General features: G+C 44.7%; 3 protein-coding genes and 1 pseudogene across 13 annotated transcripts; 2 read left to right on the top strand and 2 right to left on the bottom strand.

Annotated features, from left to right (window-relative positions):
* Positions 1-1780: 1780 nt before the first annotated feature.
* Positions 1781-25937, bottom strand: KCP (kielin cysteine rich BMP regulator). 5 transcript variants are annotated; one of them, XM_072764093.1, is made up of 42 exons: positions 25831-25937; positions 23698-23864; positions 23346-23538; positions 23189-23265; positions 22438-22522; positions 20245-20312; positions 19944-20040; positions 19720-19802; positions 19396-19489; positions 18494-18576; positions 16269-16362; positions 16056-16135; positions 15886-15979; positions 15477-15562; positions 15323-15404; positions 14936-15088; positions 14740-14846; positions 14569-14662; positions 13732-13905; positions 13503-13585; positions 13257-13350; positions 12975-13163; positions 12524-12694; positions 11128-11304; positions 10399-10484; positions 10063-10153; positions 9842-9924; positions 9645-9738; positions 8480-8653; positions 8159-8241; positions 7436-7556; positions 6438-6517; positions 6136-6235; positions 5557-5645; positions 5114-5216; positions 4884-5026; positions 4417-4589; positions 4224-4335; positions 4028-4129; positions 3098-3262; positions 2353-2659; positions 1781-2226 (listed from the first exon to the last, which is right to left on the bottom strand). In XM_072764093.1, the coding sequence occupies exons 1-42, from the start codon at positions 25907-25909 to the stop codon at positions 1976-1978; spliced, it is 5061 nt and encodes a 1686-aa protein (XP_072620194.1). In that variant the 5' UTR covers positions 25910-25937; the 3' UTR covers positions 1781-1975. The 5 variants fall into 5 exon arrangements, with proteins under 5 accessions (XP_072620194.1, XP_072620195.1, XP_072620197.1 ...); XM_072764094.1 differs by having other exon boundaries at positions 13732-13850; positions 14569-14609; positions 25831-25932; XM_072764096.1 differs by lacking the exon at positions 11128-11304.
* An 18363-nt stretch (positions 25938-44300) lies between these two features.
* Positions 44301-54247, top strand: IRF5 (interferon regulatory factor 5). 6 transcript variants are annotated; one of them, XM_072764091.1, is made up of 9 exons: positions 44318-44398; positions 48382-48587; positions 50648-50837; positions 51267-51376; positions 51801-51834; positions 52013-52282; positions 52532-52924; positions 53010-53128; positions 53410-54247. In XM_072764091.1, exons 2-9 carry the CDS (start codon positions 48393-48395, stop codon positions 53656-53658), a joined length of 1560 nt encoding a protein of 519 aa, XP_072620192.1. In that variant the 5' UTR covers positions 44318-44398; positions 48382-48392; the 3' UTR covers positions 53659-54247. The 6 variants fall into 6 exon arrangements, with proteins under 6 accessions (XP_072620190.1, XP_072620192.1, XP_072620191.1 ...); XM_072764090.1 differs by lacking the exon at positions 44318-44398 and adding an exon at positions 44661-44812; XM_072764087.1 differs by lacking the exon at positions 44318-44398 and adding an exon at positions 46697-47021.
* Positions 54248-56096: 1849 nt separating this feature from the next.
* TNPO3 (transportin 3) lies at positions 56097-138962 on the bottom strand. 2 transcript variants are annotated; one of them, XM_026010799.2, is made up of 24 exons: positions 138147-138940; positions 126608-126768; positions 110313-110513; positions 109230-109303; positions 107426-107582; positions 100013-100156; positions 96687-96862; positions 96061-96199; positions 94260-94406; positions 91463-91570; positions 89702-89793; positions 87640-87779; positions 83792-83983; positions 81713-81804; positions 80547-80623; positions 78536-78596; positions 77548-77688; positions 74095-74211; positions 73280-73374; positions 71852-72008; positions 69950-70117; positions 64688-64800; positions 58173-58264; positions 56097-56407 (listed from the first exon to the last, which is right to left on the bottom strand). In XM_026010799.2, the coding sequence occupies exons 3-23, from the start codon at positions 110433-110435 to the stop codon at positions 58204-58206; spliced, it is 2574 nt and encodes an 857-aa protein (XP_025866584.1). In that variant the 5' UTR covers positions 110436-110513; positions 126608-126768; positions 138147-138940; the 3' UTR covers positions 56097-56407; positions 58173-58203. The 2 variants fall into 2 exon arrangements, with proteins under 2 accessions (XP_025866584.1, XP_025866583.1); XM_026010798.2 differs by lacking the exon at positions 126608-126768 and having other exon boundaries at positions 138147-138962.
* LOC112928916 (ATP synthase F(0) complex subunit C3, mitochondrial pseudogene) lies at positions 67015-67838 on the top strand (annotated as a pseudogene).
* Positions 138963-139795: the final 833 nt, after the last annotated feature.

The following is a 139795-nucleotide window of genomic DNA, read 5'->3' as shown; positions in this document are numbered from 1 at the left end:
CCTTTGGAGGCAATGCCCCACCTTCCTCACCTGCTGCAGGGCAGCCTGGAGCTGGCCCGGGCCTGCAGGGCATCTAAAGAGGTGCTGGTACAGGGCTAAGGCCTGCCTGTGGCTACAAGGGAGCCCTGGGCCCCCAGGTGTGGCTGCCTGCTCCATGGGCAGGGGGAGCCAGAGTGGATTCCCCTCCCTCCTCCTCTGCTGCTGGAGCCTGGAGAGGAGAGGACCAGGGATAAGAAGGAGACAAAGCCTCCAGAGCTCAATAATGCAGGGACCTGACATCTGAGCCAGGGCCTGGACCCCAGCCATGTCTCAGAGAGACTCAGGCCTGTCTCAGACACAGGGTTCTTGGCTTCGCACGGCGGGGCAAGGACTGTGACCGTGCCTGAGAGGTGCGTGTGTGCGCTTGTTTGCAGTCCTGGGAGTATGTGTTTTATGTGTACGTAGGAAGCTTGCAACGGCATTAGCTAGACATTAGCTACACCCCACATGGACAGCAGCCGCCGGCAGCGCACTTACTATATGCACAGAAACACGATGCTGCGTACATGTCATCTGTCCCTGAAGCCTCTGTGAAGTAGGTGCTAGCATTATCATGCCAGTTGTCCAGGTTAGAAACCAGTCCCAGAGGGTAGGGAGCCCCAGCTAGCATATGCCAGTGTCTTCCTCATCTGGAGGCCAGCGGCCGGGATGCACAGGCCTGGGGGAAGCATGGTCCCAGGTCAAGCAGCCACCTTGGCTGGACAGGGCAAGCACCCCCAGGTGCCTGCTCCAAGTGGCCCACCTGCAAAGGGCTGAGCCACAGGTCACTGTTTACTCCTTTGCATACACAAGGTTCATCAGGTGAGGGCATGCTTTGTGTAGGTTAGGACAAGAGCAGGACAAGACGTGAGCCGGTCTGTCATCCTCACATTTCCTGCTGCTTTGCCACCGCTCTGTGGGAGACCCGGCGCCAGCTCTGCTCCGTGGTCCTCAGCCGGGGCTGAGCTAGCAGGACAGCTGACGTCGGGTCAGCCAGACACTCCCTTCACTTCTGTTGAAACATCAGGGAGCTGGCAATGAGAATGCAGCACCTCCTCATCTTTTACCCAAGGCTCCTGAAGCACCAAGGTCACAGCCAATAGGTGGCAAAAATAGAGTCCCTTTGAGAAGAGACTTTTTGAAGAAATACTTTTTTTCTATTTCAGAACTCATGTTCCTTCCCCTACAAGGATGTCTCCTGCTCCTGTGTCCATCGAGGGTGGGTGTGGCTATGAATGCACACAGGGGCTCAAGCATGTGCTACACATGTTTACCAGGGTTTCTGAGGGGTGTTAGTGTGTGTGTATGTGTGTGCATATGTGCAGCACATGTCCATATTTCATCATGACCTACTGTATCTCCTGTTCCCCCCTACAAGCTTGGGGTCCCTCTGTCACCAGCTCTTAGAGTGGCCCAGGAGGCACCTAGCTCTTGGTATCCCCAAATCAAGAGGAAATGGAATGCCACGTGGGGACTGAGCCCCTTCTCTGTTCCTCAGCCCCCACAGGATTCCACACGAATCCAGGGACCAACATGCAGACCATGGGCCATGCTTGTGATACAGTGTGAGCACAGTGCTGAGACCAAGATACCTGGGTCCTCCTTCCATCCAGTGCAGGGTTTCCCAGGTAACACCAGGGTATGGCAGGTGAGGGCAGCCTAGGCAGGTGCAAGAAGTGAGCAGGATGTAGGGCTCAGTTCCCACAGTTCCCACAGCTGCCACCATCCCCGCACCAGGAGAAAACACACAGACACACAAGTATGCCTTAGGAGAGACCCCAATTTTACTGCTTCTGACTGAACATAGTGAGGTCTCTGTGGGACAAAGGCCCAGGCTCCCGGGGTCTGGGTGGGGCACTCTCTCCATGGCTCTGGCCATGGCGAGAGCTGTTCTCCAAGGGGAGGCTTTTGACCTGATGAGTCCTGGGGTCATCCTGGCTCAGGGTGCCCTCTGGGGCTACTGGCTGGGGATGGGTAGAGGTGTGGGTGGTCGGTCCCCAGTGAGTTGGACTGGGGGGCAGGCCTCAGGTGAGATACAGTGGGCCTCGTGTTCCACCAGGCCTGCGGGGCACTGGCAGCCGGGAACGCAGGGCCTCACACAGTGGGCTGCCAGCTCCCCCAGGGGGATGTGCTGGTTGAAGCAGGTGCGGGGACAGGGTGGGCCACATTCATCGAACACGAAGCCTCGGTCCAGGGGACAGCCCACCACTGCAAGTGGAGTGGAAGTCAGGGTCACGGGGGCATGCCAGCGGCCCTCCCGGTACCTACCCCATCCAGACCTGAGCCCTCTGCTCCACCCTCTTCCCCAGCATGCGCAGGGCATTGCCCCCTCACCGCAAAGCGTGGGGCCCCGCCAGGCAGGCGTCACCCCTGCCTGCCGACAGTGGCTGGCATAGGCTTCCAGGGCGTCACAGAGGCAGGTGTCAGCCAGAGAGCCAGGGCCACAAGCACATAGGTCGTACACGCAGGCGGCAAAGAAGGGCTCTGGCGGCACCACAGCATGGCAGCGACTGAACGGGGAGGACTTGAGCACCCCACAGCGGGCATTGGCCTCACGCCGGGCACGGTAACCTGCTGCCTTGCACGGGTCCACCTCACGGCCCTTGGAACACGGCCGACTAGGTTCAGGCTCTTCTGGGACCTAGGTGGGAAGAGTGACCCTGATGTGACAGCATTCACTGGCAGCTGACCTTTGTGTGCTATGTTCTTCAAAACACTTTCCACCAAATAATTTGGTTTAGCTTCAATCCTCCCCACCCCCCACAAGAATAGCAAAGGAAACACCACCTACTTTCTCTTGTTCCTATTTTACAGATGAACAAGTCAAGGCCCAGAGCAGATGAGTGGCTTATCCAAGGTCACACAGCCAGTGAGTGGCAAGGCAGGACTTGTGGATTTAGATGATGCCTCTTTCAAAGGGCCATCCTGCCTCCCCAGCACCAGGACAGGCAAGAAGCCCACAAATCATCCTGAAGCTGCAAAGCCCATCTGTGTCCCCCCACTTTCTATATAGAAGGGCTGTTCTAAGACTCACACTCAACTATGCCTCTCTCGGCTACCCAGCTCCTGTGCCACTCACCTGCCAGCTATTCCCAAATGCAGCCTCTGTGGGCAGGAGCAGCCCCTCACGGCCCTGCAGATCATCCTGGGCAAAGCCATTGAAGTTCCCACAGAGCCCACACATCTGGCCATGGTAGGAGCCAGGCACGCTCACCTCCACTTGAGACTGCCCGTCCCACAGCACCTGTGCAGAGAGGCTGGGATTGAGGAATGGGGAAAGGTAGGGACCCCAACCTGGCCCCAGGTGTTGTCAACACACTCCATGCTGTAGGGGAGGAGAATGGGTGGGTAGAGGCTCCCCATGGAAAGGAGGCTGCTCTGGCCAAAGCCAAGTTGGCACATGCTATGAGTCCTGGGCAAACAGAAGGCATGCCCACAACTCTGGCAGGAGGGCACCTTCTCCCATTGGCATCCCTGAGCTGGGCCCCTGATGAAATGCAACCCACTTCCAGAGATTCACTTTCTCATGGGCATTAGGACCTTACAGAGGATAGAGCACAATTAGAGTCCAGATCAGAAATACGGACAAGCCTTATTTTATGAATTTACAAATTGTACTTCTTGCCAAAGGCAGGGTGAAATGTACTCTTTCACATGGGAGTTGGAAGGAATCTCGGAAGTCACCTAGGAGACCTTGGCTGACATCCCCCCCCCAATCTTTCCCCCTTTTTACCAACAAGAAAACAGGCTCAGAGGGGGTTGGTACCGGCCCGAGTCCCAGTGTGTTGGTGGTGGAACCAAGATTAGAAACTAGGCTCAGAATGCCTTTCATTGCACCCAAGGTGTCTGACCATGATTCCTCTCCTCCCCTCGGAATTCAGCAGAACTTTCTCACCTCCCTGGCCTGATCTGGCCCTGAACCTGGCTGGTATTCCCATTCCCTCTACACAGATCCAGAGGTCTGAGCAGGTCGGAAGCTCCCACGCGCCCCCTGGCCCTGGCTCTGCACCTGGAGCCCGGGCTGGGCATGCAGGATCAAGATGCGTCTCCGCAGCTCCACGTACAGCAGCGGCTCCAGTAGGAAGGGCAAGGTCACCGGGCGCCCGTCCACCTGGAGGAGGGAGGCAGGAGGAGGGGCAAAGTCGGGACTGTAGAGTGGACAGCGGAGGACCGATGCTCGCGGCCAGGTGCTCAGCTCTGCTCACCGTGACCGCTTTGCCCTGCAGCAGCCGCACTGCCACGCCTCCGAGCAGCACCGCCACCTCCTGGGTCCAGGCCACACCCCTCCGGCCCCGGTTATCGTTGGTCACGTGCACGCTGTGGCGTGAGAAGCCCAGGTGCAGCGGTCAGCAGGGCCAGGTGTAGGGAGTTAGGGAGAAGGCGGAGGGGGCTGCGCACCTGAAGTCCCCTCGGCCGCAGTCCTGGGCCAGCACGTAGCTGCAGCTGCCCTGGAAGTGCAGCAGGCGGCCGTCGAAGGTGCGGTAGTGAGGGTCTCCGAAGGCCATGCAGGAGGCGGGGCGCGGCAGGCAGCGGGGGCAGCAGCTGCCGGGACTCAGGGCCGGGGCCTCGTCCTGGCCTCAGCCCGGACCCTGGTCAGACACATCGCGCTCCCCGCCGTGCCCCACGCAGACTCCCCTGGGACCGAGCATCGCCCCGGAGTCTCCCGGGACTCCAGCTTGGCTCCGGGGCTCAGCGCGAGCGGGCTCAGGGCACCTCCCTGTGGCGGCGCCTGGAGCCGCACAGCCCCGGTCCCCGTCCGCTCCCGGCGCGGCCGCCCCCACCCACGCCCTGCCTCCTCCCGCTGGGTTTCCCAGGACCGCGCTGCCACGTGACCCCGCACCCACCGCCCCGACCGTGGCACTCACGGGGCCACAGGAGAGCGGCGGGCAGCGCTGGCTCTGGCAGCGCACGGTGCCGGCCACGCACGAGCAGGTGGTGCAAACGTCCACGGCCCAGCGCTCCCCCGGGGCCACCGCCCGGCCCTGGTGCTCGCACGACCCGGCGGGGGCTGAGGGGACAGGAGCGGGGTAGGGTCAACGGCCTGTCCCTCGCACTGGGTCTCGCTTGTCCCCAAGTCCCACCGTCTGGCTGGCACCTTGGCATCGGTCACAGCAGCGGCCAGCCTCTCGCACCTTCACCCAGCCGTGGGGGCAGGAGAGGGCGGGGCACTCCTCCAGGTCGCACTCCACGTGACCCCGCTGAGGACAGACGTTATTGCTCTAGGAACTTTGTGCAGGGCCTGGGGCCCCTGGCCTCATACTTCTCGGGGCCCTCTGGGTCACCTTCTGAGGCAGCAGCCCCTTCTCTCTGCCCCTGCCCAAGAACACCCACTTCATGTTCAAGTGAGGGATGAAAGCCAGCTCTTAGCTCCCTGCCCAGCACAGGGATGCTGCTGCCCACTCTCCCGGCTGGGGGGTGGGGCTTTTTCTAATTATCTCAAATACCCCATATTCACTGGCCCAGTGTCTTGAGACTCCTCCCTTTATCCATCTGTAAGGCCCTCCACCCCACCCCATGCCCGCCTACCACCCAGCTCACATGGCAGGTGCAAGTAACGCAAGCATTGCTAGGGTCCTGCCAGCTCTCTCCATCTGCCACTCTCCGGCCCTCGGCCTCCACCACACATTCTGAACAGGAAGAAATGAGGATGGGGGAGCATTGTCTTTCCAGCTGCATCCTCCTCTCTGAAGCTTACCCTGAAGGCCCACGGCAGCCAGGTGCCCACACCATTCTAACACCCTGATGGGCATCCAGATGACCTACTAGATGGCAGGCCCTACGCCAGTATTTGGGAAATGGGAAAGGTCCCAAAAGCCCAAAGAGCCAGAGGCTGGAACCTTCCCATGGGCCAGCTGCCAGCTCAGGGCAATGCCTGGCCAGTGGGCCTGAAGTCCTTGAGCCCACTGTTAAGCCTCGCACGAGGCCTTGAGAATCCAGAGGTCATTCCCTGCTTTCCTCTGTTTTCTACACTCCAGTGAACCACTCTTCACTTCTACAAAAGAACGAAGACTGCATTTGGAGTATAGACCCCAGGTCGCCCACTTAGCCTTTGGATGCCACCCTTCCTGTCTATCCCAGGGCTCATGCTAAGAGGATGCAGGTAAGGCTGGCACTCACCTCGGCACTCGGGGCAGCAGCTCCCAGGGAGGGTATGGCGCTCTGATGGGGGACAGCTGAGCTCAGGACAGTCCTGGCGAATGCAGAGCCACGTTAGATCCTGTGGAAGGACATATGAACACCATCGGTAGAGGGAGGGAGCAGGGTGTTGGGAGTAGACTTAGGCAGCTATGATACTCAAGGTAAGTGCATGGACATCGGGTCCTTGGGGAGCCTGGACCTGCCACAGGAGAGGAGTGGCTGCCAGAGCCTATGAGGAAGGAAGACAGAGCTTTGGGAGTCCCCGAGGCAGAAGGGCTCACCTGGCACCGGCAGGTGTAGCAAGGGTCCGGCGGGGCCAGCTCAGACCCCAGCAGGCCTTCTGTGCAGTTACTCAGCGCTTCTGTGAAGACAGGAACTCAGCGTTGGGGGTAGAAGGGGGAATCAGGGGGCAAAAGCCCACTTACCCACTGTGTCCTCAGACTTTCTAGGCCTAGGCATACTCATATGCCCAACACCTTGATTCCAAGAGGATAAGTCCTCTTTCTTCTGGGGTCAGCAAAGAAAAGTTTGGACTTTTTAAAAAGAACTTTGCAGACTACTAGGGTGGAAGGCCTGGAGATGGACAGGGTGTGGCTTCCTTAGCCCGAGGTCACTACGGACCATCAGGACACCTTGTCTGCTTCTTCGGCTATTTCCTTTCCTATTACCTGGTTAAAAGGGCATGAGGAAGCAGAGCCAGGTGGGGACCCCAGGTTCTAGTCCTGGCTCCAGCATTGAGTGCCTGTGCCATTTTGGGAAGACTAATCAACTTCTCTGAACCTCAGTTTTCTCATCTGTAAAAGTGGAACAATACCCCTCAGTGGGCAACAGAGAATTAAATGGGATACTGTTTATTAAAAGCACCAAGTACAGTGTCTAGAATGCAGTAGATGCTTAATAAATGTTAGTCTTCTTCTCTCCCCTTGAAGCACATCCTAGCAAGTGTGGGTAAGAACTGTTCCCCATCCCTGTGGCCTCTCTGGTCTCCCCATTACTGCTCTCAAGAAACCAGCAGCGGACAAAACTCCTGCCTCCATCGCCACCTGCTGGGCAAGATGCTCCACAAACTGTGCCGGGCTTCAGAGTCCAGGGATCTCTGCCAGTTTCCCCATTTCTCCCTAGGGTGGGGGTGGCAGGGTGCAGGCCTCACCTGCCAGGGCATGGGCTTCAGGTAAGGGTGAGAGCTAAGGCTGAAGAGGAGAGCTGGCTGGCTCTTCCAGTATCACTCCGAGAGTGGCAGTCCTACCCTCTTTTCTACCCCCATATCCCGGGAACTCACGGGCACACGTGGGGCAGCAGTGCTGGGGCCCAGGGGGCAGGAGCTGGCTGGTGGGACAGCCCACCAGGCTGGGACACTGCCGCCGGTGACACTGAATGCTGGGGGGTCCCTCAGGCTGCAGCTACAAAAACAAGTGAACAAAGGTGGGTGGGTCCCAGGCCCTGAAAGCTGAGAGACACCCTCTTTCCCTGGGCTCCAGGCCCTTCCATCTGTCTGCTGCGCCTCCTCCTGGATATGTCTTGGGCAGGTTAAACTCCAGTGAGGCTCCCCATCTCCCCCAGGGTGCCCCTCACCCCATGCCCTAATTCCCAGAGGTGACGTCCCCTTCTCTCTCCAGTTACTTGGGCCTGAACCTTCATGTGGCTGATGACCCTCCTACATGCTATCCTCCTCCCCTGCCTGCCAAGTCTCCGCATATAGGCCACTGAACATCTGCTCCAAACGGCAATTCCCTAACATGCCCCCCAACCACTTCCCAGGTGTCTCCCCCACCTCCCATACACACCCACCCTACACCCCAGCCAGGAGGGCTTTCCCACTGCCTGCCTCCCCAACTCCCCACACTTGGTGCCCATCCCACCCCACACTTCCTGGCCCTGCTTAGCTCTTCACTCCAAGTCCTGCCTCACCTTCTGGCCACAGGGGCACAGTCCTGTCTCTGACCCCCACAGTGCCTGCTCCCCACAGGGTCCAGGCTGCCCCCTTGATGTTGCCGTCACCCACCTCACAGAGGCATACTTCACACGGGTCTGCCCCAGGCTGGAAGCTCTCCCCTGGTTCATACTTGTGGCCCTCATGCTCACAGTCTTGGGGTGGGGGGCAGAAGCAGAACAGGACCAGGAAGGCTTTAGACTGGCAGGAGTGTCAGGGGACAGGGTCCTCTGTCCCCGCAGTGCCCCCAGCTCCAGGGGTGTGTGTGCAAGAATGGGGTTCACTTCTCCTAGAATAGCCCGTCTTTGCCGCCCAGCCCAGTTCAAAGGAGGGAGATGTTGACCAGGGGCTGCCTCCCTGACTTCCCTCACCCGGTCCCCAGGCTCCCAGTACCAGAGCATCGTGGGCAGCAGTCACTGAGCACTTGGTGGGGCTGGGCACAGGAGCTGATACACTGGACGCGGGCACAGGTGACAACGCCCTCATGACACATGCAGGAGGAGCAGGGGCTCTTGGGGTGCACCCAGCTACTGCCTTCAGGGTGCTCCTCCCCATGAGCCAGGCAGCCTGCATCCCAGGTGAGCAGGGGTGAGCTCTGAGTCTTTGGTTATGCATGTATGCCCTTGTTCCCCCAACCCTGGGTGGTCAGCAGGGCATGTGGGTGCCAGGAGGGGGATCTGCACAGATGTGGTAGGAAGGTGGCCTGGGGCAGAGCTCCTGTCTTGGTGCAGGGGAAAGGCCCGGGGTGAGGGTCAGAACACCTGGGTTCTTATCCTATTCCGTGCGTGCTTGCTTGCCAGACCAAGGACTACAACAAATAGGAGCCCAGTACCAGCAACGGTACCTGGCATGCAGCAGGTGTGTAATAAGTGCATGTGGAAAGAATGAAAGGCTCCATCGCTAAGCATGTGCCCAAGGTAACAACCTCTCCAAGCATCAATCTCCTCATCTGTTAAAAGGGGATTTCATCTGTCTTGCCTACCTCAAGGGCACATGAGATGCTGTGACAGTTCTGTGGAAGCTATACCCTGCTGAGCAGCGTTCGGGGCAAGGGCCAAGAGGCAGCCTACGAAAGGCTCATATTCTAGTTCCAGACAATGAAGATGTAAATCCTGACTGCCACCTACTAGCTGCATGACCACAGGCAAGTTATATGTTGTCTCACTGTACCTCAGATTTCTCATCTGTAAAATGAGAATAATCATAGTACCTATCTGATCGTGTGTGGGTTAAATGAGATATGTGTCAAGTGCAGAGCTCAGACGCTATGTGCTCAACAAATGTTAATCGTCATTATGATGATGATGAATAGAGTGTGGTTACGAAGCGGGGCAGTTTTGAGGGGGTGATGGTCTGGCCAGGCCAGGGGCAGAGAGAGGAAGGAAGAACTGAAGACTACCAAGGAGGAGCGCTCAAGGGCCAAGGTGTGGCAGGGCCAGCAGGGCAGAGGGTGGGGGGGTGGGGGGCAAGGGAGAGCTAGGAGGGCAAGGAGGGGCAGGTACAAGGCATCAGACCCAGGGGCAAAAGCAAGGGGGCAGCCACATGGGGCCGGGCATACCTCTGCAGCGAGGGCAGCAGCTCCCCTGCTCCGTGACCTGGAGCGGGCAGGACAGATGAGGGCACGGCAGCCGCACACAGCTGACCTGGCCAGCCTGCAGGAGATGTGGGTTCCCTGACCTGCCCCCTAGGCCAGGTACCCCAGAGGCATTGTGGGCCTGCCCCCACTGCTACCCACTGTGCTCCCTCCCTGCCTACCTGACAACGACACCACTCACAGCTGCCTGGGGGCCCCTCAAACTCTTCCCCGTCCCGGTGCTCCTGGCCCTGGGAGAGGCAGTCTGTGGGAAACATGTTTCCTGGGCAAAGGGCTATGCCACCTTGCCCTGTACAGCCTCAGGCTGGTAGACACAGGCGGGGAGGGATGAGGACGAGCATAGGGTGCGGGGGGAGACTGGGGCAAATGGAAGGCAGCTCACTGTGGCAAACAGGGCAGAAGCAGGGTCCTGGAGAGGGGTGGGGGCAGAGAGCCGGAGGACATGGCTTCTTCTGGCAGCGCATGGAACCATCCTGGGGGAGAGAGGTCACACTGCCACTTCTTGACTCCATGTCTCACCACCTCAAATGAGGCTACACACTGCCCTAGGGTGAGGTGCCCATAATGAGCCTGCCAGGCTCCAACCCCCATCCCTTGGCCCAGTTGCCTTCCACCAGATGGTACCCTGTGAGATGGGGTGGGAGGAAACAAGGCCTTCCTGGCCAGAGAGGAGGATTGAGGGATGGAAGGTTACCAAGTTTCCAAAAGGCCACCTCACCTGGCAGGTGCAGAGGGAGCAGCTGGGGTCAAGTGGGTCAGGAAGGGTCTCTCCAGAGGCTGCAGTGACCCCATGATAGAGGCACCCTGGCAGAGGAGGAAACATAAAGAGCAGCCATGGATGCAGCTTTCCATGGCCACACATACAGCTGGGCCCCGGGACCTCCACCAAAGCCGACATAGACAGGAGACATCAAGTGCGGCCTGCAGCAGCCACCAAGGTGAGGGTGGGAAGAGAGACATTGCCTGGCTGCTGAGAGGGGCAGGCATGACGGGAGTGAGGACTGGAGGTGGGATCTAAAACTGCTGGCGAGCTTCTGTCTGTAGGGCCCATGGGCAGAGGAGGTGAGGAAGGGCACTCCTGGAAATGAAGGCAAGAGGTGGGCCGGGATCAGGATCATGGGCAAAAGAAGCCAGGAGGGAAGGAAGCTTCCCCTCGTGACTGGTGACTCTAGGGTCTGGGGGCCACTAAATGGGTAGAGTCTGGTGATGTGACATTTGAGGAAGGTGACGAGACAATTAAAGAGCAGGAAGTTCTGGAAACACAAGGACTAGTTTTTTAACGAACACAACCGCTGGTCTGAGGGGACGGCAGGGACAGACAGGAGGGCCTGGGTGTGGTGTGAGGAGAGTACAGGCTCTGGGTTTGCTGTGTGGCTATCTCAGGAGAGGGGGGACTCTAGGCCCCCCAGAGCTCCAGAAGGGGCAGGAAGGGCAGGTGCTGTCCTACCCTGGCAGGTCGGGCAGCAGTGTCCAGCTGAGGTGAGCGGGTGGCTGCAGCCCGGAGGCTCACAGGGCCGGCGGCCACAGGTCACATAGCCTCTGAGGCAGGTGCACAGATTGCAGGGCTCTCGGGGATCCGGGAACTCCTGGCTGCTCAGGTAGGACTCCCCTAGATACTCACAACCTTCAAGAAAGGATGGGGAGGGGCAGGCAAAGGGCAGAAAGGGAGAGGGATGAACAGTCCTCTGTTTCCATTTCGAGCTTGGGCCCTTGGGCCCGAGCTGGGGCCTTAAAGACACAGCAACTTGTGGGAGGGAAGGACTCGAGCCAGGCAGGGGAAGGGGGTCAGAGGAGTCTGGCGTGGGGGGACTGGCCAAAGGACCAACTTCCTCCCTTTAAAGCCTGCAATCTATTGGGAAAGACCCACACAGAATCTGTCCCTAAAGTTAAATACCCAGCAGGCCACTTCCTGGCCAGAAGGCATCAATGTTCCCAATCTGAGAGCTAGAAATAGCCCAGGATGGCTTGGGAGATATGATTCAAGGTATCCTCTTTCCATTACTCTTTCAAGCCCTCTGATTAATCAGAGACAGGGAGGGATCCTGGGGTGTTGGCAGCCTTGACCCGAGCAGCTTTTTGACTCTTGCTGACCTTTTTAAAAAGAGAGGGCACTTCAGGTGATAATGATGTATCGGTGTTGGCTCATCAATTATAACTGCATCAAATGCATCCCTCCAGTGGGGGATGTGGATAATGAGGGAGGCTGGGTAAGGGACCAGGGAGTACATACAAAATCTCTGTACCTCCCTCTCACTTTTGCTGGCAACCTAAAACTGCCATAAAGAAAAAAAAATTAAGTCTTAACAGAAAAATAAAGAGTCTCCATCTCAAAGCCTTGGTAGGCAAAAGTGTCTGACTCGAATTTAATGTTTTATGTTTAACTGTATTAATATTGATGGTAATCTTCATTCCTGGCAAATCGAATTCATTGACAGTATGATATAAAGACTCTTTTCTAAAAAGATTTAAATTTAAAAGTTAATTTGAAGAAAGACAGTTAACTAAATAAAATTATAGGTGATAGAGGGGTATGTAGCAATATTGCTAGGCTAGTACAAGAATGACCAAAGACTGGGAAATTGGATCTTGTTCAACTCTTTTTTATAGGAGATAGAGTTACATTTACCAATGGTTAAGGCAGTGAATTTTATGTTATGCGTATTTTACAAAAATACAGCTTTTTAAAATGTATTTTTTAATTAAAAAGAAAAAGTAGGCCCAGAGAGGTTATGTAACTTGTCCGAAGTCACACAGCCAAATAGCATCAGCTGTTTTTGTTAGGTGATAGACTATGCTGGCCCAGCCCTCCCAGCCCCTCATCCCCACGGTCCCCTGCCCCTCACCATCACAGGCAGGACAGCAGTCATCCCTGGCAGGGAAGGGACACTGAGCAGGGGCACAGGCCCTGGGTTCACAGCTGACGCTGCCCTCCCAGCAGAGGCAGACGTGGCAGGCGGCAGTGGGCGAAGGGAAGCGCTCCCCGCTGGCAAACTCCTTCCCCTGGTACAGGCAGCCTAGGGGGGCAGGCGAGGAGGCTAGGAGCGGGGGCGGGGGTCTTGGTGGCTGTCCCCCGGGCCCACAGCCTCCCAGGCCAGGCGGACTGGGATGTGGGGTAAGAACCCCGACGAGGGAGTGGTGGGCTTGGAGGGAGGGGGATGCTGGGCTGGCGCAGCGTTGGGGGCTGGAGAAAGGGGGACACGGAAAAAGAGGGGACCAGGTAGGGCGAGGCTCCCTCCGGGGCAGAGTTGGAGGGAACAGGGGCCGGGGGCGGTGGGGGTGCCGCCGAGGCGTTACCGTCGCAGGAGGGGCAGCAGGGTCCCGGGCGCGGGTGGGCGCAGGGCGCAGGCGGGCAGGGCAGCCGCTGGCAGGACGCGGAGCCGTCGAGGCAGAGGCAGCGGCGGCAGGGGTCGTCGGGCAGGGAGAAATGCTCCAGGAGCCGGGCCGGACCCCCGCCCCCCGGCCGCGGGCAGCCGGAGGAGGGCGCTGCGGGGAGAGCGCACGTCGGGGCTCCGGGAGAGCTGCGGAGGGGAGGCGCCCCTCTCGGGGTTGGCTCTGCCCCAGGGCTGCGCCGCCTACCGGGGCACTGCGGGCAGCACTCTCCGGGCAGCAGGACCGGCTCTGGACAGGGCAGCGGCGGGCAGCGGCGGGCGAGGCACTGCACGCTTCCGCTCTGCAACGGGCGGCTTAGTGGTGGGAGGCAGAGGACGTCCCCGCTCCTTCTGTCTCTGTCGGCCACCTTGGGGGACCTCTCCAGGTTTCCCAAGTCCCACCCCTACTCCCCTGGACCCCTCCTCCCACCCCGGGGGGAGGGGGCGGACTGACCAGACAGTGACACTGACGGCAGGGGTCAGAGGGGTGAGGGAAGTCGGCTCCGTTGGGGTACTCTTTCCCTCCGAAGGCACAGCCTGGGAGATGGGGCAGCTATAGGCCTGGGAGGGGCCCCACTCCTCCCTGGTATGCCACCCTTCCAGCCCCTCCAGCCCTTCCAGCCCATAGATGGGACCAACCATCCAAGAAGACCACCCCTCCTTCTCCATCCCATCCACCTCACCATTGCAGTTGTTCTGGCAGCAGGGCCCAGGCAGAGGGTGGGCACAGGGGGCCCTGGGGCAGGCCCGAGGCTGGCAACGGGCCTGGCCTTCCCGACATTGACACTCCTGGCAGGGGTCCCTGGGGTGGGAGAAGCTCTCGCCATCCACAAATACTTGTTCCTCCAGGATGCAGTCTGAGCATTGGGGTAGTGGAAAGGGCAGGAGAGTGGGGCAAGGATTGACAGTTCTTGGGGTGGGCTGAGAGCCCATCTATCCTTGGAGTCCAGAGCCACTGAGGAAAGGTCACTAGGAAGCACCATGGAGAGAGTGGAGGAGTCGTGTGTATATTGCAAGTGTGGCTATCTCTCTGAGCACACACGTGTGTGTGTGTGTATTTGAGCCCATTCACCTGCAGGCATGTGTGCATGTCTCTGAGGGTGAAAAGCCAAGAAGCTCATGCATGCATGTGTTTGTGATACATACCCTGACACAGACTCTCCACGAGGGCAGGGCTCAGGTCACATTGCATGCCAGCAGCCAGCCTCCCACATGCCAGACCCAAATGTTTGTGGCATGAACCTGCTTTATACTGATAGATACACAAGTATATCTGACTGGTGGGGGTATTGGAAGAGGAAATAGAGTCGGAGGGAAGGGTCGTATAGTAACATGAGGGATAAATAAATCTCTACTCTCCCTCCCACCCATACCCTGTGAGATCCAGAGAGTTCCAAGCTGTGTCAGACTGGAAACAATTTGAGAAGGCTGTTGTTTTCTAAGGTATCTGCCAAGCCCATGGGGCCATGGGAGCGCTGGGTCTAGGGCCCAAAAGCCAGACAGGTGTAAGAAGCACATACCTGGGCACCTGGGACAGCACTGGCCGGGTCCACTCTGGGGCCTGGCACAAGTTGTGGGAGGGCAGTCAACCAAGGAGCATCTCACAGTCCCATCCTGGGAGCAGGGAAGAGGGCAATGGGGTCAGGCCCCAGGAAGGGTTCAGCAGGGCAGTGGCAAGCCAGAGGAGGTACCTTGCAGCGGCAGGCATGGCAAGGGCTATCTGCATCTGTGAAGTTCTGCCCATTGGCGTACACTTGGCCATGGTAGGTGCAGCTCTCACAACTGGGACAGCAGGCACCTGGGTGGGGCAGACTGGTCAGAGCCCAGCTAACCAAGGTGGGCTGGACACAGCAGGGGAAGAAAGCCAGATCAGGGGGGAGTTCTCACCAGGGGGCTGGGTAGGGTGCTGGCAGGGAGCTGGGGAGCAGAGCACAGCCCCACACATGGGCACGCCGTCATGACAGGAGCAGGCCGTGCAGGGCTGGCCATCAGGCTCCCACTGGACCCCCTCAGCAAACTCCTCTCCATCGAGAACGCAGGCTGCAGCAAGGGAGGGCTATCACCATGGCAACCTGGACACCTCCAGCCATCCCTGACCTCCCCAGGCCACAGGACCCTGGCTTTGCCATCCCCACGGTGGCCTCTGAGCACACACTGGAATGGTTGGTGGGCCCAGCAATGCCCCCTTTACTGTGAAGGAATGCCCTTCCATCTGCAGCGGCTGGAAGCAGCACTCCTTTGAAGCTGCCCCTACCTCTCACCCTCTCCACATACCTGGACAGAGCTGGGGACCAGAGGTGGGCAGTGTGCAGGGGGCAACCGGGCACTCCTGCTCCTCACAGGAGACCTCACCGACCTAGGAGGGACACTGGGTGAGAGTCCTCAAGGAGTGAGACAGATCTGGGGTGTGAGAAGGCGAGACTGTTACCTGGCAGGAGCAGCGGATGCAGCGCCCACTCTCTTGGAGTCTAAAGGTCTCCTCACTCTGATACTGGTGTCCCTGGTACTCACAGCCTGGACAGGAGGACAGGAGGACCGGGGGACAGAGCTGGAGGCTGACAGCGAAGTCTCACACCACCTCGAGGCATCCACTCTGCCTCCTGATGCTCCAACCTCCCTTCCTCCAGGATCAAGGGTTCCACCCCTGGGGTCCAGTTTGTCACAAGAAGGTGAGGTGAGAACATGACCCTCGCCCATGGGGACAGGGCTTATCAAGGACTTCTCCCATCCTACAGTCCAAGGGGGCTTCCCATAGGTCCAAACACCTGCTCCTACCCCAGGGGCCCCTCCTGGGCCAGTGCTCAGCCCTCTCCTGATGACTCGAGTCCCCAGCTCACCATCACAGACTGGGCAGCACTGCCCAGGGGTCCTGCCTGGGTATCTGCAGGGCACAGGCGGGCAGGGCAGAGGCTCACACTGGACACTCCCATTCTGCCAACAGGGCCTGGTCAGCGTTCAAGAGGCAGGCTGGGAAGCCGGGCCCTCCCTGCCGGGCAGCCACACTCACAGCGCAGCGGCAGTGCGAGCAGGGGTCCCCAGAGCCCACCGGCTCTCCGCTGCGGTACTCCCGCCCATTTAGGAAACAGCCTGTTGGGGAAGAGGGTGCCTCAGACCCCTCTCAGGAACCACACTGCAGCATGTCATGGCCTTCATGGGAGACTGGGCCGGGCCAGCCGTGAGTTTTCTGGACCCCCACTCCAGGCTCCCCTCGCCGACTCACCATCACACAGTGGGCAGCAGGTGCCAGGCAGGGGCCGTGCAGGGTATGGGCACAGGCTGGCACACTGTCGCTGGCGGCACTGAATGTGGCCCTCCTGGGAGGGGGCAGAGGAAGTGGCCATTAAAAGCGGCAGAAAGAGCAGTTGAGTCCTTGCGATCCACTTACTAGATATTGTTATGGCTTAAACTGTGTCCCCCCAAATTCATATGTTGAAGTCCTAACCCCCAGCACCTCAGAACATAACCTACTGGGACACAGGGTCGGTGCAGATGTAATTACTGGTTAAGATGAGGTCATACTGGAGTGGGGTGTCCCCTCCAATAACTGTCTTTATAAAAAGGGGAAATTTGAACACACACACACACACACACACACACACACAGAGCAGCATGTGAAGGGGAAGGCAGAAGCCAAGGGACACCAAGGATTGCCAGCAAACCACCAGAAGCTAGGAGAGAGGCCTAGAACAGTCTCTGTCACAGCTATCAAGAGGAACCAGCCCGATGACACTCTGATCTTGGACTTGTGCCCTCTTGAACCACAAAATAATACATTTCTCTTGTTTAAGCCAATCCATTTGTGGCCCTTTGTTATGGCAGCCCTTGGAAACTAATACAGATGTTTAACCCAGATATTATTATTTTTTTTTAACCCAGATATTATTGAAGCTCTGTGGCTCAGTTTACCCATCTGAAAAAAGACAATAATAGTCCTGTCCTCATAGCCTGTTATGGGAATGAAACAAGATATGGTATCTGGTGTGACAGCCACCTCTGGAAGCTGCCAAACAGTAGCTGCCGCTACTCCCCAGAGCTGTTCCCAAACAGAGACCACCCCTTGAGTTCACCACCTGCATCGAGGCTAACTATGGTCAGTCCTATACGTGGGCAGCCAGTGATTCTTCTCACAGGTGTGAGCGTGGGTGGTCCGTGTGAACAGGGTGGGAATGCACATGGGTGCAGAGCAGGTGGGTGCCCCATGTCCTGCACAGTGGAGTCCTCAGTTCTTAGGAAGCTGTCAGGGAGCTCTGTGGCTCTGGCTGGAAATACAGCCCTCCTCAGTATGCGCCCTGCCTGGATGTTAGGCTTCCACGTCCCTCTGCCGCTTCCACCCCCAGGTTTTGCCCGGACTGTTGTTCCCCACACCTGGTGTCTTTGCCCATTCAGGTTGCTGTAATGAAATCCTATAGGCTGGGGGACTCACAAACCGTGAACAGACATCTAGTTCACAGAGTTCTGGAGGCTGGGAAGTCCAAGATGAAGGTGCCAGAGTGTCTGGTAAGGACCTGCTTCCAGGTTCCTAGACACCTGTCTTTTCACTGTGTCTTCACATGGCTGAAGAGAGGAGGAGCTAGCTCCCTGCAGTCCCTTCTACAAGGACATGAATCCCATTCATGAAGGCTCCACTCTCGGGACCTAAATATCTCCCAAGCCCCCTCCGCTTCTAATACCATCACCTTGGGGGTTAGGATGTCAACATAGGAATTTGAGGGGGGCACAAACATTTTGGAGCATCTTTTCCCATTTCTCCCTGCTTAAATTCTACTCACCCTTTAAGATCTTAGGTAAACACCACCCCTCCCATGAAGATTTTCTAGATCTGTGCTGTCCAGTAGAAACATAACACAAGTCACAAGTCACTTCAGATTCCCTAGTAGTCAAATTTCAAAAAGTAGAAAGAAGCAGATAAAACTAAATTTTAAAATATTCCATTCAACTCAATATATCCAGAAGTTATTTCAATATACAATCAACATAAAGCATTAATGAGATATTTTACATTCCTTTCTTTCATACTAACTCTTTAAAATCCCATGTGTATTTTTCACTACAGCCGATCTCAGATCAGACGGCCACATTTCAAGGGCTCAGTGGCCACACATAGGAATGGTTACAGACTGGACAGCACAGTTCTAGACGTCTCCAGGTACTCTGCATTTCTCTCTTCCTGGAACTGTCCTTGCCTGTCATATCCTGCCCTCACTCCTGGAGCTTGCAAGCTCTTTGAGGTCATTCACAAACCCATGCTGCATTCCTACTGTGCTCAGAACTTGGCACACAGACAGGCACAGCCCCGTCCCTGCCTTCACAGTGCCCAGGGTCTGGCCTTCCCCAGCTCTGTCCTCTCCTAGTGCCTATGGGATGTGCCCAGTGAAATGAAGGAATGAATATGGTGGGCCTGTGGACAGGGAAGGGGAGGGGTAGGGGAGCAGTGGTGGGGCTCACCAGGCACTGGCAGATCTGGCAGGGGTCCCCAGGGGCAGTCCACTCCTGGCCATGCTCCCAGCGAGAGCCACCTTCCACGCAGCCTGGGGTCGGGGTGAAGACGGGCAGAGAGAAGCCTGGTGGGAGCCAGCCTGGGTGCCAGCTCCAGTCTGCTCCTACCTTCCTCCACATGCCCTCCGGGCCTCCTGAGCCCCAACCACACCAGGTCATGCCTCTGCCTAGACTCCTGCGGGCTCCCAGGGCCCAGCGCGGCCATGCACACCTCCCCTGCTCTCAGTCCTCCTCATCTCTCACTGTAGGCTTTGGCCATTTGCGCCTGCTTGCACCTTCCCACCTCACACACATCCACTTCACACTGTCAGTCCTGCACCTTCGTGCAAGCTGGCCTCTCTTCCTGGAATGCCCTAGCTGACTGCCCATTATCCAGAGGGTTCACTCAGGACATGCTGTCTCCAGGATGCTTTCCTTCCTGTGTCCAGGCTGGATTAGGGTTCCTTCCCCTGAGTTTCACAGTACCTGGCACCTGCTTCTCATCCTGCCTTTGCCATGGTATTGGTGTGCGACTCAGCGTCACCCCCTAGTGGTCCACCTGGAGCACCCACCCTGTGTATCCGTGCACATAGCATCTAATAATTATGGTCAACATTTATCAGGTGTCTAGTGTCATTATCCACACCAATGGGGACCTGAGGCACAGAGTAACTCCCTCAGAGGCACACAGCCATGAAGTGGCAAGGGCAGAATCAGCCTGGGCATGCTCAGCTCCAGAGCAGGCTTGATAGGGCATCGCTTCTCCACTGACCAGCCCCCCCCCCCCCAGGTCAGAGCCAGCAGAATGGGCTCAGGGGTTGAAGAGATGGAGCGACAGCCCTGGGGTTCCAGGGCAGGAGCAGGGCCCTTACCTCGGCAGGTCGGGCAGCAGCGCCCAGGCCTCAGGACCGGCTCAGGGCAGGGGCTGGGTGGACACTTGACAGGCACACAGCGAACCAGACTCCTCTGTAATGCACCGGTAGCTGTAAGGCCACCGGGGCTGGCTCCCAGAGAGGAGGTGGGCAAGGGCTGGACATCCTTGGGGGCGGGGCACGGGGCCGGCATGCAGGTGAACCTCACCAGCAGCAGGTCTTGGAAGGTGTATGACGGGATGGAGGAGCAGCAGGTATGGCCCAAGGTGGGGCAAGGAGTATATAAGAAGGAGCAGGGCCTGGACAAAGGGCGTGGGGACTCACCAGGCAGGAGCATTGGAGACAAGGGTTGGAGCTGGACAGGAAGTTGGCACCCTCTTCATAAGGCTGACCCTCATACTCACAGCCTGGGGAGGGTTGCCAGGATGACAGGCTGGTCAGCAGAGAGCAGGGTGAGTGGACATCACCCGGGGAAGGCATGACCCCAAGTAGGTACTGGACCCTCAGGGGCTGAGGGGGTGGAGGTGCGGGGCAGGGCAGGAGGTCACCTGGCCGGCAGACAGGGCAGCACTCCCCAGGTGGGGTGTAGCTCTCCAGGCAGTTGAGCTCTGGGCATGAGGGCCTCTGGCACCGCACGGTCCCTGCCTGCAGGGCAAACACTGAGCCCTCCCTCTGTCTCCACTGCCCAAGCTGAGTTACTCTGCTGGCCTAGCGGGCCTAGCAGGCTGTAGGCCTTGACGCCTGGTAGGTAGCAGCAGCTCTGTCTGGCCCCCAGATTGGGGGCCAGGCCTGGGGTAGGCCGGGCATCTGGGACGTGATGGTGGCGGGGCTAGCCTCTGATTCCCTTACCTGGCAGGTGCAGATGACACAGGGCTCTGGTTGCCACCTTTCCCCAGCTCTGTGGCCTCCAGGGCAGCCTGCAAAACCAGGCCGGGAGCTCCATGTTAGAGACTCATAGTACTGGAGCCAAAGCACCTCCAATGGTACCACATCACAGGGTACCATTCAGGCAATAAACAGAAATTTTTATAATTACTACAACTTTCCAGCAGATGGCAGTCAATTGTCTAACTCAAACATAATTAGATTTCCATTATTTTACAATAGATAGAAGTGTTGAGGAAAGGGTGCCTTTTTTTTATATATTTCTTTTTTTTTTTTTAAAGATTTTTAGTTTTATTTATTTAATCATGAGAGACAGAGAGAGAGAGAGAGAGAGAGAGAGAGAGAGAGAAACGCAGAGGGAGAAGCAGGCTCCATGCAGGGAGCTTGACGTGGGACTCAATCCTGGGTCCCCAGGATCACGCCCTGGGATGACGGCGTTGCTAACCACTGAGCCACCCGGGCTGCCCCAAAAGGGTGCCTTTTTAAAAATCTTCACCAAAGATATCAGATGAACTAGCAGTGGCCTTAAGGCACCACGTATCCTGAAAGCTCTATGTGTGTGCATGTGCGTGTGTGTGTGCGTGTGTGTATATGTGTGTGTGTCCCTTTTCTTTGTGATCCATCAACTCCCAAGACTCCACTCCTCATCTCTGGCCAGGACTCCCCAGACCTCACTGGTATCCTGAGCCCTTGACCCATCCTTCATACTACTAGCTGTTATCTTGCCAGATAAAATACAGGATGCTTAGTTGAATCTGAATTCCATTTAGACAATCCATACTTTTTTAGTATAAGTATGTTCCAAATATTGCATTAGATGTACTTACACTAAAAAAAAATGTGTTTATGTAAAATTCAAATTTAACAAGGCCTCTCGTATTTTATTTGCTAAATCTGAGAACCCTATTTCCCTGACTATGAGCTAGTAACATCTCCCAGCAGAGCCACAGCCTCTACCTCCTCCCACTTCTCTTCATGTCACTGGCACCACTCACTGCCTTCCTAGCCTCCCACTATTCCATGGGATCTAACCAGTCCCCAGCTCCTGCCTGGGCTTTAGAAACACCCTCCCTCTGCTGCCACTGCCATCCCTGGCTCCATGCCTAGACGACTACTGTACTAGCCCGCTAAACGGTCTCTTGCATCTAGCCCAAACCAGATGAATATTCCTAAAACACTCTTTTAAACAAGCCATGCTGGTTCTGCAGCCTTCAATGGCTCCAATTGCCCACAGAAGAAAGTACAAACTGCAGGGCTTATAGCAGCAATCTGTTCCCACTGGGCCTTTCCAGACTGATTTCCTACAACACATCTCTCTGTTCTTGTGTCCAAAGGGCTGTTAAGTGCTATCTCATTCTGGTGAAATCTCACTTTCCCTTGAAGATCCAGCTGAGATGACCCACTGTCTGTAAAGCCCACCCTGACACAGACTTGAGTGGATTCCCCTGCCTTCCTGCCATCCCCTCTGGCAGCTAACCACATACTGCCCTTCTATAGGTCTTTTTTTTTTTTTTAAGATTTTATTTATTTATTCATGAGAGACACACAGAGAGAGAGGCAGAGACACAAGCAGAGGGAGAAGCAGGCTCCAATGCACGAAGCCCGATGTGGGACTCGATCCCAGGACTCCGGGATCATGCCCTGAGCCAAAGGCAGACGCTCAACCACCGAGCCACCCAGGCGTCCCTCTATAGGTCTTTTAATCTAGTCATTGGATCTTAAATGTTGTGTTATATTAGCTATGGTCTTCTCAACTATGTTAGAAGCTCCCTGAGGGCAGGAAAAAGATCATACAGAGGTTCTGGATCAGTCCCAGGACAGAGTCAGTATTTGCTACTGTGCTTCAGTTTTCTGAGTTTTTTAAAAAAGATTTTATTTGCAAGAGCAAAAGAGAGACAGAGAACACCAGCGAGGTGAGGAGACAGAAGCAGACACCCCACTGAGCAGGGAGCCTGAAACGGGGCTCGATCCCAGGACCCCAGGACCAAGACCCAAGCTGAAGGCAGATGCCTAAACACCTGAGCCACCCAGGTGCCCCTGTGCTTCTGTTCTGAAGTCGCCAAACTACTGCCAGAGTGAATGGGCAGGCAACCTGTGGCAGGTGGAAGGTACCCCGCAATGGCTCTGGGGGCCCCAGAACGAGTGCAGGAGGCTGACCTGGCTCACAGTGCGGACAGCATGCTCCTGGCTCTGGGCAGGGTCCTTCTGGGCATGGTTTCTGGGTACAGGTTATGGCTCCTTCCTGTGGGAAAGAAGACCCTTGGCTGCACAGACATCAGAACCCGGAAGGCCTGCCTCCAGAACCAAAAGCTCACCCTAGGCCTGGACACAACAGAGGAGCAGGAGGCCAAGGCAGCTCAGGGTACGTGGGCTCCCTTTGGTCCTAAGGCAGAAAAGAGACATCCTACCCCCACCCCCATCATCTTCTGCTTCTCTTGACCCCCAGAAACCATCTCTTCCCAGTGCTGGCAAGTTTCTAGAATGGAGAGATCCTAGGAAGGAAACTGAGAGCTTCCTCAACAGAGAAGCGAGGAAGGAAGGGCTGGAAGAAGGTGGATGTGGAACCAAGTGAGGGAGAGGAGGCAGGTATATGACAGGGACAGATGGATGAGCAGGGACAGGGAAGGGCCACAGCTGAGGGGGCGATGTAGGAAGATAAGCAGCTCCATCCCTTCTGCCCTCCATGCCACTGTTTGCCAGGCCCAAATCAGAAGGGGGGTGGGGTTTGAGCTCCAGAAAATAGAGCCACTTGGAATCAGCCAGAGCCACTGGTGGCAAGGTGTTGGGGGCAGGGCAGGTGGACCCCGTCACTTAACTTCCAGCATACCAGGCTGCAGTGATGCATAACTTAAGTGAGGCAGGTAAGGAGGACAGATATGTGATGTCTAGGTGGGTCACAGGAACTCACCAGGCAGTGGCAGGTGGTGCAGGCATCTGGGGAGAAGGTCTCCCCGTTGCCATAGGCCTGACCATGGTGGCTGCAGCCTGGGGAGGAGACAGTGCTGTCACCCAGGCACTCACAGCCATCCCTTGGTGTCCTGGCAGGCAGATACGGCAGCACTCACCATGGCAATGGGGCAGGCCGGGCTTGGGCTCACAGTGCACAGCCCCATCCCGGCACACACAGACTGTGCAGGTGTCAGGCTCCCAGCCAGCACCCTCAGGCCAGGCCCGCCCCAGTCCCCGGCACTGGGGAGAAGCTGGGCGGCGGCATTCACAGGACTCCAGCTGCCTCACCCTCGCCTGCAGCTCCTTGTTCTGGGGGAAAGGGGTAGAGGGGAAGGTAGGAGGTGCTGGCTCAGTTCCCACCCAACCCTGCTTTCCTTTAACAACACAAGACCTAAAAACAAAAACAAAAACAAAAAAACCCACAAGACCTGCCTCCCCCTGCCCACACTCACAGGCCCCCAGCAGTACCTGCTCTCTGAGCGCCATCATCTGGGCCTCCAGCCTTCCCAGCCGTTCCTCCAGAGGGCGCCACTGCTCCTGGGGGGCCTCAGCAGGGGCTGAGGAGTGGGCTGGCTCCTGCTGCTGGTAGTCCTGGATGTCAGCAAGCTCAGGGGGCTCCCTGAGGATGACCCCACCTGAGGGGTACAAGAATCCAAGGTGGGCCTGTGGGTAAAGGGCTAACAAGGTTTCCTGGGTCCTGTCTTCCAAACCATGCAGGGGAAGAGGGTCACCCTGTGCCCTACTCCTGTCCACCTGCCCACCCACCTTCCAGAGAAGAGATATGGTCTGTGAGGGTGCTGGAGTGAAAGCATGGAAGAAGAAGGGAGAAGGTGGACAAAAGTCACCCAGACCAGCTTTCCCAAGTAGCAAGAACCTCTGTCAGGTATCATCCCCAGGGACCCTGACCTGCTGGGGACATGGAGAGACTAGAGCAGCCCGTGCAGGCTGCAGCCCAGGAGAGGGAGATGCTGCATGAAAGGTGGGGCTGCTTTAAGGGGCCTGCAGTCTCATGTGAGCAGACCTGGCCCTCCAACCCCCTGTTCTCATCCTGTCCTCATCCCATCAGCAAAGGCACTGCTTCCTGAGAATGTGCACAGGGAGGGGCAACCGCTCCCTCTGCTCCACCTCTACCTCGCCCCCAGCCTCGCCACTATTTCTGGGCCTGTGGTGGAGGGGTTTGCGGATCCCACTTTGGGACCCCCCACTGCATCTGACAGAGGTTCTTGCTGTGGGGCGGGGGTAGCCTGACGCTGAGGACATCCCATAGCCCAGATCCTTCCTCTGGGTGAGGGTGGGCAGTGGAGGGTCTGGATAAGGAAGAGGAGGGAGAGGGGAAGGTCTTTCCTACAGAGGCAGCTCATTAATGAGGCCAGGCCTGGGGTGGCTAAAAGGGTTTCTCGCAGACACCAGTCCTGTAAGGCAGAGGCCCTGTCACCCACTCCCCACCCTGGCTCCTCCAAGCAAGGACTGGAGAGTCTAATTTGAAACCTAAATTGTCTTCTCTCTTCCAAACCTGCTTTGGCCTGCCTGAGTTTCTTGTCTTGGTTGCTGCCATCCCTACGGACTCAGAAATCTGGGGCTCAGTTTCCCTCTTGTGTACCCCCCAACGCATCAGCCTCTGGTCTCAATCAGTTGTCCTCGACCCACTCCTACTTCTCCTCTCCACTGTCTCCACTCGGGAGGCTGAATCAGAGGCGTCCTCCCTGCCTCCACCTGCTCACCTCTGGCATCACTTCCCTACGTCTGACAGTTCCCAGCGGTAAGTCCAAACGTGACCTTTTGCAAACGCCACCCATCTTTTCAGCCTGCCCCGCTACTCCCCACATCTGGGTTCTAACACCCCAACAAATGCCGGCACCCAGCCTCCCGTGCACATTCCCATCGCCTCCCTTTGCGGGGATCCTGTCACCGGGAAGGTGGTATGGCTCCTGTGGGGGGCGCGCTTCCCGGGCCCCTGCAGGCGGCTGAAAATGAGGTCTCAGCACCATAAACCCTCCATCCCGACTTGTCACCCCCACCCCCTCGGTCCCTCCTCAGGCCACTCCTCCAGGCCTACTTAAGCAGGCCCGATACGGGCGTCAGGGAGAGGGTGGGGGTCCTCTGGGACCCTCAGGGAAGACAGGCCAGCCGCTTGCCTGGAGATGGTTTCACGGAGCCCGACGCTCCCCAGGGAACTGTCCTCGGCGGCTCCCCGGTCCCAGCCGGCTGCCGAGCCCTTGCACTGACCCCTCTATTCCGGCCGGGCCCCCTCCCCCAGGAGAAGGCCAGACAGACTCAAGTCAGCCCCCGGAGCGGCCTCCTTCTTCCCCACTTTCTCAAGGCAAATAATTAACTTCAGACTCCCAGACTCCAGGGCAGCCTCTCCGCCCGCTGCCTGCAGGAATTCCTCCGAGCCGCGGCAGGAAGCCCCCCGCCCCCGCCCCCGCCCCGGGCCTCAGCCCCCCGCGCCCCCACACGGCTCGGCCCCGGCCCCGGCCCCGGCCCGACGGGGAGGACCGCGGCGGCCCGGGAGGCGCTCGCACCCTTCGCGGGGGCGGGGGAGCCGCCCGCCCGCCCGCCCCTCCCCGGGCCCCCGCCCCGGCCTTCGGCGCCCCGACCTACCTCCGCCCGCCGCCGAGGCCAGGGCCAGGCTCGTGAGCTGCAGGACGAGGGCCAGCGGCGCGGCCCGGGGCCCGGCCATGCTCGCTCCGCCTCGCCGCCTGCGGTCGCGGCTCGCGGGCGCCGGGGGGCGGGGTGGGGCCGCGCCAGGCCCTCCCACCGGGCTTTGTTCAGGGAGGGCTGCGGCTCCCCGACGGCGTCTCCGCCTGCGGCCCCTGGAGGGGGACCGTGAACCCTGACAATGAGCGCTAACTCATCCCCCTGAGGCCCCGGAGCGCGAGCGGGTTCTCCGGCGCCCCTCGCCTCGGGGCCGCTCCGTTTGCCCTGGGGTTCCCAGGTCAGCTTCCTTCCTGCTCACAGGAGAAGATTGTGCTGGGTTCAAAACCCTATGCGGCCAAGTCCCTGTGCCGTTAAACAGACGCCTAATCGTGCCTCAGTTTCCCTGTTTGTAAACTGGGGATTATAACTTCTGCTTTACAGACTGGCGGTGCAAGTATATAAATAACTTAGGGTAGTGGTTGGCACATGCTAAGTGCTCAGTAGAAACAAGCAACAGCAAAGGTGCTGCTCCAGGCCTCTGAGATCTCCTGCTTTCCTCCTCTTTTGTTCCGCCTATGCGTTTCCTTCCTGGACTCTACCCACCACCCCTACCACCCCAGGAACCCCAGGCTTGGCCCTAAATGCCAAGGCCTCCCTTTGCTGGCTGGTCCCAGTCTATTCTCCAGTTCCTAAACTCAGGCCTGGGGTGGGGAAGAGCCGGGACGGGGGGCAGGGCTGGGCCGTGGGCTCAGCCTGCAGAGGCATCCAATGGGAGGAGGAAGTGAGGAAAGCTGGGCTAGAACTTCTCAGTGCAGCTGGGAAGCAGGGGGGAGCAGGGATGCCGTCCCGCCCCCCCCCCCGCGCCCCGCCCCCCAGCTCACAGGCAAAGGGACTTTGAAGGTGGAGCCATGAATCCTGCCAAAGCAGTCTCCCTCCCTGCTGTAAAGGCCGGCAAGTCAGAAGCCACCCTTCCCCCATCCAGGCAGGGGTTAAAGGTCCCCCTCTCTGCTGCCCACTCCCCATAAGAGAGGGCAGCGTCTCTCCCAGGAGTGTGGACCCTGAAAAGTGCCTGAGCAATTGGCAGGAGGATTAGGGGTGGCCTCAGCAGATCTGGAGCTGGGCTCACAGGAGCAGGGGGAGGCTCAGGCCAGCAGACCAGAGAAGAAACAAGGATGTGGCATCTCTAGTCTCACCAGGGTTAAAGAAAATGGTGCCTGTTATAAGGCAGGTCCCCTGGGAGACTGGGTGGAGCAGAGGCTAAGAGCAGACTCTGGTGAGTCCAAATCCTGGGTCTGATGATACTTTCCACTGGTGACCTCAGACAAGTCATTTAACTTTCAGTGGCTATTTTTTCTTAGCTGTGACATGTAGTTCTAATAGCAAGCACCATAGAATGTTTTGTGAGCTTACATGAATTAATGGCTGGAAAGGACACTCAGCACATTCTTCATTTGCAAGAGATGGTAGAGAAACTTTTTTTTAAAAAGATTTTATTTATTTATTCATGAGAGACATAGAAAGAGGCAGAGACACAGGCAGAGAGAGAAGCAGTCTCCATACAGGGAGCCTAATGTGGGACTCAATCTTGGGTCTCCAGGATCACACCCTGGGCTGAAGGCAGACACTTAACTGCTGAGCCACCCAAGCATCTGGAAAACTCACTCTGAAATAAAAACCCAGGGTCCTGAGGAAAGGGCATTTGGGGAGGCATTTGAGTTCCACTGTGAGTGATCATCGTGAACCTCTTTTGTGCCAGGCATCAAGCCAGATACAGAGATATAGCAATAAACGAAACATGGCCCTTCGTGGAATGCCCCCATGCAGGCCAAGGGAAAGGGGGCCTGGGGTCCCTGGCAGAGGAGGAGTGTGAGTGTGAGTGTGGAATCATAGGTGCACACAAGTGTCAGGCTTGGAATACAGGGCTCACATTTCTCTGCCAGATGCAGCTGTCCTGACTCAAAGCCAGCCCATTCTGTAGAGGAGGACATTCTGGCCAGAGAAAGCAGGAAAGACTCAGGCTTGAGTCCTTTCTTGGCAGGATGGCCCCACATATAGAGTGGCATGTGGGAGCCAGAGGGGGGTGTAGGCACATCCATGTGGGCAGCCCATGTTGCTATGGAGGGCAGGAGAAGGACTCCAGGGTTCAAAGCTGGTAGGTTCTGAGTTCAACTCCTGTTCCACCCTCACAGTCCAGACTGGTTGGTCTCCATTTCTCCCCACCCCCATTCCTTCTCCTCCCTCTCAGCCCCTACAGACTTCATCTGCCTGGCTTCCTGTTGGGTCAGCCCCCAAGAGCCACAGGCAGGAGGGCCTGGGAGGCAGGAGAGGACAGTGGTTGGGGATATTTCTTCCCTCCTTCTGCTCACCTGGGCTCTCAACACCATTCCTTCTCCTTGTCCTCTCCACCCAGGGATGATGACGACTTCCTGCTCCTCTTAGCCCTCGGCCTTCAACATCCCTTGTTGATTCTCTTACCACCAAGTCTGCAGGTATCGTGTTTCCCCTGGGTCCTCAACCAGTATGCTAACTTAACTACTTATTCCACTAAGTTACCCCACCTCCCTAAGCTGCAATCTTTCACCTAAACAATGAAGTAACTGCAGGAGGGGGGAATTCGATGAGGATGTGTCCCTGACGTCTGCGTGGCGCCTGGCACACAGAACAACACCTCAACCTAGGTCACCTCCCAGATATTACCTGCTTCAGGCTGTGCTGACAATAGCAGCAGGTTGGACTTCTCTCTGGATTTGCTGGCTGGAAGCAAAAGGTCATTATGAGGAGGGAGGGACAGAAAAGATTTGTAAATTATTCATTTTTTGTACTTCATTTGCTATCTTTCAAATCATACCAGTTGCAATAAATGAAATGAAATACTACAAAGATAGGCAGACAAAGCTCATGGCTACATCTGCCCCTTCCCTTGTCCATCGACTCTCACCCCCAGGTGACCATGAGTAACACAGGGATGATTTTCCACACCCTTCACCTGGCTCACACAACCATGTGCAAGCACGCATACACCATGTGATTCATTTGGAGATGGCATTTTGCAACAGGCTGTGCAGGATCTCAGCCCCCATCCCCACCCCAGCAACCCTTGCCAGCTCTCCCCTGGGTCAGCAATCTCAGTGGCTCCTGTCCCAGCCTCCCAGTTCCCCCCACGACCCTCACTCCCCACTCATAACATTGTGTCCTACCCCAGGCCGAGGTCACCCCTGGCTGGTCAGCTGAGCTGCCACAGCAAGTGGGGAATGTGTTGTTCCTCATAGATCTGACATTCAAATCTCACAACTGTACCCCGCAGCCTGGCAACCCCTCCCCCAGATTCCAAATAAGTAGCCCACCAGTCGCCCTCCAGGAAGGTCATCCTTTGCCTGTTCTTAAAATGCCTGCAAAGGTCCGCCTCACGATGCTCTAGGCTCTGTGCCAAGCTGCGGCATGTCTACCCGGCACAGAATGCCAGTCCACACACTTGACTAACACTGCTCTCGGATTAATACTCACAGTTGGAATACTTCCTTGTTGGATTGAACCCACTGGGACTTTAGGAGTGTGTGTGCACTTTTTGTTTTGTTTTTGGCATAGAAAGACTGATGCCATCTGATTGCATATCTGAAACCTGCAGCAGAGCAGGGGCCTAGGGGATGGGCAGAAGGTTTCCAGGTACCCACACAGGGACCGCCAAGCCTTGAGGTTCTCCAGCCTGGAGGGGAGCTTGCTCATCATTCTTGTGCCTATCCCGGCCTAGCGTTTCTCGTTTTTTCAAATCTCTTTCATGATTTCCTTTTCTCAAAGACTGACCCCTGGGGATCCCATTAGGGCTTGGAGAGCTAAGAAGCTGGAGGAAGAGAGGACGAGATACATAGATACTGCTTCCTGCCGACAATCTCCTCTTCTTCCTATCCACCATTTCTTTTTATTTTTTTTAATTTTAATTTATTCATGAGAGACACAGAGAGAGAGGCAGAGACCTAGGCAGAGGGAGAAGCAAGCTCCCTGCAGGGAGCTCGATGTGGGACTCCATCCCAGGACCCCAGGATCACGCCCCGAGCCAAAGGCAGACCCTCAGCCACTGGGCCTTCCAGGTTCCCATACCCATTTCTCTTCTTATCCCTCATGGTCTTGACAGGCAAAGAAACTGAGGCTTGCAGAGTTTAAGCAGCCTAAGCAAGCTCCCTCAGCTGGAGAGTGGCAGAACCAGCACTGCACCCCAGCTCTGACGCCTAACCACTGAGATGTCTGCTTGTTCTTCTCCCAGCGCCCGTGACTCCTGCACAGGGGGAACTTCTGCTTCTCACCGGTTCTTCTGCAGTGCTGGGAATCCATGCAGTTACAAGATTTAGGCGTATTCTCCCCAGGACAGAGGGCTGGGAGGACCCCTCAGGCAGGTCCACTTTGCCAGCTCTGCTCCTCCTCTGCTTTAATCCCAGGGTATGGGCATGGAAGTTGCTTGGCAGGAACCAGTGGATGGGCACATACAGGGGTCTCTCTTTCCACTGCCTCAATCTTATTATAAAATCCAAGGATTGGGTTGGGGGTACTGAGTCTCAGAAATTCCTTTGGCCCCTATTCCTGTGATCCTGGGTCAGAGCCCCAGAATTCAGATCCCAAACAAAGGCAAGGCATTAACAGCCAGATAGAGGCTTGTGTGGAGAGGATACTGTCTACACTTGCCCAGGGCCCTCTACTTTGGGTTAGCCCAGAACCCCTTGGCCATTCTCTTGACTCCCTTGGCAGTCAGACTCTGAGACACAGGCGCTTGCCTTCCCACATAGGCTGGCCAGAGGAGACATTGTCTCACTGGAGTTTGGGCCAAGACTGGCCAAGGGGGCTTTGGTCAAGCAACGGGTCTCACCCAGCACCATAGCCCAAGTCCACAGTTTTAGAGAAAAACAAGACCAAGGACAGGGACTGAGGGAAGGAGAATGGTAACTCTTCCTTCCAGGTAATATGAAGAGAGGGATCAGTTGAAGAGGGAGAGAGGCCAGTGCATCAAAACCAGAGCTGGGCCATCTTAAGACACCAGATATCCTGGCACCTGGTAGTAACCTCAGGTTCCCTTTTTATGTTTTTTGTTTTGCAAACAGCTTTATTGAGATATAATTCGCATATCATAGATTTACCCATTTGCAGGGTACAATTCAGAGCCCACAAGATGGCAGGGGCAGTGACCTCCCCCTGCTGCTGAGCCTACCCCCTGGGGCACCAGGTTGAAGATTACACACACCAGTCAGGTGTATGATAATAAAGACTATAAGAAAATTCAATTTGAAATTTCAAAGAGGTGAATGAAAACTTTGCCATTGATTTGATAGCTGAGCAGCCCCTGAGTGAAGCTGAAAGTCCTGTGATTGCATGTGACAGCAGCAGGCAGACTCTTGGCCACCAGAAAATCTAAGTAAACCCAGGCAGATAAAAACTGGGACCTGCGGCTACTGAGGACTCCAGTTCAGACAGGGCCACCACTAGAGGGAGCCATGCACCTCGGGCCCGGGCAGTCCCAGAGAGCATCCTGGTGTTCACATCCAACAGGAAGCGGCCTCTGGGTGGCTCAGTCAGTTGAGCTTCCATTTGTTCTCAGGGTCCTGAGTTCAAGCCTCATGAGTTCAAGCCCTGCATTGGGTTTCTTGCTGGGTGTGCAGCCTACATAATTAGTTAGTAATTGATTTATTAATTAATTAAAAACACAAAACAGGTGAAGAGCCTAGTGCTGTTCCCAGGGCACTGCTAGTGCTGAAGGAAGGGTATGGTTACCAAGGGGGCGGAGAAAAGAGTACAATTCAGCAGTTCAGTATATTCACAGAGCTGTGCAATCACCAGCATGATCAACTTTAGAACATTTCATCACCCCCCAAAGGAATCCCTGTATTCTTGCAGTCACTCCTTGTTTCCCACCACCAGCCATCCCCCAGCTCTGGGAACCACTCATTTACAGTTTTTCTCTATAGATTTCTTTGCGTATTCTGGACATGTCATCTAAGTAAATTATACAATATGTGGTCCTTTGTGTCTGACTCCTCTCACTGAGCATATTTTTAAGGATCCTCAGTGTCATGACTTCTATCGGTACCTCTCTCCTTTGTACTGTCAAATAATATTCCATTGCAGGTATATACTATAGTTTATTTATCCACTTATCAGTTGATAAACATTTGGGTAGTTTCCACTTTGAGGCTATTATGAATAATACTGCTATGAATATTCATGTGCAAGTTTTTGTGTGGACATATGCATTAATTTACCTTGGGTGTATGCCAAGGAGTGAGATTACCGCATCATGTGGTAACTCTATCTTTAACCTTTTGAGGAACTGCCAAATTGTTTTCTTAAGTGGCTGTACCATTTACATTCCCACTAGCAATATTTGAGGGTTCCAATTTCTCCACATCCTCTACAACACTCATTATTATCTGACTTTTTTATTATATTCATCCTGGTGGGTGTAAAGTGGTTTTGACTTGCATTTCCCTAATGACTCATGATGTTGAGCATCTTTACATGTGCTTATTAGTCATTTATATAACTTCTCTGGAGAAATATCTATTCAAATCCTTTTCCCAGATTTATTTGAATTGTCTTATTATCCAGTTCTAAATGTTCTTTATATATCATAGATAGAAGTCTCTTATCAGGTATATGGATAGCCAGTATTTTCTTCCATTCTGTGGGTTGTCTCTTTACTTTTTTGATAGTGTCCTTTGCAGCTCAAAACGTAATTCTGATGAGATCCAATTTATCTGTTTTTTTTCTTTTGTGGCTCATACTTTAGGTGTCATATTTGGAAAACTGCTGCCTAATCCAAAGCTAGGAAGATTTATTTTCTTATAGGGCTTTTATAGTATTAGCTCTTACATATTGGTCTTTGATCCATTTTGAGTTAATTTTTGTATACAGTGTGAAGGATAGCTTTGTTGTTAAGTGTATATATGTTTATAATTATCATCTCTTAGATGGATTACACTTTTTATCATTATAAAATGTCTTTCTTTACCTTTAGTAACTTCCTTTGGTTTAAAATCTATCAGGTCTGGTGTAACACAGGCGAATATAGTCAATAATATTGTAACAATTTTGTATGGTGACAGATGGTAACTAGGCTTATTATGGTGACCATCTCTTAATGTATATAAATATGGAATCATGGGGAGCCCTGGGTAGACACTCAGTGGCTTAGTGCCTACCTTTGGTCCAGGGTGTGATCCTGGGGTCCTGGGATCAAGTCCCACATTGGGCTCCCTGCGTGGAGCCTGCTCCTCCCTCTGCCTGTGCCTCTGCCTCTCTCTCTCTCTCTCTCTCTCTCTCTTTCTGTGTGTCTCTCATTAATAAATAAATAAAATCTTTAAAAAAATAGACTGAGTCTGATATTAGTATAGCCTCTCCAGTTTTCTTATGATCATTGTTTGCATGATACATCTTTTTCTATTCTTTTACTTTATATCTATTTGTATCTTCAAATTTAAAATGTGTCTCCATAGACAGCATATCGTTGGATCTTATTTTTCAATTTGGTCTGGTGATCTCTGCCTTTGGATTGGATTGTTTAATCCATTCATATTATTTATATAGTTGTATTTGCCATTTTACGTTCTAAATATCTCCTGTCTTTCTTGTTCCTCTGTTTCTCCTAGACTGCTTTGTTTTACATTGTGAATATTTTCTAGCATAAAATTTAAATTATTCCTCGAATGATTTTTTCATACTATTTTTTAAGGACTTTATTTATTTTGAGAGAGAGAGAGAGAATAAGCAGGGGGATGGGCAGAGGGAGAGGGACAAGCAGACTTCCCACTGAGCAGGGAGCCTGATGCGGGGCTCCATCCTGGGACCCTGAGACCATGACCTAAGCTAAAGTCAGATGCTTAACATGAGCCAGCCAGGATCCCTTACTAATTTTTAAGTTATTTTTCTAGTGGTTGCTCTAGGCTAAACTGTGGACAGCTTACTATGCTGTCTTCTTGTCCCATCCAGGTAAGCTGTTCCCAGGAAAGGTCCTGGGCAGGAAAGTTACCTAAGGAAGGATGGTCTTGGACAACTGATGCCACCTGGAGGAAGACTGAAGCACTGAGATGGCCACACAGTGGCCTCCGTGAGCGATACGGAGGATACAACTCTGGTGGAGTATTGGGGGGCTGCATAGCCCTTGGGATCACCTCAGATTTTATGAGTCAGATGTTCAGGTGCAGGAAAGTGTGTGTCCTAAGGTCTGGGCGCAGCCCATTGGGAGCCCTGTGGTCAGGCTCCAATGCTGCTTCTTCCAGAACCTTGAATACCTCCCAGTAGAACCCTGCAGTGGGTCCACATTCCCTTCTGCCCCTGGCAGGCTGTGGGGGGTAGCGCTCAGTGGATGGGGTAGCTACCCCCTGCCTTTTCCCTAAAGTATACTAAAATTCAAAGCCCGAGCTGAGCCAGGCTGGAGGGCAGACACACAGGGGTGAAGGCTGGAATGCGGGGATCCATTCCAGTGGAATGGAATGAGAAGGAAGTGTGAGGAGTGGACAGCTGCTGAAGCTTCTGCCTTTCTGGTCAACCAGCAGCTCTGCTAAGAAAGCAAAGCGTCCCTGTCAGTGCATCTGGGAATCTTTGGGATTAGACCTGGGAGCAGGGAGCAGGTGGAACACAGGACAAGGGGAAGACCAGGGTCACCCACACACCAGGGATGAGTTCACTCACTGGAGATAGGGCTCCCTGCTGCCCACTCATGCTTCTGTGGGGTCCCAGGCCAAGAGCTCTGGGGGCCAGAGTTCAGCTCCTGGCTGGGACAGGGGCAAAGCTGAAGCATAACAAGGGGTACTCTGCCCTTAAACCATCACCCCAGGCCCCTGCTCCTCATCCCAGGTACTGCCCAGTACGAGGATTTGTTGCCTTCCCAGCTCTGGTCCAAGGTAGAAGTGGGGGACATGCTGCCTGAGGACTTCCAGGAGAGACCTCTCAGAAGGGGACCTTCTGAGTGGCCTCCCCACTGCCCACCCTAACCCCCACCCCAATCCCAGTGCTGGTGCTTGGACCCCGAGACTGAGCCCTCATGAGGTCTTCCCCACCTCTCTGCCTAGGCACCCTTGGACCCACAATAGCTTTCACCAAAAGCCCAGCCTGATCGAAGGAGGTGCAGGGTGCATGCGGGAGGGGTGGTTTACGACCTGACCAGGACCCTCAGGCGGAAGGATGTAGGACAGAGAAGGCACATGTACAAGTGCCTCAGGGGCTGAGGAGAAAGCCTCTTCCTCCCCATCAACTGCCACCAGCCCTACCTCCCAGGGCACTCTGAGAACATTCGAGGTCCCAAGGCCAAGCTCTGCTCCTCCCACTGGGAGGCTTGCACTGGGGAGCATGGGGGCTGCTGTGCAGATGGGCACACTACAATAATCAGAGTGACAGGCCCCTTGGTCTCCACTCTGCTGTGCCTCCCCTCCCCTGCAGCATCAACACCTGACTCAGCCCTGCGAACCGGCCCTGAGCGGCCCAGATGGAGAAGATGGGGCCTCGGTGGGGGGTGGATGGTAGGGGGTGGGCACCTCACCAGGATGTTTCCAGTGAGAGGGGGGAGCAAGGCCTCACGTGAAGGACGACGCAGGTTCCCTGGTGCCTGGTGGCACCCCCTGCCTCTGCCATGGCCTCTGCTTCCCTAGCTCAGGGGCCTTTGGAGGCCTCCAAGTGGGTACTCCGTTCTTAAGGGTCTAGAAGGGCAGAAATCATGGGGAAAATGATCTACCTTATTCTCAGTGCCTGTAGGAGCCCGCCTCTTCCCATTGGATCCATCACTCTCCCATTCCCCAATTCACCATTCATTCATTCATGCAGGAATTCCCAGCCTGGAAGAGGAGCTTGGATGTTTGTCCCCCAAGGGAGAAGCCCAAGGTAACGTGTGCCCCAGGGTGTGCCCCCGCACCCCCATCAGATCCCTCCCTTCGCAGCGGCTCTGGTTTCTCTCTGCCTGCCACCCCTCCCTATCCATCCTCTGCGTTCTTCTGCCTTACTCCATGACCCAAGGAGGCTGACCTCCTCAGCCTGCGTGCCTGGGGCTCCCTTGGCCTTCAGATTCTGGGTGGATTTGGCTAATGGGAGGCAGTGACAAGAGATAGGGGCGGGGATATGGAACAGACTGTGCCCCACACCTTGCTGCAGCCACAGGTCCTGGAAGGTAATCCCTTGGAGGCTTCCCCACTGATGCTAGGCCCTGGATGCCTGGACATTGCCCCTTTCATAACTCTGTTCACGCCTCTGTGAACTTGCCTGCATTTGATGGCACCTGCCCAGGACCCTGACGTGTACACCTGTCACCTGGAGCCACTCATACTGGGGGTTGGCCCTGTGTCTGGTTCCGTGGACAGTCAGGGAGCTTAGTAGAAGTCGGTCAATGGTCAGCCTCTTGAGAGCTGAGAGGAGGTCAGGAGAGGGGTTGCAGGCCCCCAAGAAGCCAGGCTGGAGGGAGGGAGAAACAGAGAGCGTGGGGGCAAGTCATCGCCCCCGCCTGTCTGTGAAGGATGTGTTCTTTTTCTTTGCTTTGCTTTTTAAAAATTATTTAGAGTGTTTATGTTAGATTTATGTATGTATGTATTTAGTGAGATTTTACTCATCCATTCATGAGAGACACAGAAAGAGAGGCAGAGACATAGGCAGAGGGAAAAGCAGGCTTCCTGTGGGGAGCCTGATGCAGGACTCGATCCCAGGACCCTGGGATCACAACTGAGCCAAAGGCAGATGCTCAACCACTAAGCCACCCAGGTGTCCCTATGTTAGATTTATTTAAAGGGTTTTCTAAGACATATTTATCATATATCTGACTTCTGCTTGCATAAAGAAGTAACTACAAACTAAGTAAATTTGTTAAACTGTTCCCAAAACTTGACATTTAGAATTTGGCTCTTCTGGATCACTTTAAAAAAAATTTTTTTTAAAGATTTTATTTATTTATTCATGAGAGACAGAGAGAGAGAGAGAGAGAGAGAGAGGCAGAGACACAGACAGAGGGAGAAGCAGGCTCCATGCAGGGAGTCCAATGCGGGACTCGATCCTGGGTCTCCAGGATTGTGCCCCGGGCTGAAGGCAGGCGCCAAATGGCTGAGCCACCCAGGGATCCCCGGCACCCCACTTTTTAAATCTTTGTCATTCCCATATGATAAAACTCACTCTTTTTAGTGTACCCACCATTGTTACTCTTCCCACCACTTCATGATGCTCCTTTGTGGTCAGCCCTTCCCTGCACCTCACCCCCAGTCTGTTCTCTGATACTACAGTTTTTTTTTCTCTCTCTCTCTCTTTTTAAAGATTTATTTATTTGAGAGAGAGAAAGAGAGCATGAGCAGGGGCTCTGAGGGAGAGGGAGAATCTCAAGCAGACCCAAAGAGGGGCTCGATCATGAGATCATGACCTGAGCGGAAACCAAGAGTTGGACGCTTAACCGACTGCATCACCCAAGTGCCTCTGATTCTACAAGTTTCTCATGGGCTGTTCCTGAGGGACAGAGGGTGAGGCAGCTGGGGAGTGGGCAGCCTCTCTCAGGCACTCCAGTTATTCTCTGGACTCACGGACCACCTTTTCTTTCTTTCTTTCTTTCTTTCTTTCTTTCTTTCTTTCTTTCTTTCTTTCTTTTTTTTTCTTTGAAGATTTTATTTATTCATGAGAAACACAGAGAGAGAGGCAGAGACACAGGCGGAGGGAGAGGCGGGCTCCCCCCAGGGAGCCTCGATGGGGGACTCGATCCCAGGACCCCGGGATCACACCCTGAGCTGAAGGCAGATGCTCAACCACTGAGTCACACAGGCACTTCTGGGCCACTTTTTCTATACAGACGACCTCCAGGGACCCGAGCAGGAGGAAGGAGGCCCCCAGCTGCTGACTCCCCCTCCCCTTTCCCTGTCATGAAAAGCAAGTGTGACTCCAGTGTTTGGTGCAAAGTAGGTTACATGTTAAATATGGTTAGGGGTTGAATTGTGTTCCCTCAAATTCATATGTTCAAGTCCTAACCCCTGCCCCCCACCCTGTCCCTCAGAATGGTGCTTTATTTGGACGTAGGATCATGGCAGATGTAATTATTTCAGTTAAGATGAAGTCATTAGTGTGGCCCTCAATCCAATATGACCAATGTCCTCATCCAAAGGGGAGATTTGGACATAGGCATATAGTGCAGGGGAAGCACCGTGTGAGGATGAAGGCAGAGATCAGGGTGGTGCTTCTACAAGCTGGGCATAATCCTGACTACAGAGAAGTAAGCAGGGTAATTTGTTCAAGTTCACCAGGTTAGCCTGTTTCTGAGCCTGCTTCTTTGTCAAGGGGGATACTCAGAATGCCCACTGCATGTTGGCCGGTCAAGACAATTAAATGCAATAATATATGACAAGTGCTTAGTAGCGTCTAGCATGTATTAAGGGCTCACTAGAATGATCTGGTTGCATTTGCTCCTCGGGTCAGCCAGGCACGTGGCCTGCCTCCTCCCCCCCTGTATCCAGTTGCAACATGGCCGTGAACCAGCATGTCCCCTAAGCCTTGAGAGGCTACAGCACCAGTGGTGACCGCTCCTGGCCCTGCTCCATAGCTTGGGATAGGCTGTCCCTCTGCACGGCACCCACTGCCCTTGTCTCTCTCACCTGAACCTTGGGCCCCAAACCACAGTAAGAATGCAGGAGTGAGCACACTCGCTCCCCAAGTGGCCAAGTTCCAAGTGGGCCCCAGGATCCCTGGGCTCACTGTCCCCTTGCACAGTTCTTCTGGGAATTCTGTGACCTGCTGCTGCAAAGCAAAGCCTTTGCAGTGAGTGGGGGATGGGTGGTGGCGATGAGGAAGGACCCGTGAGCTCTTTCCTGTCGGAGTAGGTACCTCTTTTGTTTTCCTTTTCCCACGATGGGCCCTGGATCAGCTGTAAAGCCACACCAGCCTCCCTGCAGCTTTGGGAGTGCTGCCCCAGCAAAGAGGAAGGAGGATAGGCTGAAAGAGGATATGCATGGCCCTGTAGACTGGCACAGATAGTGGAGACTCCTAATTCCACATACCCACCAGCACCTCTGTTGCTCTGTGCCAGTCTGCCTGGCTCAGGGACTTGGGGGGACATCAGAGTTCTACCTGGCTCCTGGCTTGGAGATCTGTGAAACAACAGGGTTCTAGAACACTGGCCTGGTAAGAACCACTCCCCAGATGCCCCTCCAGTGAGATCTGACAGCCAGCCTCCTCTTCTCTGGGAGGGCCTAAGAGAGCAGGGTAGGCCTGCCAGGATCCTTTAGCCTAGAGCATTCTGCTTTCTGACTTTAAATCCCTGGCATCAGAAGCTACCAGAGCAGCAGAGAAACCTGGGGGACACCCCACCCAGGGCCCCCCCAGAAGCCTGACCCCCAGGGAATAGTAGGCCAGGAATACCTGGTTGGCAGGAACCAAGCACCTGTTCCCACTATTACCAGCCCCCAAGAGTTCCCACTCTTCCCTCCACCCCAAGTGGGACATGCTCAACTCACAACCCCCACCCAACCTGCCCCTTAGAAGGCCAAAGAGGGGCAGGGGACATCCCCCTCCTATGGTGAAGTAATGAAAGGCCATGTAGGATGAATATCATGCCCCTTTGCCCCCCTCCCATGACCTCATACTTCAGCTGCTCCAGGCCAGAGATCACTTCTTGAAGAGTCCCAGAGCCAACCCTAGACCTTCTGTAATCTTCCCACCACCCTGAGGTCCAGCTGTGAGAAGAGGAGTGCCCCCCTATGCCTTTGGGCCGAGCTGACATCCTGGATAGAATTGATTCCTCCCTCATTTCTCACCTCAAAGGGACAACAGTCCTGCGCCAGGCAGGATTCCAAGCACTGATTCTAAGCTACAGGGGCTTGAGGTGGATTTGGCTGGTAAGCACATTGGTGCCTGTGACTACAGGGCCTCCTGCACCCCAACCAACAATGGGTGGGCCTCGTGCACCTCAGTGGGACACCAGTCCCTGGTGGGAACATCTACAGACTCTGGATTTCAACCAGGTCTGTTTGGGACAAGAGAGGACACTGAGGTCCACACCTGGATCCAGTGAGGCCAAGTGGCCTCTGTCCCCACAAAACAGCCATTCACAGTGTAGGATCCTAGAAGGCTTGGTTTTCTCCTCTTTCTTTTCCTTCTTATCCAGGTGCCTCTTGCTCTACACAGGCAGGAAGGATGGAGTCCTGATCCCTTCTATGACAGAGCCCAGGAGTGGGGGAGGGAAGTGGTTTGTGTGAAACACTGAGCTCAGCAGATTTGGGGAGCACTTGAATCATTGCGTGCAGCAGTGAGGGTGGAGGTGGGGGTGTAAGGATGCCTGGGTGAGGCATCCTGGCATCTAGAAGGAGGATGTGAGTGGGGGAGGGGTCAACAGAAGGACCAGTGATGACTGCAGCAGGAGGCAGGGCAGCCCTACTCGAGGGGGACGATGTTAGGGCACTGAGGTGTGTGAGGAGAGTCTCCACCACCTTTATTTAAAGAACTGATGAAAAAAAATAAAATAAATAAAAAATAATTTTTTTAAAGAAAAAAAAATAAAGAACTGATGAGAGAGGCACCTGGGAGGCTCAGTCAGTTGAGCATCTGACTCTTGATTTTAGCTCAGGTCATGATCTCAGGGGTTTGAGATGGAGCCCCATTTCTGGCTGGGCAGGGAACCTGCTTAAGATTCTCTCTCTCCCCCAGGGGCTCAGTGGTTGAGCATCCGCCTTTGGCTCAGGTCGTGATTCCAGGGTCCTGGGATCGAGTCCTGCACTGGGATCCCTGCAGGGAGCCTGCTTCTCCCTCTACCTATGTCTCTGCATTTCTCTCTGTGTCTCTCATGAATAAATAAATAAAATCTTAAAAGAAAAATAAAAGATTCTCTCTCACTCTCCCTCTGCCCCTCCCCTCCCCCTGTCCTCTCTTAAAATAAATAAATACATAGCAAGCCCATGAGAAATCTAGGCAACAGTGAAACCCCGGGATTGGAGAGTTTATGTGAGAAAGAGATACAGAGACCAGAGTTTCTGGGAGCTCCTGGGACTTCCAGGGCCTGTTTGAACTGTGGGACCGAGGTTCAGAGCCAGAATCCATGCAAGAGGGGTAGGCCAGGTTGCCAGCGTGGGGAGGTGGGGGTGGTCAGGTCAAGGAAAGGTGCTGACTATGAAGGAAAAGGGAAGTAGCTTTTGCTCTTAAAAGGGCCAAGGGAGCAGAAAGAGCCAGGTCTGGGATGGATGGAGTGACAGCACAGGTCCTTAGGCCTCAGGCCATGTGAGGAGGTAAAGGGAGCTGCAAGTGGGGGAACATGGGGCAGGAGGTCTAGAGATGTGCATGTGACAGTGCTGGCCAAGTAGGGGACTTCCAGGTCTTGCCCTGGAAAGCTCTGAGGAGGTGGCAGTCACTGGTAAGAAACGGGGAGGAAGTCCCAGTGAGGCCTCCTGGGCATTGATCCTACTAGAGCTACCACTTGCACGCTTACAGGAGCCCAGAGAGGCCGAGTCAAAGCCTAAGTCAGATCACATGGGCTCAGCCTGCACGATGATCCACAAAGACCACTAATTCTGTTACTTAAGCATCTGCCTCCCCAGAATGGAAGCTCCAGGAGGGCGGGGGGTTTAGACCAAACAGACTCTTGCTCACTGTTTTATCCCAGCATATAGAAGGTGCTCACTGGGATGTGCTGAATTTAGGCCTCACCACCAACCTATGCAGTGATGGAAATAGGGATCCCAGCGAGGCTGTGGTTTGCTCAAGGTCACACAATGCCTCAGTGGTAGAGCCAGGGAGTGACTCAGGCCTGTTAGACTCCAGAGCCTGGCATCTAGCCAGCAAGTTCCCAGAAAGAGGGGTATCTAGGAGACAGGTGAGCCTGGGGAATCCCAAGGGCTGAGCCTGTGGGGATGGGTCTCCTGGAGGGGCGGTCGAGGCAGCTCTCATTCAGGCCTGCACTGAGAGGGGCAGGTCCAGAGTTGGGCGGGGGCTCTTGTCCCACTGCCTCTTGCACCTTTGTCCTCTCTCCCTACCCACTCACACTCAGCTTCTTTCAGTTCCCTTTGGTGATACAGCTCCCCCCACCCACACACTCATGCACCCTGGCCTCTACCGGAATTGGGCTTCTCACCACACCCTCAATCTGCTACCCCAGGCAGGGGAAGTGGGGGCAGGGGCTAGCTCACCATTGGGAGTGAGGGGCCTGGGTACAAGTCCGGGGCTGTGGAGGCCAAGTCTCCCTGCTTCCTTGTGGCCAGGCCCTGCTGGGGGCACAGGGGTGGGGTTGAGAGACCAGGAGTGATTGCACGGGCATTGGGTGTAGCCTCACTTTCCCTTTGCTTTTGCTTCACCATGGGGACCCTTCTGTTTTGGAAGAGCCTGGAAGAGCCCCTGCTCCTTCCTCCCTATGCCATGTCTCTGGCCCAGAGTGGTTCTTCGTTCAGACTTCCCCCAGTCTGCTCAAGGCAGGCCCCGGTGGAGCAGAGCTCCTGTGTAGCGCCTATCACTGGAGCCTCCTGCCAATGCTGTGAGCTCGGTAACATCTTCTCCCCTTTACAGACAGGGAATCAGATTCATAGAACCTGCCTAAGGTCACTTGGCACCAGAGATGGATGCCAGCTCAAGTGTGGTGAGCTTCCTCTACACAGGCCCTATAGGGGTCCCCCCCCCCCCCCCCCGCAGGGCTCTTAACAGAGTTCAGAGTCTCTAAGAGCTGGGACCTCACCTGAGCAAGAGGGGCAGTGGGTAGAGGGCAGGGTGCAGAATCCTAGAGTCTCATGGTCCCTCAGACTCTGTGTGGGACATCTGACAATAAAAGAAGTCTCTTGGTGGCTCTTGCTCCAGATATATTTTCTGGACCAATGTAGAATATTTTTCTATCAAGCATCGGTGGGAAAGTGTTCCCATTTTGTGGTGGCCATTTTCTACTTAATGGCAGTTTCATTTTTACAGAAGAAAAATATAAATCTACTATCCACACTTTCCCCATCCACACTTTAAATTTTTAAAAATATGAAATAGTGAAATACTCAGCAGATACAAATAATAAAATACTTGTACATAACTATATTTCCATTTTACGTTAGGACTAAGGTTTGGGGGAGAGGGAGAGGGAGATGCAGAAATGAAGAAAAAAAGACAACACATAATGAGTAATGATACATATTAATAATGAAGAGCAACTCAGGTGTTCCTAGAGGGAAAAGCAGAGGAGGGAAAGGTCAAAGTTCTGATTCATCAACTAACACTGAATTTGCAAAAAAAATACAGGCCCGCTTTAAAGGGCAAGTAATACAGCTCCCCCCACCCACACATTCAGGCACCCTGGGCTCTACAGGAATCTGGCAGTATTTTGATAATATTAGAAAAAATGAATATATTTCAGTTGCTATCTAAAATTTTTTTAATTTTCTCTTATTTATTTATGTATGATAGTCACAGAGAGAGAGAGAGAGGCAGAGACACAGGCAGAGGGAGAAGCAGGCTCCATGCACCGGGAGCCCGACGTGGGATTCGATTCCAGGTCCCCAGGATCCCGCCCTGGGCCAAAGGCAGGCGCCAAACCGCTGGGCCACCCAGGGATCCCGCTATCTAAAATTTAACTTGGAAATTGCTCTTCATTAAAAATTTTTTAAATTAAAAGTTACTAGAGAAAATGAAAAGACAAGAAGAGCCCCCAGCCCCCCGAGTAAGCTGACTGCAGTGGGAATCAGACATTAAAAAAAAAAAATTCATAAATGAGGCCAACAAGGATGAGCTTGGGAGCTCAGAAACCCGACCAAGGAGAGGAAGTCAAGGTGGGCTTTCCAGAGGAGGTGATGCTGAAACAAAATTCAGAGAGCAGCCGTTATGAAGGCAAGAGGAGATGCTCCAGGAAAGGAACAGGGCATATGAAGTTGGGGCCGGAACCTCAAAACGAAAACCGCTCAGCACGGCAGAGGGACGGTCCAAGCAGCCGTGAGTGTGACACGCAGGACGAGGGACCACGCACTGGCCCTGGAAGGTCCCCAGGGCGCCCAGGGAGGGAGAGCCGGGGCCGGCGGTGCGAGGGCTGAGACCCAGAGAGGGGCCGGGCGGCGTGAGGGGCCCTGCCCTGCTGCAAGCCCGTCGCGGCGGGGCTGTCGGGCTCGCGACGAGCGCGGCCGCCGAGGGGCCGAGCGCTGAGGGGCCGAGCGCTGAGGGGCCGAGCGCCGAGGGCCGAGCGCCGAGGGCCGAGGGTGGGGGAGTCCCCGGACTCGGCCGAGCTCTGCGGCGCCGTGCGGCCGGGCTGCGGGGCTGCCGACGACTCCTCCGCAGCTGCAGGTGCCCGAGCGAGCCCAGGAGTCGGCCTGGCGGGCCCGGAGGCCCGGGGCCGCAGGGGGGCCCGGCGGGGCCGGATGCGCCGGGCGCTCGGCCGCGGGGCGCTGCGGGCTGGGCGCCTCCGGGGTGGTCCCGAGGGGCAGGGCGGGGCGCTGCGGGCGCTCCCGGGCTCGGCGGCCGCGGCCCGGGGGCGGGGGCGGGGGCGGGCGACGCGGAAGTGCCGGGCGGGCGGGAGGCGCCGCTCGCGGAGAGCGCAGCTCGGCCCCGCCGCCGGCCGGTGCTCCCGGGCGCAGCCACGCGGGCGCAGCGCACACAGGTAGGTCGCGGCCGCCCGCGCCCCTCTCCGCGCCCTCGGGGCACCTGCCGGCGGCGGGCGGGGAACCGGGGCGGGGCGGGAGCGCGGGGGGGGGGGTCGCGTCCGGCGCCGCCAGGCGGCCGAGCCCGGGCGGCGGGGCGTTGGGGGCGCCGACTGCAGGGCGGCGTCCTCCGTGCTTCCTGCGGCGCGACGGGCGGAGGGTGCGCCGCCCCGGCAGCCTTGGGCCCGCAGCGCCGGAGGGCCCGGAGGGCCGCGGCGGGGGGTCAGCAGCGCCGGGGCCCGCCCCGCCCCCCGCCCCGCTCTCCGCTCCCTGCGGCTCGTCAAGCCACCGCGAGGAGGGAGCGCCCCGGCGGCGGCCGCGGTCGGGCTCGGGTCTTAGAGGGGCCCCGAGGCATCCCGCTGTCGGTCAGGACGGTGAGGCTTAAAGGGCTCGTCTCCCCGGGACCTCAAGGCCAAGGGCAGGAACGGGGGCAGAGCGTGTGGGAAGGGGGGGGCGCCTCCTGACTCGTGACCAGCAGCGAGAGGCGCTGAGCCTCCGAGCAGAGAAGAACCGCGGAGCGTTTCTTGGACTTTCCTCAACGTCCTTCCTTCGAACTTAAGGAAGAGTCTAAAAGTAGAAGGAGAGGCCGCGAGGCGGGTAGAAGGTGTCCCCCCACCCCCACCCCACCCCGCCCGCAGGAGTCTCTGGGCAGCCCCGGGCAGCCCCTGGGGCGGCGGGCGGCGGGGCGGAGGCGGGGGGCGCCGTCAGGGGGAGGAGCCCGGGAGCAGGCGAACCGACCCGCCAGGTCGCCCCCCCAGAGCGGGGCTAAGTGACCAGGAGCAGCCAGGACGCAGGCGGCCCGCGGAGGAGGCCAGGAGGCCGACGGGGCCAGGGGCAGAGTCCCCGCCCTCCCTTGAACGATCTGGTCTGGCAGCTGGCTCCTGTCAAGCCTAGGGAGGCATTGGGAAACCACTTTTTTTTTTTTTTTCTAAAGCCTAAAGGCCTTACTTTGGGGTTTCCCCCTGCACCTCTGCTTTCCCCTGAAGGAAGCCGAGAGAGGCATCTGCTTGTCTCAAGATGTGGTCAACTCACCTGGAGGGTGTGGGATTAGGGTGACGCCAGGTGTAGGGAACCCTTTGCCTTCTCCCCGAGTTTAGTGTGGGGTTTGCAGGGAGACAGTGTAATCAAAGTCCAGAGGTGGCAAGGGGCTTGATGCTCCTCACACTATGGGGCTGCAGAGCTTCCTTCCCTAGGGGTCCCCGGGCCCTATGGGGTTCCAGGCTCCTCAGGTGGTTGCCTCCTGGAACTTTAGGGTCCCGGTGTGAATTGTGGGGCTTCCCTACCCAGCGTGAGCTCCTGAGCTGCCCCTCTAGATGCTTCACTTTAATATAATTCACCCATGAGGGCTTCCTCAGATCCTCAGCAGCCCACACCTCTTTTCCTCATTTCCATGGAAACTGATGCAGGTTCTTTTGGCTTTCCCCACTCTTCAGAGCTCAAATCCTAGGTCTGGGGGCTGCAGAAATGTCACTCCCAAGTCTCCAGACTCCTGAGAAGGCAGGCCTGAAAAATCAAGTCCTCACAGCAAGGGGGGATAGAATGTAGGATGGAGTTTTTAGGTTGTGCTATAGCTTCTGAGGTCCCCTGGGAGTGTGGGTGACTGTTTCTATCTGGAGGGAAAGTAGGGATGGGGTGCAAACGCTTTGAGATTCAGAACTCTTAGCATTAGGATAGTCTGAATTAGATCTAAGCCCACCTCCAGGCAGGAGGAAGCCTCCTTGGGAAACACACTGAGCCTGGTCTTGGTGCACCTGAGGCTGAAGATGTTTGTTTGGCCTGCTGGACACCCTCCCTTGGCCCTGGCTGGACTTGTCCTGGGAGCCTCTTCTCCATACCCCACTCCTTAGACTGCCCAAAGGGATTGTACATTACTGACATGAGTCATTTCAAAATCTTTGTATTGAACAGCACTGCTGGGCCAGGCTAGGTGGCAGGACTCACCCTGACTTCCTCCTTGCCTTGGGCAGAGGAGTAGGCCTCTCTGGTCTCCCTACTCCACCACCCCACGCACAGCTGCTGGCCTGACCATGTGGAGAGATGATCATCAGGGTCGCTTGCCTTCTCCTCTGGGTCTTCAGAGCTTTCCTCTGTCCACCTCCACTTAGCCAGAATTGACAGCTACCGGTGCCTATCACCAGTCTGTTCGAGGAGCAAGGCCTCTCTGCAGAGGGTGCAGCTGGGAACTATAAAAACTGATGTAGTGGGCGAGGCTCTACCCCCTGCTGTGAACCACGCTAATGTATAATGACCATCAGCAAGCTTAGGGATGGGGGGCAATGGGCTACAGGGTAGAGGATTAAGAATGTGGTCTTAGGGACCCAAATGTCATTTTTTCCATGTTCACAGTGAGTCAGATTTCCGAGTTGTCTGGTCTGGCCACTTTCATTTCCCCTGGGTCTGGGTGGAGTTTGGTTCAGAAAGGGGAACTGAGCCACCAGTCTTTTGAGGCCTGGGGACTGGGCCGGGGGGTCTCTTACTCTTCCTGTCGCAGCCCGGATCTGGGCACTGCTCTGAAGAGAGGCCTGCCCGATGGAGACTTTTTAGCAGCGTGGAGGTGGCGCTTAACAACTACAACCCAAAAAGGTACCGGGCAGGGAATTTCTTGGGAAACCGAGCTCCAAGCAAGCCTGGAATGATGGGGCCCACACCTGAGAGAGCCTCTCGCTCCAAGCTCACCCCAACGGCAGGCCAGGAAGCTCACCTGAGCTTGAGTACCTTCAGACACCAGTTGCTCCCAGGCCTAGCCTGTTCGTCACATGGCTTTAGCTTTCGGAAAGTTCTTTTTTTCAACCTGGTCTCTAGTCTGCCTCTGTGGAGGCTGTTCAGGTGTTGACTCAAACCCTAGTCCTTTTGTCACACGGTGGTACCACAAACGCTAAGGATAGCTCTTGTCCCGATCCGCCACCTGGATGCCCCATTTCCTCCAGCCATTCCTTCCCTGACAGGCCTGCCCCACCTTGGACCCTTGCCTGTGTCACAGCCCCAGTGGCCTTCCTCTGACCTCTGGTCTCACCCCACTCTGAGTCAGAGGAGGATCCTGGAGAGAGCAGGGCCGGTGGAGGAGAAACGGGTGCAGGACAGAATCTTCTAGCACCTGGGGTATATCACTTGGCTGGTATTTCTCAAGTCTTACTTAAGGCTGCTGTCCTGGAGATGCAGGAGGTGGGCTGAGATGGCTGGTAGGATTTCTCTCAAGACGTCCAGCTTTCCTCAGAGAAGCTTCATCCCTGAGGAAAACTGAGGAAGAAAGGGAGTTCTGAGGGATAGGCTGGGAACCCTCCCTCCATTCACACATGGTGACCTGCTCTTGCGCCAGGTTTCCTCGAAGGTGCTGTAGGGAGGGAGTCCTGGGGACAAGGAGAGGGAGGGCAGCAGGGTGGGCAGGAAGAAAGCTGAGCAAAGATGTGGGATGGGCTGGAGGTAGCCTTCAGCCCGGCCCGCAGGCAGTTCTGGAGCACACGTTGCACCGGTTTGCTCCACGGAAGCAAGGAGACTGGCTTTTTCTCCTTGCCTGTCAGTCACATGGGCCCTGGAGGGAGCCCCGGGAGTGAGACGGCAGTGAGCAGCTCAGTCAGCTCAGTGCCTTTGTGCCGCTCCAGCCTCACAGCAGCTGGGGAGCTGGTGCCCCACTTGGGAAAGCATGTCTGGGTGCGGCACGCACAGCATCCGCTGTATCTGTAAACCCCGCCCCCCCCCCCCCCAAACTCAGAGCACAGATGTAGTGACCCTGTGACAAGAAAGCTGATGGTTGGAAAAGGGAATTGGCTGTGAGCATCTGGGCAGGCTGGAGACACTCTGGCCCCCAGTGCTGGGAGGAAGAGAAAGCCACAGTACCCCTGGCTTGGCAATCCCCACCCTGGGTGCCCCCACCCCACGTCTTTGTGCCATAGGCAGCGTCTATCTGCAAAGCTTCTGATGCGCCGCCTCTGGGTTTCTCCCACAGACCCCTTGGCCATGAACCAGCCTGCCCCCAGGGCACCCCCTCCTCCGCGCCGCGTGCGACTGAAGCCCTGGCTGGTGGCCCAGGTGAACAGCTGCCAGTACCCAGGGCTTCAGTGGGTCAATGGGGAAAGGAAATTCTTCTGCATCCCCTGGCGCCATGCCACGCGACACGGCCCCAGCCAGGAGGGGGATAATACCATCTTCAAGGTAAGCTCTGGATGGGGGTTACTGCCTGGACTTCAGAGGCACCCCCCCAGAAGAGGATCCCCCATATACCAAACTGACCACTGTCCCAGCTGCCCTGCTGCAGGTGACCCCAGGCTTGGACTAAGGGGATGCAGGCATTCCCACAGCTGTGCCTTTTTTTTTAACCTGTTCCCAGAGCAAGGTGGGGACAGAAGCCCCTCCCCCCCCCACAGGAGACCTTCCTCCTCCTCCCTTTTCCTTTCTCATTCTCATCACACGTCAGTACATGCGTGTGCAGGGCGCCTGTGTGGAGTGCGCATACCCTAAAAGAAGACCCCAAAATGCCTCCATAATGTTAACACTAGGAGGTAACGACTTTGGATATTTTTTTGCTTCTATTTTCAGTTTTCTGTATGTGTGTCTATAAAATTAAAAAATGAAATCAACTGTATATTGTTTTGTATCCTGTATTTTCCACCCAACATCAGGCCCAGCTCTCTTCTGCCATATATGTCACATCACTTTCAGTGACCACTGGAGGGGTTAGCAGTTTAGTTATCCAGACCTGGCTTTTGGACATGTCACTTGGCTTGTAGTGTTCCGGTATTGAAGACCTGTTGCCATGTACACCTTCTAAACTCTTACGTACCCTTTGGATATCATAAATGATTTTCTTTGGAGTTAGTTGCTAAAGTTCAGCATTGCTGGGTCAAAGAGAATCCTTATTTTTAAAGATTTGGATGTTTTCCAATAGTCTTTGCAAGTAGATATTTCCTTAGTCTTTGCAGGTAGATATTTTACCCTTTAAAGGTTCTTTTCAAATCTGTTTCTTATTTTGGAATAGGTAATGCAATGCAAAATTTTAAAAAGTGTACAATGGTTTGCAGCAAAAAGGCCTCCCTCCCACCTCTGTCTCCAGCCACCCAATCCCTCCCTGTAGGCAATTAGTATTGTCAATTTCTCATTTCTCCTTCCTGAGGGATTTTTGTGCATACACACAAATAGGTACCTATCTTTCCTCCCTGCTTTTCACAAAATGACAGCTGTATAGTTACCCTTCTGTACCTCATATTTCTTGAAGATTATGACTTTTCAGTATATCAAAAGCACCTCCTTTTTTTTTCTTGCTACCCAGTATTCCATTCTAAGGATTGGCCATAATTTAATCAGGTCCCATTGATGGGCATTTATTTATTTGGGGTCTTCTGCTTTTACAAATAGTGCTGCAGTGAATAACCTTGTATGTGCAGAATTTTATGTGGATGCTTCTGTATCCCCAGGATAAACTCCTAGAAGTTAAATTACTAGGTTAAAGGGGAGAAATAGGGGATCCCTGGGTGGCTCAGCGGTTTGATGCCTGCCTTTGGTCCAGGGCACGATCCTGGAGTCCTGGGATCAAGTCCCACATCGGGCTCCCTGCATGGAGCCTGCTTCTCCCTCTACCTGTGTCTCTGCCTCTCTCTCTCTCTCTCTGTGTGTGTGTCTCTCATGAATAAATAAATAAAATCTTTAAAAAAAAAAGTGGGGGGGGGGAGAATATTTGGAATCCTGACATCAGCCAACTTACCCTCAAAAATAATACCAACAGCTGAAGTGTATGGAGCCCATCCGAAGTGCAGGCACAGTTCTGAAAGCTTTGTGGGCTCTGGAGTCTTCACTAGCACACTGTGAGGGGACACTCCGATGGAGACATACAGCAAAAAGAGGCAGAGTGACATGCTCTTGGCCCACAGCTGGTGGATGGCAGTTTCCAGATTCAAATGAATTCCACTCCAGATCCAGTGCTCTTACCTTCCATGTTACACCGTCTTGCTCGGAGATTTTATCTATTTACCCTCCCAGGAGTGGCTGATGAAATGCCTTTCAAAGCACGTAGGTTTCCTGTAGTTTGTCGGAGCCCTGAGGAGACTGGGGAGGATTGCAGGCCCGTCTCCCAGTCTCCTACCTCGCAGAGAGATGCTCTGGGGCTCCGTGTGTCCCTGAACTTCTCACGCTCAGCAGTGACTTCCATAGGCGAGGAGGGGCTGGGGCATTGCTGAGGGTGGTTCTCGGTGGTGGCCTATCTTTTCTTCCTGCCTCAGGCCTGGGCCAAGGAGACAGGAAAGTACACCGAGGGGGTGGACGAGGCGGACCCAGCCAAGTGGAAGGCCAACCTGCGCTGTGCCCTTAACAAGAGCCGTGACTTCCGCCTCATCTATGATGGACCCCGGGACATGCCGCCTCAGCCCTACAAGATCTACGAGGTCTGCTCTAATGGCTCCGCTCCCGCAGGTATCAGGCCCGACCCTAGGTGGGCCACCTAGGAAGCTGTTCGGGAAGGCCCAGGGTCCCTCCAGCGTGCAGTGCTCAGGGACCTGCTTCCAGGTCCTAACACCCCAAGTTCCCATGAGTGGCCTGCCATGGGGCCACTTATGAGGTCGGGAATGACTTGGCAGAGACCAGGCTCCATGTCTACCTTCCTCAGTTTGCCCTGTTTGTGGCTCTTGGCTACAGGGAGTGTAGGTCTAGTGACTTAAGAAGCTTAGTGCCATGGGGTCAGGGAGGTCCCCAGTGATTCCTGGCAGCTATGTGGGGTTTCACCTCACTGTGGGGGCCACTGTGGGTGAGGAAGAACCACAGCAGGAGCTGCCCCGTGGAGCCCTGGTGGCCTTCCTCCTCCTCCTCCACTGACTCCCTTTATTTTCTCTCCCTACTCTACAGAGTCCCAGCCTAGTGAGGATTACACTTTTGGTGCGGGAGAGGAGGAGGAGGAAGAAGAGGAAGACATGAGCTCGGGGCCATTCCTGGCAGCGTCGGCCTGCACTGACGTGGTGAGCCTTGTTGGGACCTCTCTGCTGCATGCTCTGCTTTAGGATTCCGTGGTCCTTCCTCCAGGCTCCTGCAGCCTTTTTAGTAGCTCTGCTGTTGAGTTTCTTCTTGGGGTTCTGAGGCTAAGACACAGTCACTGCCCTGAACTCCCTTAGGGCTTTGTTGGCACAAAACACGCCCACATGTTGTCTGACACACCCGCACAGGAGCTGGGGCTGAGTAGGGACCGCTACCTGCAGTGAGAGCTCATGGAGCCGCCTGGGAGGGCAGAGCTGGGATGGAAGGCGGACTCTGGCCTTGTAGAGCTGAGCACCGGGGAATTGCCTGTTGTTCTCATGTGTTTCTTTAGCTTCAGATCAATTCTTAACCTGTCCTCCCTTCTCTCTCTCTGGCCTATTCCCTCTTCTGCCTGGGTCTTCCCTTCAGCTCCAGAGGATGTTACCAAGCCTGAGCATCACAGGTGGGGCCGGGAGGTGGTGTGGTTGGGGGCCTAGTAGAAGTAGAGGCTGCAGGTACCATAGGTACCTGGGAGGGGGCTGAAGGGAGGCTGGGGGGAGGCCCAGGACTGGGAGTAGGTGGGCCTAGGGGGAAGTTTCCAGAAGTGGCATTAAAGCTCTGCCTGCCCCCACCCTCTGTAGAAGCAGTGCAACCTGGCCCCCCCATGGCACCCTATTCTTTACCCAAAGAGGATGTCAAGTGGCCGCCCACCCTCCAGCCGCCTGTGGTGCTGGGCCCTCCTGCACCAGACCCCAGCCTGCTGGGCCCCACCCCTGGCAACCCTGCTGGCTTTGGGGAGCTTCTCCCTGAAGTCCTGCCGAGTCTGCAGCCTGGGCCCCTGGCTGCCAGCCTGCCCCCCACAGGCGAACAACTCCTGCCCGACCTGCTAATCAGCCCCCACATGCTGCCCCGTAAGGACCCACAGGAGGGCTGGGTGGGTAAAGCAGCGCTGGGGGGTTGGTTTGCCAGAAAGGTGGAGGATGAAGAGCAAAGATGCTCAAGCCAGTCCCTCCTTGGGTTGGGGGCAGGGTGGGGGGCGGCAACTGGGATTGCTGACAGGATGGTCTGGCCACTGGGCAGGGGACAGAGCAAGTCAGTGGGCTACAGAATGAGGAGGCGTGGGGCTCATGGCCTGGGCGGGACTGCCCTCTGCCCCACAGTGACGGACCTGGAGATCAAGTTCCAGTACCGGGGGCGGCCACCCCGTGCCCTCACCATCAGCAACCCCCAGGGGTGCCGGCTCTTCTACAGTCAGCTGGAGCCCACCCAGGACCAGGTAGAGCTCTTCGGCCCTGTGAGCCTGGAGCAAGTGCGCTTCCCCAGCCCTGAGGACATCCCCAGCGACAAGCAGCGCTTCTACACAAACCAGCTGCTGGATGTCCTGGACCGCGGCCTCATACTCCAGCTGCAGGGCCAAGATCTGTATGCCATCCGCCTGTGCCAGTGCAAGGTGTTCTGGAGCGGGCCCTGTGCCTCGGCCCACGGCTCACACCCCAACCCCATCCAGCGGGAGGTCAAAACCAAGCTTTTCAGCCTGGAGCATTTTCTCAATGGTGAGGGACCCACATCGTGTTCCTCCTGGCTTTCTCTCATCCAGGGGCATGGTTCTAGCCTCTAAGGGTCTTGATCTTGCTGCAGAGCTCATCCTGTTCCAGAAGGGCCAGACTAACACCCCACCGCCATTTGAGATCTTCTTCTGCTTTGGGGAGGAGTGGCCTGACCGCAAACCCCGAGAGAAGAAGCTCATCACTGTACAGGTATACCGCCATCTCACCCCCTACTCTGCTTTGGTTTGAATATTGGGGAATCCTGGGGATCAGCCCTTGCCCCAGGTAGAGGCCCAGGGCTCTCTGAGCAGTGGGAGCTCAGTGGCCAGAGATAATCAAGGCCGGAGGCTGCCCACACATCAGCAGCCTTTGTATGAAGTAGAAATTGGTGCCCCTTCTTCTTCCTGGTGGATGCAGTCCACCACCTGCCCTCTGGTGGATGCCTCAGGCACAACTGGATTTGACTGTTTTTGTCTTTGCCTTTGCTACAGGTGGTGCCTGTAGCAGCTCGGCTGTTGCTGGAGATGTTCTCAGGGGAGCTTTCTTGGTCAGCTGATAGTATCCGGCTACAGATCTCAAACCCAGACCTCAAAGACCGCATGGTAGAGCAGTTCAAGGAGCTCCATCACCTCTGGCAGTCCCAGCAGCGGTTGCAGCCTGTGGCCCAGGCCCCCGCTGTGGCAGGCCTCAGTGCTGGCCAGGGGGCCTGGCCCATGCACTCAGTTGGCATGCAACAATGAGACTGCATGCAGACGGACATTGGCACAGCTTCCCACCTGGGGGTGTGGGCTCATGTGAAGGGTGATGGCCCCAGTGGGCATCTGACTGGCTACGGGGCCCACTATCTGGGTGTCCTGGACTGGATTTGCACGGAGAAGGGAGAGGGAAGAGAGGTCCAAGTTCCAGGCTTTTTCCCGTAGCATCTGAGGGAAGCTGGAAGCCAGTTTTGCTTTGAGGGCTGTCTCCCTGTACGTGCCTCTACTCTGCTCACTCTGGAGGAACTCAGCCATAAGCCCCAGGAAGCAGAGAAGTAACTCCCCCACCACCCCTGGGGGGCTCGTTGAGAGGGAACGGTCTCAGAGTGGCCCACTCTTGTGGTTGCCCCAATTCCTGTGGCCAGAAGAGCCAAGTGCTATGGGCCATGCTGCCTCAGCAGGGATGGGCCTGATCAGGTTGTGGGGTTCCCTAGTTTGGGCCTCACTTCTTCACATCTCTCTCCTTCCTGAGAAAGGCACTTAGGTATCATACCGGATCCTTAAGGCCAGCAGCTACCTCCTTGGGGTAGAAATGGAATTTTATGTATTTTTTAATTAATAAATATTAAAAACAGATTCAGCTTACTTTTTCCAGTACCATCTGCTTCCATGCTCTTCTACCAGACCCTGTTTCTGGCATCAGCTGGCCCTTTCCCCTAGCACCTGCCTTCCATCTCTAGGGCTGCGACAGGAGGAGGGCCAGCCTTCCAGGTTGATGAGTCAGTGGGGCTCCATAAGCACTCAGCTGGCTGGCTCTGCTTTCCAGGAGGAAGCTAGCTGAAGGGTGGGTGGATTTTTAGATGTGTACGGTCTAAAATCCTGTCTAAGTCAAACTCTGAGTACAACTGAGGTTATGCAGGAAGGTTCAGTTTTACTGATTACAAACACTATATAGAGCTCTGCAGTCAAACTTATTAGCTCAAAACCCAACTGCTTTAACATACTATGTGATCCTATTTATATAAAACTAAAGAAAATGCAAACTAATCCATAGTGACAGAAAGCTGATTAGTAGCTACTGGAGGATGTAAGAGGCATGAGGAAACTTTTGGGAGTAAAGGTATGTTCACTATCTTGATTGTGTTAATGGTTTCATGGGTGTATCCTATGTCAAAGCTTATCAAACTGTTTAACTGAAATATGTGCAGCTTATCCTGTGTCAATTATAGTGCAATACAAGTTTCTTTTTTTCAAAGACCAAATACCATAGTCAGTGTGTTAGGAATCAGTGGGTTAGGAATCTACTTGGGTGGCTTTGTAGAGAATATATGTGCCGCATTTTTGTTTAACATGTGTAGGGACCCATTCTCTTGGCTCCTGAGGCTATATGAAAGAATAAAGTGTAGCACAAGGAGTTTTAGGATGATAGAAGAAAGAATAAAAGATGCAGGAGCCATTTCTGAAATATGAAGTATCCGTGGCATCAAGGGCAGGGGCCTGCTGTTTATAAACTTGATCCACAGCCATCTCCCAGGTAAGGGCTAAGACTGCTCACTCACGCAGTCCAGCTGTATCATTTCAGAGCTATGAGGTAGTGAAAAGAGGAAAAACAAACACTGATTAAATTTTAAAAATTTATTGTTTTTTCTTTTTTCTTTTTTTTTTTTTTGTTGCTGTTGATTTGTTCTTGCGATGGCTACAACACCAGACAGAACAGTGCCCTCATAGCTAACACCTGTGCAGGGCTGCAACTCCTTTAAAACATTAAGATCTGCTTTGGGCTTCCCTCTCCCGCCTCACCCCTCAATGAAGTCAAATAATTTCCACATTTTTTTTTTTAGTAAAATACAGTTAGCCCTGTAAACACTTTCCCCCATATGCCCACCCTCTTTTTTGTCCTCTCTCATGTCTGGGGGTGACAAATTAACTAAAAAACCCCCACAAAAATCTTAAAAAAACTAAAACTTAGAATATACATTTGTATCCCACTCACCCTAATTTTGGCTCTTTTCTCCAAGGCTGATGACAACCCAATGAAGATCAGAAATGGATTTAAGAGATTGGATAGGGTCAGGGCTGGGAATATACATGAATTTTGGCCCTGGCAGGTCCTGGTATCACTGATGTGACCATGATATAAAACAAACAGGCTCCTCCTTGTCTGAATAACTCTAGAGGTGGGAAGAAATGCTGGGGAGAGTGGGAGGAAATTTCCACTCATTTTCATTAAAAGAGAGAGGAGAAAGGGAAAGAAGGGTGGGAGAAAGAGGTAAAAACAATAGAAAACCTTAAAAGATGATCCTGACCCTTTTCTTTCAATTGCAGCAATTTCGTCTGAATTCCCATTTTCCCTAAGTAAAGGTTTCTGTTTCACAAAAATTTGTACTTTTATTTTATTGTGTGCACATGCATGTTAGCATGTGTTTAGGTACGTGTGTGTGCATGTCACTGCTACCAAGTGAACGTTTCAGTTCTGGTTCCAGTTTAGTTTTCCTTTTTTTCCTTTTTTATTTCTTTAAAATTATTTTTCCTTTTGAAACAAGTTCACCAGGAAACCAGCTCCCCTCCCACCACGCCGGACAGGCCCGCAGCCATCTTTTTTTTAAACCGCGCTGATTTTCCCTCACACCCCCAAACAGGAACTCCTCAGGATGGCCTCTGAAGGCTGGAGTCTCTCCCTGTCTGGCGGAACGCCGTGGTGGCGGTGAAGGCCCCTCTGCCACAATGGAGGTTTCTGATTGTGGGACACAGTCTGGTTTTTTTTTTCTTCCTGTCTTCTAATTAAAAGACATTCCTGACAAAAGAGACAAAACAGTCAATAACTGTGGTTCAGGAGATAGGAAAATTTCTACCTTGACTTTATAAGAAGCTTATTATTTGCTTAGGTACCTCATTCTGGCTTCTGCCATAAGAACTCAGTGAAAAAAAGAAAGTTGGATTTTTTTTTCTTGTGATTTCAAGAGGGCTACCGCTATAGTGATACTACCTGCAGTCCTCTTCTGAGTGTTGTAAAACTAGGGATGATATGTTGGGGGTAAAGAGTGAGCCAGCAGGTCTAGGCTACCCACCTTAAACCAACCAGAAAATCTCTACTTTAGTCTAAATTCTGGTGTGTTTCATGTAAGAGTTTATGCTGAAGGAAGACTTTGTCTACTAACAAAAGTTTAAAAACCACTGATTTAGTCTGTATGAAAATGGTACTACGTGGAAGTATGAAGTAGAGTGGTTAAAAGTGAGGACTCTACCACCAGAATATCAGTGTTTGAATTGTGGCTCTATCAATTACTCACTGTGAAATCAAGCAAATCGCTTAACACGCTGGAACCTCTATTCCCTTGTACCATGGGAACAATAATGGTAACTAAGCCAGAGAACCACCTGAGGATGATCTTAGCACTTAGAATAGTACCTGGCGTGCACACACACACACACACACACACAGCGTTCCATAAGTGTGAGCTAAGAGCATCCACAGCTGTCCACGAACAAGCCTATGTGTACCAACATTAGCTGTTACTGACACTGCACAACTTGAGGATCCCAAATGATATCACTACATGCTAAAGAATAAAATTTAGAAATAATTTCTGGTGTGGCAAGGCACTGCTGAAAAGTGCCTACTACTACTAATACATTTAATGGCCACCAGTGAGGTGCTGCACATCCACTGAGAACTGCCTCCAGGGAGGACAATGTCTAAGACGTCAAAGAGAGGGCATAGGACAAGAGCTGCCTTTCTTCTCTCAGTCAAGAAACTGGTACCCAAATCCCACTACCCACTTCTTTCTTTCCTTAGCTAAGATTCTTGCTTTGCTTTAGAACCAGGAGTCATAGAAGCACATGGAGAAAAACTGATGATGAGGAGCCAAAGATGCTACCTCCTGTCTTGGTCAGAACCTGGCATTTTGGAGTTCACAAACTTAAGAGTGTTAAGAATAAACATCTCTGCTCATTAAATCTGAAAGGTCAGTTTTAGGAGAATGGTGTCAATGTAATTAGAGTCAACTTTAGGTCAGCACTGTTTTCACCAAAATAACCAGATTAAAAAAATACTTATTAACGTACATACTTACCATCCTCAAGTGTCTGTAAAGGATGAGAGGAGTAATGTTTTTTGAGATCTCCTACAATAAGAACTTTCCTATGGGGGTGAAGATGGTATCCAAAAGCACCTGACAAGATCATGGCTGCCTTGACCAAAGCAAATCAGGGTCCTGATTTTCTTCTCTTTTTTTTTTTTTTAAATTTTATTTATTTATTCATGAGACACAGAGACAGAGAGGCAGAGACATAGGCAGAAAGAGAAGCAGGCTCCATGCAGAAAGCCCAATGCGGGACTCAATCCTAGGCTCTGGGATCATGCCCTGAGCCAAAGGCAGATGCTCAACTGCTGAGCCATCCAGGAGTCCTGGATCCTGCATTTCTTAACTGTTCAGCAGTGTTAAACTGTTAAGTCCTTTCCTAACTAGCTGTAGTACAGGTTCCATGATAGGCACTAAAACCTATGCCATCCCCAGGCGCTGCTGACAGGGAAAAAGCCGGGAACTATAACCACTCACCTGGGTGACAGGCACAGTGCAGGAGTGTGAGCTATCGAAACAACCTGGTGAAGTCCCGCAAGGCCCAGCAAACTTGTTTACATTCCTCAGCACTAGAAAAGAAAAAGTAGGTTGGTCCCTGATGAGAAAGATAAAATATGCTCAAAACAACCACAACACCGAGGTCCACTGGGAACTATCCTAGTTGTTTGAAGCTCTCTCCATTGTCTCTGGACTCTGCTTCTGATCTTTCTGTAACTCAAGGGCAAACATTAACTACTGCATGTGAAATAATTATAAGCTGTATGGTCCCTAAAGACTGGCTTTGGAAAAAACTGCCTAGGTTTGAATCTTGGCTCCACCACTCTTGGACGAGTTACTAAGTTGCTTCATTTACCAAGTTACCTACCTTATAATGTTTGGAGGAATAAGTCATTCAACACTTGGTTGAAGTCCCTGACATAAATACAAGAAAGCCAGAACCCCCAAATAAAAAAGCAAGCATATTCACCTAAGGCTAATAATTTTAACTCTATGAGCTGAGCTAACTTAGGTATCCTGGTTTCCTCATTCTCTTCCAAAGGCAGATTTTGTTTACAAAGCCCATTCCAGCAACTAAGTCTCTAGCAGTCAGCAATTTTCTAGTTGGACAGGCTGCTCAGGGTTTCCTCCTGTGGGAGGAGAAAGGAGAGGAGAGAGGAAAGGGTTAAGGCATGTAGAAAGTAGGGAGGGAAACAGGACTGGGTCCTCAGATAAGCACTGAGATGGGATTTGAAAAGCCCAATATTCACCTGACCCTATTTCTTCAAAAAGCCTTTGTCCAAAACTGTCACTGAGAATCCAGTTGATGCCCACTTTGTTCTTTTGTGTCAATCTTCATAATAGGCTTCAGCAAATGGGCATGGAGCTAAGCTAAAAACGGGAAGAGGGAAGAACTTCCAAATATGCTCATTCTTCTGTGGCCCTCTCTTTGGCTCTAAAAAAAAACTCAGGACCACAGCCTACTGCCTAGGATTCAATGTTAGAAGAAAGTGCTTTCTCCTTCTCATAATGGTTAAACGGCAGGGGAAAGAACTGATAACAGTGGTTCCACAGAAAAGAAGGTGAAAGAACTATCTCCCTTGTGCCTACATCTGGATTTCCCGACCTTTTACAAGGTTGGAAACATTAAGAACCTTGATTCAGGCCCCAGGATTTGATTCAACAAAAGATTCTAGAAACTTTCTTCCAGTCTCTCCACCCAAAAAATTTAATGAAAATGATAGTCTTTTGGTTTTATAAAAATTCTGCCATTTGTAAATTTAACATGCTTCAATACAACCATTACCTTCCCTCACTCTATTTCCAAATCAATACTATTAAGGAGGCAATTGGGTTGGCAAGCACATAATTGCTCATGCTCCCACGGTCACAAAGGAAGAAGATATGCAACCCACGAGAAGTCACTGTGTGGCATGTTATCATAAGGAACTATTACAGTATGAAACAGTTAAATGTGGGGCAACAGTAGAGACTTAAGATTCTTTTGCTGTTCTAATGCCTCACATGTTTTAATTCTACCCTCTTTCTACCCTTGGTTTAATCCAGAAGAGAAATGATAATTCCATCCTTCACCGTTCTTGTGACACAGGAGAAAAAGTGCCAAAGCCAGAATGCAAGTACAGAGAACTGTGTGAGCCAGGGTGAAGGAGGGGTCGGGCAGCATCTTGAGTCAGCTCAGCTCCGCTCCCAGTCCTGTCAGCAACTGCCCTGGTGGGGAGAACCTCAGCCAAATATTTAATGTGTCCTTGGTGATTAGACCCAGAGAAATGGATTTAAAAATAACAACCAAACTTAAAAGCTACTACTATTTTGTTTTCTGCCTCAGTTCTTCTGGCATTTATTTTCCATTTCATCTCATTTCATTCATTCGTTTAAAATAGGCACTATTTTTCTAAGCTCTATCTTCTGGCTTCTAGTCCCACAATTCTGATCCTTTCACCATACTTCTGAATACTTTTGTGGTGCTCATTCCTCAAGCCCCGTAATCCTAGCAGTGTGCTGAGAAACACAGCCCTTTTCACCTGATGTTCTGGTGGATGACAGAAAGTAACCAAACTCTAACTGATGATCTGAGCAAGAAGATACCCCATACTGGCTTCTAACTCTAGAATCAATGTTTCCTTAATTCAACATCTTCTGACCTTGTGATCCTCATGCCAAGTGTTAAGAGTCAGAGAATAAACATCAACACAGAGAAATGGGAAATGATGGCAGGATTTCTTCCAGTCATAATTAATGGTATCTGGAGAGCAAGAATATTTCAGAATGAAAAACCTCAGCTTTCTTCAAGTTGACCAACCAAAAATGTTAGAGAATTAGTTAATTACCAGTACCATTTGAAAAACAGGCTTGGACTTGCTGAAATGAAACTGAACCAGTTTGCCCTCCCTGTTAGGATGGCAAACAAAGCAACATGTTGAGGCAGGAGTTATAAGACCTTAAAACCAAAAGGGAGACTGAGTCATGCATGGAACAGAAGGTTCAAGAGCAATACACATACTAGAGAAAGAGAATTACTATAAGGAGGTGAGCAATCACAAACCTTCTCTAGCACCTCAACATTACCTCTTCTACTCATTTCCCACGACTGTGTCACAGCCTACTCTAGGAGGAGCAGCAAAACTTGTTCCGCAATGAGAGATCAAGCAGGCCAGGTTGGTAGTGCACCTTATTTCCCCATATCACAAGGCAAAAATCAAAGATATTTTTTTTGTAGCATTGCATTATTTGGGGTCCTTTCCTGTGTGCCTCAATTTTCCTTAAACAAGGTAATGTCCATGACTTTTCAGATTTATTCTATTGTTCTACCTATCATAGATTAGCCCAGATAAGGGAATACAGGTTTGGTGGAGACCTATTCTAGAATGTGTGGGTGGCTGCCTTAGAGCTGTCAGGAGACATGCTCAAGCTAGCTTTGCAAATGCATAACAACATTCCTGCAGATTCTGTTCCAAGGAGAAAGTTAACATTCATTGATCACCTACAACATGCCAAATCTTTAGATATCCACATGGTATCTCATAATAACCCTTTATGAATAAGATAGATATTATCCTATTTTATAGATGAATAGGCTGAGGTTCAGTAAGTGGCAAGATTCATGCCAACATCCTTGACTCTAAGCCTAGTGCTTTGATGGTTCTCTCCAGGCTCCCATTTGCTTTAAGGAAATTAGAACCAATATGATCTTCCCTTCTATTCCACTAGATGGAATAGATGGAATAGAGCAAAATAGAAGCAGAAAGAAGCTATACTCTTTCCCCTGAGACTGCTTATGGGTGGAATAGTACTTCCACCGGGAAGATTCATAGTAAAAATAAATAAAATAATTTTGTAAAGTCTTCCCAGTCAATATACACCTACCTAGAAGAGGGGAAATTCCCTTCTGGCAAAATATGTCATGAAGGTAGTCACAAGCCATTTTTTGATCATGCATGTCATTTGGCCTATGGCCAAAAGTCAATTACTCCTGGGACATGATGTTAAGCCACTTCTAGTAAGCTACAAAATAGAACTCACAGGCTTTGAATTTTAACAAATTAACAAAATTATTGGTGAAACCCTGGGAGATGAGAAACCCTGGGAGAACCCAAACCCTTGCATTTTGGAAAGCAAGATCAAGAAATTAGTCTCAGAAAAGATTAGCTCTCGTACCACCACTTCGTAAGCTGTGGTGGGGAGGAACAAACAGATTCCTTGCTAAGCACAGAGCCCGATGTGGGGCTCAATTCCAGGACCCCAAGATCATGACCTGAGCCAAAGTCAGACACTTAACTGACTGAGCCACTCAGGCACCCCTCTCCCCCCTTTAAAAAACTAGGTCTGGTTTTAATTACAAAAGTATACCACATGCTCATGAAAAAATGAAAACAATATAGAAAGTTATGACGTAAAAAGTCTTTTCTGCCTTCTTGGTCCTAGCTATCTTTCCAGAAATTTACTATGGATATATATAGCAGCTTTTAAAAGTGCAAGTTGGTTCCTTTACAACTGGATCAAAAAGAATGTAATACTTAAACTATAAGACACTGCTGAAAAGAAATTAAAGACTCCAATAAATACAAAGACATCTCCTTGTTTATAGACTGGAAAACTTAATTTTGTTAGGATGTCAATACTACTCAAAGCAATCTCATAGGTTCAATGCAATCCCTATCAAAAATCCTAATGAGGGCAGCCTCGATGGCCCAGCGGTTTGGTGCCGCCTTCAGCCCGAGGTATGATCCTGGAGACCCAGGATCGAGTCCCACGTTGGGCTCCCTGCATGGAGCCTGCTTCTCTCTCTGCCTGTGTCTCTGCCTCTCTCTCTCTCTCTCTCTGTGTCTGTCATGAATAAATACAATCTTAAAAAAAAAACCCTAATGATATTTTTTGTGAAAACAGAAAAATCTATCCTAAAATTCATAGGGAATCCCCAAAGACCCCAAACAACCCTGGACAAAGAACAAAGTTGGGGGGGTCTTATATTTCCCAATTTCAAAAATTATTACAAAGCTATAACAACCAAAGCAGTATGGTACTGACATAAGACAGACACAGAGATAAATGGAAGAGAACAGAGGGCCCCCAAATAAATCCCTCAATATATGGTCAAATAATTTTCAATAAGGGTGCCATGGGTGAAAGGACAGTGCTGGGAATTCTTTTCAATCCAAAGGAATTGAAAGCAGGGTCTTTTTTTTTTTTTTAAGGGGGGAGGGGCAGAGAGGAAGAGAGAATCTTAAGGCAGGCTCCATGCCCATCACAGAACTCAAATGTGGTGCTTGAGACCATGACCTTAGCTGAAATCAAGAGTTGGACACTTAACTGACTGAGGTTCCAGGTGTCCTGAAAGCAAGAGTCTCAAAGAGATATTTATACACCCATATTCATAGCAGCATTACTTAGAACAGCCAAGAGGTAGAAGCAATCCAAATGTCCATCAATAGATGAATAAATAAATGTGGTATATACAGAAAATGGAATGTCCTTCAGCCGTAAAAAGGAAGGAAATTCTGACACATACTACCAACATGGATGAACCTTGAGAACATTACACTGAGTCACAAAAGTACAAATACTGTATGATTTCACTTATATGAGGTACCCAGAGTAGCTGAATCATAAACAGAAAGTAGAGTGATGGTTGCTGGGGACGGGAGGCTAGGAGAGGGAGTTGATGTTTTAGGAGTAAAGTTTCGGTTTTATAAGACAAAAAAAATTCCGGACAGTGATTGCACAATGTACTTAACACTCCTGAACAGTATATTTAATAATGGTTAAAACGATAAATTCTATCTGTATTTCATCACAATTAGAAATTTAAGAAAACCATCAGTAGAAGCTGGGTTGGTTATATGATACTGTTATTTTTCCCCTCTATAATATACCTTACATATACTTCTATATCATGACATTTTTGCTTTTTGTTAGTGCCTATTTATTTAGTTACATTCTGTTAATCAGTTAACCAATTTCTACTAATGAGCAATTAGAATATTTATAGTGTTTTTCACTATTACCAACCCTTCTGCAACACTCAATTCTCAGACCTATAAATAATTCCACTACTGTATGACTGTAAGCTAATACCTAAAATCTAGGCAGAATTCTAGAGATACTAGACATATAAAAAGATGTATTGGGGAAGGTAGCACACAGTTACAAAATACAATTGCTATCAAGAGCCATAAAATCTCATAATCTTGATCCAATGACTGCATTTTAAGGAAAATAGTCAAAAGAAGGAAAAGGCTAGAGTTTTTTTTTTTTTTTAAGGCTACAGTTTTAATATTACTTGTAATACTGAAAAATAATCTAAATGTATACTAATAGAGGCACCGTCCAGAAATTAAACAACACCTTTACAGCTATGAAGTAATAATTAAGACTATGCAGCTACACTTATGTTTACTATGTTCACAGTAAAAAAAAAAAAAAAAAAAAAAACTCATGTATACTTCTTAACATTTTAACTAAGCTTCAAGCAATTGACTCATGGGCTTAAAGCATCTCAGATATTTCATTTGGCCTGCATGCAATTAGAATTTCAGTATCTTAGGCATAATGAGTATTTTCCAATTCACTTCAGTTTACATCATCTATGTTTTACAACTAATGGTTTGCCTAATTCACATCTATAGTCCTGATCCCCGAATACAGACAAGAACAGAGGACTCCAGAAAGATAAAGATAGATCTTGTGAAGGGTAGTGGTCTGCTGAATGCATTTTTCTCTTGGAAGAAATAATGCTTCCACTTACCCATTAAGATCTTATACCTGTTAATAAGTTTGTACAGTAAAACTGATGCACACCTATACAGCATGGTGATATTTCCCCTCAAATTGGTTTCTAATGTCAATGTGGGCAATTCAACGCTAAACAGACACTGAATTGTGAATTTTAAGGCACACGAGAAACATACTCCTGGGTATATTTGGTATAAGAAACAAAGATATATTTCATTTCTGTTCACATTAAAACACAACAACAAAAAAAACCCCATATCACTCACCTAGTGACTTGTTTGTGGAAATCTGTAAGTTGTTTGTGTGTCACTGTGACCGCTCCCACAGTTGTCTCCTTTGGCAAACCTTTCAAGGAGTTCTCTAACCATCGACAAAAAGTCTGTGCAGAGAAGATGGTTAGAGTTTTAAGAAGAGGCAGGGCTTACTCAACTGGACTCTACAAGTAATAACACAACCCGCAGGTTTTCCTTAGCAGCATCAGCTCTTCCAGACTTGGAAGGACGTAAAGGAATTAACAAAAGCACTACTATGTTTAGGCCTTCTAACCCTCTGGGGTTTGGAATGGTCTACAAAGGCAAATCTAGATTTCACTTCAAAGGTGCAGCAGGCCATCATTTCAAAAGCACTTCTCTACCTTAGAAATGATGTCTCTTCTGGATGAGACTATTGTTCTGTTCCTATCATTAAACTTCTGTAATATTTCAAAAATTAAACAGCTGCTAGAAAACTCGAGTACAATGATCAAAGGCAACTTACAGCAAAAGTTCAGTACCACAAAGAGCAAGGACAAAAAGTATAGTAAGTAAACATGTCAAAGAATATACATATAATACGAATCCAGAGTCTAAAGGATTTTAAGGTCAACTATTCAGTCAACTCCTTTGTGATACCTGCCTTTTCTCTGGGCCAGAAAATTTTGTTGCTCACTCTGGTTGCTATTTATTTATTTATTTATTTATTTATTTATTTATTTATTTATTTATTTATTTATGAGTTTTTAGAGGTTTTTTAAAAATTTTATTTATTTATTTATGATAGTCACAGAGAGACAGAGAGAGAGGCAGAGACACAGGCAGAGGGAGAAGCACGCTCCATGCACCGGGAGCCCGATGTGGGATTCGATCCCGGGTCTCCAGGATTGCGCCCCGGGCCAAAGGCAGGCGCCAAGGGATCCCTCTGGTTGCTATTTAAAAGAATATTATTGGGGTGCCTGGTGGCTCAGTGGGTTGAGCATCCCAACTCTCTGTTTTGGTTCAGGTCATGATCTGATGGATTATGGGGTCGAGCCCCATGTCGGGTTCCAACGCTAAACAGGTCATCAGCTTGGATTCTCTTTCTCCCTCTGTCCCTACCCCAACTCACAGACTCTCTCACTCTCAAATAAATACCACTTTTAAAAAAATGTTGTAAAAGAATATTTTTTATATCTGAGCACAGTCTCTCTCTTTATACCTTTCATATGCACAAAAACTGTCTACCCCTACCCTTCTTACTTCCTTCCTCTTCAAATTAAAAAATCAAATTCTAGAGACTTCCTCTGGGTTATTTTCAGTTAAATTGTTCTTTTCTGAGTTAGCTCTAATTTTCTACACCTTTCTTTTTCTTTCTTTTTTTTTTCTTTAAGATTTTATTTATTTATTCATGACAGACACAGAGAGAGAGAGGCAGAGATAGGCAGAGGGAGAAGCAGGCTCCCAATGTAGGACCCGATCCCTGGACTCCAGGATCACGCCCTGGGCCAAAGGCAGGCACTAAACTGCTAGACCACCCAGGAGTCCCTTCTACACCTTTTTTCTTATTTAACACCTTTCTTAAGTAGGGTGTATATTTTGGTCATAGTTTTCAGCAGTAAAATAACGTTTTATAACTATATTTTTTACATTATATATTCCATTATGTTAATTTATGGTAACAGACTGGAGCAAAAGTAAATATTCCATTACAATGTTTAAGAAGTACTGCATAATTCTCCAAGTGTTGCTCCCAAAGAAGACAATACTACTAAGATAAAAACAAGCAGGGGCAAGAAATTCTGGAAGAACCATTAATTGATAAAGTTTTGGAATCCAAAAACAGCCTGTGAATTTACAATATAGCCCCAAATGGAACAATCAGAAATGAAACTAAAAAGCAAAACTAATCAGCTAGCACACAATGGGTCTAATCATCTACCAGTAAAGGAATCTGAGAAATCTGGTTGAAAACACTGAGTAAATGGCCACAGATGGGTATCTAACAAAGAAAGAGAGGAAGAGAGGTAAGGGTTTTATAGTATATTCAAGTCACGTGACGAAGCTGATACACCATCTTCTATTGAAGAATCTGTGTGCTGAATTTTGAAAATGGTACGATTAAGAAAGTGCTCAGTGCAAATTTTCTTTGGACTTACATCCTTAGAGAATTTCAATCAGTTTACAGGGTATGAACAACCCAAATTTATGTAAGAGTTCCTTTACAAAAACTTAGCTGTAAGTTGATGTTTATAGAAAACAATCTTTTTAAATTGCTTGACCACCATTCTGTGGTTATCTATATAGTAAACTCTTATGAGCCCATGGCTATTTCATTTCTGTTCCTGCCTAAATGTGTGGTTCTAATTTTATTCTTCTGTTAGCACTTAACCATAGATTTACAAATCCAGAATGTTTTCGTTTTTATTTTTTAAAAATATTTTTAAAAATTCATTTATTTGAGGGGGGGGGGCGGAGAATACAAGCAGAGGGGAGGGCCGGAGGGAGAGGGAGAAAAAGACTCCTGAGTAGGGAGTCCCACATGGGACTCGAGCCTAGGACCCTGAGATCATTACCTGAGCTTAAGGGAGCTGCCTAAGTCACCCACGGGCCCCAAGAATGTTTTTATAAAGTTAGGTTTAGTGCCACTCTTTTGACCTATGCTGCCCCGTCTGCCGCCTATGGGGAAGATGGGAAGCAGGAGAGGAGCTCGCGTAGGCCGTCACCCAGGTCCTCCAGCCACGCAGTCGCAAAGAGTGTACGATGTTTGCCTGCGCCAAGCTCGCTTGCACCCCTGTTCTGATCCGAGCTGGATCCAGAGTTGCATACAGACCAATTTCTGCATCAGTGTTATATTGACCAGAGGCTAGGACTGGAGAGCACTCTACAGTATTTAATCGGGCCCAGAATGGTGTCTCAGCTAATCCAAAGGGAGTTTCAGACCAGTGCAATCAGCAGAGACATTGATACTGCTGCCAAATTTTTTGGTGCAGGTGCTGCAACAGTGGGAGTGGCTGGTTCTGGTGCTGGTATTGGAAAAGTCTTTGGCAGCTTTATCACTGGTTATGCCAGAAACCCTTTGCTGAAGCAGCAGTGGTTTTCATATGCTTTCCTGGGATTTGCCTTGTCTGAAGCTCTGGGTCTCTTTTCTTTGATGGTTGCTTTCTTGATTTTGTTTGCTATGTAACAGAAATTACTGCTTGAAACGTTGGCATTCATATTAATTACAGATGTAATTCTGTGTACCTTACTGTGACTCCATAAACTGTACTATTGGTGTCATGGAAATGTACATTTCCAAGGTCATTTCATTAAAGATGAAAACTTTAAAAAAATAAAGTCAAATTTACATAGTAAGTTTTCTGTTACCTGGGAACCAAGTATATTTGTAAAAAAAAAAAAAAAAAAAACAAAACCAGTAACAGTATGGAAATTTCACTTCTCATGTCAAGGACTTTTGGAATTAAACTTGGTCCTGAGGGGTTCACAGAGTACTTTCTTTAGGAAAACACAAAAATATAGCCATATTAGATTGAAATAGAACATAATGAACTACTAGCAATAGGAACTACAGGCACTATTCATTCCTGAAGCATTTGAGCTTACATGGAAGAATTGCAGAGCTATCTGATGAAACCAGAGTCACATAGAAGTCTCAAGAGTTTGATAAATCAAGAATTAGGGGTGCCTGGGTGGCGCAGCTGGTTAAGTGTCCAACTCTTGGTTCAGCTCAGGTCATGGTCTCATGGTCATGAGATCAAGCTCTGTGTTGGGCTCCGCATGGAGTTCGCTCGAGATTCTCCCTTCTGCTGCTGCTGCTCCCATTCCTGCTCTCTCTCAAACAAATAATTAAGTCTTAAATCAAGTAAAGCATATACTCACTTGGACAACATACACTAATCACTAAATTTTGGAGATGAATACACAAATCCAAGGCAGAACCTTTGGCTCAGTAACATCTATTTTGTGAAACTGCTGAAGTTGAAGCTAACAACTATTATCAGTGATACAAAGCAGGAAACAACATTAAGATGCATGTGGACTTAAAAGTTACAATAAACTTGTGCATCTGGATTTTTCTGTAGTTCTGGAAGACTGTTCACTTTAACTGAAGCAACTGTATACTTTTCTGAACTGCTTTTATATTAATATTAAAAATTATAAATCCTATTTAAAAATCATGTACAGGCTATATATACTTTACCACTATGCTCAAAACTTTCATGCAGTACATATAACCTGATTTATGATCATGTGGCCCAGTAATGAAATTACCAGATAACCTAACAAAAACTTCCTTGCTCAGGTGATAAATGACCTGGATCAAGAATTGAAACATCAGGGGCGCCTGGGTAGCTTAGTGGGTTAAACACCTGCCTTTAGCTTGAGTCATGATCCCAGGGTCCTGGAATCGAGCCCTGCATTGGGTTCCCTGCTAAGTTTCTCCTTCCTCCTGCAGTGGGCTCCCTGTTTCTTGCTTCTTCTCCCTCTGCCTCTCCCCACTGCTTGTGCTCTCTCTCTCTCAAATAAATTAATTAAAAATAAAATAAAAAATAAAATAAATAAAATAAAATAAATAAAATAAAATAACTGAAACAAGATGCAAATTAACCCAAAGGAGGAAAAAAAAAAATCCCAGAGTATATTGTGAGCTAATTTTCTGCTTCTATATCCCCAAATGCCCTGGCTAGATTTATTAGCATGGAAAACCATACAGTGCTATCTAAGGAGCTTGAAGTAAATTTACTTCTTGAATATATCCATCTGTATCATTATATAACTGATATATGGGCATCTCTTCACACAAGTGAACAAATTTCTCACTGGCCAGCCACACAACTGAATTTAATGCTTAGTATTCACTTCAGGTAATATAAACCCTGTGACAGTGAAACCAACATGTTTTCAAAAGCCTAATAATGAATCACTGGCCTTCTATAGGCCCCATCATCTATTAATTAAACTTAGCAATATGCCTAGAATAGGTTCCATGGATATATAATAGAGCTGTTTCCTTTTTTTTTTTTTTTTAATTTTTATTTATTTATGATAGTCACACAGAGAGAGAGAGAGAGAGGCAGAGACATAAGCAGAGAGAGAAGCAGGCTCCATGCACCGGGAGCCCGACGTGGGATTCGATCCCGGGTCTCCAGGATCATGCCCTGGGCCAAAGGCAGGCGCCAAACCGCTGCGCCACCCAGGGATCCCCATAATAGAGCTGTTTTCAAAGTTATAATCGGCCTCCAGGAATCAAAGTTTAGGACTGTGAGAATGGGTTCTTCATGAAAACGATCTTACCGGTCTGTCAACCTGCATGATCTCCCAGAGTACTTCAGCCACATCTGGTAGGGTATAGGGGGGGAGACAAAAGCAGCATGTGTGGAGCAGCTGGCTTACAAGCTGCTGTCCAAGCTGGTTCATCACTTGTCCAATCAGTTCTTTCCGTAATTCAAAATCTTCTTCATGCTATAAGGAAACAGAGCAAAAATAAGCTCTAATTTCAAATCTCCACTCTAACATAATTCCTCTTTTCTAGAGAAGGAAATGTATATATAACAGCTACATTCACAGATGCCACTAAAATGTTCTGTCATTAGGAAGAAAATATTAAGAGTTTAGTATCAAGGAAATGGGCATGAATTCAGCTGAGACTAACTTTAACCCTTAGATTTTTCATGAACAGAAAGCAGAAGAGAAATAATGATTGATGGTTATAGGTAGCAATTTTAATTCTTTTTCTGTGAAAAATAGTGTCTATTTCCTTTTTAAAAACCAACTGATGGGATCCCTGGGTGGCGCAGCGGTTTGGCGCCTGCCTTTGGCCCAGGGCGCGATCCTGGAGACCCGGGATCGAATCCCACGTCAGGCTCCCGGTGCATGGAGCCTGCTTCTCCCTCTGCCTGTGTCTCTGCCTCTCTCTCTCTCTCTCTCATAAATAAATAAGAATTAAAAAAAAAAAAAAAAAAAACAACTGATGGGCAGCCCCGGTGGCTCAGCGGTTTAGTGCCGCCTTCAGCCCAGGGCCTGATCCTGGAGACCCGGGATCGAGTCCCGCATCGGGCTCTCTGCGTGTAGCCTGCTTCTCCCTCTGCCTGTGCCTCTGCCTCGGTCTCTCTCTGTGTCTCTCATGAATAAATAAATAAAATCTTAAAAATATAAAATAAAACCAACTGAAAAATCAAAGACTTCTCTCAGATACCTAATCTTTTCTATCAAAAAAACCCTTATTTTCTTCCTTTCTATAGTCTTGAATATACATATACTTCTAATATCTTTAAAAAAATATTTTTTTATAAATTGCTTTTCACATATAGTTTTCTTCTTTTTCTTTTACTACCAAACTTATTAAATAATTAGCCCATTCATGTAATTGCTTCTTTTTTTTTATTTTTATTTTTTTGTAATTGCTTTTTTTTTTTTTAATTTTTATTTATTTATTTATGATAGTCACACACAGAGAGAGAGAGAGGCAGAGACACAGGCAGAGGGAGAAACAGGCTCCACGCACCGGGAGCCCGACGTGGGACCCGATCCCGGGTCTCCAGGATCGCGCCCTGGGTCAAAGGCAGGCGCCAAACTGCTGCGCCACCCAGGGATCCCGTAATTGCTTATTTCTTTACCGTTCTGTTATCTTCAATTCTATTCCACATTTAGCCAAATCTACCTTTGAAAATTTTGTGAGCCATTATATACTCCAGCCAAACAGGTCTTTTGATTGTCTAACATACTTAGTACTATCCTGACTTTCTCTGGCTATATTAATGCCCCAATTAAGACTACCCTCCCCCTCTCTAATCCATCCAAATTCTATCTATATCTGATGGTTGCACTGAGGTCCTGCTTCTTCCAGAAACTAATCCCAACCCACTTCTGACCAAAGAGCTTTCCCTCCTCTGATCTCACAGCAATCATGACTTTTATCAGTCATCTGGCAATCAAATACTGCTTTTGTTATTTAAATCTATATATTTATCTCTTCAGCCAAACCTAAATAACATGGAGGTAGAAATATTTTTAGACCGTTTTATGTAGCTTACAGCACTTAGTAGAGTCTATCTTAAATCTAATAATGTTTTGGTTAGTGAATAGTATGTACCTACCAATACATATCAAATAAGGAGAATCTGGTTTTCCCCTAAGAAATGAAGAGATATAAAAAAGGCAGTGAGCTGCAAAATAAAGTACACCGTTTATACTTACATCATTGGCTACCCCTGTATGGATAAGGTCTCGTAGGAACCTCATGACACTGCAATTGGCATCCCGGTGGTCCAGGGTAGTAGAGGCAATGGCCCACTGTAAGATAGGGATGACCACTTGGCTTCTCAGCAAGGTAACAGGGCTACGCTGAATAAACCTGATGCAGAAAGATAGGGTAGGTATAAATGACAGGATTAGGCTCTACAAGCAACCAGAGTAAAAGGCAAAACTATGAATAGAGACAGTAAAAAGATCAGTGGTTGCTAGCCATCAAAGGGTAAGGGAGGACTCAACAGGTAGAACACAGTGATTTTCAGGATATTAAAACTATTCCATATGATAATGGTAGATATATGTCATTATACATTTGTCCAAACCCACAGAAGGTACACTACCAAGACTAAACCCTAATGTAAACTATGGACTTTGAGGGAGGTGTGGGGTGGTAGTGGTGCAGGGGGTATATGGGAACTCTCTAAACTTTCCACTCAATATCACATGAGATTTCTCAGACCCTTTAATGTACGTGGAGAATCTCTGCAAAAAAGACACAATATTTTCCAAATTTACTTTACCATGCTTATTTGTGCAAAGAGCATCTCTGGGGATCAGTTTTTCAAGGAACACACAGTGGGAAAGCAGAGACTAGAGAGCCTACCCAACAGTTCTTTCATATCAATGACAACAACAACAAAAACAAAGGTGTTTCTAACTTGTCCAAAAACTAACCAAAAAAGTGTTCAATAGTCAATCCTGAAACAGTCAATACTATTTTGCATTTGTAAGTGATACATATTAAATGTATAATTACATATAATAATCTATTTTTAATATTTCTTAAATGCTTTTATGTTCGCTACTGATTTGGTTCAAATTCCTTACCTAGGGACTAAAGAAGGAATTCAAAGGTTTGGCAATAATATAGTCAGTGTTACTGGTAGAAGGAATTTAAGCAGTAATTGGGGTGGAAAGCTGAGGGTAGAACCAGAAATTAACAAGTTAATTTATAAGGCACCTTAAAATCTTAAAAACTTTTTACTCTGAAATATGATTTTATCTAAAAGATGCCAAGCCTCCTAAAGGAAAAAGCTGAAGTGAAGCATGTCATCATAGCAGCACAGAAAGTTAAAACTAGAGGGGATTCTAGAGATTTTCTAGTCAAATGTTTTTTGTCAAGCTGGTTTTATTGTCTTGTGCGTGTTCCCTCTTTGTTATAGAAACCCAACTGCTTTCCCCGACTCCCATCTAACTCCTCTTCCTCACTTACAGGGATATTCCAGTTCATATTTAACTTTGGGCTAGGAATCATTAACCTACCTATACTCCACTAACCTCATTTTATAGAGAAGCAATCAAGTGTTACATGACAAGACTAAGCAGTGATGGGGATAAGCAATAAAGTAAGGGTTGCTCTTCAGAAGGACTGACCTGGTGGCCAGCCTGAACAGATCATCCACAGTGTCAGGGTGATTCTGGAGCCCATTCTGCTGTTCCAGCAGCTGAAAGGTGGGGATGCACAGTGCCTAAAACAGAATAGAGATTTTAAATAAGTGCTAGTACATAAATCCAGCAGCATTCAGACTTGCTAAATATCACAACATACACAAAAGGAACAAAGTGGGGGAAGTACAGATGGGAAAAGAAAAACACTCCGAGGAGAATTAGATCAAGAAAAGGAAGAGAGAAATCTTTCTCAGTTGATGTAGTTTTCACATAAGAAGTGCATATTTCAGATAGGGTTGAGGGTATAAATTTTAGTTGATGAAACTAGATAGATGTCATCTCAAAGTTTTAGAAGTTTCTGGGGGCACTGGAGTGGCTTAGTCAGTTGAGCATTTGACTTTTGATTTTGGCTCAGGTTATAACCTCAGGGTCATAAGAGCAAACCCTGTGTTGAGCTCAATGGTGGGCATGGAGACTGCTTAAGATTCTGTCTTCCTCTGCCCACACCCACACCTTCCCACAGCTAGCTCTCTAAAAAAATTTAGAACTTTCTGAAAGTAAGACTGCTTATGTACTAGATTATCAGGTGCCCCTGATCCTTACATTCATATGGCCAGTATCTCTCTCATTCTCCCAGGCATGACTGTCCAGAGAGTAACTAGAAAGTTTCTACCTCCCTGTTATTAGGTAATCAATATGCCTGGATGATAAACACAGAGAAGCAAGAGAATTCAAAACATGGTGAAGAACAAACTGCTAAGCCTTTAGTCCCTCCAAGAAACTCCCCAAGAAAAACAGACCTGGAGCATGTCTAGGAGTCCCTGCCGACAGCCCTCTTCCATGCCATATTCATCCACGAGGATACTGCCAAGGTACAGGAAACAGGAATGCTGATGTACGTGGTATACATTCACCATCTGCCAAGGGAAAAACCAGTTAGTTCAATTCTTTACTCCCCAAAAAGTATTAACTTAGGAAACTGTTTAGATGAAGAAATTCAGAGACAGACTGGTTTCTTCTCTTTGAGACAACACTGTAGAGCTTGCTGGCTACATTTTTTGAAAGAGAGGGCTCAATTCTTCAATAATTTTCCAGTACTCTCTTTGGAGTCCTTTAATGCCTTTGACATTTATCTTCCCAAAACAGTATTTTAAGAGAGCTGATAATACTTCAAGCTGAAAGCCATTAGGATGCTAGAATCCAAGATATCTGCAAAATCCTAGCATATATCCTAACCATTTAAAGGTCGTTCTTATTTGCATTAAAGATTAACTCTTTAAAAAAAAAAAAAAGCATATATAGCTATAGCAGGGCTAAAAATGCCTACTATTCTCATCCTGAAAGAGACTGTGAAAGCACTTTTTAAATTTTGAGTGGCTCCTAAACCCTTCTATTTAAACTTTTAAGCTAAAAACAGTGTTTCTAATCAATATACCTGGATCTCAAGAGAATAAAAATGTTAATATATATACCTGAGTTAAATGATTTGTTTAGGATTTTCCCCCTACTCTCCTCCAAAAATTAAAAGGTATCTACACATTCATCTATTTAAAATGCCATTACAGGGGCACCTAGGTGGCTCAGCAGTTGAGTATTATCCTCCCGGGGTCCTGGGATCAAGTCCCAGCATTAGGCTCCCTGCAGGGAGCCTGCTTCTCCCTCTATGTCTCTGCCTCTGTCTCTCATGAATAAATAAATAATATCTAAAATAAAATGCCATTACAACACATGTATTGATTTTTTAAGTAGGCTTCATGCCCAGTGTGGAGCCAAACATAGGGCTTGAACTTAGAATCCTGAGATCAAGACCTGAGCTGAAATCAAGAGTTGGACATATAACTAAGTGTATTGGTTTTATTATATAAATTTATCTCAATGAATGTGGTGGGGGCTGAAAGACAAGTGACTGACTCTTATCATTAACATATACCATAGAATGGGCTATGATGGGAGCTATGAATCTGTTTGGTGTTGTATACTCAAAACTATATGCCCTACTTGAATGATTGAAGTCATGAGCTGGTAAACTTTTTTCTTTCTTTCTTTTTTTTTTTAAAGATTTTATTTATTTATTCATGAGAGACACAGAGAGAGAGAGAGAGAGAGAGAGAGGCAGAGACATAGGCAGAGGGAGAAGCAGGCTCCATGCAGGGAGCCTGAAGTGGGATTTGATCCCGGGTCTCCAGTATGGGTCTTCAGTATCACGTCCTGGGTCAAAGGCGGCACTAAACCGCTGAGCCACCCAGGGATCCCATGGTAAACTTTTTCTTAAAGGGCCAGATAGTAAAAATTTTAGACTTTGTTGGCCATATGATCTGTCTACTCATCTTTTTTTTTTTTTTAAGATTTTATTTATTTATTCATGAGAGACACAGAGAGAGAGAGAGAGAGAGAGAGAGAGAGAGAGAGAGAGAGAGGCAGAGACACAGGCAGAGGGAGAAGCAGGCTCCATGCAGGGAGCCTGGTGTGGGACTTGATCCCGGGTATCCAGGATCATGCCCTGGACTGAAGGCGGCGCTTAAACCGCTGAGCCACCAGGGCTCAACTGGCTCTACTCAACTTTGCCACCGTAGCACAAAAATGGCCAATACAGAATACTTAAATGAATAAGCATGGCAATCTCTAAGAAAACTATATTTACAAAACTAGGTGACAGGCCAATTATAGTTCTGGTTTACTGACTTCTGAAATTTGGATTTAAAAAAATACCTTTCATTTTTTCACATGTACTGATTTTAGAACACACTTCCTATACAAGGTGCTACTCTACTGGGTTGGTCACATAATCAGCAGGAATAAAAACAAAACAAAACAAAACAACAAAAAAACAAAGTCATGAGGGTATCCTCTAACAGCAAAGAGGCATTAAATCAAGTTACATTTGATCCAGAATGTATTACACTGAGGGGGATACATACCAAGATGGAAATACATGCAGTACAAATATACAGTGTCCTTGGTACAGTAAATGTAAACTTTAAGCTAATCTACAATATAAAGAAGGCAGGGCTGTGCATATGCCAACTGATACTTCACTAGCATGATCCTACTTGAAGGTGAGTGCTTCCTTATGATTGAGGTACCCAAGGGTGCCTGGCTGGCTCAGTCAGTGGAGCATGCAACTCTTGATCTCAGGGTTGAGTCCGAGCCCCACACTGGGTGTAGAGCTTACTTAAGAAATACAATTTTAAAAAGAAAAAGAAAAAGGAATGAGGCACCAGGGTACAGAATTTAAGGAGGCACTCACTGTCAGGGTCAGCTCCCCAGAATATTTAACTCCTTAAAATCTGCATCATGGATACACTGTCTAGGTAGAGAAGGGTCACTTCAGGCTGAGGAGGTGGCCCAACCTGGAGCTGTGCATTTTCCCTCAACGCATGGATGCAAAACTTAAGAAGGCACTTACTCCAAGTCCTGTAAACACCAAGGCTGACACTTTGCCTTGCCTTTCAATTTTGTGCCTTTCTTCAATCTGGTCCTGGCTCTGCTATAAGGTTAACATCAAATTACTTAGTGATTTAAGTCACTAATTACAGGCATCTCATATAGAGTAGTTCTTGATGTGGATGTGATCTTACAGAACCTCATACAGTGAGTCACACCATCATAATTATGTATCAATCTTGGTGATTATAAAAGAGTCAAACATTTCTTGACAAATAACAGACTTATGTGACTTATGTGACCAAATCTGGTCAAGTTAGAAAAAAATTCCTTTGGGCCAAGAAATGGCAAAATTTGACATAACACATTTTAAAAAGAAAAATTAGTATAAAATGCTTAGTGCTAGTACATGAGAGCTGAGCATTAAAGTCATTCTCTTCCTAATTTCATGCCAGAATGTGTTACTATTTAGACTCTCACTATACAGAATAGATTATAGGCTGTTTCCCTCAGAGACAACATACCATAGGTACTACTTATCTCCTTCAAATATTTTGGAGTTTGTATTTAATAAACACAAGTATTCCATTTCATCAGCAAAATTTTTGTCCTATTTCAGGGGCACTTGGGGGCTCAGACAGTTAAGCATCTGCCTTCGGCTCAAGTCATGATCTCAGGGTCCTGGGATCAAGCCCTATGTCAGGCTCTCTCCTTCTCCCTCTCTCTCTGCCCCTCCTCCCTGCTCATGCTCCTCTCTCTCTCTCTCTCCTCATCCCCCAAATAAATAAATCTTAAAAAAAAAAAAAAAAGTGAAGACTCCTACTTCAAATTCTATACATTGTACATTTTCCCTCTCAGGAAGAACTTACCTGTGTAACTAGTGGCTGCAGCAGGGCTGCAGATCCTTTGCCTACACAGCGAACAGCAAAGCGGAGGCACCTGCAACAACGCTCTACAATCCGATTATCAGCCCGATGTTTATTTAGAGTCTCAGATAAAACTGGCCATATCTGAGTCAAAAGTCAAAGAGCACAAGAATGAAAACAATGAACAATTAAGAGATGAAAAAAATGCTCTAAGTTGGTAACATCTAATTTGGTTTTCAAATAATTTGGAAAAAGCTTTCTTTATAGAAAAACATGTGGCCTCAATCTGGTGTGCATGAGTGCACACATGCATTTGAGTGTGTAGAGGGTCAATACATTATCCAACACTAAAACACAACCACTTCTTAAGAGAAGCATAGTGACTCTATAGAACAGGAAGAGAAGCATGTCTGACTTCCTAATTCAGGATGAAAAGAATTAGTATGAGTTACAGAGGAAGAGATGTTTACAGACCGTTGTGAGTTGGAATACTTTGAACAAAAGGGCTGGAGCTAATGAAATGGGATTATCTGATACTGTCAAACACTAATGGATACTTGGGGATTTCCCACTGAAGCCTGAAAAGCACTTCTCAAAACATGCCTTTTGATCCTCATATTACCGTCAGTGAAAAAAGCAAAAGGACATTTACAATGGGGAAACAAAAGCCATGAGGGATAAATGGCTTTGTCAAAAAATTTTTGCTAGTATTACATAGGCCTCCTACTCCTAGCAAGTCTAAGATTCACATAGATAATCTCTTTCTATTTCTCTGGGCTTTGAGTACATTTCCCCACAGTCTGTTTTCTTATCAAATCTATAGTAAAAAATATTTGAATGGTTCTCTCTTCTATTCACTGAAATTTAAACTGTATCAACAAACTGAATCTTCCTGTGAGCCTAAAAGACAGTATCTTCTCATTTTAGTTACCCACAGCCTTATAAGGAAAAAGGAAGGAAGCCTTGTTTCACAGGCATGTTAAGCACTTACTTCCTGTATGACTTTTTGGCAAGGATGAGTTTGTCCGTTTTCCACAATGGGATTGGTGTGTCTGGGGAAAGACAACAACCCAAAATATTAAAAGAGCAACTTAACTGAAGAGCCATAGCTCTGAATCCTGCTGGCTTACTTAGTAACACTGTCATCACATAAAGAATACCAAATATTAAAGTTATTTATGACTCAATACCTTTTCCTTCTATTCCAGTCAAACAAACACAAGCACATAGTTTAAATCATCCCTTGCGCCGTTTTTTTGGTCACCTTTAAGCCACTTCCACTAGAACATGCCAACTCAATCTAACTCTGCCTTACACGGGTTGTGGAGCACTATAATTATCTTTTTCATTTTTTTCTCTTTAAAAACCAGAAATGTAGATTTTTCCAAATTAATAAAAAATATTAATTAAAAACCAGGTTGTCTCAATCCACTATAAGAAGCCAAGTACTGCTCCAGTCTCAGCATTAAAATGCAAAAGCTTTAAAAATTCTAGCCTACCCAATATGTTTTTCATGGCTGCAGTCAGAACCCAATGATATATAATACAGGCCCACTTACAATATGCCAAATCCAAATACTTTTCTAGTTCTAGAATCCACTAATTTGAAAGAAAGCAGGAAAAACAAAACAAAACAAAAATCCCTGTATGATTACCAACCTCTTTAAAGGAAAGAAATTCTTGAATTTTTTTTTTTTTAATTTTTATTTATGATAGTCACACACACACAGAGAGAGAGAGGCAGAGACACAGGCAGAGGGAGAAGCAGGCTCCATGCACCGGGAGCCCGACGTGGGATTCGATCCCGGGTCTCCAGGATCCTGCCCTGGGCCAAAGGCAGGCGCCAAACCGCTGCGCCACCCAGGGATCCCGAAATTCTTGAATTTCAATAAACTCAACAGCATCTTAATTTTTTTTAAAACTATATTTTCTTTAAATTGGGGGATTTCCATCTATTGCAGATATTCCATTTATTGTGAAATAAGGACTGTTGGCTGGACTTTCAGAATGTCAGGTAACAGGGCTATCATAATTATACAAGAAAAACACTGCACCGGGGATCCCTAGGTGGCTCAGCGGTTTAGCACCTGCCTTCACCCCAGGGCTTGATCCTGGAGTCCCGGGATCAAGTCCCACATCAGACTCTCTGCATGGAGCCTGCTTCTCCCTCTGCCTGTGTCTCTGCCTCTCTCTCTCTCTCTCTCTCTCTGTGTGTCTCCCATGAATAAATAAATAAAATCTTTAAAAAAAAAAAAAGAAAAAACACTGCACCAAATTAAAAAACAAAACAAAACAAAACACCTGTTGAACAAATAAGCTAAAACTCCTCAGTTTTAACTTATTCCACATAGGCTTTTACACTACTCTAATATTCTACTTATATCTATGGGTCTGACAAATAATAAATTATGTAACTCAGGAAGGATCACTCTGAACACTGTCACTCAAATTTTTTTAATCATTAGGCTTCCCTTGAACTTCAAAGAAGGATTAATTTCACCTGATCAATGAAAAGGCTTTATTATTTTTTTGCACCCCTACAATACACAGCAACAGTTCTGAAGTGTGATCCTTGGAATAGCAAGCAGCAATGACAGCATCACATGGGAACTTATTAGAAATGTAAATTATTGGATGCTACCCCAAATCCAACTGAATCATACTCTGGGGATGGAACCCAGCAATCTGTTTTGATAAGCCCTTCCATTTGATACCCATTTGATAACATGGCTGTTATGCATGTTAAAGTCTGATAATCACCAATCTAGAGATTAAAAAAATTAATTACATTTTAAAGTATCTTTTGACAAAGGTCTATCAAGAATAAAGTCTTAGAATTTGTCTTTGCACCAAAATTTCCAGTAATGGGCTTATCAGTCTCCTAACAGAAGAGATGACAGGAAGTACCTGGAAGTTTACGGAAAAAACACATGCTTTTTAAAATACATAATGGTCTTATTTGAGCTGTTAACCCAAATCAGGCAACCAGTCTCCCTTCTTACCTAAATATTACTGCAAGGCGATCTAAGAACACAGTGGGATCTGAGGATATGCCATTGCTGGGCTCCTGAGACAACAGCTGAAGAGACAGAGAGATATTAAAACTCTGTTGTTACACATACATACCTACAGCAAACACTGCAACATACATCCCTATACATCAACCTCCCTCCCAATCTCTTGTTTATTTCCTTATAAGAGATTCCCAATAGTTACTACTTTTAAATTCATATTGTCAAATTACTTTCCTTTATCTTACTGCATCATGGCCAAGACTGCATATTACAACATTTTACTACATGATCATTGTGGTGTGGAAAAACAGTATTATTTTTCCTCCATTTACTTTTATAATACCAAGACATTATATACATTATATAATATAGATCATACACAACATTATTATATAATCCATGTTTTTATTTCACTTTCTGTTACAACACTTCAAAATGACTAAGGCTTCATAATATATATTTTTTTCATAATATATTTTAAGAGATAAAGTAAGTTGCCTCTTATTCTTTCCTAAAACTTCTTAAATAGTTCTAGCAGGATATCATTAGAGATAAACTTTAGAATCATTATGTCAAATTCTTCTATTATTGCACTACAAGTGTAACTTGAGAAGAGCTGACATTTTTTCACTATTCTTAAAGGAAACATGGTAGGTTATAGTTTTTTGTTCCTAACTTAAATGGTGTTTTTTCCATTATATCTTCAAAATGGTATGACTGATAGTGAAAATCTACTGATTTTAGAATAAACCATGGATGCAGCTTCTTTGACAGACTTATTAATTTTATTTTATTATTTATTTTTTTAAAAAATATTTTATTTATTTGACAGAGAGTGCAAGCACACTCTCTGTGTGCTTGGAGTGGCAGGCAGAAGGAGGTGGAGAAGCAGATTTCCCACTGAGCAGGGAGCCTGATGGAAGACTTGATCCCAGGAGGCTGGGATCATGACCTGAGTCAAAGGCAGACACTTAACCAACTGAGCCAGGCACCCCTGTCTAATTTTAGTAACTTTTTAGTTCATTCTCTTGGCTTGTCTATACATAAATAAAAGATCACCTGTAAATATATAATTTCGTCTTTTCCTTTCTAACATGTAAGCATTATACACACACACACATACACACTAAGCCCCTTATTTAATTGGGACTCACCTTTTTCAATGCCATAACCTGAACAGAACATAGTTCACTAAGGCATTCAGTAATCTTATCCAAAGGTAATCTGGCTAGGACAAGTGCTGTCCCTGCAAGACAAAGAAAAATACAAATAAAACAAAAGTTCAACTGAGGGAATTCATTGATCTCTATCAGTTGGCTATTAGAAGAGGCTGGCTGGTTTCATTCTTTTCAAAAGATCAGCACTGTTTTTTCAGTTATAGTATTTTGTTATTTAGGTTAATTTCTCTTTATTTGGCTTAGACAAGGAAATCACTTTCACTTAACATTCACAACTGAAGTTAATATTAAATTCTCTCTCCTCAGCCTATGGATTTAAAGATGTTTAAATACAACTCCCCTTCCAATTCTTCAAATACTTTTAAAAAATTCCTCACAAAGCCAGTATCAAAGCTATTTTTATATAGCACAGTAGAATGGTTCTCAAACTTCCCAGAGGTTCTGATCTAGCAGGTCAAGGAAAGCCTTTATTTTTGATAAGTACTGTAGGCAATTCTTTTCATGAGATAAGTTTGAGAAACAGAGACAGTTTTTTCCCTAAGAGGTCTGATTCTAGTTATACCATAACAGAATCTATGAGGTAGGTAAAGTATGATCTTTGGGCTTGTAAAATGAGTGCTTTGAACAGAAGAATAACTTAAGTTTGTCTTTATTTAATTTTTAAATAGTTGCAAAAGTCTCCCCCCATCTCTTTTTTTATTAAATAAAATCTTAAGTTGGAATGCCAATAGGTTAGAAAAAAAAAAAAGTACCTAGCTTAAAATGGGAACAGAAGGCCCAAACCCTTCTCACTCAGCCTTCCTCTTGTCACAATCCTCATCAAATGCTAAAGCATCTCCCCTTAGAGCCAAAGAATTACATATTAGCCTAGTTCCTTTCCAAGGTAAAAAAAAAAAAAAAAAAAATCCAGGACTATGATTTTTCTAATCTCCCAAAATTTCATTCAACAGAACAGTTATCAATTCATAAGTCTTCAAATGTGAATTAAAAAACTAAATGATTTCTCCTGGTAATCTGTAAGTCATGGATGAGTTAGATCTATTTAAAATCAGAGGGAGGAATTTAACTTAAATAGGATTTTTCCTTTTAATTCTGTTTCAATGCCTTATTATCTATGCCTATGAAGGGAAACAACAACAACAAAAAGCCATGCTACAAAAAGAAAATCTGTCTTGGAAAATGCAAATATACTAGCTGGAAAGGAACTTGGTCATAAATATAAGAAAGAACAGTTAGTTCACAGACGAGGTCATCCAACTTAGCCAAGACTAACTTGTTTTTTACTCACGGAGGCTTAAATAATGCCACACAGGTTGTATTACCCAATCTTTTATTTGATATACCCTCAATTCCCTCTATTTATCAGCTATAGGATTTCACTACTTCACAGGGCACCCCAATCTATTTTCAGAGTTTAGCTTCAAGTGTTTTCTTTCTAAGAGCCAGTACATGTCAACAACTAACTCCTATTCATAAAATAAACTTTTCCCTCTTTTATAGGACAATCTTTCAAATATTTAAAAATAGCCACCATGCTTAAAGTCTCTTCTGTCTTTTCTTCCCTAGCTTTAATATCTCTAGTTCCTCTTCCTCTGAACTTCATCATCACTCTGGCTCCTTGCCTCTAGACAGGCAATCATTGAATGTAAAGCTGATGCATAATGGTTAAAGACCAGTAAGAGACCAAGTTTCTACTGACAGGACTGATCACACACTATCTTTACATTTAAAACTACTGCTTTGGTATGGCAATGCTATTTGGTCTTTTTTATTCTTCCCCCAACTCAAAAAGGAACTATGTTTAGTTCAAATGTGTCATTGCCAACCCAAAATCTAGGTTCTAGGTCTGTGCTACACACACTGTAAGCAGTGTGAATTAGTTATATAGCCTTAAAATATTCCTATGCATCTATATATAATCAACACCCTCCTGAGTGGAATGGCTAACTGTCCATCACTAAGCATGCTGCAACTGAAAACCTGGGATGTCACTAGTAGAAGATAATCCCCAGAAGTGACTTAGAGATGTTATTGGTTATCATCTGAAGTAAGTACCTTTTAGCAAGCCCACAGCAGCTTCTGGAGACAACATGAAGGAATCAAGGGAACGGGCAATCTCCAGGAGTCCATTAAAGTGCTGAGCCATGTGGTCTCGGCAGACAGAGCAAATGTTATGAATGGCTTTGGCTGCAGCAGAAGCCAGAGGCTTTTCACACAGGCCCTTCATCAAATAGCCCAACACGGGATCTAACAAAGAAACCACACAATAGAGATTACATATCTGAAACTCAAGGGAAACTTCTAATTTCTTAGAACAGAGGTTTATATCCCTGCCCCCCTCCCCGCTTTTAAGCAAAAGAACCATCTTAGAAAACGAAATGTGTTCAAACTCCAATATATAAGACATACAAAAGGAGCCGATCTCACTGACATAGTGTAAGGGAGCCTTGGGTCCTAGCTATTCACCTTCTAATTCTTTCCTTATGGCCAGGCCTTCACACAGTACAATTTAAAAACCACTGGTGGATAACACCATACAAGTATTAAGAATACGGCAATATAAAAAAGAATATGAAGCTCAGAGAGCTACCATTATTTATACTCAGAGATGAGTCACTATGTAAAAACAGTCTATGTTAATCAAGACAATGACGGTTCTCTAAAGTGGACACTTTTATACTTGCTTCCTTTTTTTTTTTTTTTTTTAAAGATTTTATTTATTTGTCAGAGTGTGTGCACAAGCAGGGGGAACAGCATGCAAAGGCAGAAGCATGCTCTCTGCTGAGCAAGGAGCCTGATGTGGGGCTTGAACCCAGAACCTTGGGATTATTACCTGAGCTGAAGGCAGACGCTTAACTGTCTGAGACACTCAGGCACCCCTATATTTCCTTCCTTATAGTCAGAAAAGGCTTTAAAAACACATAGATTGAGCTTTAGCACTTCTAGAAAAATTGTTTTACTTTGTGGCAAATATAATTGTGCTAGAGAAACTAATTATAAAGGTGAAATTTTTTTTAAAAAATTATATTATCTTTTACCTTACTTTGTAAAAATCACAGTGTTTTTTAAGTTTTTATTTATCTGAGAGAGAAAGAGAGAGAGAGAGAGACAGAGAGCACACGAGAAGAGGGGTAGGGGTAGAGGTTAGAGGGAGAAGCACACTCCCCACTGAGCAGGGAGACAGATGCAGGGATTGATCCCAGGACTTTGGGATTGTGACCTGAGCTGAAGGCATACACTTAACCGACTGAGCCACCCAGATGCCCTCAGAATGATTTTCTATGGGAAAATCACATATGACTATAAATCACTTTGTGAGTACTTTATACTCTAACTTCATACCAAACCATAAAAGGAATCAAAATAATAGTATCTTAAAGCACATTTAAACATTATCTTCATTTCCAGTCTAATGACTGATATGATGCACCAACCCCCCTGCCCCCTCCACAAAAGATGACTAAAAACTTTTAAGCCTAAGAATCAGAAAAACAAAGTATAGGCAACTATAATACTGCAGGCTTGTTGTGATTCTCAAATGGAATATTTATTGTTTTAACTATCCTTTTTTTTTTTTTAATGTTTTAGATTTTATTTATTCCTGAGAGACACAGAGAGAGACAGAGACATAGGCAGAGGGAAAAGATTCCCTGCAAGGAGCCTGGGATCACAACCTGAGCCAAAGGCATTCGTTCAACCACTGAGCCACTCAGGCATCCTGTGTGTTTTAACTATTCTAAAGTAAATATGAACATGAAGCAATCTGTCACAGTGTTGAAGTTTATTTGAATAAAATAATACAAGGTGATAGTGAATGATAAATCTTAACAAACAAACCCACTTTGTTTCTTGTGGAAAAATCATTCAGAAAAGCAAGCCAAATGTTGAGACAGGTAATAGATGTGGAGAAATCTAATCTATTAGAAAGCCTATTAGAAAATAGGCTGGAAAAAAAAAAAAAAAAAAGAAAATAGGCTGGGATGCCTGGATGGCTCAGCAGTTAAGCTCTGCTTTCATCTCAGGGCATGATCCTGGAGTTCAGGGATCGAGTCCCACATCGGGCTCCCTGAGGGGAGCCTGCTTCTCCCCCTGCCTATGTCTCTGCCTCCCTCTCTCTCTCTCTCTCTCTCTCTCTCTGTGTCCCTAATGAATAAATAAATAAAATCTTAAAAAAAAAAAGAATTAGAAAATAAGTATTTTTTAAAATTTAAATGATATGTTGAATTTGAAAAGGTTTCAGCTATAATGTGAGCATGTCTGTCATATGCTCTGTATACAGAAATAAGAAAAAAGAAACATCACTTCTTAAGCAAGAGTTTCAAACAATAAAGAAGTATATATAAAATAAAATCAAGCTGAAAGGTGGTAATAAATGTATAATTCAGTAATTCCACTACTGCTTATTCACTCAAAGAATATGAAAACACTAATTCAAAGAGATATATGCACCCCTGTTTAATGCAGCATTATTTATAATAGCCAAATTACGGAAGCAACCCAAATGTCCATCGACAGATGAATGGATAAAAAAAGGGGGTATACACACACACACACACGCGCGCGCGCACAAATATTACTCAGCCATAAATGAATAAAGTCTTGCCACATGCAACAACATGTATGGATCTAGAGAGTATAATGCTAAGTAAAGTAAATCAGTCAGAGAAGAAAAATACCATATAATTTCACTCATATAAGGAATTTAAGTTCCATATATTTAAGAGAAAAAACAAAGAAAAAAACAAAACAACCAAAACCAGACTCTTAACTACAGAGAGCAAACTGATGGTCACCAGAAGTGGCGTGGGTAGAGGGATGGGTGAAATAGGTGAAGGGGATTAAGAGTACATGTATCTTGATGAGCACCAAGTAATGCAGAGAACTGTTAATCACTACTTTGTACAACTAATATAACACTGTATGTTAACTCTACTAGAGTTTTTTTCTAAAAGGTGGTAATATAAGCAAAGAAAATACATCAAACTTAATAATATAATTAATGATATTCACAAGTTTGGGGGTTCTTAAAATTCTCAGAATATATCACTCCTGAATAGCAGGGGGGCTTAATATTATCCAAGATAAATTATTTAGTCTTTTTGAATTTGTTTATTTGCAAAATGAGAGGGATAAATGATTTCTACTATATTTTTTTCAGGCCAATAAGTGCATCTAGAGGTTATATAATTCAACATTCTTCATTTTAATCTGAACTTATTTTGTTTCAAATGATAATTCTTGATTTTTAAAAGGATCATGTATTTAACACTGTAAAAAAAACCTTTGGGGAGCCCCAGTGGTTCAGCAGTTTAGCGCCACTTTCATCCCAGGGCGTGATACTGGAGACCCAGGATCGAGTCCCACGTCAGGCTCTCCCGCATGGAGCCTGCTTCTCCCTCTGCCTGTGCCTCTGCCTCTCTCTCTCTCTCTCTCTCTGTCTCTCATGATTAAATAAATAAAAAATCTTTAAAAAAATAAATAAATAAAAATAAAATTTAAAAAACCTTTGCTTTAGCCTATTAAGACTGTTAGAACTACAAACAAAACAAAACAAAACAAAACAAAACAAAAAAAACAACAAAAAATAGTTAGAACTACAGGCAAATCTGATTAGCTCAACCATGTGCCAAAGACTAACAGACAGAAATGTTCATGCCAAAGCAGACTACTAGAAGCAAACTGTTTCCCTATCTAAAAATCTAATCTTTCAAAGATTCTTTCTCCAAAGTATGGATTATAAATGTTGTGTCAACTAAGCAATCTCATAATATTTACTCTTAGTGTCTAGAAACATTCTACCTACAAATAAAAATAGAAAGCAAGACAAGAGCAAAAGTAAGAGGGGAAGAACAAAATCAGAAAAATCAGACACAGTAGCTGCAGAGGAGTAAGTTCACACATACCAAGAAATTGAGGATTTCGATCAACCACTTCGCTCATCTCTCCAACCAATTCAATGCTGGTATATCGCACAGCTGTATGTACAGTCTCTGGAAGACGGACAACTCCTTCTAGGACCTCCACAAGTGTTGGATTGTTCTCCCTGAGTACAAAAAGCAAGTATTCATAGTTACTGATTTCAAAGGTTAGATTCTGGCCTAATAACAGGCTGCAATGAGATAAATCATTGCTAAAGGGCTTTTTTCTAAACATATAACCATTTGGATGAAAGTGCTTAATATTTGGTATGAAAGTTTTTTAAATATTCAAAAAGAGGCAAAAAGACAGAAATAGAAGATATTGTTTCAGGAGGAGCATACTGCTCCTTAATCTTCTAAATGCCAGTAAAGTATCTAAAGACACATCCTGCTATCAAATAAGGCTCTTCAAATTGGAGAGGCAGGTATTTACTGTGGATGAATGTCTTCTCTTAAAGAATCCATTTTAGTTATTCTTATAACTGCAGTACCTAGAACAGTGCCTGGCACATAGTGGGCACTCAATAAATATTCCTGAATGGCTAAATGAATGAATGAATAGACCACTTGCTATTAGTTCTTCTCCAAAGATTTCTTATAGCTGGATACTGGAAACTTTAAGAACAGGTAAGTATGGGTGGGCCAGCTCACTAACTAAAGGAACAAGAAAACAAGCTGCAGAAATAGATAAATGTGCGACTTGGAACATAAGGGAAAATTAAAGCTAACCAAATACTCTCCATGGCTCCATGAATTTATTTTTCCCCTTTCCTTATCTTTTTCCACTACACAAGAATACTGGCTGAAATTCTTTATTTCCTCCCACCCCACAGTGGTAGGATATAATCCAGAAACAAAAGATGTTTAAAAACCAAATAATGTCCTGGATTAGAGCAAAAGCACTCTGTGTTGATAAACTAAGTCTAAGTCCTTTGTATACACTAAAAAATTGTAATCACACAGTTTGCCTGAAATGTGGATAAACAAAAAACAATATAAAATTTCTCGCTTATGCCTTGTTTCCTGAGAGCACTAATTTTTGAGACTCTCTACCCACCTCTTTTCACACCAACACGTATCAGTTAGAATATTAGTGATTTTAATAATCTTCAGACTATCACTGAAGGTTCCAAAAGATACCAAAACAAATTTAAGAGCAAACAGTATGATCTGTAATTCAGGACCAGTGCATTTTAATAGAGAAAAAAACCCTACTCTATCTCCTTGAGTATTTACTGGATTAGAAACATGTAAGACTTCATTGACTAAACCCTGAAAGGCAGCTAAGAAAGCACTATACTTTTCATAAATAGATACCTTAACTATCTCTCCAACCAAGGCATGGGATAAGGCTCGATTGCAGGTATCTGATCACAACAGGAAAACTTGATAAATATTAGCATCAATTTATAAATTCACATCACAAAGAAAATTCTGTCTTTAGGAATTCATGTTAAAATCATAAATAGAATTTCTATGCTATTCAAGTAGAAATCAAATTCTAGTAACTTAAAATTTCCCATGGCAATAACAAAACTAATAATTGCCCCTTAGATTTTGCTACTCTTTTAGGGCGAAATGGTGCCTCTCTTGCCTCTCAAACTCACACAAATGATTCTCTAAGGCAGATGAAAAGGAGAACAATATAATGAAATATTTGTAAGGATAACTTACCAAGGTCCAAAGGAGATGAGAGCTAATTAGTGCCTATTCAACTGCTTTTAAGCAAGTACCAACAATTTAACAGCTTAACAAATTTTTTATTGTATCAACTTTCACAGGGAAGCCTCAGTTCGAAAGATAAATCAGCATTACCTTCTTAGCGTCAAGAACAACATAATTTTAATTCATGGAAATATAGTTTAAAAAATGGATATCAGCAATGCATGCTACTCTGGAACAGACTCTAGAAGTCAGAAGACTAGGCAGTATTACAGATGTAAGACGTTTTAAGAGTTTCCAAACATATACCATATGAGGAAAAATGATGTAATTTTCCTTCCTTTCATATTTAGAGTTCCCAGCAAAAGACTTATTAGACACTCACGGATCAACACTCTTTGCTATAGCAGCCATGATAAAGAGAACCGCTTCTGTCACCTCCCAGGGTGGGTTGCCTTCTTTCAGAGTAGAATATAACTAGAGAAGAAGAGGTGGATTATGGATCCATTAAAAGGACAACAGAATAGAATTCCAAAACAAACAAAACAAAAAAATCCTGTTAGTTCAAATAAATCCAGCCCTTTGTTTCTAAATCTATCTCTCAGAGCCAAGGAAGAATATTATTTTCATTTTTCACATCTTCACTAACTATAAGTAACTACTATTTTAATATCTGAAACAAACCCAGTTAGATTCCCCAAGAGTATATCAAAGTATCATCTGCCCCCACAAAATGAGGATTATGGAAAAGCAAAACATATGATTATATGAGTGTCTTTTCCTGATCCCTACAATAATAAACACATAAATACACATAAGATTGAGATACAATGTAAACTTTTTAAATATGTACTGATTTTACATTTCTATTGTTTTAAATACTTATCTGCAACAACACTAGTAGTAGATATTAAATTCTTAAAAAGCAGCTATTTAGAATACCATATCCAAGCAAAGGGAAGAAGAAAAGAGACCAAGCAGAATACTCAGAGATGTTCTAGTCCAGGTATATCCACCTCTGGGATGTGACTGGGTGTTAGTCTAAATAAGATTTCTGTAGTCAAATAACAAACATTGCTAAGTAAGATAAAATTAAATAATTCTCTTGCTGTAGGACTTCACTGAGCCTTTAATATATTGTCTAAGTCATTTCTTAATTTTAATTGAGGATTCCCCCCCCAAAAAAACATCTCATAGGACTAGTGTTCCACAGAATACACCTTGGACAACACTGATACTTTATGTAAATTTGTACACTGAGATCTGAAAAACAAGTAACTTGCTCAAAGCCACACAGTGAATGACAGAAGAGCTGAAGTGTAAACAAAGGTCATCTGCCTGTGATCTGGTGATCTCACTGAATCTGTTAAGAATCTCCAACTCTTTGTAATTAGATCAAAAAACACACTTTGCTTGTTATAAAGAAAAAGTTTAATTTTATTAACGCTTTCAAAATCAGATTATGCCCCAAAATACACAAAATGGCTGGGTTACCAAAAAAATAAAATAAAGGTTAGTTCAGTATTCCTGACATCAAAACTAGTATTTCAGAACTTAGAGCACAATCTAGCAATATGAAAACTGCCTGAGAATATGCTAATGTTAAGTGATGTGGAATGGTGATGATTGCAACCTTATGAGGTAAAATGTTACTCACTGTCAGGAAATTCACAGGACTATGAATCTTCTACTCTAGTATAGTCACCTCTGGGATGAAACTGCACAGGAATCTAACCATAAGTATGGACAAAGGAAATGCCAAATAACTAAAAGAGTTGCCAGGAGTTGGTACGTAATTAATAAAGCAGAAAAACTTGCCAATCTTTCCTGGCTAGGTCCAACTTCCCTATAAATATCTTGGGGCCTTAAGGTTTATCTATGATTTTCCATTCTGACTGAACAAAGTAAAACAGCTTTCAATAGCAAGAATAAACCATAACTGAACCAGCCACAGACTGCAATTGGCTTCTAAGAAACTAAACAAACAAAGCTACTATATGCCAGGCAGTGTGCTAGGCACCTGCATATCTACTGTCCTATTTAGCCATTAAAATTGAAGAATAAGGTGGAACATTTACAGAAAATACAGAAGTGAACATAACTAAAGTGATCTGTAAAACCAGTAAAAATCTCCAAATGGACTTACCTGAGCAAAACACTCCATAGACCCAATCAAGAAAATCAAGTCTTTCACCAGATCTGATACCCTCATCCGAAACTCTCCAAAGTCATCAGTCTCCTCAGGAACCCCCTCCTGAAATTTCAAGTCAGATAACATTTCTTTTAAACTTATCAGTAAGGTTTTACTGACCTCTATAAAACCAAGAATAGGGACACCTGGATTGCTCAGCGGTTGAGTGTCTGCCTTTGGCTCAGGACATGATCCCGGGATCCAGGACAGAGTCCTGCATCAGGCTCCCTGCGAGGAGCCTATTTCTCCCTCTGCCCACGTCTCTGCCTTTTCTCTCTCATGAATAAATAAATAAATCTTAAAAAAAAAAAAAAATTAAAGAAAAAGCCACTAAGCAATTCAATCCCAATGAACAAGAGATAAGTTGCCTAATCAGGGGTATTTTACTATACAGTATGTCAACAAGTCAGTACATCTTATCCTCTACCCTTACTATGAGAAACTCTTCTCCCTTTCCCCATTTCCAAGCCACATCTTGCTGTTGTTGAAAAAATTTGGAGCAGTGGTGTGGGAAGTGACCTGGAAGAGGTGGTAATTTATATGTTTATCTTATTTTTAGTACTGAATAAGCCTCTGAAGCTTCATTGTTCAAGTTTTACCAGAATCAGTCATTATCACAACTGGATGCAGAATAGAATTTTAGACTTTAAAAAGAATTCTATATAAATAATATATATAGATATATAATAAAACATAAAACAAGTTTTAGCAGAGTTTAGGTAGTAGGTATATAGGTAGTCACTATAAAATTTTGACCTTTGCCAAATATTTGAAAATTTTCATTAAAAAATAGAGATCATTTATATTTCGTGCTTCCAGCTGTGAGATGGTTAAGGGCATGTATAATAAGCTTTATCCATGACTATCTGGAAAAAAAAAACAATACTATTGAGAATTGCTGATCTCATCCAACCTCCTTACTTTAAGATGAAGCAATTAAAGTCAGAGAATGAGGAAGAAATAATGGCTATCTTGAGGTAAGGAATTATAAAGCACTCCACAAATTATAAAGCACTATATATTCCACAAGTATAAGGAATTACCCCAAGGGAAATGGTGCCAAGGAACTAGCAAAAGGGAAGAAGGGGATCAAACAAGTAGGGCCAATTAAAACAAAACAGGATCATAGGGGAAGAGAGGAAAAAAATAAAACAAGACGAAATCAGAGAGCAAGACAAACCGTAAGGAGACTTGTAATCACGGGTGGGGGGATGGGGTAACTGGATAACAGACATTTAGCACACGTGATATAATGAGCACTGGGTGTTAATATAAGACTGATGGCTCTCTGCCCTGACCTCTGAAACCAGTAATACATTATATGTTAATTAATTGGATTTAAATTTTTTAAAAAGAGGCCTTGCTTTTATTTACATATCAGGCTTTCACATAAGATGTAGTTGAAGATAGAATTCCTCAGTTAAACAAAACAAAAATGTTGAAAACCACTAGACTAGATCATCACTAAGATTCTTTGAAGATGCAAAATACCATGACTCAAACAAAAATGTTAACATTAAAATGAAGAGAACAAACACAGTTATAGTTTTCATGTCAGATTTAATTGTGAGCAATGAGAAAAAACTCTCAAGTCCTAGGTTAAAGAACAGGAATTTAACCAACTCACCAACCAACCAAAAGGATGAAATAAATAAATGCTGTTAAGATTTAAGAGACTGAGCAAAGAATGGAGGTTAAAGAGTTTTCCAACTATTTTATAGTATTTCTAGTATATATTCTTCTAAGCAAGAAGATTATTTCTATATTTTTTCATAAGTTAAAAAATCAGTAAAAATATAAAGAAAAATGTGTATTATGTGATCATATGTATAATTCACCACATCCTCACACAAATACTTCACTTCTGTTTTAGTTTTAATCCAATTACGTTATACTATTAAAAATACAGCCTATAGGGATCCCTGGGTGGCGCAGCGGTTTGGCGCCTGCCTTTGGCCCAGGGCGCGATCCTGGAGACCCGGGATCGAGTCCCACGTCGGGCTCCCGGTGAATGGAGACTGCTTCTCCCTCTGCCTGTGTCTCTGCCTCTCTCTCTCTCTCTCTCTCTGTGACTATCATAAATAAATAAAAAAATACCTTTAAAAAAAAAATACAGCCTATAAACTTTTACATTCTGGTATTTTTCATTTAGCAAACCAATTACTTTTTTTTTTTTTTTTAAGATTTTATTTATTCATGAGAGACAGAGAAAGAGGGAGAGACATAGGCAGAGGGAGAAGCGGGCTCCATGCAGGGAACCCAATGCTGGACCAGTCCCAGGACCCCAGGATCACAACCTGAGCCAAAGGCAGACGCTCAACCACTGAGCCACCCAGGTGGACCCAATTACCATTTCAATAGTCACTACTTTAACTCTTGCATAATGATCCATCAAGTTGCTACATCATAATTTATGTAGCTTCCTATATTGTTGTACATGAATTTATCATTTTTTTACTTTACAGAAAATGCTTTATATATATAAAACAGCCACTTTTTTTCCTTCAGCAGAATTATTTAAGGTAAATTCCCAGGAGAATAATTACTGGCTCAGCAAAACTGACTTCTTTCTATATAAGCCTTATACTCACTCTTCGTTACACTGTTATGGATTCCATTAGTATAAGCTATAGAGTGACAGAAAATCTGCACATTCCATTAGCTTTATTTTCTTATCTTTTTAGTTCATGTTTAAATTAGCACTGAAAAGAGTAGGAAATTAAGATCTGAAGAAGTGGAGAAGGGAACTTACATGGTCTGGTTCTAGCTGGCAGTGTCGAGCCAAGGCATGAAGCAGCCTCTGAATGTAAGCTTTGAAGATTCCATGAATAACTTCATCATTAGTTTTGTACAAATGCTCCCCTAGTCGGTACCAAAAGTTAAAGGAAATTTCTACTACCTGTCAAATTAAAAGAGAGAGAAAAAAAAAGAAAGTTTATTTGAATCAGAAAAGGAATGGAATATGAAGACAGTTTTATTACTAGAACTACACAGGAAAGATATAATCTAAAATAGTATGAGTAAAACCAGTTCAGAAGCCACATGTTCTCCAGCAGATTTATTATTATCCTCCCAAAGTATCTTCCCATGATAGGCCTCAAAACTCCATTTAGGATGAGTGGGGGTACAGTCCCTCTTTAGCTGTTAACATCTCCAAAAGTATTATGGATTCTGAATTTAGAGAAATTGATACAGAAATGGAAGTCTCTTTAAAAGTATTTTTTTTTTCAAATCTAAAAATCATTTCATATTTGAGAGTAAAACACCTCTTAATAGGCAAAACACCTGCAAATCCCTGAACATGCTAATCTTACGTCATTGTTACTCATCAACTTTCCTAAGTGGGACTGAAAGGGAAGAAAAAGTCCAGGACTTTATCCACAGCTTATCTTACTTATAGCACTATTTAAAGGAGTGATAATTATTACGTGGTGCTATACTTCCTCCCGGAAATGTTTTGTGTTTCATCTAAATCTAGGTATCCTCAAAAGATCAAATCAAACATTTTTTATGAATAAAAGAAAAAGAAATGAGAATCACACAGCTGTGCTCTTAAGGATGCCCTTACCATCCTTTTTCGATCAAGGGTCCAAAATAGACCTATCTAAAATAATACCCAAATTGGAAGTTCTTTCTCACTTATACTATTAAGAGGAGGTAAAACTTCTTGAATAAATAAGATTTTTTTTTTAATTTTTATTTATTTATGATAGTCACACAGAGAGAGAGAGAGAGGCAGAGACATAGGCAGAAGGAGAAGCAGGCTCCATGCACCGGGAGCCCGATGTGGGATTCGATCCCGGGTCTCCAGGATCGCGCCCTGGGCCAAAGGCAGGCGCCAAACCACTGCGCCACCCAGGAATCCCAATAAATAAGATTTTTAAAAATCTAGTCAACTCTTTTTAAGAAGCAGAGTACTATAGGGATTTTGGAATGGAGTAGACTTTTAAATCCTTTCAATCCCTTTCTCATTCCCACCCACAATTTTTTTCTTAAGCATTTTATTTATTTATTCATGAGAGAGACAGAGAGAGAGGCAGAGACATAGGCAGAGGGAGAAGCAGGCTCCCTAGAAAGCCTGATGTGGGACTCAATCCCAGGGACCCGGGGATCATAACCTGAGCCAAAGGCAGATGCTCAACTACTGAGCTAAGCCACCCAGTGTCCCTCCCAACCACAATTTGGAAAAAAAAAATTTTGGATGTTAAGACTTGTGCAGTTAAGATTTTGTGGTTTTGTTTTGTTTTTAGCAGTAAAGCTCTAAAAAGAACAACTGGACCTAAAGAGGGGGCTCAGTAAAAAGGTAGTAAGCTTTCTTCCTACAGCAGTCAGCCCAACTAACCACATAAGAAAACAGAAAAAGATTCAAAGCAGAAACTCAAATATAATTTAAAAAGAAAAAATTCCAACACAGAGGAAACTACCACGTCACATTAACCAAAAACAAGACTATAATTTCCCAAAAATAAAAAGCTTGGCGGGTGGCAATGAAATATAGGTAATATACAACATACAACTTGGCGAATAATGGGCTTAGATGATATAAACACTACCTCATACTGAGGATGTCCTGCACAAATAAGCAGCAGTTCCAGAGTTCGGAGGTCACCAAGACCTTGGCCTGGAGTACAAACAATTTTTTCAAGAAAAGTTTCACATAGTTCAGTGAAAATACGGCAGTAATTCAAAACTCTGTAGATGAAAGAGTAGTGACAGCACTAAGTCAGAAATCTGTATATTATATGTACATACTTACAAACAGTTAATTAAATCAGTAAAAGGATCCTCAGTCTAAGGGACACATAGTGATTATTAGCTATCCTGTATCAAAATCTCTACAACAGCCACTTTTCCTTATTGTGTATTTTTATACACATAAGCATATGACTCATAAGTCAGTTTAAATTCTCAATTACTAAAACATTTGAATAAAATCCTTATCAAATCACACTCGATATTCCAAAGTTCATTCCTAAATCTTAGAGCCTTATGCTCTGTGAGTGGAAAAATTTACTACTACTTTCTATGATTCCAACCTTTCCTTCTGCATCTAATTTGCCAGTCTAGGTTCAGTAGAGAACAGCAGAGCATTTTTAGGATGAGGTGTCTATATTTACAAGGAGTCATAAAGAATCACAAAGGATGGAACCTAGGGCTACTGCCTGAAATAATCACTCACTTGTCTAAATCTTCACGTGCCACGGCCATATGATAAGCAGTCTCCAATGTTAGGACTCCTTGAAAAAGTTGCATGGCTAATGGCAAGTTAGTCTCCACATTCTCAATGGCATAGAGAGCTGAGCACACACAATCTGAAGCAGCTTCGTGTAGGTTGGATGAAGTCTTATCCTGTTGCTGGGAGATAGCAGGAACAGAAAAGACATGATCATTAAGCTATAATCCAAGTACTAGCAAAACAATTATAGCTTGTTTCTGAAGTATACTTTAAATGCATAACAGCAGGATCCCTGGGTGGCTCAGTGGTTTAGCACCTGTCTTTGACCCAGGGTGTGACCCTGGAGACCCGAGTTCGGGTCCCACATCGGGCTCCCTGCAGGGAGCCTGCTTCTCCCTCTGCCTGTGTCTCTGCCTCTCTCTCTCTCTCTGTGTGTGTCTCTCATGAATAAATAAATAACGTCTTAAAAATAAATAAATAAATGCATAACAGCCTAACAGTCATGACCTTCAACCAGACAATATTCATCAATCTTCCCTGTCCTATTTCTATTTCTCTATATGCCAAACATATACAGCCTTTTCATACCTCAATCACAGTCACATGACTTCTAAAGTTCCATGTTTCCCCCCACCCACACAGCTGCCCCTAATGTAATGCCATGTGTTCTCTACCCCGTTTTAGTCTGTGGAAATCTTTTCCATCCTTTTTCTTATATTCAAGTACTATTTTAAAAAGAAAGGATTCAGAGCATCTGGGTGGCTCAGTAGGTTAGGCAGCCGACTCTTGGTTTCAGATCAGGTCATGACCTCATGGGTTGTGGGACTGAGCCCCACGTTGGATCCTGTACTCAGAGCCAAGTCTGCTTGGAATTCTTTCCTATTCTCTCCCCTTCTGCTCCTCCCCTCACTTGCAAACACTCCCCACTCCTCTAAAATAAATAAATAAAATCTTTAAAAATATAAGAAAATAAAATGAAAGGGTCCATATTTCAGAATACCAAGGTTCAACAAAGGTTTCTAAAACTTCTGGGGATGAGAGAAGGTAACTTTGATAGGAGCAAAAAAATCAGCTATTTAGTTTCTTCTAGCAATGATGCCTGCCAGTATATACAAAAGAAAGGCCTTAGAAATCCTGAGGGAAAAGAATATTAAACCTAGAATTAGTTAAACCACCAATCAAGAATGAAAGTAAAATAAAAGTATTTCTCAGGAATGCGAAAGCTCAAAGTTTACTTCCCACATATCTTTCTAAGGAAGGTGTCTAAAAAGGTTCAAAACACAATCCAATCCAAAAGCATAGTAAAGAGAAGTTCCAGAACAGAAGCTGAGGAGATCTAAAGAGTAATTGGTACAAATTAGAGCAGATCAGAAGGTTCCTCTAGGGCTTCTTTTTAGAAGAGTACAGTTGAGAGGATGGGTAAATTTAGTGAAAGCATATTAGTCTTTTGTGAATAATAAAAAACAAGGACATTTAGAATCTCCAGGGTGGGGAAGGAGCAATACAGTGAGGGTTGGGAGAACACACAAGATAGATGCAAATTATTCATTAGGTTATTCTTAGGTTGAGAGGTAAATTCAAAAATATTTATTGTTATTATATGATTTAAAAGTTAAACGCTCAAATTTATCCTTTTGCGTATATATATATTTTGTGTGTGTTGTATATATATACATATCTCCAGCATTATATTTGTAAAAGCTTAAAAAAAAGAACTGTGGGAGAAAAGTTTATTACAGTTTATTACACCACTATAATAAAGTTGTGGTCTGCACATAAACCAAACTAATGGCATGACTCTGAACCACTGAATGAATGTAAGCATGAGAATATATTTGACACTGACTCTAAAATTATCCTTCTTTTAAATGGCAAAGGGGTCTTGACACACTGGATCAGTGAAGAATATAATCCTGGCACACTACTTAGCTTGCTCCTTACCCCAATCTTAATTCCCAGAAGTAACCAAGGTCTTGAGTTTGATGTGTATTCTAAACTGCCCTCCCTTCATATGTAATCAATTATACTAAATTTTTTAAAAAGATTTATTTGAGAGAGTGTGCATGAGTGAGAGGGACAGAGGGAGAGAGAGAGAGAATCTCAAGTAGATACCCCACTGAGCAGGGAGCCCAACGAAGGGCTCCAATCTCATGACCTTGAGATCATGACCTGAGCTAAATCCAAGAGTTGGCCACTCAACTGACCTCACCACCCAGGTGTCCCTCATATTCATAAACTTTTAAACAAAAGTAGGATTTTAATTTATTTATACTGACTACTCTTTATACAATTTAGTGAGATGAGAACCAAAATTACCATTACTGAGGTAGGGCATCAATAGAAATGGAGACAAAGACAGTGACTAGCAAAATAATTATTAGCAGCATCCTAACTTTCCTGAGTCTTAGCTCCTGCTCCTGAAAAAACACAGCATAAATACACTAACAACAGAATACCAAAAATGTCTTTTTGGAGAATGTGCTTTCCTTTCCTTTAATTCACAGTGGTATCAATCCATTATCATGCTATCATCTTCTTCTTTTTTTAAGATTTTATTTATTTATTTATTTGACTGAGTGAGAGAGAGAAAGAGCAGGGAACAAGCACAGGAAGAGGGAGAGGAAGTGGCAGATTCCCCACTTAGCAGGGAGCCCGACATAGGACTCGTTCTCAGGACTCCAGGATAATGATTCAAGCTGAAGGCAAATGCTTAACTGACTGAACCACCGAGGTGCCCCTACCACCTTCTAAATAATAGTGCACTAGCACACAACCAGTACACACAGAGCTTCCAAACTAATATGATTTTATGGAAGGACAGCATCCAGGAAAAGGGGACAAAACAAGAAAAAAAGAGACCAATGGTTTTTTGTTACTTGGAGTTTAATATGTAAACCACTGATCTACATGTAAAACTGCTTTCCTATTAAACCTAACTACATTCTGTTCTGAGTATTAATACTAATACCTTCAATACTTTTTTTTTTTTAAGATTTTATTTATTTATTCATGAGACACACACAGAGAGAGAGGCAGAGACACAGGCAGAAGGAGAAGCAGGCTCCATTCGGGGAGTGTGAAGTGGGACTTGATCCCGTGTCTCCCAGATCACACCCTGGGCCGAAGGCAGCGCTAAACCGCTGAGCCACCTGGGCTGCCCCCTTCAATACCTTTGGTACTTGGTAACAAGCAAGAGAGAGACACTGCTTTCTTATTATACATCTTCTAATCACTGTACAGAAATCTGAAAACACTGCTATGTTCCAGAAGGTTAGTTACTACTGTGACTATGTGGTAAAAATACTTTCATAAACAAACCCATTACTTACCAAAACCTCAAAAAGGAGTGCTAGTAACTTATTGTTAGCCATGAAGTTACTGTCCAAAACTCCTAAGTTAAACCAACTTCCCAAACAGCGAAAGACCTTCATAAGCATTTTCTCATCTGTTCCTGCTTTTTCTACACAGGTCATCTGAAAAGAAGGAAAAAAAAGTTAAATAATGGCAAACTTTATCTTTAAACCATTATTAAAATCATCTTACAGATATAATATTGAGAAGGATAATAATATTAAAAGCCAACAGTTAAAAGCGCTTTGAAAGTGTCAGATGCTGCTCTCAATGCCCTTAATTTATTAATCTCAACTAACACTACAGCCAGGTACTATCTCTACTTTCTCAACTGGGAAGCTGAGATACACTGAGATTAAAACTTGTCCAAAGATAGTTCTGTTTCAGAAATAATAGTTTCTTAGATCCCTCTTCTGCATTAACATAATCTTATCAAAAAATTATCTTAAAATAATACTCATCTACACAGTTGATTTTATAAAAGTAAGCTAGTCCTACTATGAAAAGCTGATGTTTCAGCTACACTTGATTACTCCAGTAAATACACCATTCCACAAAAAAAGACACTACTATAAATATGGTTGGTTGATAAAAGAGATAAAAGGGAAAGTCAGACTAAAACCACTGTTTCTCGGGATGCCTGGGTGGCTCAGCGACTGAGCATCTGCCTTCATTCAGCTCAGGGTGTAATCCCAGGATCAAATCCCACATTGGGCTCCCTGTGAGGAGCCTGCTTCTCCCTCTGCATGTCTCTGCCTCTCTCTGGTCTCTCATGAATAAATAAATAATAAAATCTTTAAAAAATAATAAAATAAAATAAAATAAAACCAGTTTCTCTTTGCAAACTGTTTTTGTGATGTATATTTTTTCCAAAGTAAAGTGTAGTGCAACTTTGTTTGGATTCTTTTAAAAATTTAACTTTTATAAGCAATGATCAGAAATAACAGAACTGCCATGGGGTTTAGGTTGCATATGGTGGGATACAGAATCCCATAATTATTTAAACGTTGACTCTTGTACTTTTTGGTAGCCAGGTTCCTCCTATTATTGCTGTATCAGACAATTATAATTACATTCTTCTCAATTAGTAATTGTACTGAATGGAATTGAAATGAAAAAAGAAAAATAAGAATGCTTCAAGCAAGTTCATGGCAACCACACACACATTTGAATCTTTGAAGGTAAAATCATTACACAATTGTTTGGCCTTTATACTTCTTGAATGACATTTCAATTTACTAAGACATGATATTTACAAATGGAAGGACTTGACTGTATATTCTAACTTCTGACTCAAACTTAAGAACAGAATTTTGGAAAAATGCTACATCTAAATCTAGTTGAAGAGAAAAAAAAATCACTGATTGAATCAAGTACATACCATAAAGCTTCAGAACTTAGAAAGGGTTACCTTGGCTTCCTCTTTAAGAACTGTATTATTAAGAATTCTCTCTCTTAAAGCAAGGCCTCAAAGCTGAAACATAAATGCCAGAAAAGCTCACCAGTAAAAATGCAGCAGAGGTAAGTAAGAATTAACCTTGGATTAACAAAACGAAGAACAAATGAAGGGAAGAAAATTAAAATATATTAGAGGACAGGCTCAGTTCAACTCTAAGGGCAAGAAGAATAATATTTAAAGTGTTTAAAAGTTCAACACAATGTTTAGAAATGGCTCCATTCTAATGGACCACAAAAGTGTCGTACTGACAAAATGGGATGGAACAGAATGAATAAGAGGAATGGGGAAAACCATGAAAAAGATTTAAGAGGCCTCTGGTACCTGATATTACAGCCAACCTATTTTTCCTGGCAATTCTGGACATTTCGTTTTCTGGGTTCTATAGCATGACAAGTTACATGACAGAATTATAGACCTTATTAAGTACTACAGGGACAAATTTTTCAGATTTCATTATAACAAACCAAGCTATTGCCTGTTGTCAATTATGAAGAAGTATTAAGTCAAGCATATGCCTTGGGAGTCCAAGTGGCGGCTGCACTTGACCACTGTGCCAATAATGATGACTATAAGAACTGCAGTGTTGACTGGATTCTTCTGACTTCATGTGAATGCTTACAAAAATAAAACAAGCTCAGGTCCCTTAACTCAATTTAAATCATTGTCTGAGAATCAAAGCTTCCACAACCACTCAGTATGAGGCTCTTATTTTGTGTAGCTCCAGGGCTGATATACACACACATAATAGTGTGGTTTACTGAATTATAAACAGCTGAATTCACAATCTCACCAAATTTCTCATGTGAAAGTAAGTTAAATTGTAAAGCATGGAATTCTGAAATTTGGACTACAGACATCTGGTTGGACCCTAATGAAATGGATAATCTTGAACTCCCAAATTACTGAGTATCCCTTAACAGCAGGTGTAGTCTGCCTTCTAGTGTCTGAGAATACTAGCCTTCTAGTTCAAACTAGACTAGTTTGAAAGCTCTGTAATAGCCTCATTTCAGGTGCCTTTCAAAGGGGATGCCCATTCTCCTCAAGACCTACCACAACCATTTCTTGTGTCACCCATAACTATGGTCAAATCTTAGCATGTTCTGGGAGACAGGTATATAAATACAAGAGGAAATAACAAAAAAACTGTACAACTTTGCTAACATATACCTGAAGAAACCTGAGGAACATACGTGGGAATGATTCTAAGGGTATTAGATGAAGGGAGGCTGGAATATACTACTAACTTGAGCCAAACTCATTGATATGAGTGTACTTCTTAGAGATTCTGGATTTAATGAATATATGGCACCTGTGGGAAGTACAAATCATAGTGCAAATATCTAGGACTTGGGAGCAAATCTATATCTTCTTCTACAGGTAATTATTCTTTTGAGAAACAGTTTCTGGCTTACTACTGAACCTTGGTAGAAACCAAACATTTTTCCACAGAACATCAGGTGATCATGCGGCCTGAGCTTCTCGTCATGAAATGAGTATTATCTGAACTAACTAAACATGGCGATACATACATAACAGCAACCTGTTATCAAAGAGAAATGGAATATAAGAGACTGACTTCAAAAAGATATAAGAAAGTTGCATGAGCAGATAGGTCAGATTCCTTTGACATCAACTATTCTTGCACTGGCTCATGTTCCTCAATTCATGCCCGTTGTCTCCTGCCTCTTGGCATGTTCCTTAAGACCTAAATGACTAAAGAAGAAAAATCAAGCCTGGATTACAGAATGATGGATGCTACACTAGGATTAACATGGACTTCCACTAAGTTAAAACTACTGATGAGTGTCATATCTGCCAACAGCAGCCTAAAATGGCACCATCTACCATGGGAACCAGGCTGATTGATTACACTGGACTTCTATGACAAAAGAAGCAGACATCTGTCTGGAAGGACAACACTCACAGGAAGAGAGAGACTCACATCCTGGATATGGATTTGCTTTCCCTGCTTGCAGTGCTTCTGTCAGTGCTTCTATCATTCACAGACTCACTGAATGTCATATCCAACCACCATGGCATCCTATCTAATCAAGGAACTCATATCAGAGTAAGGGAAGTACAGTAATGAGCAACTTTACCTTTGTTGGTTTGGAGATTTTGGTCCCCAAGGAAGAAATGCTTCTACCCGGAAATACAAACATAATTCCAATAAACTGGAAGACAAACCTATTCACCTGGACAATTTGGGCCTCTCATTCCCAGGATGCCTGAGTGGCTCAGAGGTTGAGCGTCTACCTTCGGCTCAGGTAGTGATCCTGGGGTCCTGTGATCCAGTCTCACATCAAGGAGCCTGCTTCTCTCCCTCTGCCTATGTTTCTGCCTCTCTGTGTCTTTCATGAATAAATACAATCTTTGAATGAATGAATGAACATTCTCACACACTACTATATTGTTTCTCTCTTCTGACTAGATCCAGACTGATACTAATAGGAACCAAGTATTCCAGATCTAGAGCAAAGAGGTAACAAGGGGAGTATCAGTCATCTTTTTTTGTTAGAAAGGAAAGAAATGCTCCAGTGGCCAAAGTTATGACATTTTAAGCACCAAAAGAATGATTTTAGATGAGACCCTACATCAGTGAAAATCCCGAGTCATGATATTCCATAAGAAAATGTCAGAAAAAAATAACACTTGAGGCAGATTTAAAACAAAACCTTATTTAGCAAACAGGAAATTTAAAAAGAATTTAAGATTTATCGTGCCTTTCTAGTAGAATACCAGAGTACTCACAAGAATGCCAACTTATACACAGAAGGAATGAAAGAATTATTAAAATATTATTTTGCAAACTACAATGAAATTATTAAGACAATGATTACACCAAGTAGAATTTGAAATCTTTAGGCAAAGGTTGATACAGAATTGAACATTTGTTTTTTTACAAACTACCACCATACAAATTACATTACAAGGAAGAAAACAAACTTTATAAATGGAAGAATCAGATTGTCATCATCCTAATCCAGTCAACCCTAATGTCACTAATGGAAGGTCATCAAAAAGTATTTCTCTTCTGATAAGATGCCCCATGAAGTATCTATGATGTATTCCAGACAAAAATGTTTAATTAACCTTTTGATGAGCTTCAGTGCCTGATTCTTGATTTCGGCTCAGGTCATGACCTCAGGGTTGTGAGATCAAGTCTCGTGTCAGGTTCTGCACTGGGCATGGTGCCTGCTTAAGATTCTCTCTCCCTCTGCCCCTCCCCACCCTTAAAAATAAATAAATAAAAATTTAAAAATGTTTAACCTTTTATTTCTTTTTTTTTTAAAAGATTTTATTTATTTATTCATGAGAGACACAGAGAGAGAGGCAGAGACACAGGCAGAGGGAGAAGCAGGCTCCATGCAGGGAGCCCAAAGCGGGACTCAATCCCAGGACTCTGTGATCATCACACTCAACCACTGAGCCACCTGGGAGTCCCAAAATGTTTAACCTTTTAAAATCAATCATCAAGGGATCCCTGGGTGGCGCAGTGGTTTGGCGCTTGCCTTTGGCCCAGGGTGCGATCCTGGAGACCCGGGATCGAATCCCACATCAGGCTCCCGGTGCATGGAGCCTGCTTCTCCCTCTGCCTATGTCTCTGCCTCTCTCTCTCTCTCTCTGTGACTATCATAAATAAATTAAAAAAAAAAAAAAAAAAAAAAAAAGGGATCCCTGGGTGGCGCAGCGGTTTGGCGCCTGCCTTTGGCCCAGGGCGCGATTCTGGAGACTCGGGATCGAATCCCATGTCAGGCTCCCGGTGCATGGAGCCTGCTTCTCCCTCTGCCTGTGTCTCTGCCTCTCTCTCTCTCTCACTGTGTGCCTATCATAAATAAATAAAATTAAATTAAAAAAAAAAAAAAAAAAGAAAAAAAATTTAAAATAAAATAAAATAAAATAAAATAAAATAAAATAAAATAAAATAAAATAAAATAAAATCAATCATCAAGCCTTTCTGTCTTTCTCAACCATGGTTTTGAAAAGAATTAAGCCTTACAGAAAATGATTTGGGTGACTGCTTTTTCCATTATCCTATGGATAGCATGCTCCTACCATTATTAATGCATAGGAGAGAATCTGTTCCATACAATGGATGCCTTAGGGCATTAAGGCTTAATTCTCTAGAGGAATCCCTACTGAGAAGGGCTGTTTTAGATACAACTTCCAATTAAGGGAATACAGAGAACAGAAAAACAAACTAAAGGAAACAGACAAGGCAACCAGAAAATCCAAAAGGCAAGGTAGTCTATAATATAAATAACCGGTCCAATCTCCTTGAAATCAGTTGTGTTTTGAAAAGGAAGGGGAAGAGGGGCACCTGGGTGGCTCAGTGACTGAACGTCTTTCTTTGGCCTCAGGTTGTGATCCCGTCCTGGGATCAAGTACCAATCAGGCTCCCTGCAAGGAAGCCTGCTTCTCCCTCTGCCTATGTTTCTGCCTCTCTGTGTGTCTCTCATGAATAAATGAATTTTAAAAAAAATCTCAAAAAAGAAAAGAAAAAGAAGGGGAAGCAGAACTGTGATTAGGAATCATAATAAACTGACACAGGCATAGTTCTAGACTGGATATTGATTTAGAAAAATGCTGTAAAGAATATTTTAGGATTGAATGTGGTAAATGTGAACATGGTCTGGGTATTTATTAGATGATATAAAAATTTACTGAAATGGAAAGATGAAGTTGGATAACTGAGAAAGCAGGCTATAGGAGGATAGGCAAAATATAATTTCACTTATAGTTAAAAAATTTGTCATATGTTCATAGTGGATATGTACTAAAGGGTTAATAATGTGATCTCCAGATGGTTTGAATATAATTTGTCTGAATTTTCTAATTCTCAATAATACTATTTCTTTAAAATAAACGTTAAGTTGAAAAATGCATGTAAAAGAATAATTTTCCAGTGAATTTCTAACACCAATCTGAACACAATTAAGCAAAAAATTTACTTTTCAAATAAAAAGTTCTATGATGTTGTAAAAGTACTGAAACAAATTCCTGAAAAATAATCTATAACTACATTATTGAAAAAATTCACCTGACGAGAAAGACCTAAAAATGAGATAATGAGATACGGGCTAGACAATTTAATACCATCAAAGTTCAAGAACCAGCAAATGTTTTCCTTAAAGTGCCAAATAGTAAATATTTTAGATTTTATAACCATATGTAGTCCTGAACTATTCAATTCTGCCATTTCAGCTCAAAATTACAGATATGCACAATACATAACTGTATTTTTTGTCTTCCAAAAAAGTCTATATACAAGAAACAGGTGACTAACTCATAGATTACCCATAAATAAAAAAAAACAGGTGACTAACTCATAGATTACCCATAAATAAAAAAAAGCAGGTGACCAACTCATAGATTACCCATAAATTTACCCATCTCTGGTCTACAGCATTAAAATGTCTACCTAATCAAAAAGGACCTAATCACATTTAACTTTTTTAAAAAAGATGGTGTAGTATTATCTAATCTATAATTATGATATTCAAAGGTCAAAGTCCTGAATCACCTCCCTATCAAAATTTCAACTGATCTTTAAGAGAGGATCCTCTCCCTAAGTAAATTTATACACTTTCCCTTAGCATGGTCCTTCATCAAGAGCCACTAGTTTGTAGCATGAAAGAGTAGAAAAGCAAGAGATGTAATCAGAAAAGCCCGAGTTCAAATTCTGAATTAGCAATTGTACTAAGTCTAAAGCTCATATCTCATTCATAAAATGGAAACATCACCCTTACAGCACTACTACAAGCTCAAAAGTAGTTTCTGAAAGTATTTAACTGTAAAGTGTTCTATAAATGCTCTAATATCATCGCCAATTTTTGCAAAGAAAGCTGTATTTCACAATAATGCAACTGAGTTAGAAAATAACCACCAAGGCTTTTTGCCTCTACAGAACAACTTAGTAATTCACACTTACCAATAGAGATACCACTGTACTAGAGTAGAAGGCCAAATCTTCTATAATTTCTGTACGCCGGTTAGCCCCAATTCGTAACGAACGACTATGTACTTCTTCAGGTAACACTGTAAGGATTTCCAGCAGAAAAGGCAGAGAAGTTACATCATTGCTATATCTGGAAAAGAAAAGGAGAGAGACTGAAGTTATTTACAGTCAGAAAATACACAATCACATAAGATAACAACGCTTCAGAATAATCTATAACAACAAAAGCAGCATTCTCACTACTGTTAAAGTGGAAGAAAAAACAGCTAAAATTTTTTTGGAAAGGTATCTGGAAATCAAAATTTCAACTTGCATAATAATCTTTGACCCAGTAACTCCACTTGCAGAAATTTCTCTCTCAGAAAAATCTCACATACATATCCAAAGTATACAAAAATATGCACTGCAGTACTTTTTTATAATAGCAAAAATATTGGGAAATTATAAAGGTCCTCTATAATTAGGATAAAAAAAGGTTACAGACAGTCATACAATGGAACATATGTAGCCATTACAGTAACTGAAATATCTATGTCCTAACATGAAAAGATGTCCATAGAGTATTAAGTAAAAAAAAGTGTATGAAATATATTACATGAGGGAACAAATACATAGGTATATTAAAATGTATATGCACTTATTTATTTCAAGATGCTTAAAGGAAAGTCTGGAGGGCTATACAGTCAACTATTAATAGTGGTTACTTATAAATACAGGAATAGGGACAGAGAGAGGCTTTTACTTTGAAAGCTTCCATACTATTAGAATTTTTTAAGGAACATGTGTTGATTTTCTTAATGAAAATTTTCTTAAAGTCATTAATGACACATTGTAGTTGGAGGTAAAAAGGACGTCCATTCTGTTCAAAAATAATTTCCTAATCAAATGCTAAAACGCAAGCAAATATGAAGATTATCTGGCTAAGACCATGAGGAAATGCTTTTATTCAAAGTAGCAGGCTCTGGGACACCTGGGTGGCTCAGTGGTTGAGCATCCACCTTTAGCTCAGGGCATGATCCCTAGTACCCGGATCGAGTCCCGCATCAGGCTCCTTGCAGGGAACCTGCTTCTCCCTCTGCCTTAGGTCTCTGCCTTTTTCTCTCTCTCTCTCATGAATAAATAAAATCTTAAAAACAAAAACAACAACAAAGTAGCAGGCTCTATGTATCTAAAAATGATACTGTCCCTTTGACAGATATGAAACAAACCCCAATTAGTAAGAATTTTTACTCATAATGATTTTCAATTTAATATAATCTTAAACATTCTGACAATGTTTTTTTGAATTGCTGACATGTCAGGTAGTAGGAGTGATCCACAAGACAATAAAAGACTTTGTTGCAATTAATTCAAAGAACATGTATGTATAAGTTATGAGAGAGCCTTTTTATGTCCCACATGACAATTCTGTAATATTTAAATTTTAAATGATTTTCTTTTATTCTAACAGAAGTTAATAACAAATAATTCTTGGTTAAGAGTTTGGGGAGGGGATCCCTGGGTGGTGCAGCGGTTTAGCGCGTGCCTTTGGCCCTGGGCATGATCCTGGAGACCCGGGATCGAGTCCCACATCGGGCTCCCAGTGCATGGAGCCTGCTTCTCCCTCTGCCTGTGTCTGCCTCTCTCTCTCTCTCTCTCTCTCTCATAAATAAATAAAAATTAAAAAAAAAAAGAGTTTGGGGAAATATTCCAAATGTCTAGTTAATGCTAACAAATTTCTTTTTGTAGGTTAATAGTAATTCCAAATGCTAGTATATAGTCAACATAAGTGACTTACTTTTCCACCAATGTTTGTACACATCCCTTCCAGGAAGGCATTTGTAGGGCAAGGTCTGCTATTGCTAAAGCGAGCTGAATAAGAAGAGAGATTAAATAAATGAAATGAATAATGAATAGAATAGATGAACAGAAATAGGGTTATCAACAATATTAATTGGAAAGCAAAGAAACTAAACTTTTTCCAAACAATATGACAACAAAGACTGACACCTCCCCCACCTCTCCTCACTTTCACAACTACATATATCATGTAAACTCTTCTGGACTAGCTACAAATTGCTAGGATTTAAAAGTTTACATCTAAAAATGAAAACAACAACAACAACAACAACAACAACAAAAAGAAATCAGAGAGAACAGACTACAGATTTTCCTCAGAATACATCAATACTTACTTTTATTTGGCAATACCATAGAACTTCATGGACAGATAAATTATACTTTGCCAAAAGGCCAGAGCTACTGACAAAGTCAGCCCTTTGGCTCACTCCTCAAGTAATGGAATGCCATTTCCCTTCTCTTTCCATTTCTCATCTTGAAGCTTTATGCAAAAGCCTCCTTCCTCTTCAAGGGCACTTCTACGCCAGGCAGAGAACATGCGTGAGTATGTATTCACTGAAGCTTCTTCCAGTTTCCCTTTCTAATGTATTTCCCAGTCTAAGGGGGAAGGGCCAGATGGTTCACTATTTCATACATGAGGCTTTTACTAGTCAATTAGTCCAGAAAGGATTTTTTTTTTTAAGGCAAGTAGGCAGACCTCTGACCCAGAACAGTACAGTATACAAAATTTTTATCTATCATCTGCAATTTTAATGGGGGGAGAGGAGTGGCACCACACGTGCCTGCCTGTGAAAACCTATACTCATCTCCCCCATTCCTGGTACTTAAATTGGTTTGAGATCAAATGAACTCTAACAGTAACACAGATTTCCATTTTCACTTTCTATCCACTTAATAAAATAGCAGTAACTCTAATAAAGTTGTTAACATTACTTCACGTGGCCTAGCAACATCAATCAAAATTAATTTGATAAATCCAAATGGCCTTACAAATTTCTCTAATGAGAAGCACAGGATTTACCTGCGTTACAATGACAGGTGACAAGTCTTTCAAGTTCTGGATATGGGTTAGTAATGAGTCCCGTAAAGAGGCATGAGAGTCTGTGGGGAGCTCATAAAATGAGGTCTGAATCTTCATTTTCATGGTCTGTGCAGCAAAGTAGCATGATTCCACATCCTGTCGGATCTGTAACAATTGGTCTGAAATCTCCCATGCATGAACCTGAAAGCAGATGAGACAAAAACGACTATTGTCCTAAGTAATTTTAATGTTACACCTCAATACACGTAATATGTAGACCAAAGTATAATAAAAATCTGACCAGCTAAATTACCCACTAATTTAGCCAATACCTCAAACTATATAAGCCTGTTCAACAAAAGTATTACCTAAATCCTCCTGACTCATTCCAGGAAGGCATGAGTCAATCAGATCAGTTGATCTAATCTAGCTGATAAGAATCATTAATTGTATAGGGGGGAAGCATGAAGAAAAAAGTCCCAAAAGCTCCTACTAAAACTCAAATGTCACTGTATAACTTCCAAGCCTACCTAGAGGTTGGATGCTTCTTTTCCACTTAAAAAAAAAATAAGCTTTTTGTTCACTTTGAGAAGTGAATCTGAGAACCATTTTAATATATCTATAAATAGGTCTCAGCAGGCCTATATTTCAATCTTTAGCTCCCTTTAGCAGAAAGATCGTCTCACCCCAAGTGAATATTTCACATACTTCTATTGCTTTCTAATGTATTCATGTTTGGCAAAGTGCTATACGTAATACTAAAATCATTTCCACAGGAGAAAATAAATGTATCTATGGAAATAATAATGGAATGAAAACACTGGATTTGGTCTTTAACAGTTACAGAAAAGAGTTCTATTTTGAAAGATAACTTTGAGAACAAAGTTATGCAGTACACAGTAGGCAACTAATTAACAACTGATTAATTTTAATCCAAGTCTACGAAACTGCCTCTTTTTGGGAGAAAGCTAAAATAGGTTGGCAAGGGGCAGCCCTGGTGGCGCAGCAGTTTGGCGCCGCCTGCAGCCTGGGGTGTGATCCTAGAGACCCGGGATCGAGTCCCACATCAGGCTCCCTGCATGGAGCCTGCTTCTCCCTCTGCCTGTGTCTCTGCCTCTCTCTCTCTCTCTCTCTCTCTGTCTATGAATAAATAAATAAAATCTTTAAAAAAAATAGGTTGGCAATAATGAAATGACAAAAAATTTTTCAATCTCAATTCAGAAGTAGAACCAATTGCGGAAAGAGATCACATAGATCTACCCAGTCAATTTCTTATAAAGCTAGAGCACTTCACAAGTAACATATAATGATTCTTCAAATGGCCTGTACAAGTTCCCAAAGTAAACTGAAAATAGAGACTTAGCTTTCAATCCAATAAGACGGTGGAAAATAAGCATAAAACATGTCACAAAAAATCTTCCAGCCACATAAGTTTTTAGCTATTCAGTATCTAACCAATAATTTAAGCATATCTGTAGTTTAATATGCCATCAAAACATATTTTGCTCAAACTGATATTTTATAATCTAGTCTTTCTTTTGTAAGTAAGCTCTATACTCAACATGGGGCTCAAACTCACGACCCTGAGATCACAAGATGCATGCTCTACTGACTAAGCTAGCCAGGTACCTCTCAAACTGTTATTTAAAAAAAATAATAGCAAAAAGATTCTATGAAACCTTGAATCTCCATAAATGACCCCATAAAAACAGCAGTTAAAAAGCAAAACTAAAGAACTATGGAATTTACAACAAAACCAGGTATTATCTAGTTACATCTAAGAACCTGAAAACTTAAGTGGTTGAGGACAAACCAGTGAGTGACATAAGATCTGTGTAGTTTCAGCTTCAGTAAAAAGCATAAGCAGAGGAAAACAACAGGGTCTCCAATGGATGTAAGAGCAAAGGAACACCAAAAAAGCCAAAAGGTATTCAATGGAAAAAAGAGAGAGATAATTTGAGGACTGAAAATAGAAGACGTTTTGTGCATTCTAAAAGCAGGTGAGAGAGAAGAGGTGAGTAGAAGAAGCCTACATAGAATCTAAGGAGATGGTACAGTCTAGTTTCTATAAACTCTTGAAATGGAAAGACAGGACTCTAAGCAGGACAGAATGCTGTGAACAGAAGCAAAATTATACAGTATAAGTAACACAGAGACAAAGGAAGAAGAGAAAGTAATAAAGCTAGGAAATCTTAGAAATCAAACCACATTTGTAAATACTATCAGAAAAGGAAGTTCTTTGAAGATGAAAATATTACCTTTAACATGCCTCCTGAAGCTCAGAAAGATTAATTTCTCTCTCTCTCATACACACACACACACAAATGAGGTCAAATGCTATCTATAGCTATAGGGGGGCAAAGAAAATAATGAATAGACTAACCTCTCTACAAGGAAAGCAGACCAGAGGAACATTTTAAAAACTAGTCTATCAGAAAAATACAAAGATATTGGACATCTACCTAATAAATTGCACGTGATAACATTAAAAAATTGCTAAATTCTAATAAGAACAACTGTAATAATAAAAAGAAAACACTAGTCTAAAGTCCAAAGGATACAGAAGCCAACCTGAAACACCTCAATGGCCAAAGATAAAAAACCTAGTGTAAGAAAATGAATGATGACAGTATTGGATTATAACTCAAAGAATAGGGCGCATAGGTGGCTCAGAAGTTGAGCATCTGCCTCTGGCTCAGGGCATGATCTGTGTCCTGGGATCTCCCTCTGTCTATGTCTCTGCCTCTCTCACTGTGTCTCTCATAAATAAATACAATCTTTAAAAAAAAAACACTCAAAAATAAAGCAAATACCCATAAGTCCATACTGATGTGAATAATCAAGTAAATAAATAACTGCGGACAGGTTATTTGCAAGACATAAGATATTATTTTTACAGAAAACTGCTTAGTTAATAAAGGTAAGAAGGAATGAGAAAAACAGATAATCACTATTTCAATACCACAGTAATAATTGCTACAGGCAATATTCATGAATAGGGAATAAAATCAGCAGGTGAACTTTAAAAAGAAACAGGATCTATCATCTATCAAAGTATCTCTCTAAAATATTTGTCTTAATACTTATACAATTTCTTGGACAATTACTATATAAGAATTCAGATTTCTATACTGAAGAGACAATGTAAAGAGACCTAAGACTACATGTAAAGCAAGAGAAGCACAGCTAAGTCTAGTCTTCCAGCCATTTCTATCAGTGTCAGGTATGTAAATGAAGCCATCTTTGAACCTCTAGACCAGCTAGCCCATCCACCAAATTTCATGAAACAGAATTATCATCCACAGAGCCCTGCTAGAATTTGTGACCCACAAAATTATGAGATACAATGAAAGATTTTTATTTTTGTTTTTTAAGTTTTTTAAAGTAGGCTCCACGCCCAATGTGGGACTTGAACTCACAACCTTGAGATCAAGTGTCATATGTTCCACTGACTAAGCTAGCCAGGTGCCCCAAAACAATTTTTAAGTTACCAAGGTTTTTTTTTTTTTTTTTTTTTGGAAGATTTTATTTATTTATTCATGAGAGACACACATAGCGAGGCAGAGACATAGGCAGAGGGAGAAGCAGGCTCTTCTGCTTCTGGAGAGCCTGATGTGGGACTTGATCCCAGGACCCCGGGATCACGACCTGAGCCAAAGGCAGATGCTCAACCACTGAGCAGCCAGGCACCCCTTAAGTCACTAAGTTTTAAGGTAATTTGTTTCACAGTAGTTCATGAGAACAATCAACCAAATATTATGTGCATCCTGACAAAAGAACAGGATATCACAATTACCAGAGGATCAAACTTGTGTCTCATCAAACCTCTAGATGCAGCTGGCAATTTGCAGGAAATAGAGGAGACTGGAACTACATCATAACTATGCAATAGGCAAAATCCATGGTGTAGGGAAACTCAGTAAGTCAAATGAAATGGCCCAGATTCCTCTGGGCCAGTTAAATATTCTACAGAGACAGAATCTATTGATTAAAAGACATTCTAAAGACATATTTTTACAAACTAAAGACTAAAAACTATAGTTTTTTCACAAGAATAAAAACTATTTAAAAAACCACAAAGAAAGGATTACTATGAAAGGACAGTGGTTACTCTTAGGGAGAGGGAAGCAGTTATGTCAAATAGAGCCAAGGAAGACTTCTGGAATGGCCATAAAGGTTCTACCTCTTGTTTTGGGTGATAGCTGTAAGGGCACTCAGATACAGTAATTTACCAAGTTATATATTTGTTCCACCCTATTTTCTGAATATGTGTTTAAAAAACAAAATAGAACACACACACACCCCCCAAAAAAACCCACCAAACCCAAAAAAACCTCCAATATTCCCTGTTAAAACTGAACTAGTATGATGTCTTCCTCCCAAGTGAAATCTGTCAACCTACCAGGTCAGGACTCAGGAAAAAGTTCATTGATTGTACCATGCCACATTGTGCTTTAATCTGAATGGCAGAAACCAGTAAAAATTCCAAATGTATCATTCTGAGTTAATTATATTTCTAACTTAAATGTTTCTCTGTCTTTAAAAGTAGAGATCTCAAAAATAAGGGCAGAACCAAAAATCAAAACAAAAAACCCATTGCCTCCTAGATTGTTAAACTTGAGGGTGGGAATGCAAAGATTTTTAAAAAGTAATCTCTATACCCAATGTGGGGCTCAAACTCATAGTCCCAAGCCAGCCAGGTACCCCAAAGGTAAAATATTCTTAAAACAAACAACGGGAGAAGAAGGGAAACTGAAAATATCTTAAGATTGAAAATGGGGAATCCCTGGGTGGCTCAGCGGTTTAGTGCTGCCTTTGGCCCAGGGCGCGATCCTGGAGTCCCGGGATCGAGTCCTGCATCGGGCTCCCGGCATGGAGCCTGCTTCTCCCTCCTCCTGTGTCTCTGCCTCTCTCTCTCTCTCTCTCTCTTTCTCTCTCTCTCTCTCTCTCTCTATGTCTATCATAAATAAACAAATAAATAAATAAATCTTTTAAAAAAAGATAAATGAAAATGGAAATACACATACCAAAATTTATGAGATGCAGCAAAAAGAGCATTAAGAAGGAAATTCACAGCCACACACATTTATGTTTTAAAAAAGAAATATTTCAGCAATGAAAGAACAACAACCTAACTTTACCCCTTAAGGAACTAGAAAAAGAACGAACTAAATCCAAAGCTAGCACAAGGAAAAAAAATGATAAAAATTAGAGCAAAGATAAATAATACAGAACAGAAAAAGACTTAGATTCTTTGAAAAAATGTTTTAAAAATTGCCAAAGCCTTAGCTATATTAACTAAGAAAAAAAGAAATGAGTTACTACCAATTTTACAGAAATTTTTAAAAAATTGTAAGAAATACTATGGAACAGCAGTATACCAACAAATTGGATATCTAGATGAAATGGACAAACTGGGATCCCTGGGTGGATCAGTGGTTTAGTGCCTCCCTTTGGCCCAGGGCATGCTCCTAGAGACCCAGGATTGAGTCCCACATCGGGCTCCCTGCGTGGAGCCTGCTTCTCCTTCTGCCTGTGTCTCCGTCTCTCTCTCATGAATAAATAAAATCTTTAAAAAAAAAAAAAAAAGGAAAGAAATGGACAAACTGCCAAAAATATACAATGTGCCAATACTAAATCAAGAAGATATAGAAAATCTGAAGCAACTACATTGCTATAACTAGTAAAAAGATTGAATCAGCCATCAAAAATTTCCAGTAAAGAAAAAAGCCCAGGAGCAAATGGCTTTACCAGTGTATTCTATCAAACATTTAAAGATTAATTTTTCTCAAACTCTTTCAAAAAACTGGAGGAAGAGAGAATGCTTAATTTATTCTATGAAACCAGTACTACTCTGATACCAAAGCCAAAGATACTACAAGAAAACTACAGACCAATATCCCTTTAAAATACTGATTTAAAAACCCTCAAGAACATGCTAGCAAACCAAATTCAACAGTATATTAACGATTATATACTATGACCAAGCGAGATTTATTCATGGAATGCAATGGTGGTTCAACATAAAAAAAAGTAATATACCACACATTAACAGAATGAAGGGGGAAAAAAAGACAAATTTCTCAATTGATGCAGAAAAAGCATCTGACAAAATTTTACACACTTTCATGATAAAGACACTCAACAGGGGATCCCTGGGTGGCTCAGTGGTTTAGCACCTGCCTTCAGCCCAGGGTGTGATCCTGGGGTCCTGGGATCAAGTCCCACGTCGGGCTCCTTGCATGGAGCCTGCTTCTCCCTCTGTCTGTGTCTCTGCCTCTCTTTCTCTCTGTCTCTCATGAATAAATAAATTTTAAAAGGGGGCACGGGGGCCTGGCTGGCTCAGTGGTTGAGCATCTGTCTTTGGCTCAGGGCATGATCCCGGGGTCCCAGGATCAAGTCCCACATCGGGCTTCCTGCATGGAGCCTGCTTCTACCTTTGCCTATGTCTCTGCCCCTCTCTGTGTCTCTCATTTAGAAATAAATAAAATATTAAAAAAAAAAAAAGACACTCAACAAACTAGGAAAAGAAGAAAACGATTTCAATATAAAAAAAGACCGTACATGAAAAACCCACAATGAACATCTTACTCAATGGTCACTGACAGCTTTTCAAAACTCTTAAGACCAGGAACAAGACAAGGATGCTCACTTTTGTCATTTAAATTCAACAAAGCATTGGAAGTTCTTACTGAAGTTCCAGCAAAAGTAAATGCAAAAAAAGAAACAAAAGGCATTCAAACTGAACAGAAAGATGTAAAACGATGACTACTCACATATGACATAATCTTACATGTAGAAAACCCTAAAGATTCCCCAAAAACCTGTTATCATAAATGAATTCAGCAAAGTTGCAAAACACAAAATCAACACTTCCAAATCAGTTTTTATACATTAACAATGAACAATTTGGGGATCCCTGGGTGGCGCAGCGGTTTGGCGCCTGCCTTTGGCCCAGGGCACGATCCTGGAGACCCGGGATCGAATCCCACATCGGGCTCCCGGTGCATGGAGCCTGCTTCTCCCTCTGCCTGTGTCTCTGCCTCTCTCTCTTTCTCTCTCTGTGACTATCATAAATAAATAAAAATTAAAAAAAAAAAAAAAAACAATGAACAATTTAAAGAAGTTAAGAAAACAATTACATTTACATTAGCATCAAAAAAGAACAGAATACTCAGGAATAAAGTAAGGAAGCAAAATTGTACACTGAAAACTACAAAACACAGGGCACTTGGGTGGCTCAGTCGCTTAGGCGGCTGCCTTCAGCTCAGGTCATGATCCCAAGGTCTTAGGATGGAACCCTGCATCAGGCTCCCTCCTCAGTGGAGGAGGGAGCCTGCTTCTCTCTCCTCCCTGCTTGTGCTCTCTCTTGGTATCTTGTCACGATTTCTGTCTCTCTCAAATAAATAAATAAAATCTTAAAAAAATAAATAAATAAAACACTGCTGAAAAAAATTAAAGATGACATCAATAAAAGGGAAGACATCCTGTATTAAAGGATTGGAAAACTTACTATTGTCAGTACTATCCAAAGTGATCTACAAATTCAATGCAATCTCTATCAAAATCCCCATTATGTTTCTTGCAGAAATAAAAAATCCATCTAAAATCCATATGGAGGGGAGTGTCTGGGTGGCTGTCAGTGGGTGTCCAACTCCTGATTTCAGCTCAGGTTGTGGTCTTGAGGTCCTGAAATTGAGCTCTGTGTCAGGCTCCCCACTTCACAGGGAGTCTGCTTAAGATTCTCTCTCTCCAATGCCTGGGTGGCTCAGTGGTTGAGGATCTGCCTTTGGCTCAGGTTGTGGTCCCAGATACCTGGGATCCAGTCCTGCACTGGGCTCCCTGCAGGGAGCCTGCATCTCCCTCTGCCTGTGTCCCTGCCTTTTTCTGTGTCTCTCTCACAAATAAATAAAATCTTAAAAAAAAAAAAAAAGATTCTCTCTCTCTCCAAAAAATTAATAAATCTTAAAAAAAAGAAATCCATATGAAGGGGCACCTGGAAGGCTTGGTCAGTTAAGGATCCAACTCTTGTTCTCAGGTCAGGTCTTGATCTCAGGGTCATGAGTTCAAGCCCTGTGTTTCATTACTTAATATAAAATGAACATAAATGAATGTATTTTATAATAAGCATATTTTAAAATAAAATAAAAAGAAAAAAATCCATATGAAATCTCAAAGGACCCCCAAATAGCCAGAACAGTCTTCAAAAAGAACAAAGCTGGAGGTCTCACATTTCCCAATTTCAAAATTTATTACAAAACTGGAATAACCAAAACATTATGGTATTGGCATAGAGACAGGTACATAGACCAACAGAACAAAAAGAGAGCCTAGAAATAAACCCTCACAAATACAGTCAAATGATATTCAACAAAGATGCCAAAACTACACAATGGGGAAAGGAGATATTCATACACAAACACAAAAATTATTCATACACACAAAAAAACTACATAATGGGACAATTAGATATTCATAGACAAAAAAAAAGGTGGACCCGTGTACAAGATTAACTCAAAATATATTAAGAACTAAATTTAAGACCTGAAAACTCCCAAAGATAACATGGTGGGGAGGACATCATGACACTTGAATTGATGGTGATTTCATGCATGTGACACAAACAGTAATAGGAAACAAAAGCAAAAATATACAAACGGGACTACACCAAACTTTGAAACTTTTATACAGCAGAAGAAATAATCAACAAAATAGAAAAGCAACCTGTGAAACGGGATAGACTATTTGGAAAGCATATTTCTGAAAATGGGTTAATATCTGGAATATATAAAGAATTACTACAAGTCAAAACAAAAAACCAAATAACCCAACTTTTAAATGGGCAAAGGACTTGAAAAAATATTTCTATAAAGATGATATAAAAATGGCTAACAGGCATATGTAAAGATGCTCAACATCACTAGTCATCAGGGAAATGTAAAATCAAAACCACAATCATGTATCACTTCACACCTGTCAAACGGCCACTATCAAAAGAAAAAAAAAAAAACAGAAAATAAGTGTTGGGAGAGAATGTGGAGATACTGGAATTCTTGTGCACTGTTATAAAAGCAAATGTAAAACGGTACAGCTGCTATGGTAAACAGTATAGAAGTTCCTCAAAAAAATTAAAAACAGAATTACTTTATGATCCAGCCCTCCACTTCTGGGTATATATCCAGAAGAACTGAAAACAGATTCTTAAAAAGGTATTTACATACCCATGTACACTGCAGTATTCACAATAGCCAAAAGCTTTTGAAAACAACTCAAATGTTAACTGACAGATGAATGGATAAACAAAATGTGGTAATACATGGCAATGGAATATTACTGTCCTAAAAAAATAATGAAGAACTATTACATGCTATAACATGGATGAATCTTGAGGACATTATGCTTTGTTTTGCCTTTTTTTTTTTTTGAGAACATGTTATATGAAGTCAGTCACAAAAAGGCAAATACTACATTATTCCAATTATATGAGATAGCTAAAATAGTCAAACTCAGAACTGGGATGAGGGTAAGATGTTTTTCAGTAGGTATAGAATTTCAGTCATGGAGAATGAGAGGGGTCAGGGATCTATTACACAACAACATACGCATGGCTGACAATATTAATATTGTACTGTACCCTTGGAAACAGCTGAGAGGATGAATTCATGTTACGTGTTTTTTTGCCACAATAGAAAAAAAAAGGTATGGTACTGGCATAAAGACAGACACAAGACTAATAGAACAGAAAAGAATTCAGAAATAAATCCTTGCATATATGGTCAAATAATTTTCAACAAGGACAAACAGGACCCTTATTTTACATCATATACAAAAATTAACCCCAAAAGGATCACAAACTAAATTAAGATTTATAACTATAAAACTCTTTGAAGAAAACACAGGGGGAAAGATTCATAAATGAGATTTGGCAATGATTCTCAGATCAAAAGCACATGCAAAAAAGGTAAAAATACATAAACTGGACTACGTCAAAATTTAAAACTTCTATTTATCATGAAAAGACTTGGTAAGTATGAAAAGACCACCCACAGAACAGGAAAAGTATCTGCAAATGATAAATCTGATACGGAATTCATATCCATAATATATAAAGAATTCCTATAATTCAACAAAAAAGACTTCAAACAACCCAACTAAAAAATGGGCAAAGGCCTGAAGAAACATTTCTCCAAAAAGATATACAAATGGCCAAAAAGCACATGAAAAGATGCTCAACATCACTAATCATTAGCAAAATGTAAATCAAAACCGCAATGAGATAGCATTTCACTCTCATTATGATACCTAGTATCAAGAAAACAGAAAACAGTATTGGTGAAGATGTAGAAAAACTGGAAAACTGTGCATTACTGGTGAGAACTGAAAATAGTACAGTCACCATGGAAAACAGCATGGCAGGTCCTCAAAAAATTAAAAATAAAATTACCGCGTGACCCAGCAATTCTGCTTCTGAGTATGTTCCCAAGCCAATGCAAAGGAGGGACTCAGATATTTATACACCAATGTTCATAGTAGCATATTTCAAAATAGGCCAAAGTTGAAAATAACTTAAATGCTAACTGACAGAGGAATGGATAAACTATTTAGCCTTAAGAAGGGAGTACCATTACATGCTATGACATGGATGAAACTTGAGGACATTATGCTAAGTGAAATAATTCTGATTGCCAGGTGTTGAAAGGAAAAGATAATGGGGAGAGATATTGTTTGATGGGGAGTTGAAGAGGATGAACAGTTCTGGAGATGGACTGTGGTAATGGTGGTAAATTAATGTGAATGTATTTAATGCCACTAAATGTACACTTTAAAATAATTCAAATGGAGGCCTCTGAGTGGAGCAGTCAATTGAGCAACTGATTCTTAACTTCAGCTCTGGTCACAATCTCAGGTTTCTGGTATCAAGCCCCACGTCGGGCTCCGAGCTCAAAGTGGAGTCTGCTAAAGTTTCTTTCTCCCTCTGCCCCTCCCCGCATGCATGTGTACATGCATGCACTCTCTCTAAAATAAATAAATAAATCTTTAAAAATAGTTTTAGTCCTGCTCAATTTCTTCGTAAAGGGATTTAGTCCTATTTTAAAGACCTGCCAGAAGCGAAAGAAATCATGTCAGGAGGAAAACATCATTTATTAACCCTTCAAATTTCATAAACAATATATCCAGTATCAAACAAAAGCAAGATTAAATAACATCAACAAAGGGAAAAGAAACTGACAATAGAAAATAGTGTACCTATGAGATGCCTGGGTGGCTCAGCAGTTTAACGTCTGCTTTCAGCTCAGGGTGTTGATCCCAGGATCCAGGATCAGTCCCACATCAGGTTCCCTGCAAAAAGCCTGCTTCTCCCTCTGTCTATGTCTATGCCTCTCTCTCTCTCTGGGTTTCTCATGAATAAATAAATGTTTAAAAAAAAAAAGAAAATAGCATACCTAGATAATGAAATGAGGACCTAACAACTATGATGTCTTAACTGAAGTGATAAAACTTAACATCACCAATAACAGAACAGATTTTATGCTACTCATGTGAATCACTGAAAACAACAAATTATCATCCAGGTAGTATTCCCCCAAAAATATTTTACCTGAATAAAATCATGAGAAAATGATGAGATAAAACCAAATAGTTGGGGTATATAAAAAACAGACAAAATGGGACTGTATTTGTTTTTCAATGTCACTACCCATAAAGGAAAAACAAAAATACCTTGAAGAACTAAAAAGACCAACTACAAGCAATGCATTTTGCTTAAATGAATCCTGGATTAAGAAAAATTTTAAAAATAAAAGCTACTGGGAAATGTGAATATAGGCTGTGTATTACATAATACCATTACATGAAAGTTAAACTTCTAGAGAGTAACAATGGTTTTAGTTTAGAAAAATGTCCTTGTTCTTACAAGATATGTCCGTTTTTAGGCATACAGCATTATAAGGTCTTCAATTTACTTCCAAAAGGTTAAAAAATATATACTCAAAGAAAAACAGAAAGACAGAAGCAAATGAAACACTGCCAAATTGTGGAGAAGGGTATATCAATGTTCACTGTAAGGTTCTTTCAAGTTATGAACTTTTCAAAATAAACAGTTGGGGAAAAAAACTAAGTAAGCTGATTAATATATTCAGGGAATCAGAAGACAAATTGGAGAATGGTCATTAAGAAATGTAATCTATAAAAGAGTCAAGTGGAAATTCTAAAACTGAAAAACATAGTAACAGAAATTAAGAACCAAATGGAAGGGTTAAAATAGTTAATTAGACAATTGAATAAAATACTACTGTACTAGAAACAGATCAAGAGAGGGGTGCTTGGAGGGGGCTCAGTTAGTTAAACGTCTGCCTTCAGTTCAGGTCCTGGCTTCGAGCCCCAAGTCTGGTTTCCTGCTCAGTGGGGAGCCCGCTAATCCTTCTCTCTGGCCCTGCCTTGTGCTCTCACTTGCTATCTGTCTCTCCCAAATAAATAAATAAAATCTTAAAAAGAAAAAAAATCAAGAGAAAAATAACAAGACCAAAACACAAAGTCAAAAAAGACAGAAGGTAAAGAATGGGAAGACTCTGAGTGACACATGGGACACAAGTGAAAAACTTTTACGTATAACTGAAATCCTAGAAGGAAAAGAAAAAAATGGGGCAGAATCACTACAGATTTATGGCTGAGAAACTTCCAAAGTGGTACAGATACCAACCTACAGACTTAAGAAGCTCTATAAACCCTAAGGACAGAAAAAAAAAAAAAAAAATACAGACTTAAGCACATCATAATAACACTGTTAAAAAGCCAGAGAGGACAGGTGCCTGGATGGCAGTGCCGGTTGGTTAAAAGTCCAACTCTTGGTTTTGGCTCAGGTCGTGATCTCTGGGGCACGAGATCAAGCCCTACATTGGGCTCCACACTCAGGGCAGAATCTGCTTAAGACACTCTGCCGTCTGCCCTGTGACTGTGCATACAAATGCAAAATCTCTCTCAAAAAAAAAAAAAAAAAAAAATCTTAAAAAAAAAAAAAGGCCAAAGGGAAAAATCTAAAGGACAGTAAAAAGAGGAAAAAAGATATATTACCTTTAAAAGAATAACAAGACTGATAGCTAGCTTGTCAACATAAACAATGAGAACCAGTATCTTCAAAGTACTGAAAGAAAATAACTGCTAATGAGTTATTTTATACCCAGCAAAAAAAACCCTTCCAAAATGCAACAAAATTAAAACACTTTAAGACCATAAACAAAGGGATGCCTGGCTGACTCAGTTGGTAGATGATGTAATTCTTGATCCTGGAGTCAAGAGTTGAAGCCACACGCTGGGCCTAGTGCTTACTTCCTTGTTTGCCTGCTTACTTACTAAATAGCTAACTAAAATAAATAAATGAAAAATTTAAAGACTAATAATAAAAGACAATTTATAACCAACAGACCCAAAAAGAAGAAAATACTAAAGGGTGTTCTTCATGGAATAAGAAAATAATTCTGGATGGAAACATGGAAATAGGAAGAAATGAAGAGTAATGGAAAGGTTAAGTATGTGATTAATCTTTATGGACACTGACTATATAAAGCAATATCATCTTGTAGAGTTTAAAACATCTGAATAAAAATATCTGAGAGGAGTTCTACATCTAAGATGTAGCAAGTCAGAAAGAATACTGCTTTTGAGTTAACAATAAACAAAAGCAAATAAACTACACAATAACTTTTCTTAAAATGCATCAAAAGCTGAAGTCCCAGGGTAACCAAGTAGGTTGAAATCTAAAGACAGACCTCTCCAAGGAGACAGAAGGCAAGCAATGGCTCCCCTGTGGTGTAACAAATGAGGAAAAGACATAGGGTACCAGATACCCAAGTAATAAAAATTCTAAAATTATGAACAAAATGATAAAGGCTGAGTATGGACTAACATGAACATATAAAACCCTTGGGACTCACAGACAAAGGAAGTTCACAATCATCTACAGGCTCTTCTTCACAGACCTCCCCCAGATACTTAGGACAAAGACCGGAGACAAGGCAAAAGACCAGAGAAAACGACCTTTGGTACAATGATCCTGGACAGGAACAGCCTCAACAGCACAGAAGGCACAAAAAGCTGACTAGATCCTCTCCCTTACTGAACAAAAGCCTCAAGCTGTGTGGGGGTAGCAAATCCTGTCACCCTCACAACACAGGTTAAGACCTATTGCCCACTGGCAATACGAGGTCTCCTAACACTGAGGGAAGGGCAAAAAAAAAGTATCCTGCACAAGACCTGTCAGATGGAATGCAAAGCAAGAATGCCATAGGTGAGGCCAGGATCACTGAAAAAAACCCCACCACTGAGATAGCAGCACTGGAATTAAGACTATAGTAGACTGGGCAACAGAGAACATTCCCATCCCCCACTCCCACACAAAAACCCATCATACTCAAACTCCTGAAACAGTGATTACAAGAAAATATTAAAGGCTTTCACACTGGCTCTGTAACAGCTCAACTATAGAACTTTGTACTATAATTACTTGGGCCTTTGTTCATCTTTTCTAACAGACTGCGAGCTCTTCCAAGATAAAGAACAGGGATCCCTGGGTGGCACAGCTGTTTAGCGCCTGCCTTTGGCCCAGGGCGTGATCCTGGAGACCCGGGATCGAATCCCAGTCGGGCTCCCGGTGCATGGAGCCTGCTTCTCCCTCTGCCTATGTCTCTGCCTCTCTCTCTCTCTCTCTGTGACTATCATAAAAAATAATAATAATAATTAAAGAAAGAACAACTGTAACTATCTCTACATCTCACAAAATCCTTCGCCAGAAGAGGTAGTTAAAGTATATATTAAATAAGAAGCAAAATGACAAGATACTATATCATCTCCTAAATTTCTAACACCTCTTTGCTTTCCCAAACATGAAAAGCCCATCCTTCTACTGCATAGCTAGATACTAGGTTGGGAATCAGCTCTAAGAACAGAATCCAAAATGTTTAGAGAGAAAGGGCAACAGAGAATAAGCAAATCAGTTTTTTTTTTTTTCTAAATTTATTTATGATAGTCACAGAGAGAGAGAGGGGCAGAGTCAGAGGGAGAAGCAGGCTCCACGCACCGGGAGCCCGACGTGGGATTCGATCCCAGGTCTCCAGGATCGCGCCCTGGGCCAAGGCAGGCGCCAAACCGCTGCGCCACCCAGGGATCCCAAATCAGTTCTTTACAGATAAAGAAAACAGAGGCCCTGAGAGGATAAGACATTTTTCATTCAGAATCTTCATTTGTAGAACTTCATATGCCTTGCACAGATGAAGCCTTCATCTTGTTTTGTTTTAAATACATATTCTGTTTTAGCAATGAGAGGAAGCTCAATAATTTCCTAGCTAAAATCTGAAGATTCAGACTTTAAGAAAAATTTCAGTGAAGAGAATCTTAAAATCTCCCTAAAATGGGAGTCTTCTGGAATGAGCTTACTTTAAAATATTACCAGTACTTCCGAAATAGGAAAAAAGAGAACAGCACTTAACTTCAAGCAACTAAATCACATATAAAACTTGTATCTTTTAATGCTCATTATGTAGTTATCTGGATTTTTTTTTTAAGATTTTATTTATTTATTCATGAGAGTGAGAGAGAGAGGCAGAGACACAGGCAGAGGAAGCAGGCTCCATGCAGCGAGCCTGATTCGGGACTCGATCCCAGGACTTCAGGATCACGCCCCGAGCTGAAGGCACGCACTTTAACTGCTGGTGTCCCAGTTTTTGTTTTTTAACTAAACTAAAATACAGATGGCAGCTGTATGAAATTCCAAGGACGCTTCTATGAGAAACTGGTCTTTGGAAAATTCCCAAATTGCTTATAGTGCAAATGTATCAGGTAGAAGCCAAAGTCAAAGAGAAGTCCTTTCATTTCAACCATCCTTATTTACCTTGATGCTGCCTCATCCACTGGTCAAATGTGCCTCTCTTTTTAAATATTTGTCTTTTAGAGTAAGAATAAAATAGAAGAGTGATCTCTAGAGAAATTTGGCAAATCTGAGTATCATAACTACTAATAGACTGTCAATAAAAAATTACTTGGGATGATACTGCCAATACCATATATTAAGGGGTCATAATTTATCACTTCATTTTGAAATCTAGGAAGGTTTAAGAATTGTTGATATCTAAAACCAAGCAATCTTGTTTTGGTCACTGAACCATTAAGAAAATGCAACCAAATCCTGATATCCTAGACACTACAGTATATTGCTCATTGTACTTCCCCTCTGCTAAGCTGCAGAAGGAAGAAAAGGAAGGAAGGAAAAGGGATTCTTGACAAGGAGAGAATAAAGCACTTACACTTCATAGGACTTTCTAGCCACAGATGCCAGGTGCTACCCACTGAAATCCAGGCTTGGACTAAGCTCCACATTTCTGAAAGGACCATCTCAACCGAAGCCTGGGGCTCAGAGTCAGCAGGAGGAAGCTGCAGCTCCCACCAGCAGCACATTTCAAAGAGGCTGCAACAAGAGAACATTTTCCATTTAAGCATCTAATTCCAATCTTCCATTTCACAAAGCAGTAGCAGAACAGGCCTTTATATCAGTCTTTTCAAAAGATATTTCCATGACTATGTGATGAATATGAAGCAGGCTATGGCCCAGCAATCCTTTCACTAACATACTCTGTCTTTCATTATACTTCACAGCAGATCCTAAAAATACTTGCCCTTTCCTTTTCTTTATGGTGCTCTGTTGCTCCAAGACTCACTTCTACACCAACAGTTCTAAAACTGTCGAATCAACCTAAATCACTGAGCAGGCGGACTGTCAACAATGCAAGCACACACCCAGATAGGAGCCTAAGGATTCATTGGCTGCCAAGAATTGGAAGCGGATTAGGGCTGCTAGTTAATCCTACAAAAACTCCTCAAATTAAGCAGAATTACTTAAAATACTTCACTGAGGACAGAAGAGCTCTGGCAAATAGAAAATGAGGTTCTGAAAATACAAATATTTTAGTGAAATTTGAAAAGTAACATAAAAGGGTCAGGTTGCTGTTCTTTTTTAAGCATTTCAATGAGAATAATGTATTTATGAAAGACTTTTAAAGATTTACAGTATACTGGAAGAAAGAGACTAAGACAAAGCAGAGTGAAAAGAACTAAACAAAAAAAATCATCAGTCCACAAACGCAGTTTTATATATATACCCTATAACAAATGTGGTAAAGAGCTAGAAAACCAGAATTTCCCCAATCAAGAAAAAAATCATCCCCATCAGACAGGTTAAAAAAAAAAAAAAAAAAAGTAAGTTGAATTTACCTGAAACCAAGAAAGTAACTTTTTAACCTAGTCAACTATCTTAAGCCTTTGTATCTAATCTTTTGTGAGAATTTTACAAATATAGGACAATCTGCTAAGTCTGTCATGAGTTACTTTCTGAAGGTTTTCTTAGCAGGGAGAGAAAATGGTTTGAAGGAATATTAAGAAAAACAAACTATGGGGTTTAAAAGATAACCATTACTACCTAAAAATGATGTTTTTCAATATAACTTGTGTTATAAAATGGCCTGAAATGCAGAAACCATTATGGTATGAACTTAGCTAATAACTTCACCACAGCAGTGATAAGTAAACAACTCCCACCTCCAATATAAATGAAAGAGTCATACAAAGCCCCTAACAGGCTCCCATACCCAGAAAATACCCTTGTGTGCATAAGTAACTTTTCTAGAAGCAAAAAGGCTCGTTCATAGACACAAATTCAGTCAACTTAAACATTTTCATAGCCATCTCCATAACTGAATAAATAATTTTTTTTAAAAAATTTTGTTTATTTATGATAGGCACACAGTGAGAGAGAGAGAAGCAGAGACATAGGCAGAGGGAGAAGCAGGCTCCATGCACAGGGAGCCCGACGTGGGATTCGATCCCGGGTCTCCAGGATCGCGCCCCGGGCCAAAGGCAGGCGCCAAACCGCTGCGCCACCCAGGGATCCCAGCTGAATAAATAATTAAAAGGGAGATGCTATTTCCTTTATGGGAAGGAAGAGATTTCTAGCTAAAAATAATTCTTTAAAAGATCATAAACTATTCAAATTCCATGACAAATATCAAAATACTCAAGTCAACTTTCAGTAGACTGTAGTGTCTATATGTGCTGTTCCATCTTGAGGTGATGATGAAACGAATCAGTAAGACCAAACAACAGCACTCAAACCCTCCTCAGTTTCTGATGAGATTCCCCATGTTTCTGGGACAAGTATCTTCAAACAATCCTAAGTCATAACTCTGTCAAATGAAATTTGGCTCAAATTTGTCACATAATATGGTCATGCATAATATGGTAGTGAGAAATCTTGCCAAAATATTTTCATGACAAGTAAAAACTCTTTATCCAAATTTAAAATCCTCTATAACCTATGTACGTACCTATGTACGTGAACATTAGCCTCAAGAATGGCCAAAAAAAAAAAAAAAAAGAATGGCCCTAAAAAAATATAAGTATATCTGGATCCATAAAATCAACTTGGGTTGGGAATGACTGAAGCATGCATCCCTTGGTAATCACATTGCTTGCTGTGGGCCTTACTAATTATACTAGGCAGTCCTATTTTAAAAGCAGAAAATGCCAAACTTAAAATCATTTGAAGCCAAGCTGATATAAGGACTTCCTGAAAGCCAAAAACATAGAAAATGTATTTCCTTTAATCACTAGTCTCTATTCCTGCCCATCTGTGCCAAGTTTTATAACAACTCATATAAATCAGATTACCAAGGGATGCATGCTTCAGTCATGTTAACACTGTGCTGAAGAGTCAAATTTTTCAATATTATAGGAATATGAAATGTCTATGTAAAAGTACAAAATATTGTGTAAAAAAAAAAAGGCACTGAAGTGTTAGAAAACTCTGAATCCTTATGTTAAAAAACATGTAATTTTCAGGTTTAATTCCAAGTATATTCTTGTGTTTGGGGGCTACTTAAAGAGTACTATACTATGGCTGAAAATGAAAATACAAAGAAACAATTAATACAGAGGAAAAACTGAAAAGAACTGTGCTATGGGCTTGAGAAAAATAAGTAATATAACCTCCATTAACAGAAAATTTCTGACCAAAAGAAAAAAAAAAAACTCATGTTTCATAATATTGTCATTTTGGAAATTCTACGAGAAAGGAAATTAAGTCAGCATTTTTAAGGAGTTCTGAATGACAAACACTACAAAATTTTCCCCTTTAGCAGCACTATGAACTTCCAATAAACAGAAATTAAGCTTCTATGTGAGACTTCATCTGTATGGCAGTAAAACACTCTGGCAGTATTTCAGTATCAGGGTACAAGCTAGAAAAATACAGGAGAGGTAACCTGAGCAATATCGACTTCCTATGAATTAAATTTGTTTTTAAGTTCAACAGAGCTTAACATTCTATAAAATCTGGAAAACAGTATGGTGGTTCCTCAAAGAAACCCAGCAAAATTATCATAAGACTAGCAATTCCCTTTATGGATATATACTCAAAAGAATTGAAAGCAAGGCCTCCAAAAGGTATTTGTATACCCATGCTCATAACAGCATTACTTGCAATAGCCAAAAGGTAGAAGCAACCCAAGTGTTCATTGATTGACAGATGTGTGGATAAACAAAATATGGTACAGAGATTATTATTCAGCCTTAAAAGAGGATGAAATTCTGACACATAATATACTATGGATGAACCTAAGGACATTATGCTAAATGAATAAGCCAATCACAAAAGTTCAAATACTGTATGATTCCATTTATTTTTTATTTTTTTAAAGATTTTATTTATTCATGAAAGACAGAGAGAGAGAGAGAGAGAGCGAGAGGCAGAGACATAGGCAGAGGGAGAAGCAGGCTCTATGCAGGGAGCCTGACGTGGGACTCAATCCCAGGTCTCCAGGATCACGCCCTGAGCTGAAGGCTAAACCACTGAGCCACCCGTGCTGCCCTGTATGATTCCATTTATAGGAGTACCTATAGTAGTGAAATTCATAGAAATAGAAAGCAGGTTGCCAGGATCTGGGGGGTAAGGAGGGGAAAATGGGGAGCTACCTGTGTTTAATAGGTAAGATTTTCAGTTTTACAAAATGAAAAGGTTTGGAAATAAGATGGTGGTGATGGATGCACAACATGAACATACTTAATGCCACTGAATTCTATACCTAAAAATGGTTATTTTTGTTATGAATATTTTACCACAATAAAAAAAAATCCATGCAATGTTTTCCATTTCCCTTACAGACACCAGTGCAATCAACATGAACAAAATGATGAAATATCTGGAAAGCTCTGGAAGAAAACTGTGTTATAATTAGAAAATGCAGCACTGCCCTGATAATTTTATACCCTGAATCGCACCACCAACTCTGGTCCAAGGCCTGGGAAGACAAGAAATAAACTAATCCAAACATGGATGAATGCCACCAGCTAACAGACTACCATGCCAACATAAATACCATCACAAATTCTCATTCAGAGTCTTCAATACACCAAAGACATGAAATGTCTATATTTGCACTGTCAAGACTTGGAATATGGCAAATACAGAACTGATTTTAACTTTAATTTTAATTAATTTAAGTAGCCACAACAGCCATCTGGCTAACGCCTACCATATTAAATAACATGGCCAGATTGTTAAACTCTGCAATAAAGGTCTCTGGTTTTTATCATTCATGTGTTTCCAATTCCAGCAATGCAAGGCATACAGTATTCCTGTTAGTTGAATTAACTGATCCACAGAATTTGTAGATGAATATTTCTCTTTTCTGAAGGCTTTTCTTTCAAAAGCGTGTCATGTTTTACGAGTTACTTAACTGGAAAATGAAAGCATAAGCATAAAGAAAGCCCAGGTTTTCAGATAAGTCAATAACTGGAAAAAAAAAAAAAAAAAAAGTCAATAACTGAAATTGCTAAAAGAAAAACCAAAGACCATAGGTTTTTTTGAACTAGGCTAAAGAATCAAAAAATTCCAAAGAGGAAAATTACTAAGAAAGAAATTTAAAGCTGAAATTTTATGACCCATGACTTTCCTGACAGGACATTTGGAAGAAAATTCCCAAGGACATATAATAAACCAAACATGACAATGTCAACTTAGTCCATCAGGGCATGATCTGATTTGATTGATGCTTTTTATGATTTCATCATTTCTTTTCAGTTTCCAGACTCAACTATAAAACTTTTGAGCTAACCTCTGACCCACAGATTGTCTCTGTAAAAGTAGTCTCCTTATAGCCTAAATTATAAACCTAGAACAAATGCGTAGCATAATTCATTAGCTGTATAAAGAGACTGTCTTTCCTTCTATTGCTTTCTACACAGTCTACTCTCGGGTTACCAAAAGTGGACATAGTTCACTGTCAGGCCTCCTTTAAGATCTGTCTAAAAATAACTTGCTTTATTTTAAAACACTTTGGATATCAGTGATACCTGCCTATCACATAAATCAAAACCATGGCTATATATTGTTTCCAAGAATTTTAACAGGAAAAAATATAAGTAATGAATATAGATTCTTTGGCAAATGGCTGTTCTAAGTAAATATCAGAGAAAAAGAAAACATGCTCATAGTGTAGACTAAACCATTACTAAATTACACCCTTAAACCAAATCTATTGTCACCAGGTCATTAGAACTCTACTAAATGACTTTTGATTAGTAAAATGAGAGTTGGAGAAGTGATGATTTTTTTCAAAATGTATATTCTTCAAAATGGTTTTCAAACAAGCCAGGCAAATTCATTAACAACCAACTTAAAATTAAAACACTATGCTGGGGCAGCCCTGGTGGCGCAGCGATTTAGCGCCGCCTGCAGCCCAGGGCGTGATCCTGGAGACCCTGGCTCCAGTCCCACGTCAGGCTCTCTGTATGATGCCTGCTTCTCCCTCTGCCTGTGTCTCTGCCTCTCTCTCTGTCTCTATAAATAAATAAATAAAATCTTTAAAAATAGATAGATAGATAGATAGATAGATAGATAGATAGATAGATAGATAGAACGAACACTATGCTGTAACTACGCTAGACCAGACCTTTGGTCTGTACTTAGTAATTGATTACTCTGAAAAAGCCTTATTGAGTCAAAAAGTTCCTCTCCCTTCCTGTACTTAAATCTTTCAGAGAATAAAATGAGGGCAATATAAATTCATCTCACAAAGTTTTTCTTTCCCCCCAAAGATTTTATTTATTTGAGAAAGTGAGAAAGAGCACAAGCGGGTGGGAAAGGACAGAAGGGAGAAGTAAACTCTGCTGAGCAAGGAGCCAGACACAACAGGCTCAACAGGACAGGCTCTGCACAGGGCAGGATCCCAGGACCCTGAGACTATGACCTGAGCAGAAGGCAGACACTTAGCTGACTGAGCCACCCAGAAGCCCCTCATAAAGGATAGAAAGACTGAAAACAGGGACGCCTAGGTGGCTCAGCGGTTTAGCACCTGGTTTCCGCCCAGGGCATGATCCTGGAGTCCTGGGATGGAGCCTGCTTCTCCCTCTCTGCCTGTGTCTCTGTGTTGATGGGAAGAACCCAGTAATGAGAGTTTGAAAACATAAGTGAGAGATAGGATAACCTAAAGATCAAGGTTCCTAAGAATTCAGAAAATGAGATGCAGAGCAACCTAGACCTGATAGAAGTGAGAAGCAACTGGCTATACCTAGGAAGTTTTACTAAATCAGAGGTGAAGGGTTGATGGTTACAGTATATTTAAGAAAATGACTACAATTATAGACCTTATAATCCAAATAAATTAGAAGATAAGACCTAATGAAGAAAAAATTGGAGCCAGTTTTGAATAAGGTTTTGATGAAATTTAAGAACTAATGCAGGGATTTGTTTAACATGATTGAACTGAACACATCTGTTTGCTCACAGGTCCCTTCCAAAAATCCACTAAAATCAGAGTAAAGAGATTTTTTGAAATGGGGTGGGGGGTACCACAAGGACAAAAGGAATAAAACCATGACTATTATTAAGAAAACTGTAGGGACACCTGGGTGGCTCAGCAGTTGAGCATCTGCCTTCAGCTCAGGGCATGATCCTGGAGTCCCAGGATCAAGTCCCACATCGGGCTCCTTGCATGGAGCCTGCTTCTCCCTCTGCCTATGTCTTTGCCTCTGTGTCTCTCATGAGTAAATAAATAAAATCTTAAAAAAAAAAAAAAAGCATTAAGAAAACTGCAGAAACTAGAATGCTAATGAAGGAGTTAACTGTCTTAGCAAGACTGAAAAAGTTGAAACTTTCAGAGGAAGGACAAGATGAGAAAGGGGAAGCCAAGGGGCAAAATGATTCATGTTGCAAAATCTCAGTTAGGCTCAGGAATTAAAAGTACCAGGTACATCTGAAGGCAGATGCACAGGTAGAACAAAAAAACAAAAGAGTGGGCTCAAAATCTGTATAAGCAGTCAGACTGATATTTTCTCCCTGAGTGGCCAGGCTACTATCCTCCCACCATCACAGAAGACTCACTTTGGGAAGACTGACACAGAGGGATTCTAGACTCTTGGCCAACAGACTCACCTAAGGACAGGAATACCATATTTAAAACAGATGAAATTAAAGCCTACATACTTAGTGGTAAAATCCATCCCCTGGTTTCTTCTCCTACCTGCCAGCGGCAGCCCCATTTATATCCAGAGGATTGCTCTCAGGATAAAAGTGGTCCAAGAAAAGAAGACCAAACAAATACAAGAGAAAAGGGGTAAAGGTTTCCTTCTCAATTAGTCATCAAACGAGGGAGTAATCCAAGAAAAGATCATAGGATCCAGGATTCAATGCATCTAACATAAGAAAGAACATAATTCTCCAGAGTGTTAGAGATCCCAGAACAATAATTATTCAACAGACCTGGAGAATAACAAGGTCAGATTGGAGGAGGAAGATAGAATGCTCTTGGGAGAGGTTTCCTTCTACCAAAAAAGGAAACAGATTACCAAACTGAACATACTAAGAGAATATTTACATATGCAGAAAGTTTTGGACAGGGCAGCCCCCATGGCTCAGCGGTTTAGCGCCGCCTACACCCTAGGGCGTAATCCTGGAGACCCAGGATCCAGTCCCACGTTAGGATCCCTGCATGGAGCCTGCTTCTCCCTCTGCCTGTGTCTCTGCCTCTCTCTCTCTGTTTCTCATGAATAAATAAATAAAATCTTAAAAAAAAAAAAAAAAAACTAAAAAAAAAGTTTTGGACAAATTATTGCAGATATACAGAAAATGAAGCAAATGTGAAAGAAAGAAAAAGATAATGACTACCACAAGGAAAAAAAGCTGCACAACAAAGGAAAAAAAGCTGCACAACAAAGGGAATATTACCACGTTGCTATGTGGTTCACAATGTGTACTGTGTGTATTTAACCAAAACTGACAGAACTATATTAGAGAAATGCAATGGAAGACTTTCATAGAAGAAAGTCTAAACATAATTGCTCTTTTACAGTCTAGGCCTTTCTTGGAAAGTTTCCATTTTATAACTTTTTAAAATTTTAAAAGTTTAACTTTAAAAGATTTTAACTTTTAAATATATAACTACATAGTTTTTTTTAGAGAGGGAGAACGTGAGCAAGGGATGAGGGGGCTAGGAGAGAGAGAATCTTAAGCAGACCCCACACCCTGTGCAAGGCCCCCATAGAGGGGCTGGTTCCGACCTGAGCCAAAAGCAAGAGTTGGACACTTAACTGACTGGGCCACCCAGGCATCCCATAAGTTTTTAATTTTGATAAAAATTAAAATTATAGATTTCAAAAAATGAAACTATTATATGAGGTTACTTGAATCCTTAAGCCAGCAAACTGGAAGAGTGGGCTGTGATCAGAGCAGATGTTAGTGATGTGGGGGGCTGGTGACTTTTTTTTAAAAGTAGGCTCCACAACCAGCCTGGAGCCCAATGTGGAGCCCAATGTGTGTTTTAACCTCATGATCCTGAGATAAAGACCTAAGCTTAACCAACTGAGCCACCCAAGCACACACTCCTCCCCTTTTTAAAGCAAGCTCTATACCCAACATAGGTCTTGAACTCACAATTCCAAGATCAAGAGCCACATGCTCTACCAAATGAGCCAGCCAGGCACCCAGGCTGGTGACTTTTTAAAAATGACAAGATTCAGGGTGTGACTGCGTGACCATAAGACTGAGTTAGTGCCATGAGGGATTGGTGACTTTTTAGTAATGACAAGACCCAAGATGTGACAGTATGACCATGTGGCTGAGAAAGGGAGGTAAAGGAATTAAGGGGCTGAAATGTCAGCTGAGTTGTGGATTCTGATGCTGACGTTGCCTATAAATGATGATGTGGGACTGTGCTAGATGTTTTTTCCAGGTCAACTTTTCCACTCTTCCCTGGTTTTTGCCCCAATATGCTGATCTATATGGACTATTATCTTTTTTTTTTTTAATTTTTTTTATTTATTTATGATAGTCACAGAGAGAGAGAGAGAGAGAGAGGCAGAGACACAGGCAAGGGAAGAAGCAGGCTCCATGCACCAGGAGCCCGACATGGGATTCGATCCCGGGCCTCCAGGATCGCGCCCTGGGCCAAAGGCAGGCGCCAAACCGCTGCTCCACCCAGGGATCCCTATATGGACTATTATCAACAAGTTCCTGTTTCTCCTAGCTTTTGGTTGGGTTTGCTCAAAGAAGAATCCCAGGAGGCTCGGGGAATAAGGTCAATATAGTTATTCCTCCAGCCCTCTCCCTGAAAAATCACCTCATGATGACTGTCCCTTCAAATGAAAACTGCTACTCCTCTCAAGGCAACCAACTCCATACCTCCCTTCAGAGTTCAAGTAATCACTCCCTCTCCTATTCTTTCCAGCCTACAAATGTTAACAATTTGGCTACAGGTTACCACACTATCTCTTATAGTACCACATTAGACCAAAACCTTTATAAACAATACTTTTATAAAATAAACCCTCCTTGAATTATTCTATTACAAATGTGCTATCTGTTCCTGTTGGGACCCTTACTGTAAATAGTAATAACGATGACGATGTAAGATTATAATAGCAGTGGAAAGTAAGAAAAGTACCATTTAAATAACTACTAACATTTTAAACTATGACTTCCCTAAGCTCTTTGCAGATATTAACTCATTTCATCATCACAAACATACTATGTGGCAAGTGGAGATTTTTGTCTGGTTCATTTCCATATACCAATGCCTACCACAGTTGCTGGTACAGAGTAAGCACTCAAAATATTAATGTAAAATACAAATGGGATGCCTGGGTGGCTCAGTTGGTTTAGCATCCGTGTTTGGCTCAGGTCATGATCCTGGGGTCCTGAGATCAAGCCCCGCATAGGGCTCCCTGCTTGGTGGGGAGTCTGCTCCCTCTCCCTTTGCCATTTCCCCCAATTGTGCTCTGGCTCTGTCAAATAAATAAATAATAAATAAACAAACAAATAAATAAATAAATAAATAAATAAAATCTTTAAAAAATAAATAAAATACAACAATAAGCAAGTTTAGTAGGGAAAAGGTGACTTTTGGTATGATGTATCAGATTTGTGACTCCCCAAAAACAAACTAAACATTAAATAAGAGTATATGTGGGGCACCTGGGCGGCTCAGTGGTTAAGCATCTGCCTTTGGCTCAGGTTGATACCAGGGCCTGGGGGATCAAGTCCCACCATCAGGCTTCCTGTGGGGAGCCTACTTCTCCCTCTGCCTATGTCTTCACCTATCTGTCTCTCATGAATAAATAAATAAAATCTTAAAAATAAAAAAAAAAGAATATATGTGAATGGTTTTTCTTGTGTAGCCTACAGTGAGTCTTACTCCTTTATCTTCCCATGAGGTTATCCAGAACTTGGGGTTCCCCAATTTTTAAATGTAATATTTAAAACCAAAGCTGCAAAATTTTAAATATGTACTATGTACCTGCACAGCCGAGAGCCTCACTTAAAAGGGCAAAGCACCCTAAAGTATCAGTTACTAGCTTTTAAAAAGAGAAGGGAGTAAACTTTAAAAATATGCTTGGGAATATAAAATGCAAAAATAAAGGTAAAGTCAGTAAGATCATCGAGTATACACACACACAAATAAGACACAGGAAAAGTGAATATAAAACATAGAGGATGGTAAGACCTGTGCATCAAAGAGTGCAGAGATACAATAAGTATAACAGGTTGTAATTAAACCCCTAACCGGATATCCACACAATCATATGGAATAATCAAGGCAGCTATGATACCAATATCTTATAAAGAAATTAAAGTCAGAGGGGAAAAACCAGGTCAAGGAACAAATATGCATCAAAAGGTGAACTAACTGCAAGAATTTCCTGAAATCAGAACCGGTAATTTTCTTTTCTTTTTTTGCATCATGGTGTACTCCAAAACACGGCGGAAATTCACGTGTAACAGAAATCTAGAAACCTGAGAAGTTTCGAGAATGAGAGACTCAAACTATCGCTGTTAATGAAAAATCAGTGAGGCACACACAGTGAGGTGTAAGGCTACTGCTGGGATGGAACTGCCAGGCTCAACACTGGGACACCGAGAGGAGACGGAGAAAGCATCCGTAAGTGGAAGATGGAGAAAGAATGGGACTGGATTTGGCTGAAGGACGACTAAACGCGAAAGCAGAGCCTAAGAAGTAGCAAGCGTATAACTTAAACACGACCAGATCCGTGCCACAAGCGAGTACGGGACCTACAAATCAAGATTCTACGGGGTGGGGAAAGGGCCAGTTCGCGACCGACCAGAAGGAAGTAGTTTCCGAAAAGCGGCGTAAATGTAGCTTCGCAGCCCCACCCCGCGGCAGCAGCTCCTCCCTAAGGAGCATCTCACGAGGCCAACCACCCCGCTCAGGCTCCAGCTTGAGCCCGGGTCCCACCCCGCCCTTGCCCCGCGGCGCAGAACGGCCTCTCTGGGCCCCTCACCGAACGCTGCAGCTCCCCAAGCCAAAATGAGGCGCGCTCCTTTCCGCTGGGATCTGGGTCGTGGTAAAGCGCCTGCACTGCCTGGTATACGAGCTGCAAAGTCGGCTTTGCCCCTTCCATGGTGGTGGCAGTGGTAGCGGCAGCGACGGCTCTGGCTGTTCTCCCGAGGCTTCTCCGGTTGCTCCGCCTTCAAGCTTCCTCACTGTGTCGGCCACAGCCGCTCCCTGACTGGCGCCATCTCCTCTTTGGCCGTTACCAGGGCAGAGGGGTTCCCGTGGAAGCTGCCCCCTCAGAAACAGAGGTTAGATTGTATTCGGGTTCCCGGCCTTTTTTCCTATCCTCCCACTAGACTCCAGACTTCTGAGTTCAGACGCCGATACTCGCCTCTTCACCCACTGACTCACCCTCCGAAGTCTGTCCTCACGCCACACAAACCACGCAGCGTACCTAAACCGCGTTAACACGGACCGGAAGCCGCGGCACCGGTACCTTTGGCACACTTCCGCCTGGTGCAGCGCAAACGGCCTCCTTCCCGGCACGCCTCCTCCTATCTCCCCGCCCCCTCCCGGAAGTGGTCCTGCCAGGCCGGAAGCCGGGAAGAGGCAGTTGGATGTGGTTCTCTCCGTTACTTGCTTACGACTGGAGCAATAGGAGCAGCGTGTGTTCTGTACCTGAGCGGCTCTTCTCTCCTTGAAAGTGGTCCGAGGTCCTTCCAACGCCCTTCGGACTTCTCCATCCCTATCCAGGGAATCCTTCCTGACGCCCGTGGAGAAGGCGCCTCAATCCAGCCATCCGTGTGGTATGCACCGTACTGGAAATGCAAAGATGACTGAAGACAGGGTTCCTATCCTGGCTGTAGTAGATGAGACAGACGCGTAAGCAAATAATGTACAAAACTGAAATATGTGCCACATCCAGATGAATAAAAAATGCTTACAATCCCTGTATAGCCCCCTTCCTACTAAGTTCTTACACCCCAAAAGGTGTTTCATTCTATTGCTCCGGACGCTGAACTCCACAGTATTTACATACATTTCTAGGGTCATTGAATTGAATTTTTGTGTATATCTTTCCGAATCAGGAAAAAAAAATCAATGGTCTAACAATTCTTAATTCACAAAAGAAAATAGGAATTTGGGAATCTGCACTCCGAAGAAATTTTGGACAAAAGGGGAGCAGCATGTTAAAGGATTGCTCAACATTGATGCTAGTCCTTTGCAATAATAAATGCCACTATTTGATGAATGCTTACAACGTGTAAAGCACTGTAGTTAAAAAGATCTGATTTAATCCTCTTGACAGCTACACCATCTGAATCCCCATTTTATAGAATAAGAAGTAGGCAATGTACTTTGCCCAAGGTTACATAGTTCTTAAAGTCAGGATTTTAATCCAAATCAGTTTCACTATCGTGAAGCCTGTTAAATAATACTATTCCTATCAGCCTGTGTATTTGTTTCTGAATTGTTACTCTCAACAGATTTGAATAGCCAACATCATAATGGAAAACACTGTTACTGCACGGAACTGATATGATTTCAGACAAAAGAAAAGAAAATATTCTGGCAACCTAATTCATCCATTCATTCAGAAAAAAAATTAGTAAAGTCATTATGGTCTCTGCCCTCAAGGAGTTTACAGTCTAATTG

This window comes from Vulpes vulpes, chromosome 7 (genome assembly GCF_048418805.1).
Source record: "Vulpes vulpes isolate BD-2025 chromosome 7, VulVul3, whole genome shotgun sequence".
NCBI classification, from domain to species: domain Eukaryota; kingdom Metazoa; phylum Chordata; class Mammalia; order Carnivora; family Canidae; genus Vulpes; species Vulpes vulpes.
Note: the sequence above shows the minus strand (reverse complement) of the source record. Positions and strands in the feature narration are given on the sequence as shown.

Bases quoted from the DNA above. Each gene is read 5' to 3' on its own strand.
- KCP (XM_072764093.1), bottom strand. From the start codon at position 25,909: ATGGCCGGGCCCCGGGCCGCGCCGCTGGCCCTCGTCCTGCAGCTCACG. The intron at 19,803-19,943 runs GTGACCTCCTGC...AACCCTCCCCAG, and splicing joins CTGCCCTGTCTGCCGGCCAG to GCTGTGAGTATGAGGGTCAG. The intron at 8,654-9,644 runs GTATGCCCGGCC...CCTGGGATGCAG, and splicing joins CTGCTGCCCTCGCTGCAGAG to GCTGCCTGGCTCATGGGGAG.
- TNPO3 (XM_026010798.2), bottom strand. From the start codon at position 138,266: ATGGAAGGGGCAAAGCCGACTTTGCAGCTCGTATACCAGGCAGTGCAG. The intron at 107,583-109,229 runs GTAAGTCACTTA...TTTCTTTTCCAG, and splicing joins GTACAAACATTGGTGGAAAA to ATATAGCAATGATGTAACTT. The intron at 83,984-87,639 runs GTATGTGTGAAC...TTTCTTTGTTAG, and splicing joins TCGAAATCCTCAATTTCTTG to ATCCCGTGTTGGGCTATTTG.
- IRF5 (XM_072764087.1), top strand. From the start codon at position 46,775: ATGTTCACAGTGAGTCAGATTTCCGAGTTGTCTGGTCTGGCCACTTTC. The intron at 47,022-48,381 runs GTACCGGGCAGG...TTTCTCCCACAG, and splicing joins AACAACTACAACCCAAAAAG to ACCCCTTGGCCATGAACCAG. The intron at 48,588-50,647 runs GTAAGCTCTGGA...TTCCTGCCTCAG, and splicing joins GGGATAATACCATCTTCAAG to GCCTGGGCCAAGGAGACAGG.